General features: G+C 48.9%; 2 protein-coding genes across 2 annotated transcripts; both read right to left on the bottom strand.

The window, feature by feature from the left end:
• Positions 1-41,246: 41,246 nt before the first annotated feature.
• On the bottom strand, positions 41,247-81,297 carry LOC119976503 (hepatocyte cell adhesion molecule-like). Its single transcript, XM_038817046.1, has 5 exons — positions 80,932-81,297; positions 63,694-64,008; positions 53,525-53,830; positions 49,881-50,150; positions 41,247-41,413 (listed from the first exon to the last, which is right to left on the bottom strand). The coding sequence occupies exons 1-5, from the start codon at positions 81,005-81,007 to the stop codon at positions 41,247-41,249; spliced, it is 1,134 nt and encodes a 377-aa protein (XP_038672974.1). The 5' UTR covers positions 81,008-81,297.
• A 7,207-nt stretch (positions 81,298-88,504) lies between these two features.
• On the bottom strand, positions 88,505-119,253 carry LOC119976504 (hepatocyte cell adhesion molecule-like). The gene is made up of 5 exons (XM_038817047.1): positions 119,158-119,253; positions 118,109-118,474; positions 115,893-115,988; positions 113,702-113,781; positions 88,505-88,537 (listed from the first exon to the last, which is right to left on the bottom strand). Exons 1-5 carry the CDS (start codon positions 119,231-119,233, stop codon positions 88,505-88,507), a joined length of 651 nt encoding a protein of 216 aa, XP_038672975.1. The 5' UTR covers positions 119,234-119,253.
• Positions 119,254-144,179: the final 24,926 nt, after the last annotated feature.

Here is a 144,179-nt window from a genome sequence, read left to right on the forward strand (position 1 = left end):
CTCATCCAGGCAAGTGGAGAGTATTCCATTACACTCCTGACTTGTGATTTGTAGATGGTGGACAGGATTTGGGGAGATGAGATACATATTGCAGGATTCCTAGCCTTTGACCTGCTCTGGTAGCCATAGTATTAATATGGCTAGTCCAGGGACTTCCGGTGGCGGCGATGACATAGGAAGCCGCACATTTGGGAGCTCCCATTTTAAACAAACTTTTAGGCTCTTTTTAGAGCCCAAAACGGAAGTTTTTCGACGTCTCCCGGTTGGAGAAGGTGTGCTGACCGACTTTCCCCGCAGGCCATGACTCGAACTCGGAGTGGAAAGGGGGAAAAAACGGCAGCAGCTCCCCAGAAACAAACGGGGGAAGGAATCCAAGATGGCGGCCGGCGGAGCTCCAGAGGAGTGGAAGCAGTGGGCCCTGGAGCAACAAGCTGCTCTCCTGCGCTGTTTTGCAGACTTCAAGGCTGAGGTACTGAGCTCTCTGCAGGAAATGAACAGAAGGCTCTCGGAGATTCAGACGACCCAGGGTGCTGCCATCAAGGAGTTGCAGACGCAGGCCACTGAACGAGAGGAGGCCGGGATCCTCGTGAGTAAGGTGGAGGGACACGAGGCACTCCACAAGAAGTGGCAGGAATGCTTCGAGGAGCTTGATCACCGTATGAGGCGGAAAAACCTGCGGATCTTGGGCCTTGCGGAGGGGCTGGAGGGGTCGGACCTGACAACCTACGTGGCTATGATGCTGAACTCGCTAGTGGGGGCCGGGTCTTTCCATCTGCCCTTGGAGCTGGAGGAAGCACACAGAGTACTGGCCAGGAGGCCTAAGGAGAATGAACCCCCGCGTGCGGTGCTGGTGAGGTTCCACCGGTTCAGTGATCGGGAGTGTGTGCTGCGCTGGGCCAAGAAGGTGAAGAGCAGCAAGTGGGAGAATGGGGCAGTACGGATCTACCAGGATTGGAGTGCGGAGGTGGCTAAGCGGCGGTCCGGATTTAATCGGACGAAGGAGGTGCTTTACGGGAAAAAGATAAAGTTCGGAATGTTGCAGCCCGCGCGCCTGTGGGTAACTTATTCGGACTGGCATTATTATTTCGATTCCCCGGAGGAGGCGTGGGCCTTCGTGCGGACGGAGAAACTGGACTTGAACTAGGGGTTGGGGGGTTGCAGGGTCGGTTGTAATGCTTTATTGCTGGTTTCTGTTGCTGTGTTCTCTTTCTTTTTGTACTTTTGCAATTTTGATATGGTTATTTATGGGGGTGTTGTTCTGGCGACTAGGGTTTTTCACAGTAACTTCATTCGAAGCCTACTTGTGACAAGAAGCGATTTTCATTTCACTTCTTCATTTCATTACAGCACAGGAACTTTACCAAACAAAATGTGACACCTGTGTTGCGGGTTCTCTGTTGCGAGACCGCCCTGCTACTGCTGCTAGTGGGGACAGAGAATTTGGCCGCGCTGTTTGCTGGCAGCTGGATTCTCTACTCCCATCACTTGTCAATGAGATTTCCCACTGAATCCACCCCATGCCGCCCGGGAAAACCGCAGGTGGGGATGCGACGCAGGGGGACAAGAGAATCCCGACACCAGCAAACGGCCAGAGAATTCCGGTCCATGTCAGGGTGACCCATAGCTCGGTCAAAGAGGCAGGTCTTAAGATGTGGAAAAGAGAAAAATGGGGGAGGGAAGGAATTTCAGAGCTTGGGAGCCAGGCAGCTCAAGGATTAAAATCAAGGATATGCAAAAGGCCTGGATTGGAGGAGCACGGATATCTTGGAGGGTTGTGGGTTTGGCGGAGATAAGGAGGGTTGTGACCATGGAGAGATTTGGAAACAAGGATGAGAATCTAAAGATCAAAACACTGTCAGATTGAGAGCCAATGTAAGTCAGCCAGTATAGGTTTGATAGGGAAATGGGACATGGAACAAATAAGAACTCATGCAGCAAATGGATGAGCTCACGTTCAGGGAAGGTATAATGTGGGAATCGGCCAAGAGGACATTGGAATAGTCAAGCCTGGAGGTTTAGACATTAATGTGGGTTTCAGTGGCTGAAGAACGGAGGCAAGGCAATGTTACAAAGGTGGAATTCGATGGTTTTCCTGTAGGAGCGGACATGAAGTTGGAAGTTCACCTCAGGACCAGGTATAACATCTGGTTCAATCTCAGAGAGAGGCAAAGTAAATAGCTGAGGGGTGGAGTGGGAGCAGGGATTTACAGAATTTACAGTGCAGAAGGAGGCCATTTGGCCCATCGAATCTGCCCCGGTCCTTGGAAAGAGCACCCTACTTAAGCCCACACCCTAGTCCCTGTAACCCAGTTACCCCACCCAACATTTCTGGACACCAAGGGCAACTTAGCATGGCCAATCCACCTAACCTGCATATCTTTGGACTGCGGGAGGAAACCGGAGCACCCGGAAGAAACTCACACAGACACAGGAGAACATGCAGACTCTGCACCGACAGTAACCCAGCCGGGAATCAAACCTGGGATCCTGGAGCTGTGAAGCAACAATGCTAACCACTGTACTACATTGCCGGGATTGCAGACAATGGTTTTCATCTCCCCAATATATAACTGGAAGAAATTTCTGCTCATCTAATACTGGATGTCAATAAGGAGTCGGACGGTTTAGCAACAGTGGAGGAGTTGTGGAAGGTTGCTGGACGTCATCAGTGTTCCTGGCCTGAACTTTTCATTCGTCAAGTATGTGTACTGGGCAGGCCCAGAAGTGGGAAAGGAACATGCTTCCGGCTGCGACTGGGCCCGAAACCTAATTTCACACCGGCTGGCCAATTAATGGGAGGCTGACATGAAATCCACACTGGGAAAAGCTCGGTGCTGCTGGGGGAGGGCGGGAAAAGAACAGGTACCGAGGAAAGGGAGGGTGCGGGCCGGCGCTTGTAAGGTGCACCCTCGGGAGGGACAGCTGGTGAACAAGAGCTGCTGCAGGGAGCTGAAGGCCTGTGAAAAAAAAAATTTGTAGGGAAAAATTACGCAAATGAGCATCTAGGCAGCACGTTCAAACTATACCTCAGGCCTCAAGACACCATTTTAAAATTTTGGGCCTGATTTTCCGATCTGCCAGTTGCGTGTTTCTCGGCCGCTCGCTGTTCTATCTTCCCGCCGATTGTCAATGGAATTTTCCGTTGTAATCACCCCACGTCACCGGGAGACCCACGGGCGGGGATGCGCTGCCGGCGGGAAAAGTGATTCACAATGACCTGAGAATTCCTGCCTTTATTTCAGCCCCCGACATTTCATCCCGTCCTGGTTTGAGGTTGCAGCTAAAATGTAAAGGCAGCCTGGCCAGTGGGCCTGCCCGCCACCCATAAAAGCAGATGGGCCTGGTAAAATTTCATCTAATTGGTCCCTTAATGGGCTAAATTGCCTGCTTGATTGACTGGAATATTGTGCGGGTGCGCGAGGATGTCAGGACACGGGTCCGATATCTTCTCACTTGATTTCCTGCACTTTCGCCCAAGCAACATAAAGTCTGGACCATGTGTTTTTGGATGATGTCGACAAGGGGAGAAAGTCGCTGAGAAATAGGAAGGGGGCCTATCATACCATCACCAACAGTCCCTGCCCAAATGAAGCAAAAGAAAATGGTGCAGGTTATTGTTGAACTCAATTTTGAGTGCAGAAGGTGGTAAGGTGCTTCACTGAAAGATAAAGTTGCTGCTCCTTGAGCTGCTGTTGAGTTTCACTGGAACTATGTAGGAGTTGAGTTTCACTGGGACACTTGGCTAACCAAAGGTATATAAACGCAAGATACTGTTATAGTTTGAAATGGGTGGTGTCAGTACTTACATTTTCGGACAAAAATTCCAAAGGTGAAAACAGAAATAACGGTTGGTACCAGCACAACAAGGGAGATCGCTAAATGTAGGTCAGGTGGTGGTTCACATCCTTTACCTGCGGATAGACAACATCATGTAAATCTATGAACTACAGATTGTAATCAGCACATTCATTGCAAATTCAAAGGAATAGAAGACTACGCAAAACAAGAACAGAGGGCGCTGGGAAAAATCTGTAGGTCTGCCAGCATTTATCAGGAGAGAAAAAGCTAACGTTTTGAGTCAGAACGGAAAGGAGGGAGAATAAAACCTTTAGTAGTAGGCTTACATTAACACTGCAATGAAGCGACTGGGAAAATCCCCGAGTCGTCACATTCCAGCACCTGAGGGAGAATTCAGACTGTCCAATTCACCTAACAAGCACGTCTTTCGGGATTTGAGGGAGGAAACCGGAGCACCCGGAGAAAACCCATGCAGATTTGGGTCACTCCGCACAGACAGTGACCCAAGCCGGGAATCGAACCTGGGACCCTGGCGCTGTGAAGCAACAGTGCTAAGCCCTACGCTACTGTGCCGCCTGAATCTGTTGGAGCAAAGAAATCCTGAATCAAAAGTTGCAACTTTAAAAACAAACAACATGGCCTGATGTAAGAGTGGAAGGGGGTATTCTGCACTGAGGCAATGTATATATATGTAAATATGGAATATTAGAAAAGGAAAAACGGGAGGGGGGGAGGGGGAGGGGGGGGGGGGGGGGGGGGAGGATTTGAGAAAAGTTTAAATCTAAAGTTGCCGAACTCAACATTGAGCCCCGAGTGCTGCAAAGTGCCCAACCGGAAGATGAGGCTGCTCCTGCAGCTTGCAGTGGGCTTCACTGGAGCATTGCAACAGGCCACAGATGGACTTGTAGGCACGAGAGCAAGGCACTGAGTTAAAATGGCAAGCAGCGAGAAGGTTGGGGAATGCTTGTGGCCTGAGCAAAGGTGTTCTCCAAAGCCGTCACCGACTCTGCGTTTAGTCTCCCCTATGCAGAGGAGACCGCATTGGGAGCAGCGAAGGCAATATCTAAAACAATTCTATTTTACTTTGTGTACATGCATTCATCTTGTCCAATTTCCTATTGTCTCAATTTTTTGAACACACATTGTCAACATTTAACACCAAGATGGACGAGATACACATTTAGAAAAGGAAAGTGTAATAATGTAGTTGCAGACTGTAGCCAGTAGGTGGCACTGAGTGGTGAAATGTCTCTGATTTCTGTCCTCACGCCATCATCGCTATGTACACAATGGGCTGAATGGCCTCCTCTATTCTGTAATCATTCAATTATTTCATAACCACGCAATGAAGCAACTGATTGCAGGACGGGTTAAAGACATAAATACAATACAATAAATAACGTGTTCATATCATGCAAACAAAAGGAGGTGGTCATTCAGCCCATTTATTCTGTGCTGGCCCTTTGAAAGTATTATCCAATTAGTCCCACTCCCTTGTTTTTTCCTCTATTGCTCTGATAATGGGCGGGATTCTCTGGTTCCCCCAGCCGCCCGCTTCCTGACGGTGGGAGTCTCTCTTTCCACAATGGGAACTCCCATCGAAACCACCCCATCACCAGGAAACCTGATCACAGGAGTGCACTGTCAGTAGAAAAGTAAATCCTGATGACCGGAGGATTCCAGTCAATCTTTTCATTTCAAGTATATTTCCAATATCCATTTGACAGTCACCACTGAAACTGCATCCTTTGTTTATCTTCACAAGAAGGCTATTGTTCATTTCATCCACTCGGTTGGATCAAAAAGAGTAATATACTATATGACATGGTACCAGGGTGATTTATACTTGAAAGAAAGGCTAGTAAAGATTTAGAACAAAAAAAGAAAAAACAAAAGTCGGACTGAACTATTCGACTACAGAAGTCATCGCAACATCGGAATCTTCGACGAAATCAACTTTTAGATGGACTACGTTCAAGCACTAAGACATCTAAAGACCACTGGTAATCTTAATTTGAATTGGAAGTTGTTCAAACAACAGTTCCAGCTCTATTTAGAAGCTAGTGATTTAAATGCTGCATCAGATGCTAGAAGAATTGCTTTACTTCTGTCCCGAGCAGGACAGCAAGCAGTCAAAATCACCAACTTGTTTAATTTTGCTGCTGGTGAGGATAAATCAAAGTTTGATGAAGTAATAGCGAAGTTCGATGAAACTTTGATAAAAGAGTTCAAACAATTGGTGAACCGTTATATAACTTTATAACAGATCTAAAAATTCTCTCAAACTTCTGCTATTTTTTAATGCTGCGTGATTCTAAGATTCGCGATCAGACAGTTTTTGGAATAAGAGATGAAAGCTTAAGACAGGAACTCTTAAGGCAAAATGACTTAACTCGAAAAATAGCAATGGAAACTTACCATGAGGTAAAGGCAGTATCACACTTGATGCAGAAGCAAGGTGAATCAGGAATAAGGGAGATGAACTTACAGCATGGATCAGTACTTGGAACTATGATGTTGTGGCCATTATGGAGACATGGATTTCACAGGGGAAGGAATGGTTGTTAGATGTTCCGGGGGGTTCCGGGGTTTCTTTTTTTTTTAAAAATAATTTTTATTGAAATTAAAAAAAAAAAATGTATAAAACAATAATAATAATAAACACCCCCCGAACCTGTAACAACGCATATAACGAGCCCCCCCAAACCCGATGAACAAAAGAAATTTAAATAAATTAAATTAACATAAACAATACCCCCCCTGAACCTCCCCCTCCCCCTCCCTCCCCCCTTCCTCCCTGCCCCCTCCCTCCCCCTCCCCCCCTTCTTCCCCCTCCCCATCCCTCCTCTCCCTCCCTTCTCCCCCTCCCTCCTCCCCTCCCTTCCCTCCTCCCCCCTTCCTTCCCCCCTCCCCCTTCCCTCCCTCCTCCCCTCCCCTTCCCCACTCTCCTTCTCCCCCACCCTCCTTCTCCCCCCCACCCTCCTCCCCCCCACCCTCCTTCTCCCCTTCTCCCCCCTTCCCCCTCCCCACCCTCCTTCTCCCCCCCTTCCCCCCTCCTTCTCCCCCCCTCCCCCTTCCCCCCCTTCCTTTTCCCCCACCCTCCTTCTCCCCCCCTTCCCCCTTCTTCCCCCTCTCCCCCCCTTCCTTTTCCCCTACCCTCCGTCTCCCCCCCTTCCCCCTCCCCCCTTCTCCCCCCTCCCCCCTTCTCCCCCTCCCCTCCTTCTCCCCCCTTCCCCTCCCTCCCCCCTCCCCCTCCCCCCTGCTGCTGACCTAGTTCTCTATCGTTGAGTCAGAAAGTCGAGGAAAGGCTGCCACCGCCTAAAGAACCCATGTACCGACCCCCTAAGGGCGAATTTCACCTTCTCCAGCTTAATGAATCCCGCCATGTCATTGATCCAGGTCTCCATGCTTGGGGGTCTCGCATCTTTCCATTGCAACAAGATCCTCCGCCGGGCTACCAGGGACGCAAAGGCCAAAACACCGGCCTCTTTCGCCTCCTGCACTCCCGGCTCCACTCCAACCCCAAATATCGCGAGTCTCCAGCCTGGCTTGACCCTGGACCCTACCACCCTTGACACCGTCCTCGCCACCCCCTGCCAGAATTCCCCCAGTGCCGGGCATGCCCAAAACATATGGGCATGGTTCGCTGGGCTCCCCAAACACCTAATGCACCTGTCCTCACCCCTAAAAACCTGCTCATCCTCGTCCCGGACATATGAGCCCAGTGCAGTACCTTGAACTGGATGGGACTAAGCCTTTCACATGAAGAGGAGGAGTTCACCCTCTCCAGGGCGTTCGCCCATGTCCCCTCCTCAATCTGCTCCCCCAGCTCCACTTCCCACTTAGCCTTCAGCTCCTCTACCGACGCCTCCTCCACCTCCACCTCCTGCATCACCTGGTAGATGTCAGACACCTTCCCATCCCCGACCCACACCCCCGAAAGCACCCTATCCCTTACCCCCCGCAGGGGCAGCAAAGGAACCCCTCCACCTGTCGCCTAGCAAACGCCTTGACCTGAAGGTACCTGAACATATTCCCCGGGGGAAGCTCAAACTTCTCCTCCAGCTCACCCAGGCTCGCAAACCTCCCATCAATGAACAGGTCTCCCAGCTTCCTTATGCCTGCCCTGTGCCACCCCAGGAACCCGCCATCAATGTTCCCTGGGACAAATCGGTGGTTCCCCCACAGCAGGGCCTCCACCGAGCCCCCCACTTCCCCCCTGTGTCGCCTCCACTGCCCCCAAATTTTGAGGGTAGCCGCCACCACCGGGCTCGTGGTGTACCTCGTTGGAGGACCTCGTTGGAGGGAGCGGCAACGGCGCCGTTACCAATGCTTTCAGGCTCGTGCCTCCGCAGGACGCCATCTCCATCCTTTTCCATGCCGCCCCCTCCCCATCCATTACCCACTTGCGTACCATCGAGACATTAGCTGCCCAATAGTACCCAGAGAGGTTGGGCAGCGCCAGCCCCCCTCCATCCCTGCCCCGCAAAAGACCCTCCTCTCCCTCGGAGTCCCATGCGCCCAAACAAATCCCAGAACGCTGCTGTTCACCCTCCTAAAATAAGGCCCTTGGAATAAGAATGGGGAGGCACTGGAACAAAAACAAAAACCTCGGGAGCACCGTCATTTTAACGGACTGCACTCTACCCGCCAACGACAACATGTCCCACCTTTTAAACTCCTCCTCCATCTGCTGCACCAACCTAGTAAAATTAAGCTTATGCAAAGTCCCCCAACTCCTAGCCACCTGAACCCCCAGGTACCTAAAACTCCTCACTGCCCTTTTTAGCGGGAGCCTACCAATCCTCTCCTCCTGATTTCCCGGGTGTACAACAAACAGCTCGCTCTTGCCCAGGTTCAACTTATAGCCCGAGAAACTCCCAAACTCAGCAAGAATCTCCATCACCTCCGGCATTTTCCCCACCGGGTCTGCTACATACAGCAACAAGTCATCTGCATAAAGTGACACTCGGTGCTCCTCCCCACCCCGCACCAAACCCCTCCACCTACCCGACTCCCTTAGCCCCATGGCCAGAGGCTCAATTGCCAACGCAAAAAGCAAGGGGGACAGGGTCCCACGGTAGAGCCTGAAGTACTCGGACCTCCTCCCATTTGTCGCTACACTCGCCACCGGGGCCTCGTACAGCAACCTCACCCATTTAATAAACCCCTCCCCAAACCCGAATCTCTCTAACACCTCCCACAAGTACCCCCACTCAACCCTGTCAAAGGCCTTCTCTGCATCTAATGCCACCACAATCTCCGCCTCTCCTTCTGCTGCCGGCATCATTATCACATTTAGCAGCCGTCGCACGTTAGTGTTCAGCTGCCTCCTCTTCACAAAACCCGTCTGATCTTCATGTATCACCCCCGGCACACAGTCCTCTATTCTAGTGGCCAAGATCTTCGCGAGCAACTTGGCGTCCATATTCAGCAGTGAATTTGGCCTATATGATCCACACTGCAAGGGGTCCTTATCTCGCTTCAGGATCAGGGAAATCAGCACCAGTGACATCGTCGGAGGCAAAACTCCCCCCTCCCATGCCTCGTTAAAGGTCCGAACCAACAGGGGACCCAACAGGTCCACGTATTTTTTATAAAATTCAACCGGGAACCCATCCGGTCCCAGCCCCTTCCCCGACTGCATGTGGCCAATCCCTCTAACCAGCTCCTCCAACTCGATCGGCGCCCCCAATCCCTCCACCTGCTCCTCCTGCACCCTTGGAAATTGCAGCCTGTTCAAAAAGCTCTCCATTCCCCCCCCCCCCCCCCCACCGGCGGCTCCGACCGGTACAGTTCCCTGTAGAAGTCCCTGAAGACCCCATTAACCTCTACCCCCTTCCGCACCACATTCCCACCCCTATCCTTCACTCCACCAATCTCCCTAGCCGCGTCCCGCTTGCAGAGCTGATACGCCAGCAACCTGCTCGCCTTCTCTCCATACTCATAGACCGCTCCGTGCGCCTTCCTCCACTGTGTCTCCGCCTTTCTGGTGGTGAATAAATCAAACTTGGCCTGCAGGCTACGCCGCTCCCCCAGCAATCCCTCCTCCGGGGCCTCCGCATACCTCCTATCTACACTCAGCAGCTCCCCCACCAGTCTCTCCCTCTCCCCCTCTCCCTATGGGCTCGGATGGAGATCAGCTCCCCCCTAATCACTGCCTTCAGAGCCTCCCACACCATCCCCACCTGGACCTCCCCAGTATCATTGGCCTCAATGTACCTCTCAATACATCCCCGGACCCTCCTACACACCTCCTCATCAGCCAACAACCCCAAGTCCGAACGCCAAAGGGGGCGCTGGTCCCGCACCTCCCCTATCTCCAGATCCACCCAATGCGGAGCATGGTCCGAAATCGCTATAGCCGAATATTCGGCATCCTCCACCCTCGGGACCAGCCCCCTACTCAGGACAAAGAAATCAATATGGGAGTAAACCCTGTGCACGTGGGAGAAAAAAAAAGTACTCCCGAGCCCTCGGCCTCCCAATCTTCCAGGGATCCACCCCTCCCATCTGGTCCATAAACCCCCTCAACACCTTGGCCGCCGCCGGCCTCCTGCCCATCCTAGAACTAGAACGATCCAATGGGGGATCCAGCACCGTATTGAAGTCCCCCCCCCATGATCAGGCCCCCCCGCACCCAGGTCAGGAATGCGGCCTAACATACGCCTCATGAAACCAGCATCATCCCAATTTGGGGCGTACACATTAACCAACACCACCCTCTCCCCCTGCAGCTTACCGCTCACCATCACATATCTGCCGCCACTATCAGCCACCACCTCAGATGCCTCAAACACCACCCTCTTCCCCACCAGGATCGCCACCCCCCCGGTTCTTCGCGTAGAGCCCCGAATGAAAAACTTGCCCCACCCACCCCTTCCTCAGACGAACCTAGTCCGCCACCTTCAGGTGAGTCTCTTGAAGCATGGCCACGTCCGCCTTCAGCCCCTTCAGATGCGAAAAACTCGGGTCCGCTTAACCGGCCCATTCAACCCCCTCACGTTCCACGTGATCAGCCGGATCAGGAAGTACCCCGCCCTCCTCCCCCACCGACTAGCCATAGCCCATCGACTGCTCACCCCTGGCCAGCACCCCCCAGTCGGCCCGTTTCCCATGGTGATAGAACCTCAACCCGACCCCCCCGACCCACACCAGCTCCTCCCTGGCCAATCCAGCAGCAACCCGGTACCCCCCCCCCCCCCCCCCCCCCCCAGGCTAGGACCCCTCCTAGCCGTGACGCTCCCTCCATGGTACTCCCGTGAGCCAGCTGACTTCTGCTGACCCCGGCAGCTCCCACGCTAACATCAACCCCTCCCGATATGCGGTCACCCCCACCCTGCAGCAGCTCCTTGGCACCGCTCCAGTGCGGGAAAACGGAACTGATATCCACGCCCCTTGCCTCCAGCTCCACCCCCCTCGTCCCGCAGCGCGGGAAACCAGAGGAAAGCCCGCGCTTTCCCACTGCCCCACCTCACCCCCCCAACGCAGCTCCCAAATAGCAGTCCCAACTCATCCACCAACCCCGTACAAAAAAGAACAGACGCCCAACACCCCCCCTTAAAACACAAAACCATAACCAACACCATCCGAAAGCAGAGAGAGAAAAAAAAAACAGAATAGCCAGCAACAGCATAAACAGATACAAAAAAACCCCCACAGTCCCCAATCCCTAGTTCGAGTCCAACTTTTCAGCCTGCACAAAGGCCCACGCCTCCTCCGGGGACTCAAAATAGTGATGCCGGTCCTTGTAGGTGACCCACAAGTGCGCAGGCGGCAGCATGCCGAATTTCACCTGCTTGCTGTGGAGCACCGCCTTCGTCCGGTTGAACCCTGCCCTCCGCTTAGCCATCTCCGCACTCCAGTCCTGGTAGATGCGCACTACCGAATTCTCCCACTTGCTGCTCCTCACCTTCTTGGCCCATAGCAGCACACACTCCCGGTCACTGAACCGATGGAACTGCACCAGCACCGCCCACGGGGGTTCATTCGCCTTAGGCCTCCTGGCCAGTACTCTGTGGGCCCCCTCCAGCTCCAGGGGCAGATGGAAAGATCCTGCCCCCACCAGCGAGTTCAGCATCACGGCCACATAAGCCGGCAGGTCCGACCCCTCCAGCCCCTCCGCGAGGCCCAGGATCCGCAAGTTCTTCCTCCTCGACCGAAACTCCATCTCCTCAAAACGATCGTGCCACTTTTTGTGGAGCGCCTTGTGCGTCTCCACCTTCCCCATGAGGGCCGAGACCTCATCCTCGCGCTTAGAGGCCTGCTGCTGCAACTCATGGATCGCTGCACCCTGGGCTGTCTGGGTCTCCAGCAGCTTACTTGTAGTAACTTTCAAAGAGTCCAGCAACTCCAGCTCTGTAAAGTAACGCAGAAGGGCCGCCTGCTGCTCCTCCGCCCACTGCCTCCACTCCTCAGGGGCTCCACCGGCCGCCATTTTGTCCACCTTCCCCCGCTTTTCCAGGGGAGCTGCTGCCGTTTTTTTCCTCGCCCCACTCCGGGTCTGCACCATAAATCCCGGGGGATATTACTCCAGACACTTTCACACACCGGGAATCGTTGAACCAGCGCCGTTTGGGGCCCTTAAAAGAGCCCAAAAGTCCTATGATAGCGGGAGCTGCCAAACGTGCGGCTTAGCTCCGCACTGCCGCCACCGGAAGTCACATGTTCCAGGGTTTCAATGTCTTAAGAACAATAGGGAGGGAGGTAAAAGAGGAGGGGGAGTGGCACTGTTAATTAGAGAGTGCATCACAGCTACAGAAAAGGAGGTAGTTGAGGAGGGTTTGTCGACTGAGTCAGTGTGGGTGGAAGTCAGAAACAAGAAAGGAGCAGTCACTTTATTGGGAGTTTTCTATAGACCCCCCCAATAGCAGCAAAGAGACGGAGGAACAGATTGTAATAGAGTTGTTGTCATGGGTGACTTCAACTGAGACTTCCGGTGGCGGCAATGCGGAGCTAAGCCGCACATTCAGCAGCTCCTGCTGAAAACGGACTTTGGGGCTCTTTTCAGGGCCCCCAACGGAGCTGTGTCGGCAAATCCCGATGTGGGAAGAGGACATGAGTCGACCCCTACGGTCCTATGGTCCAGACCAGGAGAAAAACGGAGAAAGCACCCCTGAAAAAGCGAGGGAAGGGAGACAAAATGGTGGCTGGCAGAGGCCTTGAGGAGCTGAGGCAGTTGGCCCAGGAGCAGCAGGAGACTCTGCTGCGCTGCTTCCAGGAGCTTAAGTTGGAGCTGCTGGAGTCGCTGAAGGTAACCAACAGGGAGCTGATGGAGACCCAGACAGCCCAGGGGGCTGCGATCCGGGAGCTGCAGCAGCAGGCCTCGGAAAGGGAGGATGAGGCCGTGGCCGTGGCGGGGAAGGTGGAGATGCACGAGGCGCTCCATAAAAGATGGCAGGAACGGTTCGAGGAGCGGGGCAACCGGTCGAGGAGGAAGAATTTGCGGATCCTGGGCCTCACGGTGGGGCTGGAGGGGTCGGACCTGGCGGCCTATGTGGCGGTTATGTTAAACTCGCTGATGGGGGCTGTGTCCTTCCAGAGGGCCCTGGAGTTAGAGGGGGCCCACAGAATTCTGGCCAGGAGGCCCAAGCCGAACGAGCCGCCACTGGCGGTGTTGGTGCAGTTTTATCGGTTCGTGGATCGTGAGTGTGTGCTCCGGTGGGCCAAGAAGGAGCGGAGCAGCAAGTGGGAGAACACGGAGGTGCGGATCTTCCAGGACTGGAGTGCGGAGGTGGCGAGGCGGAGGGCCGGGTTTAACCGGACGAAGGCGGTGCTCCATAGACGGAGTGTGAAGTTCGGCATGTTGCAGCCGGCGCGACTGTGGGTGACCTATAAGGATCGGCACCATTATTCTGAGTCCCCGGAGGAGGCGTGGGCCTTTGTGCAGGCTGAGAAATTGGACTCAAACTGAGGGTCTAAGATGGGGGATGCTATATAATACTGTATTTGTATTTGCTTGGTTTAATGTAAGATGTGGGTTAGCCTTAGGGTGGGTGGGGTGATGTCGATTTGTCTTTTCTATATGGATTTTTCTGTAGGGGTCTGGTGGACGGGTTCAGGCAGGGGGGTAAGAGAGTTCGGGGAGCTGGTGGGGGGGACTGACAATGGGAGTAGCCCTGGAGGAGGCGGGGCCGGGCAGGGCGAAAGCTCGGGCTTTCTGCGGGTTTCCCGCGCTGGGAGATGGTGGTGGCGGAGTCAGGGCTGAGAAGCGCGGGTCGTTGCTGACTGTTTTTTTCCCCGCGCAAGAGCGGGGGGGGGGCCATTGATGGGTACGATGGAGGAGGGGTAGTCCCACGTGGGGAGGAGTCGGAGGTAGAGCGAGAGTCGCTGGGGTCAGCAGAAGTTAGCTGGCTCACGGGAGTGCTATGGAGGGGGGGCGTGGCTGGGAGGGGTCCTAGCCTTGGGGGGGGGGGGGGACCGGGTTGCTGCTGAAACGGTCAGGAAGGAGCTGGAGGATGCAGGGGGTGCTGGAGGAGGGGAGTTGCCGCCGGGGGACGCTGGCCGAGGGTGGCCAAGGGATGGGGTATGGCTAATCGGCAGGGGAGGGGGGCAGGGAGCCCTCTGATCCGGCTGATAACCGGGTGGACCAGGTTCGGCTGAGGAAGGGATGGGTGGGCCAAGTATTTCACTCAGGGCTGGATGGGAAGAATCGGGCGGTGGCGATCCTGGTGGGAAAGAGGGTGGCGTTTGAGGCGTTAAATGTGGTGGCTGACAGTGGGGGGAGATATGTGATGGTGAGTGGTAAGCTGCAGGAGGAGCGGGTGGTGTTGGTGAATGTATACGCCCCAAATTGGGACGATGCGGGGTTTATGTGGCGTATGTTGGGCCGCATTCCGGACCTGGAGGTGGGGGGCCTGATCATGGGGGGGGGGACTTCAACACGGTGCTCGGTCCCCCATTGGATCGATCCAAGTCCCGGACGGGTAGGAGGCCGGTGGCGGCTAAGGTGTTGAGGGGATTTATGGACCAGATTGGTGGGGGGGGGAGATCCCTGGAGGTTTGCGAGGTCTAGGGCCAGGGAGTACTCGTTCTTCTCCCACGTACATAAGGCCTACTCGAGGATTGATTTTTTTGTCCTGAGCAGGGGGTTGGTTTCGAGGGTGGAGGATGTGGAATACTCCGCCATTGCCATTTCAGATCATGCCCCGCACTGGGTGGACCTTGGGCTTGGGGAAGAGAGGGACCAACGTCCGCTCTGGCGGTGGCTTGGAGGTGGGGCTGCTGGCAGACGAGGAGGTGGCCGAGAGGGTTCGGGGGTGTATCGAGAGGTACCTCGAGGCCAATGATAACGGGGAGGTTCGGGTGGGGACGGTCTGGGAGGCATTGAAGGCGGTGATGAGGGGGGAATTGATCTCCATCGGAACCCGCAGGGAGAGGGGGGAGCAGAGGGAGAGGGAGAGACTGATAGGGGAGATGGTGCGGATGGATAGGAGATATGCGGAGGCTCCAGAGGAGGGATTGCTGGGGGAGAGGTGTAGCCTTCAGGCCAGATTCGACCTATTGACTACCAGAAAGGCGGAAGCCCAGTGGAGGAAAGCACAGGGGGCAGTGTATGAATACGGGGAGAAGGCGAGCAGGATGCTGGCACACCAACTCCGAAAAGGGGACGCGGCCAGGGAGATTGGGGGAGTGATGAATAAGGCTGGGAAGGTGGTGTGGAGGGGAGTAGATGTTAATGGGGTCTTCAGAGACTTCTATGGGAACTGTACCGGTCGGAACCCCCGGTGGAGGGGGGTGGAATGGGCGCTTCTTGGACAAGCTGCAATTCCCGAGGGTGGAGGAGGAGCAGGTGGAGGGACTGGGGGCGCCGATTGAGCTGGAGGAAGTGGTCAAACGGATAGGGAGCAAGCAGTCGGGGAAGGCGCCGGGGCCGGACGGGTTTCCGGCGGAATTTTATAAAAGGTATTTGGACCTGTTGGGCCCCCTGTTGGTCCGGACCTTTAACGAGGCAAGGCGGGGGGGGGGGGGGCTTTGCCCCCAACTATGTCACGGGAGCTGATTTCCTTGACCCGGAAGCGGGACAAGGACCCTCTGCAGTGCGGGTCATATAGGCCGATTTCGCTGCTAAACGTGTCCGAGGTCATTCATGAGGAGAAGGCCTTTGATAGGGTTGAGTGGGAGTATTTGTGGGAGGTGCTGGAGAGGTTTGGGTTTGGGGAGGGATTTATCCGGTGGGTGAGGCTGCTCTATGAGGCCCCGATGGCAAGTGTAGCCACAAATAGGAGGAGGTCGGAGTACTTTCGGCTGTACCGGGGGACGAGGCAGGGGTGCCCTCTGTCCCCCTTGCTCTTCGCGTTGGCGATTGAGCCCCTGGCCATGGCACTGAGGGAGTCAGGGAACTGGAGGGGCCTGGTGCGGGGTGGGGAGGAGCATCGAGTGTCGCTTTATGCGGACGACCTGTTGCTGTATGTGGCGGACCCGGTGGGGGGAATGCCGGAGGTGATGAGGATTCTTAGTGAATTTGGGGGTTTCTCTGGGTATAAGTTGAAGCTGGGCAAGAGTGAGTTGTTTGTGGTGCATCCGGGGGATCAAGAGGAGGGGATTGGTATGCTCCTACTGAAGCAGGCAGGGAAGAGCTTCAGGTACCTAGGGGTCCAGGTGGCGGGGAGCTGGGGGGCCCTGCACAAGCTCAACCTCACAAGATTGGTGGAGCAGATGGAGGAGGAGTTTAAGAGGTGGGATATGTTACCGCTGTCACTGGCGGGGAGGGTGCAGTCCATTAAGATGACGGTGCTAACGAGGTTTTTGTTCCTGTTCCAGTGCCTCCCCATCCTTATCCCGAAGGCCTTTTTTAGGAGTATTACGGGATTTGTGTGGGCGCATGGGACTCCGAGGGTGAGAAGGGTGTTCCTGGAACGGGGCAGGGATAGGTAGGGCTGGCATTGCCAAACCTCTTTGTAAGTGAGTAATGGACGGGAAAGGGGAAGCATGGAAGAGGATGGAGGTGGCGTCCTGTGTGGGCACGAGCCTGGAGGTGCTGGTAACGGCGCCGTTGCCGCTCCCTCCAACGAGATATACCACGAGCCCGGTGGTGGCGGCTACCCTCAAAATTTGGGGGCAATGGAGACGACATAGGGGAGAAGGGGGAGTGGGGGGGGCTCGATGGAGGCCCCGATACGGGGGAACCATCGGTTTGTCCCAGGGAGCATTGATGGCGGATTTCTGGGCTGGCACAGGGCAGGGGTTAGGAGGTTGAGCGACCTGTTTGTGGAGGGGAGGTTCGCAAGCTTGGGGGAGTTAGAGGGGAAGTTTGGGCTCCCCCCGGGGAACATGTTTAGGTACATGCAGGTGAGGGTGTTTGCCAGGCAGCAGGTGGAGGGGTTCCCCTTGCTGCCCCCACGAGGGGTGCGGGATCGGTTGCTCTCGGGGGTGTGGGTTGGAGGAGGGAGGATTTCGGACATATACTGGGTAATGCAGGAGGTAGACGAGGCCTCGGTGGAGGAACTGAAGGGTAAATGGGAAGAGGAGCTGGGTGAGGAGATTGAGGAGGGGACGTGGTCAGATGCCCTGGAGAGAGTGAATTCCTCCTCTTCCTGTGCGAGGCTTAGCCTCATACAGTTCAAGGTGCTGCATAGGGCCCACATGACTGGGACGAGGATGAGTAGGTTTTTCGGGGGCAAACACAGGTGTGCTAGGTGCTCGGGGGGCCCAGCGAACCACGCCCATATGTTTTAGGCATGCCCAGCACTGGGGGAGTTTTGGAAGGGTGTAGCAAGGACGGTGTCGAGGGTGGTGGGATCCAGGGTGAAGCCAGGCTGGGGACTCGCAATTTTTGGGGTTGCAGTGGAGCCGGGAGTGCAGGAGGCAAAAGAGGCCGGTGTCCTGGCCTTTGCGTCCCTTGTAGTCCGGCGGAGGATCTTGCTCCAATGGAAGGATGCGAGGCCCCCAAGCGTGGAGGCCTGGATCAATGATATGGCGGGGTTCATTAAATTGGAGAAGGTGAAATTTGCCCTGAGGGGATCAGTACAAGGGTTCTTTAGGCGGTGGCAGCCTTTCCTGGACTTCCTGGCGGAACGGTAGGGAAATAGGCCGCCAGCAGCAACAACCCGGGGGGGGGGGGGTTTTGGATTGGTGGGAGGGAGAACTGTGTACGTGGGTTTGTGGGATGTGGCGGGTGTTATCTCTTTCCCTTTTGTTGTTTGGGTGTTCTTTTGTTTTTTTTCTTTTGTTTGTAGTTGCTTTTGAAGTTGGGTGGGTATTGTTCTTTGGGTGTTACCGCGGTTGTTTTGTTAATAGAGTTGAGATGTTTATATTTTGTAAAAATTTCAATAAAAATTATTAAAAAAAGAAAAAAATGGGTGACTTCAACTTCCCTAATATTGACTGGGACCACCTTACTGCAAATGGTTTAGATGGAGCAGATTTTGTCAGGTGTATCCTGGAAGGACTTCTGACTCAATATGTAGATAGACCGACTAGTGGGGAAGCTATATGGGATTTGTTGCTAGGCAACGAACCAGGCCAGGTGTCAGATGTCTCATTGGGAAAGCATTTCAGTGACAGTGACCACAACTCCTTGACCTCATGGAGTGAAGAAGGAAGAGAGGTGACCTGATAGAGGATCAGCGGTGCAACCGGGCCCACGGGGCGGGGTCCTGGGGGGGCGCGGGGCAATCGGACCCCGGGGGGGTGCCCCCACGGTGGTCAGGCCCGCGATCGGGGCCCCCCGATCAGGGAACGAGCCAGTGCCCTGGGGGCACTCTTTCTCCTCCGCCGCTGCCATAGCCTCCACCATGGCGGAAGCGGAAGAGAAACCCACAGCGCGCATGCGCCGGTGGTGACGTCAGCGGCAGCTGGCCGCTGACGTCACCGCCGGCGCATGCGCGAAACGGCGAAAGCCTTTCGGCCAGCCCCGCTGCCAGGCGGCGGGCCTGAAAGGCCGCTGGCGCTGGTTTTTGCGCCAGTCGGCGTGGTGCCAACCGCTCCGGCGCGGGGCTAGCCCCCAAAGGTGCGGAGAACACCGCACCTTTGGGGAGGCCCGACCACGGAGTGGTTGGCACCACTCCCCTACGCCGGGACCCCCCGTCCCGCCGGGTAGGGGAGAATCCCGCCCCAGATGTGCAGGATCACAGCGAGACTAACAGATCTCAGCTCGTCTGTACAGAAGCACTCAACAATCAAAGTACAACTACCCATAGTCCAGTGAGACCGCATCAATTAAAACCTCATCCACTCTTGACAACCTACGAGAGATCCAAGATGAAGAAAAGCAACTAGAAATGACTGATGTCATCAAGATCAATGAAACATCATTTACCACAAAGGACACCAATACCAATAATTGTGAGAATGACTCAAATTATCCACAAGGAATAATCATTAAGCACAACAACAAACCTAACAACAGAAACAACAACTACTACAACGAAACAACAACCTGCATGACATGGTACAACTTTGCTCATAAAGTAACATAACGTGGCATGACAATGAATTTCAAGAATTCATATTTTCTCCAAGACAAAGAAGCAGCACGGCTTTCAAGGCAAATGACAAACAGTAATTTCTGTGGCCATCTGTGGCCATTAGAAAAAAGTCAAGATCTTATCTGATAACAACTTCAGATGGATTTCTTAGAAGAAATCGTAGATATCTACTTCAAGTCACAGATACAACAAAGATTTTTTCCTAATCTTGATCTGAATCAAACAATTTCAAAACAAATTGAACAGCAACTGCATTCAAATTTAATGATCAAAAAAGACATTAAAACTTCTTCATCACCTTTGACATTAAGAAATCGACAAGGAGAAGACCAAATCGTCTGACTTTGTGAAATCTTTTTCATAATTCTAGTGATTGCTGTACAATATAAACACTGCATTTCACATGCAAAATGTTCTTTTAATATTTGCAAGACAATGTTAAAAAGGAGGGAATGTAGTGATCTCTGTATATCAATATACATGATCATTGTATGTAAAACTAGTACAGTCAATTCAACACTAGATGTCTCCCCATCAGGTGGTATAAAAAGTTTCCCCGCTCTTTCTGAGAGAGTGTGCATCAGGAGAGAGAACAGACAAGACAGAGTAGCAAGTGAGAGAAGTTATAAGTTATTTCATTGTTATACTGCATAGGTAGTTATCTTTACTATATTGTATTTTGTTACTAGTTGAATATTAAGTGAAAAGAACTGAGTTATAATTGATATTATTGAATAAATTAGTTTATCTTTACAAGAAGTCTATTGTTCATTTCATCAACTCGGCTTATTCAAAAAGAGTAATATTTTATTACATTAAGTAATATAACAGAGTTCAATCATGAAGGTGATTGATTAACAATGAAATAACTTTCTATATACAGATCAACACAATTCCAAACCGGTCTAGTCCCACCAATCATAGTGTTACCCTGATGATTTCCCCACTGCCTGGGTCCACGCCCCAGCACCCGATAGGCCCAGGTTCACGCGTTCTGTCCCTATGGGGTCTGAGCAGGTCACGTGGCCCATGAAGGATCGCCCCATAAAGCGGCCATGCTATCTCAAAGATCCTCCATCTCATGGACCGAGGTTTGTGTCTGCCTTTCAAACATCTTCTTTGGCTCAGTGTCCACTCTGCTCACTGTCTGTGAAGCACCATTAAACAAGGTTCCACATTGTTTCCACAGGGTGCATTGTGTGCAGCTGTTTTTCACTCTTATCATACTGTAACCACACACATGCGGCACAGTGGTTATCACTGCTGCTTCACGGCACCAGGGACCTGGGTTCAATTCCGGCCTTGGGTGACTGTGTGGAGTTTGCACTTTCTCCCCGTGTCTGTGTGGGTTTCCTCCGGGTGCTCCGGTTTCCTCCCACAGTCCGAAGATGTGTGGGTTAGTTGAATTGGCCATGATAAATTGTCCCTTAGTGCCCAAAGATGTGCAGGTTACGTCTGGTTATGCGAGAGGACAGGGTAGTGGGCCTAAGTCGGGTGCTCTTTTAGAGGGTTGGTGCAGATTTGATGGGCCGAATTGCCTTCTTCAGCACGAAAGGAATTCTAAGAAATGGTTGTTTCATGGCTCCCATTACTGGAGCATGGATTCCTATTACTTACAAGATAATGAATGGCTTGGATAGGATGGACGTAGGGAAGTTGTTTCCATTAGCAGGGGAGACTAGGACGCGGGGGCACAGCCTTAGAATAAAAGGGAGTCACTTTAGAACAGAGATGAGGAGAAATTTCTTCAGCCAGAGAGTGGTAGGTCTGTGGAATTCATTGCCACAGAGGGCGGTGGAGGCCGGGACGTTGAGTGTCTTTAAGACAGAAATTGATAAATTCTTGATTTCTCGAGGAATTAAGGGCTATGGGGAGAGAGCGGGTAAATGGAGTTGAAATCAACCATGATTGAATGGTGGAGTGGACTCGATGGGCCGAATGGCCTTACTTCCGCTCCTATGTCTTATGGTCTTATTACCTGCTGGAGGCGATCCTGCCTTTTTCCATTTAATGATAATGGCTATTGACACCAGTAAAGATGGGAATGATAATAAAATGCATAAAAAGACCGGAATAGCAACCTTTGCTCCTTTCAAGACCTGAGGATGCCCTGGTGCTTTACAGCCAAGAAAGGTACTTTCAGTTAATGAAGTATAATGTCGGATAAATAGTTTCCGATTTGTGTACGTCAAGCTTCCACAAACAACAACATGATAATGAGCACATAACCTGTCTTAATGACAATGGATATCACCTCTGTCCTTTCATAAAGTGCCAGGACATCTTTCATGTCCACCTGAGGGGGTAGACAGGGCTTTATGTTGAATGTCTCCTTCAAAAGACGGCAGCTCTGACCGTGCAGCATTCCCTCCCTTCTGCAGCGAGTTGTTAGCCGGGCCGGGATTCTCCCCTACCCGGCAGGGCGGGTAGTGGCAAGGACCACTCTGGCGTCGGGCCTCCCCAAAGGTGCGGCATTCTCCGCACCTTTAGGGGCTAGGCCCGGGCCGGAGTGGCTCCTGCTCCACCGACCAGCGCAAACGGCCTTTGGCGCCTCGCCGACCGGCAGCACGTCAGTCCGTGCAGGCGCCGGAGCATCAGCGGCCGCATGCGCGGTGGAGGGGGTCTCTTCCGCCTCCGCAATGGTGGAGGCCGTGGTGGTGCGCGGAAGAAAAAGAGTGCCCCTACGGCACAGGCCCGCCCACCGATTGGTGGGCCCTGATCGCGGGCCAGGCCACCGTGGGTCAGATCGGGATTTACGCCGGCCCCGGGCGATTCTCCGACCCTGCGGGGGGTCGGAGAATTCCTCCCCGTGTCACTGGAGTGGGACTTCAACACACAACCTTGAAAAATTGACAAGGTGCCTACTGACACCGTGCTACGAGGATAGACTTAACAAGACTGAGGTCGGAATTTGCCGGCTGTTGGGATTCGCTCTCTGTCAGCCTAGGGGAGCTTCAATGGGGAAATCCCGGACAAGGAGTACAGAATCCCGCCACCAGCCAATGATGTTCTCCGTCCTCGCTTGCAGCAGTAGCGGGGCAGACTCGCAGTGGAGAACCCGGAATCACTCACACACAATAGTAAATTTAATATCGTCACCAAGAGCACAATTTAGAATTTGAATGATTGTATAAGGATTTGCTGCCTCATATTCACATAGGTCAATTTTCTTTTCGGTTGAAGTTAGGAGTTAAATTTGCCTCACCCTTAGTCAGCATACAAGTTTGAAAACATTTACTCACTCATTAAATATTTTGGTGCAGATACTGGGCGGGATTCTCCATCCATTCAAGGCAGCCTAATTCTCCGGTCTCCGCAGTGAACGGGAGACTTGGCTGAGCGCCAAATTCCCCGTCCTCGCCAGCAGCGTTAGCGGGGAGGACTCGCAACAGAGCCAGTTTTTCAGACGGGCGACGTTGCAACTCTTAAAGAAAAACTGGATAAATATTTGAAGTAGAGCAAGATACAGGGCTAAGGAGGAAGCATGGCCAATTGGATTGCAGTTAGTTTGCAAAGATTTTGCGCTCGGCGACGTGGACGCAAATTTTGTGAGACTCAGAAAACGAGAATCTCTTCGGGGAGATCTCATTTACCAATTTGCCTCGCCTGTGACATAACGAGGTTCCTGCCCAGAAAGGTGAGATGTCACGTCGGCGAAGTTTGCAGCTGCTTTTGATAAATGTCAACAGGCAAAGGAACCCATTGAGGGCTCCCAGGAAGGTATCGCCCCTGAGGGAGGGAGGGACATGTCTGTGCAATAACCTCGGGGCAGCTCCATTGGTGGGGATTCCCCTTATCTGTGAACGGGGGGTTGTCCTTGTGTGTGTGTGTGTGTGTGTGTGTGTGTGTGTATTGGGGGGGGGGATTCCCCTTATCTGTGAGCGGGGGGTTGCCCTTGTGTGTGTGTATTGGGGGGGGGGGGGTTGTTCCCCTTATCTGTGAGCGGGGGGTTGCCCTTGTGTGTGTGTGTGTATTAGGGGGGGGGGGGTGTTCCCCTTATCTGTGAGCGGGGGGTTGCCCTTGTGTGTGTGTGTATTGGGGGAGGTTCCCCTTATCTGCGAGCGGGGAGTTGCCCTTGTATGTGTGTGTGTGTGTGTGTGTGTGTTGGGGGTTCCCCTTATCTGTGGTGGGGAGAGGGGAGGTTGGCTTTGTGCATGTGGAGAAGTTTTTCTGTATTATGGCAGGTGAAGGGTGAAGGATTTTTTTTTTTTTTTTTTATCGGCAGCTATCGGAGAACCCCAATCTCTGCAGAACTGGCGTTTCCAGCTCGAACAGGCCCTAGCCTCCTTCTGCCGTGTAAACTTTATTCCTTCATGAGGTGTCCATGAAAACTGTCAAAAATACCTCAGCAAACTGGGGCAGCACGGTGGCACAGTTGTTAGCACTGTTGCCTACAGCGCTGAGGACCCGGGTTCGAATCCCGGCCCTGGGTCACTGCCCATCTGGAGTTTGCACATTCTCCCCGTGTTTGCGTGGGTCTCACCCCCACAACCCAAAGATGTGCAGGTAGGTGGATTGGCCATGCTAAATTGCCCCTTAATTGGGGAAAATAAAAACCTCAGCAATTCGCTCTTTTTTCTGGGGTTTCAGACTCTGTTGATTTTATCATTGGGCACTCACCTGATAGGTATTTAATTTCCCAGAGCAGAGTACTTGATATACAGATCACAATCAATCCGCCCACTGCAGTTACTACAGCCAGAGTGACACGGTAACCTGGCAAAAACATAAAACAGAAAGAATCACAGACTGCACGCATCACGGACACACATGCGCGCACTGCATACACACAAACATGCGCACGCACATGCACTCATATACACATGCACACGCATATGCTCAAACACAAATTCTGAGCTGGCCACATCAGGCTGCGTCTCTGGAGAATTTAACTGGTCAAAAGAATAACCAAAACACTTGTGTGGGCTTACGTTTGGGATTTCTGGATCACCCGAGGGTAACAAATATAGTTGTCAGCTGTGGAGGTTTTGTGTACAGTGGCAGCGTCCCGACTTGTGAAGCAGCAGTTCTGGGTTTGAGCCCCACTCCAGCACTGGCTAACCAGGGAAGGTGCTTTTATAACGTGGTCAAAGAGGTTTATTATCAAGCTGCAAATCCTTCCAGTACACCAAAGGTGGCAGTAAGATCAGGAGAGACTCTTAATCAGCCAGAACCGTGTGGCAGCTGCAACGTAGCAGCCTCCCCATGTTAAAAGACTCCACACACTGCTATGGATGCCTAGAGAGATCCTAACAGTGTCTAAGGTACTGGAGCAGAACCACAATTAAGGCTGCGGAAAGACGGGCAGCACGGTGATGCAGTGGGTTAGACCTGTTGCCTCACAGCGCCGAGGTCCCAGGTTCGATCTGGCTCTGGGTCACTGTCCATGTAGAGTTTGCACATTCTCCCCGTGTCTGCGGGGGTTTCGCCCCACAGCCCAAAGATGTGCAGGTTAGGTGGATTGTCCTTGCTAAATTGCCCCTTAATTGGAAAAAATGAATTGGGTATTTCGAATTTCTAAAAAAAAAGACTGCGGAAAGACCGATTGTATAAGAAATAAGAATTGGTTATTTTAGAAACAAAACTTTATTCCAACATAAGAAAAAAAAACAATATTTAAACTTCAAACCTAGCAATAAGAGATTATGGATGCAATTTAATGGAAAGGTTTCTCAGTGTGGTAGCAAGCAGGAACTGCCGCAAGCTCCCAGACAGTCGACCCGGTGAGGCATCGCCAGTATTAAACGTTAATTGGTCCATTTAACGAGGCCCCACAGGCTTCACGCCGCAAACGTTGGTCCCACCGGCTAATGTGGCCGGGGAGAAGGTCAAATTTGTGGGTGCCATGCACTATCCCTGGTGCATCTGGTGGGCAGCGGGCAGAAGAGGGTGGCACCACGCCAACGGGATGCGGGAGGAGCAGCCGGGCCCATCCACGCCAGGCCACCCCAGGAGATGTGTGCCAACAGGGACCCTGTCACAGGGCAGGAGTCACAGCAGTCCGCCTCCATTCCTGCTGTACCGTCTGGGGAACTACCTAGGCACAGTGTTAGGATCCATAAGGCCAGAAAGTTAGACGCTAGTTAAGTTGGCGCATGTGCAGGGCACAGTTTAGTTATAAGGACGACGGCACGCATCTGTAAATATTTGTTCACATTAAACACCTGTTACCATTGTTACAGCCGGTCTCTGTGCTCTGTCTGATGGGTGTGGCGGTCAGTGATGGCCACTGGGAGTGGGAGGGGTGGGGGATGAGTGAAGGCCCCATGGGTGGACTGTGTTCTCTGCCCCCCCCTCCTCCCCTGCCCCGACCAACTCCTGCACCCCCACCCCAGGGATTCAACAGGACCGTGTGATAAACTGGCCAGCTCGCAGGCAGGGATGACCCAGATGGAAGGTGTGACTGTTGGCATGAGTCAGACATTGTCTAACGATGTTGAGCACAGAGCTCATTGAACAGCGGGTTGTCAACGTCCTTTATCCCATGGACCAGACCCGCTGTCACTGCCAACCCAGTGCTCCCAGCTTATAATGCCGCAGGTATGTATTATGGAGGGGGTGTATATGCGAGTGGTTTGGTGGTGTGAACAAAGAAAAGAACAGAGAACAAAGAAAGGTACAGCACAGGAACAGGCCCTTCGGCCCTCCAAGTCTGCGCTGACCATGCTGCCTGGACTAAAATCTTCTACTTTCCTGGGTCCGTATCCCTCTATTCCCAACCTATTCATGTATTTGTCAAGATGCTCCTTAAATGTCACTATCGTCCCTGCTTCCAACGCCTCCTCCGGTAGCGAGTTCCAGGCACTCACTAAACTCTGTGTAAAAGAACTTGCCTCGTATATCTCCTCTAAACCTTGCCCCTCGCACCTTAAACCTATGCTCCCTAGTAATTGACCCCTCTACCCTGGGAAAAAGTCTCTGAGTATCCACTCTGTCTATGCCCCTCATAATTTTGTAGACCTCTCAGGTCACCTTTCAACCTCCGTCATTCCAGTGAGAACAAACCAAGTTTATTCAACCTCTCCTCATAGCTAATGCCCTCCATACCAGGCAACATCCTGGTAAATCTCTTCTGCACCCTCTCTAAAGCCTCTACATCCTTCTGGTAGTGTGGCGACCAGAATTGAACACTATACTCCAAGTGTGGCCTAAGGTTCTGTACAGCTGCAACATGACTTGCCATTTTTATACTCAATGGCCCGGCCAATGAAGGCAAGCATGCCGTATGCCTTCTTGTCTACCTTTTCCACCTGTGTTGCCCCTTTCAGTGACCTGTGTACCTGTACACCAAGATTTCTCTGACTGTCAATACTCTTGAGGGTTCTATCATTCACTGTATATTCCCTACCTGCATTAGACCTTCCAAAATGCATTACCTCACATTTGTCCGGATTAAACTCCATCTGCCATCTCGCTGCCGAAGTCTTCAATCGATCAAATCCTGCTGTATCCTCTGACAGCCCTCATCGCTATCCGCAATTCCACCAACCTTTGTGTCGTCCACAAACTTACTAATCAGACCAGTTACATTTTCTTCCAAATCATTTATATATATATATATATATATATACTATGAACAGCAAAGGTCCCAGCACTGATCCCTGCGGAACACCATTAGTCACAACCCTTCAATTAGAAAAGCCCCCTTCCATTGCTACTCTCTGCCTTCTGTGACCTTGCCAGTTCTGCATCCATCTTGCCAGCTCACCCCTGATCCCGTGTGGGAGGTGAGGGGGTGTGGGATGGTGGTGTCTGCGTCCCTGTCCCGCAACCCCCCTAGTCGGTGAAGCGTATCTCGATGACTGTGTCCCGTGCGAGCTGGCCCTGCCGATAGCATTGTGCGGTCTCCCGTGCCTGGCCAGGCTCCATGTCCTGCTCATTGTCCCCCTCCCCCGCATCCTCCTTGTCCAATGAGGACTGCCCTCCCTCCTCATCCTCCTCCAGCACATCGCCCTCTGCTGAGCTATATTGTGGAAGAAGCAGCAGACCACCATGATGCGAGCGACCCCCCCTGGTGTGGTACTAGAGAGACCCTCCAGAGTGGTCCAGTCACATGAAATGCATTTCAGGACCCCGAAGCACCTCTCGACCACACCCCTGGTCACACAATGGGCAGGATGGTATTGGGTCTCCGCATCGGTCTGTTGCCTCTGGATAGGTGTCTCAGCCACGACCATAACGGGTGACCCCTGTCACCCAGCCGAGGGTGTGTCCTTCGAACATGTCGGTGATCACCGAATGCGCCAAGATGAACGAGTCACGTACACTGCCCTTAATCGGGCACAAATGTGCAGGATCCGCATCTGATGGTCACACACCAGCTGAATGTTCATGGGAGTGGCACCCCTTCCTGTTTGTGAACAGCGGCCTGTTATCCGACGGTGGCTGTAGGGCAACATGCACCCCATCGATGCCCCCCTGGACCCGGGGAATCCCGGCGAAGGCAGCGAACCCCACTGCCCGTGCATCCTGGTGGGCGTGGTCCACATGTACTGCTCCGGCTGTGTATACAGGGCGTCCGTGACGGCGCGGATGCACCTGTGCGCCGATGCCTGGGAAATCCCGGACAGATCCCCACTCGGCGACTGGAACCACCCCGTCACATAGATGTTCAGCGCGATGGTCACTTTGACGGCCAACAGGAGTGGGTGTTCTCCCCCATGCCCCTGCGGTGCCAGGTATGCCATCATCTGGCAGATGTCTGACTGTCTCCCTGCTCAACCGCAGTCTCCTTCTGCATGCCCGGTGCAGAAGGTCCTCAAACAACATGTGGTTGCGGTAAAAGCGGAGGCCTCATCCGGCGCCTCCTTGTCACCACTTACTCCTCCTCCTCGGCCTGTTGGGCGGCTGGCCCTCCAACTTGAGTGGCTGCCACCTGCCCCTCTGCAGCCCGCTCCTCTGCTGCAGCCTCTGCCTCCTCTCTGAACCGTCCCCGCTCACGCTGCCACAGGGCTGCAAGCAGGGCAGCGGCCATCGCCACGGCGGCCGGCATCGCAGGCTGATGTCTGAAAGCTAGAACCTCCTGCAGGGGGTGAATGGCAAACATGTTATCATGGCGCACACACACCGTGCCCAGCCAGGTACCCGGGCTACACGGTGGACCCCCGGTTGGCACTGCGTGCCCCAACCCCACGTCTCTCCCACCTCGGCCCCGTCGGTGCCCTCGGTCCTGGGCCATTCTCTGCTGCCAGGGGTACGGTTGGCTGGCACTGCCCTCACTGGGGGCTGCCATGGGTGTGGTTCTGGGTGGTCCCCCGGTGGGTGGCTGCCGGTTAGGTGGGGTGGACGGGGTGCAATCCATACGGCCGTTGTCACTGCGTGCACCCAGGGGCCGGCGTGGGTGCCCAGCAGGATGGCCGCCGTAATGGCGCTCGGTGCCTGGGTACAGCCCTGTCCTGTTGGAGTGCTCCCCGGCTCCTCGGTCTGCACCCCTCCTCCCCCCCCCCCCCCCCCCCCCCCCCCCCCCCCCTGGCACTGGCAGGGCCCCCCTCCATCCTCTGCAGCCAGCACGGCCGGTGTCTGGGCCTGGGGCCCTCAGTCCCCCACGCCACTTCCTACCTCCTCTCTCCGCTGCCGCAGCCAGGTTCACAAACCTCTATAGCACATCAGAAACACGGCTTCAGGAATTCGGCCCATCCGAGGTGCTGAATCGTTGAAGCCCCGGAGAATCGGTCGTCAGAGCCGATAATGATGTGCCTACTGTACTTTCAAGCTGCGCAGCAGGCGGCACGATATCGGCGTTTGGCTCGCCATCGGAGTCGGAAACTATTGTCCGCCCGATTGCGTTTCCTGATTTTGCCGTCGGCTAAGGGAGGATCCAGCCCATAATTTGCTCAATGATAATTCCATAAGTACATTCACCAAAACCCCTGATTGGTTTGCAAGTCAATGGTCAACAACATACCAACAGCTGGACTCAAAGGAAGGGGCACCATTGCCACAGGGAGACAGTGTGGGTTATCAGGAGGAGGTTAATAGGACTCTTTACATTGAGCAGAGAATGGTCAGAGCAAATTTATTCCAGAGTATTAAAAAATTAATATAAATAAAATAATCTGGGTTTGAACTTACATTTAGCATTCAGGTGCTTTTTGAATTTTTTTATGACCCAGCCATTCATACTAAATGCTGACAACGTGGTCAGTATTAGCAGCAAGGACAATATCACCAACATAAATACTGTTATTGCAGAGGTTCCTGTTGAAAGAACAAAAAGACAATTGAAATGATACACATCCATAGGTTAGGCAAGAGATACAAGTGAAAATTGGATTCAACTTAAGTTAATTCTTTACTTATAGATGATAAATGTTTACAGCACAGAAAATGTGTAGCACAGAATACTGGGCGGCATTGGACAAGTTGGGCTGAAGGGCCTGTTTTCATGCTGTAAACCTCTATAAAATGGCTCATTTGGTGTGGGACTTTCCAGCCCGTTCTGGTGGAGGTATCTTCCAGTCCAGTCAAATTTGACCCCAAAATGGCACAGTGGTTAGCATTGCTGCCTGCGGCGCTGAGGACCCGGGTTCGAATCCCGGCCCTGGGTCACTCTCTGTGTGGAGTTTGCACATTCTCCCCGTGTCTACATGGGTTTCGCCCCCACAACCCAAAAGATGTGCAGGATAGGTGGATTGGCCACGCTAAACTGCCCCTTAATTGGAAAAAATTATTGGGTACTCTAAATTTATAAAAAATTTAAAAAAACAAATTTGACCCCGAATGCGGGACTGGCGAGCTATGGAAATTACCACTGACTTTGGCAGGACCAGGAGATCCCACCGGTGACCGATGTTTACGAGCCGCCTGTGCCGCGGGGAAACCAGGCCTAGGTCTGTGCAGTGTGCTGCTGGAGTAATCCGTAATTATAACACAGCTCGTTTCATTCCCTTAGGTAAATGTTCCTTCAGAGATACAGTGAACTCTGCTTCAACGCTTGGACTAATGCAACGGGATTCTCCATCGGCGGGATCCTTCGGTCCCATGCGCACCCACACCTGCAGGTTTCCCGTCGCCATGAGGTGCCACAATGGGAAACGCCATTGGCCGGCTGCGGGAATGGAGAATCCCTCTGCCGGCGAGGGCGCGCCACTTGGGAAAATGTCGACTGCCGGATTAGAGAATCCCGCCCATAGTGTTCCTCGTAACTTCTCTCCTCGCTCTCCCTATTACAAATTCATGTTGATGGAGCCTTACAACAATTTAATGACAATTTAAAAGTATTTAATTGGCTGGAAAGTTTTGGGATGTTCTGAGGTGGTGAAAGGACAGTACAAATGCAAACCTTCCTTTCATTTTCAGTTCTCTTCACCTGCAACATGATCTCTAGCTGCTTTTGTGTCGCTACCTCTGATGTTCCCCAAGATTCTATCCTTGGTTCCCTCCGATTTCTCATCACATTCTGCCCCTTGGCAACATCTTCTGAAAGCACAGCATTCGTTTCCACACACATGACGGCCACATCCAGCTCTACCTTGCTGCCAATTATTTGTTACTTTTCCAGTGTTGCTAACATTCGCCTGCTTATCTGACATCCAGTGCTGGATGAACATAGAGCTCCTCCAATTAAATATTTGGAAAACCGAAGCTATTGTTTTCAGTCTCTGTTCTTAATTCCATTTCCTTGCTATCGACTCCAACCCTCTCCCTAGCAACAGTCTGATATTAAACTAGTCTCTTTGCAACACGGATGTCACACTTGACCCTGAGATGAGCTTTTAACATCATTTATGTCACTTCTTAGACTGCCTTATTTTCCCCTCAGCAACATTGTCTGACTTCCACCCTTATGCTGCTGAAACCCTCATTCATGCCTTTCATACCCCCTACACTTGACTGTTCCATTGTATTCCTGGCTGCTCTCCCAATTCTACCTTAAACTTCAGGTCAACCAAAACTCCGCTGTCCTTGTCTTACCTCACACCAAATCCCTTTCCTCTATCACCCCTGTGCTCACTGATCGACACTGGTTTCTGCTCAAGCAACACTTTTATTTAACAATTCAAATCCTTTATTTCAAATCCCCATTCAGCTTTGCCCCTCCCCATCCCTGTAATCTCCAGCACCAAACTTTCAGGGGCTGTTTAGCACACTGGGCTAAATCGCTGGCTTTAAAAGCAGACCAAGCAGGCCAGCAGCACGGTTCGATTCCCGTAACAGCCTCCCCGAACAGGCGCCGGAATGTGGCGACTAGGGGCTTTTCACAGTAACTTCATTGAAGCCTACTCGTGACAATAAGCGATTTTCATTTCCGCGATTCTGGTCTCCTGTGAGCCCACTATTTTAACTGTCCCTGGACTGGAGGCTGTGCCTTCATTAGCCCAGTTCCCAGACTCAGGAATTGCCTCCTTACTCTCTCCACCTCTATTATACCCTCCACCTCTCCACCTCTATTACACCCTTCCACCTATCCACCTCTCTAACGCCCCTCCGCCTCTCCCCTCTCTATTACACCCCTCCGCCTCTCTATTACACCCCTCTGCCTCTCCACCTCTCTGATCCACCACTCCGCCTCTACACCTCTCTCTAACAACACTCTGCCCCTCCGCCTCTCTGTTCCAGCCCTCCGCCTCTCTGTTCCAGCTCTCCGCCTCTCTGTTCCAGCCCTCCGCCTCTCTGTTCCAGCCCTCCGCCTCTCTGTTCCAGCCCTCCGCCTCTCTGTTCCAGCCCTCCGCCTCTCTGTTCCAGCCCTCCGCCTCTCTGTTCCAGCCCTCCGCCTCTCTGTTCCAGCCCTCCGCCTCTCTGTTCCAGCCCTCCGCCTCTCTGTTCCAGCCCTCCGCCTCTCTGTTCCAGCCCTCCGCCTCTCTGTTCCAGCCCTCCGCCTCTCTGTTCCAGCCCTCCGCCTCTCTGTTCCAGCCCTCCGCCTCTCTGTTCCAGCCCTCCGCCTCTCTGTTCCAGCCCTTCTTCACCTCTATTACACCCCTCTGCCTAACCACCTCTATTACACCCCTCCACCTCTCTATAACACCCCTCTGCCTCTCCACCTCTCTGATCTACCACTCCGCCTCTACACCTCTCTAATGCACCCCTCCACCTCTATATTGCACCCTTGGCCTCTCCACCTCTCTATTACACTCCTCAGCCTCTCCACCTATTACACACCTCCACCTCTCCGCCCACACCCCTCCGCCTCACCACCTCTCTATTACACCCCTCAGCCTCGCCACATATTACACTCCTCCACCTCTCCGCCCACACCCTTCCGCCTCACCACCTCGCTGTTACACCCATCCGCCTCACCACCTCTCTGTTACACCCATCCGTCTCTCCACCTCTCTGTTACACCTTTCCGTCTCTCCACCTCTAACAACACTCTGCCCCTCCGCCTCTCTGGTACAGCCCTCCGCCTCTCTGGTACAGCCCTCCGCCTCTCTGGTACAGCCCTCCGCCTCTCTGGTACAGCCCTCCGCCTCTCTGGTACAGCCCTCCGCCTCTCTGGTACAGCCCTCCGCCTCTCTGGTACAGCCCTCCGCCTCTCTGGTACAGCCCTCCGCCTCTCTGGTACAGCCCTCCGCCTCTCTGGTACAGCCCTCCGCCTCTCTGGTACAGCCCTCCGCCTCTCTGGTACAGCCCTCCGCCTCACCACCTCTCTATTACACCCCTCCGCCTCTCCACCCCTCTACCTCACCACCTATTACACCCCTCCGCCTCTCTATTACACCCCTCCGCCTCTCTATTACACCCCTCCGCCTCTCTATTACACCCCTCCGCCTCTCTATTACACCCCTCCGCCTCACCATTACACCCCTCCGCCTCACCATTACACCCCTCCGCCTCACCATTACACCCCTCCGCCTCTCCACCTCTCTATTACGCCCCTCTGCCTCTCTATTACGCCTTTCTGCCTCTCTATTACGTCCCTCCGCCTCTCTATTACGCCCCTCCGCCTCTCTATTACGCCCCTCCGCCTCTCTATTACGCCCCTCCGCCTCTCTATTACGCCCCTCCGCCTCTCTATTACGCCCCTCCGCCTCTCTATTACGCCCCTCCGCCTCTCTAGTACGCCCCTCCGCCTCTCTAGTACGCCCCTCCGCCTCTCTAGTACGCCCCTCCGCCTCTCTAGTACACCCCTGCGCCTCTCTATTACGCCCGTCTGCCTCTCTGTTAGACCCCTCCACCTCTCTATTACACCCCTCCACCTCTCTATTGCACCCCTCCACCTCTCTATTGCACCCCTACATCTCTCCACCTCTATTACCACCCTCTGCCTCCACTTCTCTATTACACCCCTCCGCCTCTATTACGTCTCTCCACCTATCTATTACAACCCTCCACCTCTCTATTACACCCTCCGCCTCCCCACCTCTCTATTACACCCCTACGTCTCCCCACCTCTATTACACCCCTCCGCTTCACCACCTCTCTATTACACCTCTTCACCTTTGTATTACAACCCTCCGCCTGTCTATTGCACCCCTCCGCCTCTCTATTAAACCCCTCCGCCTCTCCACCTCTCTGTTACACCACTCCACCTCACCACCTCTATATTGCACCCCTCTGCCTCTCCACCTCTCTATTACACTCCTCCACCTCTCCGCCCACACCTCTCCGCCTCTCTCGAACACCACTCTGCCTCTCCACCTCTCTATTACACCCTTCCGCTTCCCCACCTCTCTCTAACCCCCTTCTGCCTCTCCACCTCTCTATTACACCCCTCCACATCACCACATCTCTATTACACCCCTCCACCTCTCTAATACAGCCCTCCACCTCTGTTACAGCCCTCCACCTCTCCATTACACCCCTCCGCTTCACCACCTCTCTATTACACCCCTCTGCCTCAGCACCCTTCCGTTACATCTCTCTGCCTCTCTATTACGCCCCTCCGCTTCTCTATTACGCCCCTCCGCCTCTCTATTACGCCCCTCCGCCTCTCTATTACGCCCCTCCGCCTCTCCACCTCTCTATTACGCCCCTATGTCTCTCCACCTCTATTACAATCCTCTGCTTCCACTTCTCTATTACACCCCTCCACCTCTCTATTACACCCTCCGCCTCCCCACCTCTCTATTACACCCCTACTTCTCTCCACCTCTATTACACTGCCTCTCTATTACACCTCTTCACCTCTGTATTACAACCCTCCACCTCTCCATTACACCCCTCCGCTTCACCGCCTCTCTATTACACCCCTCTGCCTCAGGACCCTTCCGTTACATCCCGCTGCCTCACTACCTGTTACACCCCACCTCTCCATTACACCTCTCCATCACTCTATTGCACCCATCTGCCCCTCTATTACACCCCTCTGCTTCTCCACCTCCCCATTACACCCTTCCGCCTAGCCACCTCTCTATTACACCACTCTGCTTCTCCAATTCCCCATTACACCCCTCCGCCTCACTACCTCTCCATTACATCCCTCTGCCCCACTTCTCTATTACACCGCTCCACCTCATCAACTAGTTATTACACCACTCCATCTCTCCACCTATATTACACCCCTCCACTTCTCTATTGCAACCCTCCACCTCATCACCTCTATTACACCCCTCATCTCTCGACCTCTTATTGCACCCCTCCACCACTCCTCTATTACACCCCTCCGCCTCTCTATTACACCCTTCCACCTCTTCACCTCTATTACACCCCTCTGCCTCACCACCTCTCTATTACACCCCTCTGCCTCACCACCTCTCTATTACACCACTCATCCTCCCAATCTCACTATTACATCCCTCCACCTCTCTATTACACCCCTCCGCTTCACCACCTCTCTATTACACCGCTCCACCTCATCAACTAGTTATTACACCACTCCATCTCTCCACCTATATTACACCCCTCCACTTCTCTATTGCAACCCTCCACCTCACCACCTCTATTACACCCCTCATCTCTCAACCTCTCATTGCACCCCTCCACCACTCCTCTATTACACCCCTCCACTTCTCTATTACACCCCTGCGCCTCTCCATTACACCCTTCCACTTCTTCACCTCTATGACACCCCTCTGCCTCTCCACCTCTATGACACCCCTCTGCCTCTCCACCTCTATTACACCCCTCTGTCTCTCCACCTCTAATACACCCCTCTGTCTCTCCACCTCTAATACACCCCTCTGTCTCTCCACCTCTAATACACCCCTCTGTCTCTCCACCTCAAATACACCCCTCTGTCTCTCCACCTCTAATACACCCCTCTGTCTCTCCACCTCTAATACACCCCTCTGCCTCACCACCTCTCTATTACACCCTCCATCTCTCCACATCTCTATTACACCCCTCCGCCTCTCCAGCTCTCCATTACCCCCTCCGTCTCAATTACACCCTTCCGTCTCCCTATTACACCTCTCTGCCTCTCTATTACACTCTGCCTCTCTATTACACCTCTCCAGCTCTCTATTACACCCCTCTGTCTCTCCACCGCTAGTGCACCCCTCCGCCTCTCTACCACTGCCCTCCGCCTCTCCACCTCCCTATTACATCTCTTCACCTCTAATAGACCCCTCTGTCTCTCCACCTCTATTACACCCCTCTGCCTCACCACCTCTCTATTACACCCTCTGCCTCTCCACCTCAATTACACCCATCTGACTCTCTATTACACACCTCCGCCTCTCTATTACACCTCTCTATTACACTCCACCTCTCTATTACACCTCTCCACCTCTCTATTGCACCCCTCCACCTCTGTATTACACACCACCGCCTCTCTATTGCACCCCTCCACCTCTGTATTACACACCACCGCCTCTCTATTACACCCCTCTGCCTCACCATCTCTTTATTGCACCCCTCTGCCTCTCCACCTCTCTAATATACCGCTCTGCCTCTCCAGCTCCCTCTTGCACCACCGCCTCTCCACCTCTCTATTACAGCCCTCTGCCTCTTCACCTCTCTATTACACACCTGTCTCTCCACCTCTCTATTACACCCCACGCTTCTCCACCTCTCTATTACACCTGTCCACTTCTCCACCTCTTTATTACACCCCTCTGCCGCTATTTTAAAAAAATATTTTTATTAAATGCTTTAACAAAAATATACAGAATATCAGAATAACAAGCTATCAACCCAATAAACAACCACAATCCTCCAGCCCCCCCCCCCCCCCCCCCCCCCCCCGCACCCCAGCCCCTTGCCACATCCCGCCTTCCCCATTTTAACCTCCATTACTCTTCCCCTCAATAACTCCCCCTTGATGACCCCTCATTCCTCCTTGAAGAAATCAATGAACGTTTTCCACCTCCGGGCGAACCCATCTCCCGCAGAGAGAACTTGATCTTCTACAACCTCAGGACTTCCGCTCACCAGAACCCCAGCCTTCAGCGGCTCCGAATCCCACCAACACAGCAAAGCCCGTCTCTGGGTTATCAGGAAGGCAAAGGCCAATACACTGGCATCTCCCCCCCCCCCCCCCCCAACCCCCCCCGGAACCCCGACTCCTGGGTCTTCCGACACACCAAATATCACAACCTCCGGACTCATAGAACCATAGAATTTACAGTGCAAAAGGTGGCCATTCGGCCCATCGAGTCTGCTCCGGCCCCTAGAAAGAGCACCCTACTTAAGCCCACAACTCCACCTTATCCCCGTAACCCATCAACCCCACCTAACCTTTTTCGACACTCAGGGCAATTTACCCTGGCCAACGGTGACTCAGAGTCACCCCCACACCGAGAACCTCGGACACAACATCTGAGAACCCCTGCCTGAATCCCCTCAGACTAGGACAGGCCCAGAATATGTGGACCTGATTCACAGGCCTACCCCCCCCCCCCCCCCACCCCACCCCCCCACCCCCACACACCTGCTACACCTATCTTCCACCCTCTCAAAGAACCTGCTCAGTCTCGCCACCGTCATGTGGGACCTATGCACCACTTTAAACTGAATGAGGCTTAACCTCGCACACGATGAGGACGTGTTCACCCTCCGCCCACACAAACCCTGAGTCAACCCATTGACTTTGCTGAAAAACGACTGAGGGACAGAGATGGGGAGGTTCTGAACATGATCAGAAATCTAGGCCACAACGTCATTCTCACTATCTGCACCCTCCTTGCCAGCGACAGCGGCAAAATGTCCCATCTCTTTAAATCTGCCTTCATCCCCTCCACCAATCGGACCAAGTTCAGTCTATGCAGCTGGGCCCAGCGCCGCACCACCTGAATACCAAGGTACCTAAAGCTCATCCCCACCAACCTGAATGGTAACTCCCCTAACCTCCTTCTCCGCCCTCTGGCATTGATTGGGAACATCTCATTCTTACCCATGTTCAATTTATATCCCCAAAACCGGCCAATTTCCCCCAAAGCTGCTCAACGGATTTGAAATGTATAATAACAAGTCATCCACATACAGCAAAACCCCATGTTCGGCACCCCCTGCACAATCCTCTCCTTAGACGCCCTAAGCGCCATTGCCAATGGCTCTATTGCCAAGGCGAAAAGCGTCGGGGAGAGCGGAGACCCCTGCCTAGTCCCACGGTAAAGCCCAAACTCACTCAGTTCATCTGCACACTTGCCACCGGCATCTTATACAGCAGCCAAACCCAATCCACAAAACCCTGCCCGAACCCAAACCGCCCCAGCCATCTTGAACAGATATGCCCATTCTACCCAGTCAAAGTCCATGGCCACCACTACCTAAACCCCCTTCCCTGCTCCTCCGAGGGCATCAGACTCACATTATGTAACCTCCGCACATTGACAACAGTTGCCTTCCTTCAACAAAACCTGTCTGATCCTCCCCAATCACCCCCGACACAATTCTTATACTCAATGCCCCAGCCAATGAAGGCAAGGCTGCCATATGCCTTCTTGACTACCTTCTCCACCAGTGTTTCCTCTTTCAGTGACCTGTGGACCGTACACATAGATCTCTCTGACTGTCAATACTCTTGTAGTATGAAAACTCCTTCACCCTTAGCCTCCCAAACCTCCACAGGTTCTCCCCCCCCGACCCATGCGCCCATGAATCCCCTCAACTCCCTATCCACTGCAGACACCCTCGGCGATTTTGAACTCTAGTCCAGGACCGTATTAAATCACCTCCATAATCAACCGGTAAGTGTCCAAGTCCGAAATCTTCCCTAATATTCACGTCATAAAATCCACATCATCCCAATTCGCAGCACAGACATTTACAAGGACCACCGGCATCCGCTCCAATTTCCCACTGCTCCCAGCTCTCCCTTCCGAGCTGTTCCGCACCAACCACACCCATTTCAGCAACCCCCTCCCCCCAACAAACAACCAACCCCCTCGCCTTCCTCCTGATGACTCCCCACTTCACTTCCATTAACTAGCCCGCCCAGATAGCATGGTGGCCCCCACCCAAGGCCGCTAACATCCCCTCCCCCCTCACAAAAGGCACACTGACTATCGTCACTCCCCCATTGAAACCCACCCTGAACTACCCATCCCATACACTCTTCCACACACACAAAGCTCCTCTCCAAAGTTCAGTGTCCTTACACTCCTCCAGGTCCATGGTTCCTCATAAAGCCCATCGCCTCCTCTGGCGAATCAAAATAAAACCGCTGCTTATGGTGTGTCACCCACAAACGGGCACGATACAAAACCCTAAACTTCACACCGTTCGTGAAGAGGGCAACCTTTATCCCGTTGAACCTGACCCTCCTCTTCGCCAACACCGCACCCAGGCCTTGGTAGACCCACAGCTCACTACCTTCCCAGGTAAACTTCCTGGTCTGCCTCGTCCATTTTAAAATATTTTCTTTGTCCAAGAATCGATGCAGCCGCACCACCATCGCCCTCGGTAACTCACCAACCTGAGGCCTCCTCCTCAGCACCCTGTGCGTCCAATTCACCTCGAGGAGCGGGTCAAAGGCCCCTTCCCCCATCAACTGCTGCAACATCCTCACCACATACTTCCCGGCCTCCGCTCCCTCAGACATCCCGACGATCCTCAGGTTCCTCTCCTGAAGCAATTCTCCAGGTCCTCCAATTTCATTCTCAGCCACTTCTGGCTGTCCAAGACCATCCCCAACTCCCCCTCCAATGAGACGATCCACCGCTCATGCTCCCCCACCGCCTCCTCCACCTCTGATTCGCTAGGCCCAGAGCCTTCAATCTCTGCCCCACTCTCTCAATCGCAGTTCTGAGCGGCTCCACCACCTTGTCCAGGTCATCCAGAGCCTCCTTCCCCTGCTGCTGGAATTTCCCATCCAAACACTCCACCAGCTGCTCCGTCGACCACCGGGCAGTAATGATGCCCCCTTGCCCTCTGCCATCGTAGCCTGTGGCGCACCATGGAAACTGTCCTGCTTCAGCTGCTCTCTCTTTTTCGTGGCACTTCTCGTCCTCTGATCCATACACCAATCTCACCAGAGGAGAATTACCTTCCCGGGGCACTCATTCACCTTTTGCCCTCGAAAATCCCCCAAAACAGGTGGGAAAATCCACCTTGAGCGGATGACACCAAATTTGCGACCGCTCACTCCATGGTTGCCCCTCCACCTTTCTATTACACACCTCCTCGCTCCACATCTCTATTACACCCCTCCACCTCTCTATTACACCCCTCTGCCTCTCCACCTCTCTATTACACACCTCCACCTCTCTATTACACACCTCCACCTCTCTATTACACACCTCCACCTCTCTATTACACACCTCCACCTCTCTATTACACACCTCCACCTCTCTATTACACACCTCCACTTCTCTATTACACACCTCCACTTCTCTATTACACACCTCCACCTCTCCACCTATTACACTCCTCCACCTCTCTATTACACACTTACACCTCTCCACTTCTCTATTACACACCTGCACCTTGCCACTTCTCTATCACACACCTCCACCTTTCCGCTTCTCTATTACACCCCTCTGCCTCTCCACCTCTCTTTTCTTCTCTAAGACACTTCAAGTCTTTGGTTATCTGATCTAATAGCTTCATTTCTGTCTCAGTGTCGTATGTACCTATGAAACGTGTTGGGATGATCTATTACAATAAAGGTGCTATATAAATTTAAGTAGCTGTTGTTCTCAGTTGAGCACCATGACCCACTGAACCATCACCCCAAGTGATTACTAGCTCCAAGACAAAACAAACATGAGCATTCATAATACCTTCAGCCAGTAGCCTGCACAGTAGGGCCGCAAAGAGAATGATAAATGAAAGCATTGCAATGACCTGCAAGAATAGGAGGACGTTTCGCTGAAAATCCATACCTGGAAAAGAAACGAATGTCCATCAATATTACTCACAGAACTGTAGACTGTGACAACACAGGGGAAGGCCACTTGGCCCATCATATCTGTGCAATCTCTTTGGAAAGTTGACCAATTAGCCCCACCGTCCCAATTCCCCCCCCCCCCCCCCCCCCCACTATTTAGCCAATTCCCCTTTGAAAGTTCCGATTGAATCTGCTTCCTTATCATTTCTTATGTTATCACTAGTGCAGAAGGAGGCCATTTGGCCCATCGAGTCTGCAGTGACCCTCTGAAATGACACCCCACCTAGGGTCAGGCCCCCACCCTATCCCCGTAACCCAGTAACCCCACCTAACCGTTGGACACTAAGGGCAATTTAACATGGCCAATCCACCTAACCTGCACATCTTTGGACTGTGGGAGGAAACCGGAGCACCCGGAGGAAACCCACACAGACACGGGGAGAAAGTGCGAACTCCACAGAGTCACCCACGGCCGGAATTGAACCCGGGTCCCTGGTGCTGTGAGACAGCAGTGCTAATCTCTGTGCCACCGTGCTGCCCACTTCCACCGCCTTTTTCAGCAAAGAATATTCACACTTTGGAATAAATCACTCGACGCATCAGAAGCCGAATTGGAGATGAATGAAATGAAATGACATGAAAAATGAATGAAATTCACTTATTGTCACGAGTAGGCTTCAATGAAGTTACTATGAAAAGCCCCTAGTCGCCACATTCCGGCGCCTGTCCGGGGAGGCTGGTACGGGAATCGAACCGTGCTGCTGGCCTGCTTCGTCTGCTTTAAAAGCCAGCGAATTAGCTGAGTGAGCTAAACCAGCCACTGAGATGACGCAGTGTTACAGTTAACTGCCTCTCATGTCTCAATGATTAAGTTATAAGAGTTTCAAACTTCTGACAGCAAACTGTGAAAATAACATGTTTTTCTTACTTTGCTTGTCGCTGCGCAAACATTGAACTATGATACAGAAGATATTCGCAGCAGCAAAAATCAGTGCAACAATGGACAATTCCATTGCGTAGTGAATCAGAGGTGGAAGACCTGGAACAGAAAACAGTATATTAAACTTATATTCAAATCAGACTTTAAATTGCAACAGGATGTCCTTCCCCCTCTAAAGATGTGGCTATCACTGGGCTGTTTTGGGGAGATTTACCAGAATGTTAGCAGATGAATCAGTTATGTGGAGAGGAAGCAGATCATTCTACCGAGAGCAGATCTGAGCTTTGCAGTCCTGCCACATTCAGCCGTGAATGGTGGTGGACAATTAAACAACTCACTGGAGGCGCCTCAAATATCCCCATCCTCAATGATGGAGGAGCTCAGCACATATAGACAAGGCTGAGGCATTCATACCAATCTTCAGCCAGAGTGATGAGTGGTGATCTATCTCGGTCTCCTCCGGAAGTCCCCAACACCACAGATGTCAGTCTTCAGCCAATACAATTCATTCCATGTGATATCAAGAAATGGCTGAAGGCACTGGGTACTGCAAAGGCTATGGGCCCTGACAATATGCCAGCAATAGTACTGAATTTGCCTCTCCATCATCAGCATGTGATGGAAGGAATCATCAACAGTGCTGTCAAGCAGCACTTACTCAGCAATAACCTGCTCACGGACGCTCAGTTTGGGTTCCGCCAGGGTCACTCAGCTCCTGAACTCATTACAGCCTTGCTTAAAACATGGACAAAGAGCTGAATACCAAAGGTGAGGTGAGAGTGACTGCCCTTGACATCAAGGCAGCATTTGACCGAGTGTGGCATCAAGGAGCCCGAGCTAAACTGGTCAATAGGAATCAGGGTGAAATCTCTCGCTGGTTGGAGTCATACCTGGCACAACGGAAGATGGTTGTGGTATTTGGAGGTCAATCATCTAATCTCCAGGACATCACTGCAGGAGTCCCTCAGAGCAGTGTCCTAGGCCCAACCATCTTCAGTTGCTTCATCAATGACCTCCCTTCCAACATTAGGTCAGAAGTGGGGATGTTTGTGGATGGCTACACAATGTTCAGCACCATTCACGACTCCTCAGATAATGAAGCAGTCCATGCCCAAATACAGCAAGACCTGGACAATACCCAGGCTTGGGCTGGGCTGACAAGTGGCAAGTTACATTCGGGCTACACAAGTACCAAGCAATGACCATCTCCTACAAGAGAGGATCTAATCACCACCCTTTGACATTCAATGGCACTACCATCGCTGAATCCCCCACGATCAACATCCTGGGGGTTACCATTGACCAGAAACTGAACTGGACTAGCCATATTAATACTGTGGCTAGCAGGGCAGGTCAAAGGCTAGGAATCCTACGGTGAGTAACTCACCTTCTGATGCCCCCAAAGCCTGTCCACCACCTAGAAGGCACAAGTCAGGAGTGTAATGGAATACTCTCCACTTGACTTTATGAGTGCAGCTCCAACAACACTCAAGGAGCTCGACTCCATCCAGGACAAAGCAGCCCCGCTTGATAGTTCCCCCTTCCACAAACATTCAAACCCTCCACCACCGATGAACAGTGGCAGCCATGTATACCATCTACAAGATGTACTGCAGTAACTCACCAGCTTTCCTTAGGCAGCACCTTCCAAACCACTACCATCTAGGACAAGAGCAGCAGATACCTGGGAACCCCACCACCTGGACGTTCCCCTCCAAGACACTTGCCACCCTGACTTGGAAATATTTTGCAGTTCCTTCACTGTCGCTGGGTCAAAATCCTGGAACTCCCTCCCTAACAGCACAGTGTTGTAATGACATCTCTATGACTGCAGCGGTTCAAGAAGGCATCTCAACACCACCTTCTAGGGCAACTAGGGATGGGCAATAAATACTGGCCTAACCAGCAACACCCACATCCCATAAATGAATTTCCCGTTAAAAAAAAAGAGACGTGTTCAGGGGAGATTGCAAAGAATTGTTCAAAACTCTGAGGGATTTTGATAGAAAGGAAGGAAGACTTACATTTGTATAACATCTGTCACTACCACAGGACATCCCAAATCCAATTATGTAGTTTGTGCAGTGCGGTTGCTATGGTACTATGGGAAAGGTCGGAGCCAATTTCTACAAAGGTTCCCGCAAACAGCAAGGTGATAATGGCCAGTTTGTCTTATTAATTAAGAAAGATTTGACTGCATAAATGAGAAACTATCTTGACTGAGAATCAGTTTGGGTGGAGATAAGAAATAGCAAGAGAAAGAATCACTAGTGGAAGTGGATTATAGGCTCCTGACAGAATAAACAGAGTAAAATCTGGAAATAATTGAGGCTTGCAAGAAAGATACAGAAATAATCACAGACGATTTAATCTTCACATAAATTGGACAAGTTGGCAAAGGTGGCCTTGACCAGAGAGTGAATTCAGAACATTTTCTTAACAATTGATTCTGAATCAACCAGTAAACAGCTTTTTAAAAATAAATTTAAGAGTACCCAATTTTTTTTTTCTCCTGAAAGGGCAATTTACAGTCGCCAACTGACTTACCCTGCACATCTTTTTGGGTTGTGGGGGGTGAGACCCACACAGACATGGGGAGAATGTGCAAACTCCACACAGACAGTGACCCGGGGCTGGAATCGGACCCAGGTCCTCAGCACCATGAGGCAGTGGTGCTAACCACTGCACCACCGTGCTGCCCTGAAAACTGAGTTTCGTTTAGACCTGTTAATGTGCAATGAGAGAGGATTAATTCATTATTACAAATCCTTGAAGGGTGATCAGAACTTTTCTTCTGGTCATGGGATCTTGGTGTCGTTGGCTGGGCCAGTTATTGCCCTACCTTAAATAACTGTGAATTGAATGGCTATTTCAAAGGGTATTTAAGAGTCAACCACATTGCTGTGGATCTGAACTTATACAGAGGCCAGACGGCAGATTTCCTTTCCAAAACAACATTAATGAATCAGATGGGTTTTTACAACTGAAGCTGGTTTCATGCTCATTGTTAAATGTTAATTCTATATTTTTGTTTAGTTCAAATTTCACCATCTGCCATGAGGAGATTCGAACCAGGGTCGCCAGAGCTGGGTCTCTGGACTGCTAACCCAGTGGCAATACCATTACACCACCCCCTCCCCATAATAACATTTCATATTGGGTTTGGAGGTAAGAAACCTTGGAGGGGACACAGTGATGCTAATCTGCCATCCTTCCTCGATCTGGCCTGCATGTGACTGCCTATCCACACCAATGTGGTTGACTGTGAAATACCACTCCGTTCAAGGGCAATTAGGGATGGGCAATAAATGCTGGCCCAGCCAGTAATGCCCACATCTCATGAATGAAGAAAACAAAACTTATGTTTGAAACTAGTGTCTCAAACCCAAATAAATATAAATACGATGATATGAAGACAACTGGCTGAAGTTGACGGAACAAAATAGGTTAAAACGGTAAAGTAAATGAAAAGCTAAGTCGGTGGCCGTGGCAGACAATTAAGAAGCTACTTCCCAACAAAAATTGATTCCGCGGAACAAGAAAGATTCAATGAACAGGTGCATCATTGGTGGCCAATAAAGGAAGTTAGGATGGTATCAAAGCAAAAGCGTACAACGCTGCAAAGTTTAGTGGTGAGCTAGAAAATGAGGAACATTTTAGAAACCAGAAAAGGATGACTTAAAAAAAAGGAGGGAGAAATTAGAATAGGCAAGTAAACTAGCAAGAAACATGGAAACAGATGGTAAAGGCTTCTACAAGTGCACAAAAAGGGAGTGACGGGCTAAGATAAATGTTGGTCCCATAAGAGGATGAAACTGGTGGATAAATAATGGGAAAGAAGAAAATGGTAGAGGCTTTGAATCAGTATTTTGCATCAGTATTCACAGCAAAAGACACTAAAAACATCACAAGAATAAGAGATAATTAGGGTGCAATAAGTAAAGAGAAACTGAGAACAAAGACTATCGCAACAGAAACTGCTTGAAGAAACTAATGTGACAAAAGGCTGAAAAGTCTCCTGGAGCCATAGACTCAGAATTCCGACAGTGCGAAAGGAGATAATTCGGCCCACTGCCCTGCCCTATCCCCATAACCCCACCTAAACTGTGATTCACCGGAGCACCCGGAGAAAACCCACGCAGGCACAGGGAGAAAGTGCAAACTCCACACAGTCACCCAAGGCCGGAATTGTACTTATAGCACCAGGAGCGACACCGCTATCTCACGGCACTCTGTTTTTCTTTCATGCCCGGCGGGAATGCGCCCCCCCCCCCCCCCCCCAACCACCCCCACAGAGGCCACGCTTAGCGTCATTTCCCAAACTGAGGAGCGCCGACATTTTTAAAAGGGTGCCCCGATATCTCGATCCCCTGACTTGATCCCGGATCACCCAACGCCCCAACTCACCCATAAGAGGATCCTTGGGCACCTCCGCACCCCACCGTACAGGGCCAGCATCACCCGTCCCAATCTCCAACTTGGGCAAAATGCCTGCCTGGCACCTTGGCAATGCCAGTTTGCCACCCTCAAAATGCCGCTACTAGCCTGACAGTGCCAGCTGGGCACCATAGCAGTTCCAGGTTGGCACCCAGATGGCACCAGAAGGGTGCCAGGTGGCACTGCCATGATGCTAGGCTGGCAGTACCAAGATGCCCGGGTGGCATCAGAAGAGCCAGCGCGGCCATTCTGTCCAGAGACCAACAGCCTGGGGGCCACCGATTGCCTGGGAGACCCCCCTCCTCCCCAAGTGCCAGTAAGCCTGGTCCCCATTTGTGAGAACCAGTACTGAATCAGCGCTCAGCTGGGGTCTCCTCAGCGAGGCCAATAGACGTCGGTGGCCATTCAATCCAGCGCCAGCCCGGTTACGTGGGTTCTTAAACTCACTTAACCGTGCAAGACTGGGTCACGCCCAGATCGCAACGTGTAACAGGATCTGGTGAGATTATGTGAGGCTTAATGGCCGTCAGGAATTCTGGGGGAGGCCTCTACCAGGATTTATCGGCTGCGTCCCGCTCCGATTCAAGCGGGTTGTGGCCGATAAATCGCAACCATACTGTAAAAGCCTGGGCAAAGGTTTGGCAAATTGAACATTATCTGGTTAAATGTAACATATCGAGTACTGCGTACACTTTGTCACCTTAGCAAAAGAGGGTTAAACACACATTGGAGGCAGTCAAGAGGGGGCTCATTAGTTGCATCCTGGAATGAAGGAATTGTCTTGTAAGGAAAGGTAGAATAGGTTGGGCCTACTGGAATTCAGAAGAATGGTGAAACAAAAACACCAGATTCCGAGAGGCCTTTGTAATGATATCATGGCTGTGTTGTAATACACCGATTGACCACTAGGAGTCTCATTAGTATATAAGTGAAAGTTAGAGTCAGGTGACTTCAGACGGACTGGAGAGCTGGAAGAGAGAGGTTGCTTGTGATTGATATACTGTTATTCATCTGTCGTTTTGTATATAGTTTACTCATAATTAACGTTAATGAATCATTTATAGCTTAAGCTACAGGTGTTCTTGTAATATAAATCAGGCCCTCAGACAAGAACATTACAGCCTTGACAGAGAAGATGCTGAGAGGATATTACCCTTTGTTTGGGACACTAGATGCAGATGGAACAGTATCAGGATAACCGGTCTTTAAGCTGGAGATGAGGAGCTTTTATTCCCCTGAGTGGGTGATTAATGTTTGGAATTCTGTATGCTGGGGGACAGCGGAGGCTGGGTCACTGAATGTATTTGCGGCTGAGTTAAACAGGTTTTTGATCCACATGGAGTCCCTAACGAATGCCTGGATTGAACCAGCCTCAATCACACTCGCAGGGACTGTGTTCCATACCTGAACCACCCTCTGAGCAAAGGTTTGTCTCCTCCTCATGTCAACATCGCTTCTTTTGCCAATGACATTAAATCTGTGCTCTCTGCTTCTCAATCCTGCCAACAACGGGAACAATCTCTCCCTCTCTATCCAGCCCTCGGGCCAACAACGGGAACAGTCTCTCCCTCTCTATCCAGCCCTCGCAACAACGGGAACAGTCTCTCCCTCGCTGTCCAGCCCTCGGGCCAACAACGGGAACAGTCTCTCCCTCTCTATCCAGCCCTCGGGCCAACAACGGGAACAGTCTCTCCCTCTCTATCCAGCCCTCGGGCCAACAACGGGAACAGTCTCTCCCTCTCTATCCAGCCCTCGGGCCAACAACGGGAACAGTCTCTCCCTCTCTATCCAGCCCTCGGGCCAACAACGGGAACAGTCTCTCCCTCTCTATCCAACGGGAACAGTCTCTCCCTCTCTATCCAACGGGAACAGTCTCTCCCTCTCTATCCAGCCCTCGGGCCAACAACGGGAACAGTCTCTCCCTCTCTATCCAGCCCTCGGGCCAACAACGGGAACAGTCTCTCCCTCTCTATCCGGCCCTCGGGCCAACAACGGGAACAGTCTCTCCCTCTCTATCCGGCCCTCGGGCCAACAACGGGAACAGTCTCTCCCTCTCTATCCAGCCCTCGGGCCAACAACGGGAACAGTCTCTCCCTCTCTATCCAACGGGAACAGTCTCTCCCTCTCTATCCAACGGGAACAGTCTCTCCCTCTCTATCCAGCCCTCGGGCCAACAACGGGAACAGTCTCTCCCTCGCTGTCCGGCCCTCGGGCCAACAACGGGAACAGTCTCTCCCTCTCTATCCGGCCCTCGGGCCAACAACGGGAACAGTCTCTCCCTCTCTATCCAACGGGAACAGTCTCTCCCTCTCTATCCGGCCCTCGGGCCAACAACGGGAACACTCTCCCTCTCTATCCAGCCCTCGGGCCAACAACGGGAACAGTCTCTCCCTCTCTATCCAGTCCTCGGACCAACAACGGGAACAGTCTCTCCCTCTCTATCCAGTCCTCGGACCAACAACGGGAACAGTCTCTCCCTCTCTATCCGGCCCTCGGGCCAACAACGGGAACAGTCTCTCCCTCTCTATCCAGCCCTCGGGCCAACAACGGGAACAGTCTCTCCCTCTCTATCCAACGGGAACAGTCTCTCCCTCTCTATCCAACGGGAACAGTCTCTCCCTCTCTATCCAGCCCTCGGGCCAACAACGGGAACAGTCTCTCCCTCTCTATCCAGCCCTCGGGCCAACAATGGGAACAGTCTCTCCCTCTCTATCCAGCCCTCGGGCCAACAACGGGAACAGTCTCTCCCTCTCTATCCGGCCCTCGGGCCAACAACGGGAACACTCTCCCTCTCTATCCAGCCCTCGGGCCAACAACGGGAACAGTCTCTCCCTCTCTATCCAGCCCTCGGGCCAACAACGGGAACAGTCTCTCCCTCTCTATCCAGCCCTCGGGCCAACAACGGGAACAGTCTCTCCCTCTCTATCCAACGGGAACAGTCTCTCCCTCTCTATCCAACGGGAACAGTCTCTCCCTCTCTATCCAGCCCTCGGGCCAACAACGGGAACAGTCTCTCCCTCTCTATCCGGCCCTCGGGCCAACAACGTGAACAGTCTCTCCCTCTCTGTCCAGCCCTCGGGCCAACAACGGGAACAGTCTCTCCCTCTCTATCCGGCCCTCGGGCCAACAACGGGAACAGTCTCTCCCTCTCTATCCGGCCCTCGGGCCAACAACGGGAACAGTCTCTCCCTCTCTATCCAGCCCTCGGGCCAACAACGGGAACAGTCTCTCCCTCGCTGTCCAGCCCTCTTGTGATTTTTGAACATCTCCATCAAACCATTCGTACCCGATCACATCCATTTCCAGCAGGGATGCTCGGGTGCAATTTTAGCCACAGTCACGGTGCGAACTGAATAGATAGGTTTTTTACTTTGCCACTCCTGGTAAATGTTGGGCGTGTATATCAGCAAATCCTGAACGACCAGTCTGTGGTCGCCCACCATTCTCCTTCTAATAATAATAATCTTTACTGTCACAAGTAGGCTGACATTAACACTTCAATAAAGTGTTTTGCAATTTGGTATGGCCAATCCACCTAACCTGCACATCTTTGGGTTGTGGGGATGAAACCCACGCAGACACGGGGAGAATGTGCAAACTCCACACGGACAGTGACCCAGGGCCAGGATTCGAACCCGGGTCCTCAGCGCTGTAGGCAGCAATGCGAACCACTGTGCCACGTACTGCCCCAGCTTACATTAACACTGCAATGAAGTTACTGTAAAAAGCCCCTCGTCGCCACACTCGGGCTCCTGGTCAGGTACACTGAGGGAGAATTCAGAATGTCCAATTCACCTAACAAGCACGTCTTTCAGGACTTGTGGGAGGAAACCAGAGAACCCGGAGGAAACACACACGGACACGGGGAGAATGTGCAGACTCCGCACAGACAGTGACCCAAGCCGGGAACCGAACCTGGGTCCCTGGCGCTGTGAAGCAACAGTGCTAACTACTGTGCCCTTTCTGCCTTGGAAACTTATTTCCCAGTTCATTAAGAGTCATATGACAGTGAGAATAATAATAAACAGTGCGATTCTCAAATTAATTTCCTTAATGAGGCTGAGCACAAGGGACGTCGGTGGAGTTCTGCTTTTAACTAAGAAATGAACGGCTGAGATGTTTGACTCACCGTAAATAGCAAGTGAATGTGAACTGTTCTTCTTGCTAACAGCATTCTCCACAGTGCAAGTGTACATCCCACAATCTGACTTTGTGGCCTTCTTGATAACCATTGTCCTGTTGTCTTCTGTTAACTGATAACGTTGGTCATTCGTTATCACTTTGCCATCTTTCCACCACAACACGGAACTCAATTTTTTGGCAGTTACCCGACAGTCCAACCCAATGGCGGTATCCACATAGGTAGAATTACTGGAGATCGAAGGCTCTGGCACTGGTTCTGTGGGAGTGAAGGAATGAACAGAGAAACAGGCTTGAGCATGAAAACATCAGTGCTTCACATAACGTTAATGCAGTTAACTAACAAGAACTCTGTACTTTATGGGTGCTTCATATCAGCAGGGATGCCAACTCTCCCTGTTGCTTTTTGCCTTGGCGATAGAGCTTAGAGAGTCAAGGAGTTCGAAAGGGATAGTGCAGGGGGTGGGTGTGAAGCATAGAGTTTCACTGTATGCAGACGATCTGTTGCTTTACATTTTGGAAACATTGGGAGATATTGGGGGCAATCATGAGCATTTTAGAGGAATTTGGCCGGCTTTTCGGGTATAAGTTAAACATGGGGAAAGTAAGGTCTTTCCGATTCAAGCAAGGGGACAGGATGTTCACAGCTCCAGGGTCCCAGGTTTGATTCCCGGCTTGGGTCACTGTCTGTGTGGAGTCTCCACGTTCTCCCGGTGTCTGCGTGGGTTTCCTCCGGGTGCTCCGGTTTCCTCCCACAAATCCCGAAAGACGTGCTGTTGGGTGATTTGGACATTCTGAATTCTCCCTCTGTGTACCCGAACAGGCGCTGGAATGTGGCGACTAGTGGATTTTCACAGTAACTTCATTGCAGTGTGAATGTGAGCCTACTTGTGACAATATAGATTATTAAAAAGGGGAAGGCTGGTCGAGATGTCTTTAAAGTGGTCAATATGAACTTTAGGCACCTTGGCTTCCAGTTGGTGCGGGAATGGGAATGACACAAATTGAATCTGGCGTGATTGGTAGAACAGATGAAGGGGGATTTTAAGAGCTGGGACGTGCTCCTGCTGTTGCTGGTGGGCCGGTGCAGACTGGGAAAATGACAGTGCTTAAGAGATTTTTATTTGTTTTTCAGAACCTTCTGATTTTTATTCCAAAGGCCTTTTTTTGGAAAATTAATGCCTGGGTTTCGGGGATGTGTGAGCGGGGAAATCCCCACGGGTAAAGGAGGTGCTGCTGGAACGGGGACGTGAGTAAGATGGGCTGGCCTTGCCAAATTTAATAACTATTACTGGGCAGAGAATATAGCAATGGTTAGGAAGTGGGTAGTGGGGGACGGGTCAGTGTGGGAGTGGATGGAGGTGGCCTCTTGTATGGACACTAGTTTAGGGGCACTGTTCACGGCCGCTCTGCTGTTCTTGCCGGCCAGTTACCCCACTTAGTCTGGTGTTGGTGGTGGCCCTGAGGGTGTAGGGAGAGTGGACGCAGCATCTGAGGTTGGAGGGTGCCTCGGTCTGGGCGCCGATTTGTGGGAATCATAGATTTGCACAGCGGGTGGGTTGGACTTGGGCTTCCGGGGGGGTGACAGTGAGTGGGGATCAAATGGTTTGGGGACATATTTTGGGGGGGGGGGGCAGATGCTCGGCCCTGGAGGAATTGGAAGAGGAGAATGAGCTTGAGCTGCCGAGAGGGAATGGGTTCCGGTAATTACAGATATGGGATTATGTTGGAAAGCAGGTGCCGTCCTTTCCCCACCTGCCTCCCCTGAGGCTGCAGGACAGGGTGGTGTCGAAAAAGGAGTTGGCGAGGGTAGTCTGGCGGAGATTTATAAGGAATTAATGAATTGTGAGGGAACACCGAGAGGAGAAGTTAAACGGAAGTTGGAGGAAAAGCTGATGAGGGAGGTGGACGCTGGGTTTTGGGAAGAGGCTCTGAAGAAGAGTGAATGCATCTTCTTCGTGTGCTAGGCTGAGCCTTATTCAGATCAAAGTGGTTGATAGGGTGCATATGGTCAGGAGAAGCAGGTTTTTTGAGGGGGTGGAGGATAGGTGCGGACGGTGCACTGGAAGGACGCGAACCATGTCCACATGTTTTGGGCCTGTCCGAAGCTGGAGGGAGTTTGGCGGGGTTCTAGAACATACAGTGCAGAAGGAGGCCATTCGGCCCACTGAGTCTACACCGACCCAATTAAACCTTCACTTTCACCCTATCCCCATTACCCAATAACCCCACCTAACCTTTTTTGGTCACTAAGAGCAATTTATCATGGCCAATCCACCTAACCTGCACATCTTTGGACTGTGGGAGGAAACCGGAGCATCCGGAGGAAACCCGCGCAGACCCAGGGAGAGCGTGCAGACTCCGCACACACAGTGACCCAGCGGGGGTCTGACGTGATGTTTGAGGTGCTGAGGATGAAGGTTGCCCCCGAGTCCAGAAGTGCCGATTTCCGGAGTGTCGGAAGATCCGGAGAGAGAGGCCTTTGCCTCCCTGGTAGAGATGGATTTTGCTGGAGTGGAGGGATTCGGGGTCGCCGTGGGTGTGGGTCAGCGACCTCACAGAATTCCGTGTGCTGGGAAAAAAATCAAGTTCGCCTTGAGGGGATCTGTTGGGGGGGGGGGGGGGGGGGGGGGGGGATGCGCCCGGCGATGGATGCCGTTTATTGACTTCTTCAAGGATAGTTAACACATCAGGTGGGGGGTGTGGGGGTGTTTATAGAGGGTAAAAAGATTTCCTTGTCCAACAGCAATAGTTCCACGATTTGTGAGAAAATCGGCGAGGGCTCAAGATCCAGAGAGAATCGAAATCGTGATTCTCTCTGGCATGATTGGCTTTTGGAATCTTACTCTCCAGCCCTCACCGGTGGCATAATGAGAATCATGCCGTGGGATCCCGGAAACCTCGTGCCGGATTCTCCGCTGCCGGGATTCTCCGTTGCGGCAGCAGCGCACCCACACCTGGGAATGTCCCGGCAGTGTGGGGTTGCACACGATGGGAAACCCCATTGGCCAGCTGGTCGGGACGGGGAATCCCGCTACCGTCGGGTCTGCTCCATGTCATCACCATGTCATTGGCGAACACTCTCTCTGGACTTTACCCCCTCATGGAATCTTGACCAGCCCCATTCACTCTGCCTCTGACCAGCTGTGAGGCAGTCGATGGGGTCCCTCCAGGAATACAGATGTAAATTTTGCCCCGGGGAGGGGAGAGTAGAGGGAAATGCCTGGGCTGCACCCTGGCACTGCCTCCTGGCACAGGTTGGCACTGCCAGCCCTGACAGGGGGAGGCAATCTACTGGTGATGACTGGAGGGTGGGGGTGGATGGAGGGATCTATCAGTGATTTCCCCCCTGGTGCCCTGGCCAACATTCATCCTTCAAGCAAGGTTGAGAAAAAAGCAGATGCTGTGGGTGATTGACTTTGCAGCTTGCGGGAGCTTGCTGTGCACTAATCTCCAACTGCACCTCTTCCATCTCATTTCAAAAGCACTTTGTTGGCTGTAAAGTGAAAATTGCCATCTAAATCCAAGTCTCGTGCCCCCCGAATGTGAGAAATACCATGGGGAGGTCCACTAGCTTCTGTTACAAGGGTTTTCAATCGATGTCACAAAATAATAAATACACAAAGCACTTACCAAAGACCTTGAGATGGATCATTTTGCTCCTGATTTCATTTAAATTAATCTGCACAGTGTAGAGTCCTTCGTCTTTCAGTGTGATATTTCTCAACAACAGTGATCCATTGGAACGGTAAAAGACGCATCGATTCTTGTACGAGTCAATGAAGGAGGCTGTTTGTGAAGCCTCGTCATAATTGAGAATTTGTGTTTCTGAGAATGTCCACTTGACACGATTGACATCTTCAAAATGTTGATCAGTGAACCCAGGCAACAAAATGGAAGACCCAACAGCAACAGCCAGCTCGATCGGATTCCTCATGTCTGATTGATCGGATGGACAAGAATCATTGTAATTAATTGCACCAAGAGATTCAGCAATTGAATTAAATTTTGCCAGCTGGCATGATGGGATTTGAATAAATATTCCCAGAAGCCTGTGCTTCTGTATCATTTGGCCAGTGATATTCCCACAATACCACCATTTCCCCTTCTCTGCAGCCGAAGGTTTCGGGAAGGAAGGAAGGGAAAGGGAAGGGGAGGGGAGGGTTGGAGGGAGGGAGGGTTGGAGAGAGGGAGGGTTGGAGAGAGGGAGGGTTGGAGGGTTGGAGGGAGGGAAGGAAGGAAGGAAGGAAGGAAGGAAGGAAGGAAGGATGGCAGTATTGATGACAGATAAATTTACAGTGCTGGAGAGAGGATTTATCAGAAGGGTCAAGGACTGCATCTTTTTGGTGAGGGCCAGGGAACCATTACACTGGGGGTATTCTATAGGTCACAAACTTTACAGGGAGACGACACAACAGAGCATAAACTCAAGGGCAGTGACAAAGGGAGATTTTGATCAGCCAATTCACATCCAAGAAGTGTAACTTAAATTTGTACTGAGTTTTGAAGTGTGTACGAGACTACACTTAAACCGCATGGTAGATTTCTACATCTCCTTTGGGAAGAGAATAGGAACAAAGAACAATACAGCACAGGAACAGGCCCTTCGGCATTCCAAGCCTGCGCTGACCATGGTAGCTGCTTAAACTAAAACCATCTGAACATACGGAGTCCGTATCCTTCCATTCCCACCGTATTCATATATTTCTCTAGCTGCCCCTTAAATGCCGCTATCATACCTGCTCCCACCACCTCCCCAGGCAGCACGTTCCAAATATTTACCACTCTGTGAAAAAAGCCTGCCTAGCACATCTGTTCTAAACTTTTCCTCATGCACTTTAAATCTATGTCCCCTAGTACTTGACTCTCCTATTCTAAGAAAGAGCTTCTGACTATCCACTTTGTCCATGCCACTCATAATCTTGTAGACCTCTATCAGGTCACCTCTCAACCTCCGTAGTTCCAGTGAGAACAGACCAAGTTTATCTAACCTCTACTCATAGCTAATGCCTTCCATACCAGACAACATACTAGTAAACCGCTTCTGTACCCTCTCCAAAGCATCCACATTCTTCTGGTAGTGTGGCGACCAGAATTGTACACATCCCATATCAGGCCTAACTAAGGTCCTACACAGCTACAACATGAATCAGGCCTAACTAAGGTCCTACACAGCTACAACATGACTTGCCAATTTTTATAATATACTTTCAGTAATCAGTGACATGTATGCCCAGATCTCTCTGCCTGTCAGTACTCGCAAGAGTTTGATCATTTTCTGTGTAATTCCTACATGCAAGGACCCTCCAAAGTGTATTACCTCACACGTGTCCGGATTAAACTCCATCTGTCATTTCTACGCCCAAGACTCTAACCAGTTTGTATCCTGCTGTATCCTCTGACAGTCCTTCACTATCCGCAACTCCACCAATTTTTGTGTCGTCTGTGAACTTACCAATCAGACCAGCTACATTTTCTTCCAAATCATTTATATACACCACAAACAACAAAGGCCCCAGCACTGATCTGTGTGGAACGCCGCTAGTCACAGCCTTCAATTCAGAAAAGCACCCTTTTACTGCTACCCTGTCTTCTGTGCCCAAGCAAGGTCTGTATCCAACCCTACCAGCTCTCCTCTGATCCCGTGTGACTTCACCTTTTGTACCAGTCTGCCATGAGGTACCTTGTCAAAGGCTTTACTGAAGTCGATGTATACAGCATCTACAGCCTTTCCCTCATCTATCATCTTTGCCACTTCCTCAAAAACACAAACAAATTAGTGAGACACAACCTCCCCTTCACAAAACCATGTTGCCTATCACTAATAAGTCCATTTGTTTCCAAATGTGAGTAAATCTGATGTTGAGAGAAGATTTGATAAGAGGCACTCAAAACAATGAGGGGTCAATATGGAATTATATTTAATCCTTTCTTGAGCTGTGTGTGCCGTTGAAGTGTATTATACTTAATAAAATCTCTACAGTGCAGAAGGAAGCCGATCAAGTCTGCACCGACCCTCTGAAAAAGCATCCTTTACTGTGCTTCACGGGGCCCCGCAGCTAGTCCCGTCCGGGGGGAGAATCGGGTCCTGGGAGGGGGCGCGGAGGCTGCCGTGAAACACGGCCAGTTTCACGGCAGCCTTTACGACTCGCCGCATTTGCGGAGAATCGTGCCCCTGTATTTGTCCTTTGTTCATCTCACAAATAAGGGAGCCTGGGTAAAATGTTTAAATAATAAACTGGCTGAAGTGTCTAAAGTTTTACAGACAACACACATTTTCTCAGAAGGCAGCGGTCATGACATTGCGCAAAAGTGCGGTTTGAATTTTGAGGCGTTCCCTTTAGCAATTTGTTTTCAGCAGGTATTGAGCAATAAATCTGTTCCTATTAGTCTCGGGCTCAGTGACTGAGCCTCATCAAAGCAGACACACAAGGAAAGGGTCTGTGTTGGAGGATATAACTATGATGGACATAAAGATTTAGGGAGCGGGAGGGATGTTGGGTAACCTATCAGAAACATACACAATTCTGATGTAATAATGATGTCCGATGCTGGATTCTCCAGTCGCCCAGCCGTGTGTTTCTCGGCACTGCGCCGTTCGCTGGCGGCAGGATTGTTAATGGGAGTTCCCAGTGAATCCTCCCCTACCTCCAGGAAACCCATGGGCGAGGGTGTGCGGCTGGTGGCAGAAGTGAATCGCAACAGAATATTATGTATGTTTGTACACATTATCCTGGCAGCATGCACGATGCCCCACACGCTGGCGCACTCGGACGTAGCCGTCGTCTTCCAGGGTCTCCCTCAACTGTTGGGGTTGGGGGACAAGTCTAAGATCAAGACTAATAATGACAGAGCGGAGGCCCCAGATCAAAGCGGAAAGCCGATACACGAGGTCCACTCTGACATCAGGAGCGTCATCTAGCGGTGCATATGCCCTCTAAAGAAGGACCAGGAGCTGTTAAGGAAGGGATGGGTGAGGCAGACGTTCCACTCGGGCTTTGACTCTAAGTCGAAGGGTGTTGGGATTCTGTTCAGTAAAATGTGGCATTTGTGGTGGCCAATGAGATGCGAGCCCCGGGGGTAGGTTAGTGATGGAGAGTGGGGTTCTGGCAAGGGCGTTGGTGATTTTAGTGAACGTATATATGTGCCCAATTGGGACAATGTGGACTTTATTAGGAAGCTTCTATAGTGCCCATTCCAGACTTGGATTCCCATCTGCTGAGAATGTGGGGGGGGGGGGGGAGAGATTTTAATTGTGTGTTCGACCCGAGGGTGGATAAGTCTAGCCCCAAGTCAATGGTAAGGTTGAGAATGGCAAAGGAGTTGGGGGTATTTAAGAACCAGATTTGGGGGTGGGGTGGGTTGGAAAAGTATGGGCGGCACGGTAGCACAGTGGTTATCACAGTTGCTTCACAGCTCCAGGGTCCCAGGTTCGATTCCCGGCTTGGGTCACTGTCTGTGCGGAGTCTGCACGTTCTCCCCATGGCTGCGTGGGTTTCCTCCGGGTGCTTCGGTTTCCTCCCACAGTCCAAAGATGTATAGATTAGATGGGTTACCCAGACTAAATTGCCCCTTCGTGTCCAAAAAAAAGGTTAAGTGGGGTTACGAGGATAGGATGGAGATGTAGGCTTAGGTAGGGTGTTCTTTCCAAGGGCTGGTGCAGACTCAATGGGCCCAATGGTCTGGAATGGGAGAAATCACAGGGGCAATTTGATCCACTGACTATAGGAAAGACGGTGGGGGGGCAGTGGAGGCGACATAGGGGAGAAGTGGGGGGCTCGATGGAGGCTCCGTTAAGGGGGAACCATAGGTTCGTCCCGGGGAACATGGATGGGGGATTTCGGGGATGGTATAGAGCGGGCATTAGACAGCTGAAGGACCTGTTTATCGACGGAAGGTTTGCGAGCCTGGGGGAGTTGGAAGAGAAATTTGGGCTCCCGCCGGGAAACATGTTTAGATATCTGCAGGTAAAGGCATTTGCTAGACGGCAGGTGGAGGGATTCCCTGCGCTCCCCGCGAAGGGGGTGAGTGACAGGGTGCTCTCGGGGGTCTGGGTCGGGGAGGGGAAGATATCCGATATCTACAAGCTTATGCAGGAGAAGGAAGAGGCGTCAGTAGAGGAGCTGAAAATGAAGTGGGAGGGGGAACTGGGGGAACAGATCGAAGACGGGACATGGGCTGATGCCCTGGAGAGGGTAAATTCTTCCTCCTCGTGTGCGCGGCTTAGCCTCATCCAATTCAAGGTGCTGCATAGGGCCCACATGACTGGGACGAGGATGAATAGGTTCTTTGGGGGTGAAGATAGGTGTGCCAGGTGCTCGGGGAGTCCAGCGAACCATGCCCATATGTTCTGGGCATGCCCGGCATTGGAGGAGTTCTGGAAGGGGGTGGCGAGGACGGTGTCAAGGGTGGTGGGATCCAGGGTCAAGCCAGGATGGGGACTCGCGATCTTTGGGGTTGGGGTAGAGCCGGGAGTGCAGGAGGCGAAAGAGGCCGGTGTGCTGGCCTTTGCGTCCCTAGTAGCCCGGCGAAGGATTTTGCTACAGTGGAAGGACGCGAGGCCCCCAAGCGTGGAGACCTGGATCAATGACATGGCGGGCTTTATTAAGCTTGAGAAGGTTAAATTCGCCCTGAGAGGATCGGTGCAAGGGTTCTTTAAACGGTGGCAACCTTTCCTCGACTTTCTGGCTCAACGATAGGGTACTGGGACAGTAGCAGCAGCAACCCGGGGGGGGGGGGGGGGGGGCGTTGATTATGTTAGCTTATTTTATTTAAATTTGATTTATCTAATTTTAATTTATGGTTAAGTTCTCTTGTTTGGGGGGGGGGGGTGGGGGAATGTGATACATGTGATGTTACGGTATGGGGGGAATTGTGGGTGTTATGGGGCTGTTAGTTGCATATTACTGCTTTTTGCTATACTTTTTGTTATATTTTCTGCAAAAAATTCCAATAAAAAAATTTAATAAAAAAAAAAAAAAAAAAAAGGAAAGACGGTGGGTCAGATTCACCGTTCAGTCTGAGAATGGGGATAAGGCTAGTTGGCTGCTAATCTATCAGTTGAGGTGGCACTTCAGTGACAGCGTAGGAGAAAATCAATGAGGCATTTGAGGCATCGGTGTTTCCGGAGGTGGAGATGGAAGAGACACCATTGGGGTTACAGGAAATACGGAGTGTGTGGGTTTGTTGGAATCGGAGAAGGCACCAGGGCCAGATAGCTTTCTAGTTGAATTTTATAAGCAATATCTGGCAGAGCTGACACCTCATCTTTTGGAAATATAGAACGAAACGTTGGTGAGGGGGGAGTTGGCTGCCACGCTTGCACAGGCTTCTGTTTCGTTGATTCCAAAGAAGGACAAGGATCCGATGGAGGTTGGGTCCGCAGCCCATTTCGTTAATGAATATGGATGTCAAGGTATTAGCTAAGGTGTTGGCGAGGTGGTTAGAAGGGTATTGGTCTGGGACCAGACGGGGTTTGTTAAGAACAAAACAGCACAGGAACAGGCCCTTCGGCCTGCCAAGCCTGCGCCGACCATGGTACCTGCCTAAACTAAAACCGTCTGCACTGACGGAGTCTGTACCCTTCCATTCCCACCCTATTCATATATTTGTCTAGATGCCCCTTAAATGCCGCTATCGTACCTGCTCCCACCACCTCGCCAGGCAGCGTGTTCCATACATTTACTACCCTCTGTGTAAGTGTCGGCAGTTGTCAAGTAATATTAGGAGGCTATTGTATGTGGTTATGATTGTTTTACAGAGTAGAGTGCCAGGGGTGATCATATCAATGGATGTGGAGAAGGCCTTTGATCGGGTTGAGTGACATATTTGTTCAAGATCCTTCGGAGGTTTGGGTTTGACTGATGTTTGCAGCATGGGGAAGGTTATTGTTTGCATCACCCATGATGGAGCTACTGCCTTTCCTTCAACAATCCCACCTCCAGGGCCTCCGCGTACCTCCTATCCACCTGCATAATTTCATCCACCAGCCTCATCATCTCTGCTCACTCCTGCTTCTCCCTGTGCGCCCGAATCGATATAAACTCCTCCCTGACCACTGCCTTGAGTGCCTCCCACAGCGTGGCGGTCGAGACCTCACATGTGTCTTTTAGTTTCATGTACCCCCAGATGGTGGCCTTCACCTGCTCACACACCTCCTTCTCCGCTAGTGGTCCTACACCCTACCCTTCCTCTCACCCCCCTCCTTTAGCAACGAACGGTGACCAACTCTTTGAAATACACAATATGCGGGTGTCATCTTCGGTAATATCCCTCAATTGTTCCCCTCGTGGTGTACTTAACTTTCTGAGGCATAGAAACTTAATCACATCTCCCAGCCACACTGAGGCACTGTGCGGGGATACTAACCTCCACCCCATCAGCACTCGTCTTTGGGCAATTAGTGAAGCGAAGACCAGGACATCGGCCCCATGCCCGTCTGCAGCTCCGGTGAGTCTGACACCCCAAATATGGCCCCCAAGGGACAGGGCTCCAGGCCAATTTTCAGAACCGGCAGAATTGTTAATGGGCCAACTCAGGACCCGCCTCAGCTTCGTGTTCCCCGATATTGGCGGGAAAGTATGACAGAGCCAGGAACAGCAGAGGGATAGCCCAGGCAGACAAATCCGGACCAGAAACTTCCAACTGGGAGACCCAGTTCATGTCTGGTACTTTGGAGATGGTGCCAAGTGGGTTCCTGGGATGGTGGTGTGACAGACAGGGCCAGTCTCATACCAAGTACAGACACAAGAGCAAACAATTAGAAAGCACCTGGACCACTTCTGAGGAGGGGGACCAGCATTGCGCCACACCCCTCTGGAGGAACCAGCTACCAGTCATGTCATCCTGACCCGTGGCGGTTCTGGGGCATTGTCCTCAGATGTGAGAGATCATCAACTCCGACTCGCACATGAAGATCCACGTTCAGAGATTTCTGACGGTGATGTGGTTGAGGATCAGTTGCCGGTGGTGGCACCCCCAGGCCGTTGTCCCGACACGCTACACGTCCCCTAATCTGAACCCGCAGTCGCCGGAAGCGCAGCGTGAGTGAAGAAGACCAGTCGCCCTCCTGCCCCACCTTCCTCAGAAGGACCTTCGGACTTTGGGGGTGGGTGATGTTATAACCCCTACAAGGCCCACGGGGATGAACAGATTAATCTCCCGGTGAGCCTTGTGGATTATGAGCTCCCCCACTGAGGGGCAGAGACCATCAGCGGATTATTGGACTTGGGACATTAAAGCCGTCCCAGATGGGAGCCGTGTTGTTGTGCGCAGTCCCGGCTGGGACTTGAATTGTTGCTTGTACATAGTTTACTTTGACAATAAACGTTTTTGCAGAACTCTCTGACCGGACTGCTCTGTGATCACTAAACAGTGTTAGTGTCAAATGTTAGCATATATTGGAGGAATAATAAAGCAGCCTGTCTTTTACCTTCAGCAAGTTTATTCTCCATATGGTTCCCCAGTATTTCCAGCTGTCTCCATTTACACTCTTTTGGCGGTTCAGCCAATAACCATTTCCTGTCTTTAATAAGACAATTAGCTTGACAATGTAAGTGCCAAACCATGGACTTGCTGATGCATTCACAGAAAAGGCCCTCAACTGTGTCAGACCAATCTCCCGCAGCTCTGCCCTCATCCCAGCCCCTTCCACCCAGAATCATGATAGGGTTCCTCTTGCCCTCACTTTCTGCCCCATCAGCCTCCATAATCAAGGGTCATTCTCAATCATTTCACCAACTCCAGCATTGTCACCTAAACCAGATCTTCCTCTCCCCGGTCAGCATTCTGTAGGGACCATCCCTCGTGGTTCCCTGGTCCAACCCTCTGTTACCCTTAAAACTGCATTCCTTTCCAACAGCACCTTTCTATGCAATCGCAGAAGGCAAAACACCCGCCCCTTTATCTCCACCCTCTTCACCGGCCAATCCCCCAGATACTGAAGTAAGAGTTTCAACTGCACGTCCTTCAATTTAACCGACTGTGTTGCTGCTCAAAACGCAATCTCCTCTAAATTGGGGAAAGGAAATGCAGATTGGATGGCTGCTTTGTAGAACACCTTCGCTCAGCCCGCTCCTATCACCAAGGGGAATTCAGGACAGGGTGGTTTCCAGAGGGTGGGTAGGAGAAGGGAGTGTCTCTGACATTAGCAAGGAACTTATGGGGTCAGAGGAGATGCAGACTGAGGAGCTGAAGCGTAAGTGGGAGGTGGAGCTGGGAGGAGAGATAGAGGATGGTCTCTGAGCGGACGCGTTGAGTAGTTAATATGTCCACAACATGTGCCGGGCTCAGCCTGATACAATTTAAGGTGGTTCATCGGGCTCATAGGACAGTGGCCCGGATGACCAGATTCTTTGGGGTGGAAGACAGGTTTGCAAAGTGTGTGGGAGGGACAGCGAACCCTGTCCACATATTCTGGACATGTCTGAAGCTTCGGGGATTTTGATAGGGGTTTGCGGATGTCATGTCCACGGTGTTAAAAACAAGGGGGGCACTGAGTCCAGAGGTGGCGATTTTCGGGGTGTCGGAAGACCGGGAATCCAGGAGAAGAAAGAGGCAGACGTTCTGGCCTTTGCTTCCCTGATAGCCCGGAGACGGATATTATTAGCCTGGAGGGACTCAAAGCCCATGAAGTCGGAGACCTGGCTATCGGACATGGCTAGCTTCCTCTGTTTGGAGAAAATCAAGTTCGCCTTGAGAGGGTCAATGTTAGGGTTCACCCGGAGGTGGCAACCGTTCGTCGGCTTCTTTGCGGAAAATTAATCATCAGCAGAAGGGGCGGGTGGGTTAGTTTAGCTTAGAGTAGGGGGTTAATAAAGGTGGGACCTGTAAGGGAGGGAGACGGCTTTTGCACTATGTTTATAGATTCATGTACATTGTTTATTTTGTTGTTGTTGTAAAACCAAAAATACCTCAATAAAATGTTTATTAAAAAAAAAGAACACCTTCGCTCAGTTGCCCCAACGCCAGCATTTCTGTCCTTGTTCCAATGTTCCAATGCAGCCCAGAGCAAATTGTAAGAACAGCATCTTATCTTTCGATTAGGCACTTTCACAGCCTTTTGGATTTAACTTCAGACCATGAAAGTTCTTTAATTTTGATATGATATTCCAACCGTCTCCCCCACTGGGCTATCTGTATCTTGTTTTGCTTTCAGAGTGCTGCCCCTTGTTCTGCTATTAACACATTACCTTCCTTTATGTCATTATTAAAATATTGTTTCGTCTTTAACACTACGATGAACACTCTCTTTGTCTTGTGTCCATGACATCCTTGTCAATCTCTCCTGACTTCTCACCTATCCCTGACCTTCTATTCTGCTCCACTTTCCCAACCTCCTCTCCAGCTACATAATCCATCACATTTCTACCCCCTTCAGCTCTGAAGTGTTCGTTTTTTATTTCAGATTTCCACTATCTGCAATATTTTGCTTTAATTTACCTCTCCCCTACTCAATATCACTTTGCCATGTCACAGCACAGGAGTCTGACTGGACAGCTCCATCCAATTTCTCTGATTTTGATCATTGTTCTGCTCCAACATCTTTTGGTCTATGGGTAAGAGACCCAGCTTCCATGAAGATCACAACCACAACTCCTGTGACAGAGGCCAGGATTTCCAGGCGAAATTCCTGCCAAAACTCAAAGGACTTTTGCTGGTTCACCAAATTTTGCATCCGGCTTGCATTGGGTCCCAACATGGACGGGAGAAGAAAGTCCCGCTCAGAAAGTTCTTAAGCAATGTACTGAGCAATTCAGAAGCTGTATACATTTCAATATGTGGAAATAAATTGAAGTACTCACCATAGACAAACAATTTGATTGTTTTCGCCAAAAATCCATTCACAGTAATGCTATAATTCCCCTGATCAGCAAGTTGTAAATTATTTATTGTCAGCGACAAAGTAACGCTATTCAAATATAGTCGGGATTTGAACTGTTCACTTGGCACGAAGTCATGATGATTTTCTTTGTAATCCAAAATAGTTACTGGATCTTTCCCATTGACGGTGAGCACCCATAAAATGTCACTGTCGTTGAGAACACTTTCACATTTAGGATCCAGTAAAACTGATGAACCAACATTGCCAAATATGTTTTTGCTTCCGGGTAATTGATCTAAAAGAACAAATTTAATAATTTAAAACAGTGGCAATGAAATACTCAAATACAGCAATGATCATAAAGAATAACTATAGCAAATGAGAACTGCATTATATGAGCAAATAACATCAGGAGTTCTGGATATATTTGTATATTTGGGGCTGGAGTTTCCGCTTGTTTGTACTGATAATAGCAATGCAATTTGGGTTGGATTGACCGGAGCAATGGAGGAATTTTAAATTAATTCAAAACTAATTACCGTAATATTTTCTGTAATTTTTTAAGCTGTTTTAAAGTTCCAATTTACCCTCATCTGGTCCTGCCCAAAATAAATGTCATCAATTTCACAGGTTCAGGAAAGATCTTTAAATTCTGCACTTCGGTGCACAGACTCCACTAGACACATTTTTGAAGTTCTGCAGATCAAGATGATTTAATTTTGGATCTCCTGGCATACGACCTAAGGTCTTCTCCCTCTCCCTCCTCCTGAATAAAGACTGGCCTACATCAATGGAACCATCAAATGGCTCAATATAGTTTTGTAATTTTCTGTGATTATTACTCAGGTTTCTCAGAGCTGAAGGGCTTCTTAAAAATGCTTATTTTGGGTGATTGTCAGTTTTCAGCTGTATTAATAAAATAGTAACAGATTATCACTCAAATGGATAAAGGAATATTTTTAATGAAACGAGGAACTATTACACTCTGAAACACTGCACAATTAAGCTTGCACATTCAGTTTCCCTTTTTTGATCATATAAATCAATGATCATATTGGATTGAAAATTTGAACTGAACTCTGCAATTTCAAACACATTTTCCCTATTGTGCCTCAAGTAGACTTTCTATCCCCTGATGGCTACTACACCCAGACTGCGGCCTAAATCAGAGGAAAGTACAGCACAGCAGAAGGCTATTCTGGCAATCAAGACCGCTCTGCCTCTTTCACAAAACAATCCAGTTAAGTGCACAACCTGTTCATTCACAATATCCCTGCAATTTTACTCCAAGTGTGCTGGACCCATGTGAACCAACTTGGATTTTCGCCATGGTCACTGCACAGTTAAACCTTCTTTTCTCTATCCATCTTTTAACTGAATGAATGCAAAGGGGGTGAGGTTATAAACCCTCTTTTCATATTTTGACATTTCCTGAGGGTCAGTGTAGACCCGCTGGGCTGAATGGCCTCCTTCTGCCCTGTAAGGATTGTGTGGACTGTCTGCAAATAAATTAACTTTCTGAGTTCATCTCATCTTGAGTTTGCTATGAATAGGGGATTGGATCACATCAACCGCGAGAAGTTGGGAAATGCACTTATAAAATGGAAAGCAAGACGGTGTGGGAGGAGAAATTGGTGCTGCTTATATTCACCGCCACCTGTCTGTAATAATGCTCACACTCAATCCATCTGTCTTTATTCGGGAGAAGGTAGCCTACAATAGGAGGGAGGGAGAAGACCACAGGTCCTATGCCAGGAGACCCAAAACCTTTCGAGCAGGAGGCTGCAGAGCTGACAGGGGAGGACAGCGACCATGCTTGTGCTGAGTACAAGGTCTGACTCTCCCAGAAATCCTCTGAGGAAGCATCCATTATTCTAACAACTTCGGAAAATCAAGGTGAATGATGTGTGCAATGTCAAAGGCAGTCGCTCATTCTCGCTTTCCTTCATTCCAGCTGCAATCGGGATGGCAAGCAGGCCAATATCCTTCAAGAAAAAAGTCCGAGCCTCCAGCCCGCCCTGGTTGAGTTAACACCAGTACAGACATCATAGCATTCATCTACACCATCCACCAGTGCAGAGGCACACAACGTTGCATTATAGATCTACTGTAAGATCAGGGTCACACTCGAGCAGTCACATATCTACAGCAGGTGAGACAGTTGTGATATTATGTGAAATGTTCAGAATACAAAGGATTAGTGTCATATCATAATTAACCAGTAGATGGATGCAGAACTATATAAAGCACTGACTCACAGGCTTCTGGGAAAAGGTAGAATGCAGTTATAGCTAGAGTGTCGCGACTCGTGTTAGTAGAGTGTAGATTGTTTTCCGTCGGAGTAAATGGTCGAGCTTTAATTCGTAGTTTAAATAAATGTTAGCTTTGTTAGTGAACACTACATAAGAACAGGGAGCAGGAGTAGGCCATCTGGCCCCTCGAGCCTGCTCCGCCATTCAATGAGATCATGGCTGATCTTTTGTGGACTCAGCTCCACTCTACCCGTCCGAACACCATAATCCTTTATTCCTTTATTCTTCAAAAAACTATCTATCTTTATCTTGAAAATATTTGATGAAGGAGCCTCAACTGCTTCACTGGGCAGGGAATTCCATAGATTCACAACCCTTTGGGTGAAGAAGTTCCTCCTAAACTCAGTCCTAAATCTACTTCCCCTTATTTTGAGGCTATAGCCCCCGAGTTCTGCTTTCACCCGCCAGTGGAAACAACCTGCCCGCATCTATCCTGTCTATTGCCTTCATAATTTTATATGTTTCTATGAGATCCCCTTCTAAATTCCAATGAGTACAGTCTCAATCTACTTAACCTCTCCTCGTAATCCAACCCCCTCAACTCTGGGATTAACCTAGTGAATCTCCTCTGCACACCCTCCAGTGCCAGTACATCCTTTCTCAGGTAAGGAGACCAAAACTGAACACAATACTCCAGGTGTGGCCTCACTAACACCTTATACAATTGCAACATAACCTCCCTAGCCTTAAACTCCATCCCTCTAGCAATGAAGGACAAAATTCCATTTGCCTTCTTAATCACCTGTTGCACCTGTAAATCAATTATTTATGATTCATGTACTAGGCCACCCAGGACCCCTCCACAGCAACATGTTTTAATATTTTATCATTTAAATAATAACCCCTTTTGCTGTTATTCCTACCAAAATGGATAACCTCACATTTGTCAACATTGTATTCCATCTGCCAGACCCTAGCCCATTCACTTAAACTATCCAAATCCCTCTGCAGACTTCCAGTATCCTCTGCACTTTTTGCTTTACCACTCATCTTAGTGTCATCTGCAAACTTGGACACATTGCACTTGGTCCCCAACTCCAAATCATCAATGTAAATTGTGAACAATTGTGGGCCCAACGCTGATCCCTAAAGGACACCACTAGCTACTGATTGCCAACCAAAGAAACACCCATTAATCCCCACTCTTTGCTTTCTATTAATTAACCAATCCTCTATCCATGCTACTACTTTACCCTTAACACCATGCATCTTTATCTTATGCAGCAACCTTTTGTGTGGCACCTTGTCAAAAGCTTTCTGGAAATCCAGATATACCACATCCATTGGATCCCCGTTTTCTACTGCACTGGTAATGTCCTCAAAAGATTCCACTAAATTAGTTAGGCATGATCTGCCCTTCTACTGTATGTGTATTTGCGGGGTTTAGGGTAAGATGTGGGGTGGCCTTAGGGTGGGTGGGGTGATGTCGTACGGCTGTTTTCTTTATGGGTTTTCAAGCAGGAGTTGGGTGGACGGGTTCGGACTGAGGGGTAAACGGGGTGTTCGGGGAGCTGGTGGGGGGGACTGACAATGGGAGTGGCCCTGGAGGAGGCGGGGCCCGGCAGGGCAAAAGCGCGGGCTTTCTGTGGGATTCCCACGCTGGGAGAGGGAGGGGGCGTGTTTTCTTTTCCCGCGCAGGAGCGGGGGAGGGTGGACTGGTTGATCGGCACAATGGAGGAGGGGCAGTCCCACGTTGGGAGGAGCCGAAAGTAGAGCGGGAGCCGCCGGGGTCAGCAGAAGATAGCTAGCTCACGGGAGTGCTGTGGAGGGGGGGGCGCGGTTAGGAGGGAACCTAGCCTTGGGGGGGGGGGGGGGGGGGGGGGGGGATACCGGGTTGCTGCTGAAACGGTCAGGAAGGAGCTGGAGGACGCAGGGGGTGCTGGAGGGGGGGAGGTGCTGCCGTGGGAAACTGGCAGAGCGTGGGACGCTGGCCGGGGGTGGGCAAGGGATGGGGTATGGCAAATCGGCAGGGGAAGGGGGCAGGGAGCCCTCGGATCCGGCTGATAACCTGGAATGTGAGGGGACTGAATGGGCCGGTCAAAAGGGCCCGAGTAGTTGTGCCCCTGAAGGGACTGAAGGCGGATGTGGCCATGTTCCAGGAGACACACCGGAGAGTGGTGGAACAGGTCCCGCTGAGAAAGGGGTGGGTGGGCCAGGTATTCCACTCAGGGCTGGATGAGAAGAGTAAGGGGGTGGTGATCCTGGTGGGGAAGAAGGTGTCGTTTGAGGCGTTGAAGGTGGTGGCTGATAGTGGCGGGAGGTACGTGACGGTGAGTGGCAAGCTGCAGGGGGAACGGGTAGTGTTGGTGAATGTTTATGCCCCAAATTGGGACGATGCGGGGTTCATGCGGCGTATGTTGGGCCGCATTCCGGACCTGGAGGTGGGGGGCCTGATCATGGGGGGAGACTTTAACACTGTACTGGATCCCCCATTGGATCGATCCAAGTCCCGGACGGGTAGGAGGTCGGCGGCGGCTAAGGTGCTGAGGGGATTTATGGACCAGATGGGGGGGGGGTGGACCCTGGAGGTTTGTGAGGCCAAGAGCCAGGGAATACTCGTTTTTCTCCCATGTACGTAAGGCCTACTCGAGGATTGATTTTTTTTGTCCTGAGCAGGGGGTTGGTTTCGAGGGTGGAGGATGCGGAATACTCCGCCATTGCCATTTCGGATCATGCCCCGCACTGGATGGACCTCGGGCTGGGGGAAGAGAGGGACCAAAGTCCGCTCTGGCGCATGGAGGTGGGGCTGCTGGCAGAGGAGGAGGTGGCCGGGAGCGTCCGGGGGTGTATTGAGAGATACCTCGAGGCCAATGATAACGGGGAGGTTCGGGTGGGTACGGTCTGGGAGGCATTGAAGGCGGTGATGAGGGGGGAATTGATCTCCATCCGAACCCATAGGGAGAGGGGGGAGCAGAGGGAAAGGGAAAGACTGATGGGGGAGATGGCGCAGGTGGATAGGAAATATGCGGAGGCCCCAGAGGAGGGATTGCTGGGGGAGAGGCGTAGCCTTCAGGCCAGATTTGACCTACTGACGACCAGAAAGGCGGAAGCCCAGTGGAGGAAAGCACAGGGGGCGGTGTATGAACACGGGGAGAAGGCGAGCAGGATGCTGGCGCACCAGCTCCGGAAGCGCGACGCGGCCAGGGAGATTGGGGGAGTGATGGATAGAGCTGGGAAGGTGGTGCGGAGGGGGGTAGATGTCAATGGGGTCTTCAGGGACTTCTATGGGGAACTGTACCAGTCTGAGCCCCCGGTGGAGGAGGGTGGAATGGGGCGCTTCCTGGACAAGTTGTGATTCCCGAGGGTGGAAGAGGAGCAGGTGGAGGGACTAGGGGCGCCGATCGAGTTGGAGGAGGTGGTCAAAGGGATAGGGAGCATGCAGTCGGGGAAGGCGCCGGGGCCGGACGGGTTTCCGGCGGAATTCTATAAAAAGTATTTGGACCTGTTGGGCCCCCTGTTGGTCTGGACCTTTAACGAGGCAAGGGGGGGGGGGGCTCTGCCCCCAACTATGTCACGGGCACTGATTTCCTTGATCCTGAAGCGGGACAAGGACCCTCTGCAGTGTGGATCATATCGGCCGATTTCGCTGCTGAACGCCGATGCTAAGCTGCTGGCAAAGATCCTGGCCACTAGAATAGAGGATTGTGTGCCTGGGGTCATTCATGAGGACCAGACGGGGTTTGTGAACGGAAGGCAGCTGAACACAAACGTGCGAAAACTCCTCAATGTCATTATGATGCCGGCGGTGGAAGGGGAGGCGGAGATAGTGGTGGCGTTGGATGCGGAGAAGGCCTTCGATAGGGTGGAGTGGGAGTACTTGTGGGAGGTGTTGGAGAGGTTTGGGTTTGGGGAGGGGTTTATCCGGTGGGTGAGGCTGCTCTGCGAGGCCCCGATGGCAAGTGTAGCCACGAATAGGAGGAGGTCGGAGTACTTTCGGCTGCATTGGGGGACGAGACAGGGGTGCCCCCTGTCCCCCTTGCTCTTCGAGTTGGCGATTGAGCCCCTGGCCATGGCACTGAGGGAGTCAGGGAACTGGAGGGGCCTGGTGCGGGGTGGGGAGGAGCATCAAGTGTCGCTGTATGCGGACGACCTGCTGCTGTATGTGGCGGACCCGGTGGGGGGAATGCCGGAGGTGATGAGGATCCTTGGGGAATTCGGGGGTTTCTCGGGGTATAAGTTGAACCTGGGCAAGAGCAAGGTGTTTGTGGTGCATCCGGGGGATCAAGAGGAGGGGATTGGTAGGCTCCCATTGACGCAGGCAGGGAAGAGTTTCAGGTACCTAGGGGTCCAGATGGCAGGGAGCTGGGGGGCCCTGCACAAGCTCAACCTCACAAGGTTGGTGGAGCAGATGGAGGAGGAGTTTAAGTGGTGGGATATGTTACCATTGTCACTGGCGGGGAGGGTGCAGTCCGTCAAGATGACGGTGCTCCCGAGGTTTTTGTTCTTGTTCCAGTGCCTCCCCATCTTTATCCCGAAGGCCTTTTTCAGGAGGGTCAACAGCAGTATCACGGGATTTGTGTGGGCGCATGGGACTCCGAGGGTTCGAAGAGTGTTCCTGGAACGAGGCAGGGATGGGGGGGGCTGGCGTTGCCCAACCTCTGTGGGTACTACTGGGCAGCCAACGCAGCGATGGTGCGTAAGTGGGTAATGGGCGAGGAGGGGGCAGCGTGGAAGAGGATGGAGGCGGCGTCTTGTATGGGCACGAGCCTGGAAGCGCTAGTCACGACGCCGTTGCCGCTCCCTCCAACGAGGTATACCACGAGCCCGGTGGTGGCGGCTAACCTCAAATTTGGGGGCAATGGAGACGGCACAGGGGAGAAATGGGGGGCTCGATGGAGGCCCCGATACGCGGGAACCATTGGTTCGTCCCAGGGAGCATTGATGGTGGATTCCTGGGCTGGCACAGGGCAGGGGTTAGGAGGTTGAGGGACCCGTTTGTGGAGGGGAGGTTAATGGGAAGAGGAGCTGGGGGAGGAGATTGAGGAGGGGACGTGGGCGGATGCCCTGGAGAGAGTGAATTCCTCCTCTTCCTGTGCGAGGCTTGGCCTCATACAGTTCAAGGTGCTGCATAGGGCCCACATGACTGGGACAAGGATGAGTAGGTTTTTCGGGGGCGAAGACACGTGTGCTAGGTGCTCGGGGAGCCCAGCGAACCACGCCCATATGTTTTGGGCGTGCCCAGCGTTGGGGAAGTTTTGGAAGGGGGTAGCAAAGACGGTGTCGAGGGTGGTGGGATCCAGGGTCGAGCCAGGCTGGGGACTAGCAATTTTTGGGGTTGCAGTGGAGCCGGGAGTGCAGGAGGCGAAAGAGGCCAGTGTTCTGGCCTTTGCGTCCCTAGCAGCCCGGCGGAGGATCTTGCTCCAATGGAAGGATGCGAGGCCCCAAGCGTGGAGGCCTGGATCAATGATATGGCGGGTTTCATTAAATTGGAGAGGGTGAAATTTGCCCTGAGGGGATCAGTACAAGGGTTTTTCAGGCGGTGGCAGCCCTTTCTGGACTTCCTGGTGGAACGGTAGGGAAATAGGCCGACAGCAGCAGCAACCCGGGGGGGGGGGGGGGGGGGGGGGGGGTAAGGATTGGGGGGAGGGAGAACTGTGCACATGGGTTTGTGGAGTGTGCTATCTCTCTCCTTTGTTTTTTTTTCTCTTTCTCTTTGTTTATGTTTTTTTTTCCCTTTTGTTTGAAGTTGCTCTTGAAGCTGGGGGGCATTGTTTTGTCCGTTAATAGAGTTAAGATGTTTATATTTTGTAAAAACTTCAATAAAAATTATTTATTAAAAAAAAAGGCATGACCTGCCCTTTATGACCCCATGCTGTGTCTGCCGAATGGAACAATTTCTATCCAGATTCCTCGCTATTTCTTCCTTGATGATAGATTCCAGCATCTTCTCTACTACCGAAGTTAAGCTAACTGGCCTTTAATTACCCGCATTCTGCCTACCTCCTTTTTTAAACAGTGGTGTCACATTTGCTAATTTCCAATCCGCCGGGACCACCCCAGAGTCTCGTGAATTTTGGTGAATTATCACTGGTGCATTTGCAATTTCCCTAGCTATCTCTTTTAGTACTCAGGGGTGCATTCCATCAGGGCCAGGAGACTTATCTATCTTTAGACACATTAGCTTGCCCATCACTACCTCCTTAGTGATAACAATCGTCTCAAGGTCCTTACCTGTCATAGCCTCATTTCCATCAGTCACTGGCATGTTATTTGTGTCTTTCACTGTGAAGACCGATCCAAAAAACCTGAAATTCCTCAGCCATTTCCTCATCTCCCATTATTGAATCTCCCTTCTCATCCTCTAAAGGACCAATATTTACCTTAGCCACTCTCTTTTGTTTGATATATTTGCATAAATCTTTACTATATTTTATATTCTGAGCAAGTTTACTCTCATAATCTATCTTACTCTTCTTTACAGCTTTTTTTAGTAGCTTTCTGTTGTCACCTAAAGATTTCCCAATCCTCTCGTCTCCCACTAATCTTTGCCACTTTGTATGCTTTTTACTTCAATTTGATACTCTCTTATTTCCTTAGATATCCATTGTCATTTTTCCCTCTTTCTATTGTCCTTCCTTTTTGTTGGTATTAATTTTTGCTGAGCACTGTGAAAAATCGCTTGGAAGGTTCTCCACTGTTCTTCTCTCATCCCATTGTAATCTCCTTTGTTTAAGCACGAAACACGAGTATTTGATTTTACATTCTCACCCTCCATCTGTATTTTAAATTCCAACATATTGTGATCATTCCTTCCGAGAGGATCCCTAACTATGAGATCATTAATCAATCCTGTCTCATTACACAGGAGCAGATCTAGGATCGCTTGTTCCCTCGTAGATTCCATTACATACTGTTCTAGGAAACTATCGCGGATACATTCTATAAACTCCTCCTCAAGGCTGCCTTGTTAAACAAATCAACAGGTAGATTAAAATCCCCCATGATAACTGCTGTACCATTTCTACACGCATCAGTTATTTCTGTTTATTGCCCACCCCACCGTAATGTTACTATTTGGTGGTCTATAGGCTACTCCTATCAGTGACTTTTTCACCTTACTATTCCAGATTTCCACCCAAATGGATTCAACCTTATCCTCCATAGCACCGATGTCATCCCTCACTACTGCCCAGATGTGATAGAATTTAGAATCATAGAATTTACAGTGCAGAAGGAGGCCATTCAGCCCATCGAGTCTGCACCAGCCCTTGGAAAGAGCACCCTACCTAGGCCCACACCTCCACCTTATCCCCATAACCCCACCTAACCTTTTGGACACTAAAGGCAATTTAGCATGGCCAATCCACCTAACCTGCACATCTTTGGACTGTGGGAGGAAACCGGAGCGCCCAAAGGAAACTCACGCAGACATGGGGAGGACAAGCAGACTCCGCACAGACAGTGACAGACAGTGACCCAAGCCGGGAATCGAACCTGAGACCCTGGAGCTGTGAAGCAACTGTGTTAACCACATCGCTACCGCGCTGCCCCGTCATCCTTAAATAACAGAGCAAACCCACCTCCCTTACCATCCACTCTGTCCTTCCGAATAGTTTGATACCCTTTGATATTTAATTCCCAGTCGTGACCATCCTTTAACTATGTTTCAATAATGGCCACTAAATCAGTCATTCACGATGATTTGCGCCATCAACTCATTTACCTTATTCTGAATACTACGAGCATTCAGGTAAAATACACTTATGTTGGCTTTTATACCTCTGTTTTGAATCTTAACACCTCGATCAGTAACCTCACCTAAGTTATATTTCCTCTTAACTTTTCTCCTAATTTTCCTTGTCGTTGAACCCATATCTTCATGTAACAACCTGCCTTGTCGCTTTCCATTGATGTTTTTAGTTCCCGTTTTATTCCTTTTTGGGCCTATTCATTGAGCTTCCCTCAGTCACTGGACCTTGTACTATCACCCTTTTTGATTTTTGACTATGGCTCGTGTGCCTTACACGTTCCCCTTTACTGCCTTTTGTTTCTGTCCCTGTTTTCCTACCTTCCGACTTCCTGCATTGGTTCCCATCCCCCTGCTACATTAGTTTAAACCCTCCCCAACAGCTCCAGCAACCCCCCCCCCCAGGACATCGGTTGCAGCCCTGCCCAGGTGCAGACCGTTCGGTTTGTACTGGTCCCACCTCCCCCAGAACTGGTCCCAATGTCCCAGGAATTTGAATCCCTCCCTCTTGCACCATCTCTCAAGCCACGCATTCATCTATCTATATACCGCTTTGGATACTGTTGAGGGAGATGGCTCACCAGGGGAAGGTAGCAGCAGCCATGGTGCCATGAACCTTGCTGCTGCTACCTTCCCCTGGTGAGCCATTTCCCTCAACAGTATCCAAAGCGGTATATGTGTTTTGCAGGGAGATGACCGCAGGGGACACCTGCACTGCCTTCCTACTCTTGCTCTGTCCTTTGGTCACCCATTTTCTATCTCCCTCAGTAACTTTTACCTGCCGTGTGACCAACTCGCTAAAGGTGCTATCCACGACCTCCTCAGCATTGCGGATGCTCCAAAGTGAGTCCATCCGCAGCACCAGAGCCGTCAAGCGGTCTAACAGGAGCTGCAACTGGACATACTTCTTGCACGTGAAGGAGCCAGGGACAGTGGACGTGTCCCTGAGCTCCCACATTACACACGAGGAGCATGACACGGGTCTGGGATCTCCTGCCATGTCTTAAAACTTTGGTTAACTTCAACAACTACAATTTCAAAAAAAACACAAGGAAAAAATAAATAAATATACCAATGAAAAGAAAAAAGAAAAACTACTTACCAATCACTTACCAAGAATAAAAAGCACCTCCTCCCAACCCAGTTTCGAATTCCCACCTAGCTTCAAATTCCCAAATTCACTCTTAGCTGTGTCTCACTCTGGCTGTGTCTTCTCTGGCTAACTGGGAGAACTCACTGGGAGTGAGTTACAAGTTGCTCTTTTTGGGCAAACATTGGGCATACATTGGGCAAATCAAATTAGCCACCATGCCATAGAGGAGGAATTCCTGGAGTGTATACGGGATGGTTTTCTTGACCAATATGTGGAGGAACCAACATATAGAGCAGGCCATCTTAGACTGGGTACTGTGTAATGAGAAGGGAATTATTGCCAATCTGGCCGTACGAGACCCCTTGGGGATGAGCGACCATAACATGACACAAAATTTTTATCAAGATGGAGAGTGAAGTAGTTGATTCGGAGACTAGGGTGCTGAATCATAATAAAGGGAACTATGAAGATATGTGAGTTGGCATTGATAGATTGGGGAGAGTTACTTCAAGGGATGACAGTGGATAGACTGTGGCAAGCATCCAAGGAACGCATGGGGGAACTACAGCAACTGTTCATTCCTGTCTGGCACAAAAGCAAAGGGGGTAAGAGGGCCAAACCATTTCAAAGGAAATTAGAAATAGTATCCTATCCAAGGAAGAAGCATACAGATTGGCCAAGAAAAATAATAGATCTGAGGATTGGGAGCAGTTTAGAGTTCAGCAAAGAAGGACAAAAGGATTAATTAAGAAGGAGAAAGTACAGTACGAAAGAAAGATTGCAGTGAACATAAAGACTGACACTAAGAGTTTCTACAGATATGTGGAGAAAGAGATTGGCAAAGAGAAATGTAGACCCTCTGCAGACAGAAACAGGGGGCTGCATGATGAGCGACAAAGAAATGGCTGAGCAATTGAATACATACTTTGGTTCTGTCTTCACAAATTAGGACAAATCAGATCCCAGAAATGTTGGAGAAAGAAAGGTTTAGTGAGGGAAGAACTGAGGGAGATCAACATTAGTAGAGAAATGGTGCTGGGAAAGCTGATGGGATTGAAGGCAGATAAATCCCCAGGGCCTGATAATCAGCATCCCAGAGTGCTTAAGGAGGTCTGGAAATAGTGGATGCATTGGTGGTCATCTTCCAGTATTCCATAGACTCTGGAACTGACCCTGCAGATTGGAGGGTTGCTCACGTCACTTCGCTATTCAAAAAGGGAGGTAGAGAGAAAGCAGGGAATTATAGACCAGTAAGCCTAACATCGGTAGTGGGGAAAATGCTTGACTCCATTATCAAGGGCTTTATAGCGGAACATTTAGAAAGCAGTGGCAGGATCAGTCAGAGTCAGCATGGATTTATGAAGGGAAAATCATGCTTGACAAATCTGTTGGAATTCTTTGAAGAGGTAACCAGTACAGTCAACAAGGGGGAGCCAGTCGATGTGGTATATTTGGACTTTCAAAAGGCATTTGACAAAGTCCGCATAAGAGATTATTGTGCAAAATTAAAGTGCATGGGATTTGGAAAATGTATTGAGGTGGATAGAAAACTGGTTGGCAGAGAGGAAACAAAGAGTAGGGATTAATGGGTGCTTTTCAAATTTGGCAGGCAGTAACCAGTGGGGTACCACAGGGATCGGTGCTGGGACCCCAGCTATTCAGAATATATATTAATGATTTGGATGAGGGAACAAAATGTAACATTTCAAAGTTTGCAGATGATACCAAATTAAGTGGGAGGGTGAATTGTGACGAGGATGCAGGGATCCTACAGCAAGATCTGGACACATTGGGAGAGTGGGCAAACCAATAGCAGTGTAGTATAATTTGGATAATGTGAGGTTATTCATTTTGGAAGCAAAAACAGGAAGGCAGATTACTACCTGAATGGTTGTAAATTGGGAGAAGGGAGTGCGCAGCGGGACCTGGGTGTCGTTGTGTACCATTTGCTGAAGGTAAGCATGCAGGTGCAGCAGGCGGTAACGAGGGCTAATGGTGCCCTGATTAGGAAGTGGGTGGTCGGTTTGGGAGCGAATGGAGGCAGCTTCGTGTAGGGATACCAGTTTGGCGACGTTGGTAACGGCACCTCTGCTGCTCCCGCCGGCGCGGTACTCCACTAGCCCTGTAATGGTGGCAGCCCTGAGGGTCTGGGGTCAGTGGAGGAGGCACGTGGGGGCAGTGGGTGCTTCGGTGTGGTCCCCAATCTATGACAATCACCGGTTTGCCCCGGGGAGTGTAGATGGGGGGTTCTGGGCATGGAGCAGGGTGGGGATTGAAAGGATGGGGGATCTGTTCATAGAAGCGAGCTCTCCGAGTATGAAGGCGCTCGAAGAGAAACTTGGGCTGGTAAGTGGGGAACAAGTTTATGTATTTGCAGGTGAGGGACTTCTTGCGTAGGCAGGTACTATCCTTTCCATGCCTGCCACTGAGGGGGATCCAGGATAGGGTAGTGTCCAAAGGATGGGTGGGGGAGGGGAGGGTATCAGATATTTATAGAGAGCTTATGGGAGTGGAGGAGACGCAGACCGAGGAGCTGAAGCATAAGTGGGAGGAGGAGCTTGGAGGGGAAATAGAAGATGGCTGATGGGCAGATGCATTAAGCAGGGTTAACGCAACCGCAACTTGTGCCAGGCTTAGCCTGATTCAATTCAAGGTTGTTCACCGGGCCCACATGGCAGTGGCATGGATGAGCAGACTCTTCGGGTTGGAGGACAGGTGTGCAAAATGTGCGGGAGGACCAGCGACCCATGTCCACATGTTTTGGGCATGTCCAAAACTTACGGGGTACTGGCAGTGATTTACGGATGATATGTCAAGGGTTTTGAAAACAAGGGTGGCCATGAGTCCAGAGTCGGTGATTTTTGGGGTTTCGGAGGACCCAGGAGTCCAAGACAGAGAAGCTGATGTTTTGGCCTTTGCTTCCCTGGTAGCATGGCGACGAATACTGCTGGCTTGGAGGGACTCAAAGCCACCTGGCTGTCAGATATGGTGAGCTTCCTTGGCCTAGAGAAGATTAAGTTCGCTTTGAGAGGGTCACTGTTAAGGTCCGCCCGGAGGTGGCAACTATTCATCGACTTCTTTGTGGAAAACTGAACGCCAGCAAGGGGGTGGGGGGGGGGAGGGGGGGGTGGGGAGAAGGTCTGGTTAGGTCAGATTAGAGTAGGGGGTTAAATAGACGGGTCCTTGTGGGTTGTGAGCCGGTTATTCCACTTTGGTTATTGTTTTTTCTGTACATTGTTCTATACTGTTGCTGTTTACTATGCCAAAAATACCTCATTAAAATTGTTTGTTAAAAAAAAAGGCTAATGGTTAGTTGGCCTTCATTGCAAGAGGTTGAGTATCGAAGCAGGGATGTGGTGCTGCAATTGTACAGTGCCTTGGTGAGGCCACACTTGGGAGTATTGTGTGCAGTTTTGGTCTCCTTCTCTGAGGAAGGATGTTCTTGCTCTTGAGGGAGTGCAGCGAAAGTTTACCAGACTGATTCCAGAGATATAGAACATAGAACAGTACAGCACAGAACAGGCCCTTCGGCCCTCGATGTTGTGCCGAACAATGATCACCCTACTCAAATCCACGTATCCACCCTATACCCGTAACCCAACAACTCCCCCCCCCCCCCTTAACCTTACTATTAGGACACTACGGGCAATTTAGCATGGCCAATCCACCTAACCCGCACATCTTTGGACTGTGGGAGGAAACCGGAGCACCCGGAGGAAACCCACGCACACACGGGGAGGACGTGCAGACTCCACACAGACAGTGACCCAGCCGGGAATCGAACCTGGGACCCTGGAGCTGTGAAGCATTGATGCTAACCACCATGCTACCATGCTGCCCATGGTCTGTCGGGTCTGGCGGGTCTGTCATACGAGGAGAGATTGACTAGGTTAGGATTGTTCTCGCTGGAGTTCAGAAGAATGAGAAAGATCTCATAGAGGGGTAGCACAGTAGCATTTTGGATAGTACAATTGCTTCACAGCTCTAGGTTCCCAGGTTCGATTCCAGCTTGGGTCACTGTCTGTGTGGAGTCTGCACATCCTCCCCGTGTGTGCGTGGGTTTCCTCCGGGTGCTCCGGTTTCCTCCCACAGTCCAAGGATGTGCAGGTTAGGTGGATTGGCCATGATAAATTGCCCTTAGTGCCCAAATTTGTCCTTAGTGTTGGGTGGGGTTACTGGGTTGTGGGGATAGGGTGGCGGTGTTATCCTTGGGTAGGGTGCTCTTTCCAAGAGCCGGTGCAGACTCGATAGGCCGAATGGCCTCCTTCTGCACTGTAAATTCTATGAGACTGATAAAATTCTAACAGGACTAGACAAGGTAAATGCAGGAAGATGTTACCAATGATGGGTGTCCAGAACCAGGGGTCACAGCCTGAGGTTTCAGGGTAAACCATTTCGGACAGAGATAAGGAGACACTTCTTCACACAAAGTGTGGTGAGCCTGTGGAATTCATTACCGCAGGAAGTAATTGATGCTAAAACTTTGAATATATTTAAGAGGCGGCTGGATATAGCACTTGGGAAGAATGGGATCAAAGGCTACGAGGAGAAAGCAGGTTTAGGCTATTGAGTTGGATGATCAGCCACGATCGTGATGAATGGCGGAGCAGGCTCGAAGAGCTAAAAGGCCTCCTCCTGCTTCTATCTTCTATGCATCTTTGTAAACTAACTTTATTAACAGAATATGGAGACAATTGCAAGGCCTCTGAGCCTGATAACATGTATATGTGCTATCTGACATGCGGCCCTGGGTAGCTGACCCCATGAAGGACACAGTGTGCAGTATCTAATACTGAAGTCCACTACCACAATCACCCTAATATCAGGACAGAGACTTCCATACCAGGATATCATAGTGGTGGTCAGCAACCAAGGCACCATTCAAATGTATTTGGCTGCAGTGCTGTAAGAGGCTGAATGCCCAAGCATTTTGTAGATGAGCCTGTAGAAAAGAGTGTCCTTGTAAAGTCTGGGATTTCCTGGTGTTTGGGCCTGATGCACAAAGCAGAATGTCCTCCCCCTGTCTGCGTGGGTTTTCTCCGGGCGCTCCATTTTCCTCCCACAGTCCAAAGATGTCCAGGTTAGATGGATTGGCCACACAAAATTACCCTTTAGTGTCCAGGGATCTGCAGGTTAGGTTACAGGGTTATGGGGATAGGGTGGGCTGGACGGGGGAGTGGACATGGGTAGGTCGCTTTTTGGAGTCGATGCCCACTTGGATGGGCCGAATGGCCTCTTTCTGCACGTAGGGATCTATTTATGAATTAAGTAGACATGTTACCCCATGGCATGACAAACGGGATTCTGAGGAGGCACCTTTCAGTTTATAAATATTGTTGTGAAGTGTCTGCCAAAAACGTATGGGCAGGCAAATAACTACATCTTCTTTCCACAGGACTCTCGCTATACTCCGACGACCTGCTCTGTATGTATCCGACGCGTTAGAGGGGATTGGCAAGATCATGAGGATTTTAGGGGAATTTGACTGTTTTTTGGGGTACAAATTGAACATGGAGAAAAGTGAGATGTTTGTGATCCAGGCAAGGGGGCAGAGGAGACTGGGAGAGCTGCCATTCAGAGTGGTGGGAGGGAGCTTATTTAGGGATCCAGGTGGCACCAGACTGAGGGCTGTTACATAAACTAAACTTGACCCGGCTAGTGGAACAAATGAAAGACTTCCGAAGGGGGATATGCTCCCGTTATCACTGGCGGGGAGGGTACAGACAGTGAAAATGACCATTCTCCCGAGATTCCTGTTTGTTTTTCAGAGCCTTCCCTTCTTTATCCCAAAGACCTTTTCCAAGCGGGTAAATAAGGTGATCTCCGGTTTTGTTTGGGCAGGTAAAACCCCACGAGTGAAGAAGGTGATGCTGGAGCGTGGCTGGGGAGAGGGTGGGCTGGCGCTGATTCCAAAATGTCGGCATTATCTCCAGACATTTAGTTTCGATTTCAGCATTATGTGCTTTTATACGAACGGTCACTCGAATGACTTCTCCGCATCATTTCCCATCCTTACTCTCGCCACTGCAAACACTCCGGTTGAGGCTGTTCAATCCCCTCCCTCCCTCCCCCCCCCCCCCGGCTGAGGGACACCTGCCGCCCCGCCAGCCCCAATCAGTTCCTCACCTTCACCGAGGGCCCGGAGAGAGAGAAGTTGCAGGAGGAGGAAGGTCAGAACGGAGAGAACGAACCGAGGCTCCATCGAACCGCAACTAATCGGGTGAAGCTGAAGTAAAAATTCACCGAGACACCCGGCAGCGTTTCACCGCAAACTCCAATTTGATAAACTACAAAATCCACTTGATAAACCCGGGAATCCCTTGAAGCAGAACAAACCCGCCCAAAAGTTAACAACACAACTCAGGACCAGGAAATGCTCAGACCACACAGTCTTGGCGACCAACCAGAACTGAGTCAGAAGCTCAGCAACACGGAGGGAGGCATTACAGTAATCTGTGAACTCAAGTTGTTTCAATCCAGCATGTCAGGAAAGCGGAGGTAGTTTTAACTGATCTATATTTGTATTGTTAAATGTTGTAGATTTAAGTGAATTTAATTTAGTTCCTTGTGTTAGAAAGAGTATACGACTAAAGTTAGATTCATGTTAAACAAAGGTATTTCACGTGGAGCTTTTGGTTGAGTTCGACCTGTGTTTCTACTGTGTCCAGAGAGTTTACAATAATAATCTTTAGTGTCACAAGTAGGTTTACATTAACGCTTCAATGAAGTTACTGTGAAAAGCCCCTAGTGGCCACATTCCCACGCCTGTTCGGGTTCACAGAGGGAGAATTCAGAATGTCCAATTCACTGAACAACGTGTCTTTCGGGACTTGTGGGAGGAAACCGGAGCACCCGGGGGAAACCCACACAGACACGGGGAGAACGTGCAGACTCCATCCGTGGTGGTGACCATGGGGGCGAAGCTTTCGGCCATGGGTCAGAATGTTCAAGGCCTGGGCAGTCTGTTGCGGCAGTGGCCAAGGCCCAGGACAGAGCTGCCCTATTACAGGGAGCCAAGTACAAAGGTTGCTCCTCCAGAGCATGGCCCAGTCACAACGGGTAATGGCTGAGAGAGTCAGCGGCATTGCCCAGGCGCTGACCGATGTGGCACAGACCCAGAAAGAGTTGGCTCACTCCCTATGCTCCATGACCGCGAGCATCGAGACCCTGTTTGGGGCATGGGACTCCAGGACTGGCAGGGCCAGGTGGTGGGAGAACCTCAGGGGTTAGCTCCACATGCACCTCCGTCCCATGGAGTAGCCCAGGGGCTATCAGGCACCCTGAGGGAGGAGGAGGTGATGAGGCCTGTGCCGGTGACTCTCGCAGGGGAAGTTGCAGAACACCGCAGCACCTCGACTCCTCCTCCTGTCCTTGGTGCATCTGGTGGGCAGTGGACAGAACAGGGTGGCACCATGCCACCTGGTACACCCAGGCAACAGCTGGGCCCATCCAGAACCAGTCACCCCAGTAAACGGCCGCCGAAGGGGACCCAGGTCACAGGGTAGGAATCGCAGCAGGCTACCTCCACACCTGATGTAGTGCCTGGGGATCCACCTAGACGTAGCATTGGGGCCCATAAGGACAGGAAGGTAGACACCAGCTAAGTTGGCATAGGTGGAACACAGGATAGTGTTAGGGACGAAGGCATAAAGCAGTATATATACATGTTTACAGACCATGGCCCAGCACGAGGGAACGAGAGTAGCAGAGAAGGGAGAGCAAGTGAGAGGGGAGCAGGGTAAGATGGGGGAAGAACGGGCAGAAAACCGTAGAGATCGGGGGAGGGAGAAGCGGGACAGTAACTACCAAGAGGGGGCAGTCACTGCACTAGCAGGAAAGCTAGCGCCGGAGGCATGCAGCAAGGCAGGGCCACGGCGCTCCCCCAACAGGGGGGGCTGCGCCAGGCGGGGGGGGGGGGGGGGAGACCACTCAACAGAGGCAGGAGAGCAAACGGTGATAGGAACGGGGGAATGCGAGACAAAAGAGGGGTAAATGGGAGAGGGGAGGATGGGGAGGATAAGGGGAGGGAAAAGGGGGGGATGGGGAGGATAAGGGGAGGGAAAAGGGGGGGATGGAGAGGATAAGGGGAGGGATCGGGGGGGGTGGGACACCGGGAAGGAGAGACAAACAAGGCAAGAAAGAGAATAGCAGTATGGCTACAAAGTGCCACAACCAAGGGCTCAGAACAAGGAATCACTGCAAGCATCCACCCAATACGGTCTCTGGGCGAAGGGAGACCCCAGCTGCAGGGGACTACCCCCGTGGCGGACGCACAGTGGGCGGCCATGTTGGGTGCCCCCTGGACAAAGGGAAACCCTCGAGCGCAGGGATCCGACCACATGGGGAGAACAGTGACATCGACCATCTTGGACGGCCTCCTAACAAGGGGGAAACCCGGAGGGCAGGGCCGCGTACAAAAGGTAAATATGGTTGATCCCATAGGAGCGGGGAGACAGAAGCCCCCGACCAGGATAGTCACCTGGAACGTAAGAGGACTCAACGGCCCAGTGAAAAGATCCAGAGTCCTCACCCACCTAAGAAACATGAAAGCAGACATAATCTTCCTCCAAGAGATACACCTGAGAGAGCAGGACCAAGGAAGAAAGGGTTGGATGGGACAGACCTACCATTCCTGCTACGGGACGAGAGCCAGGGGGGTGGCAATACTGATCAGCAAACGTACGATGTTTAGGGAGACCAAGACGGTTATGAACCCGGGGGGGGGTCAAAGGAACTCAGTCACTTCATGGAGCAGATGGGAGCGGTGGACCCCTGGAAGTTCATCCACCCAGGGGATAAGGAGTTCTCCTTCTTCTCCCCAGCACACAACGTATACACCAGAATTGACTTCTTTGTGGTGGGGAAAACGGTGCTTTCGGGGATAGACGAAGTGGAATATTCCGCAACTGTGATATCAGACCCCGCTCCACATTACATAGACATGAGGCTGGAGATGGACAGGGCCCAACGCCCCACATGGAGGTTGGACACTGCCCTACTCGCTGACAAGGCCTTCAACGAAAAGATATTGCGGGCCGTAGCAGAGTACATGGAGAACAACCAAAACGGGGAGGTCTCACCCTCCACGTTCTGGGAAGTGCTAAAGGCCGTATTGAGGGGAAATTATGACCTTCAAAGCGCGAAGAGACAGGGAGGAAAGGGTGGCTATGCAGCAGCTGTCGACTCCATACTGGAGGTAGACCATAAATACTACGAGGCCCCGACCGTAAAGCTCCTGGCGGAGAGGAAAGAGCAACAAAGGAACTTTGACCTGCTCTCCACCAGTAAAGCAGTGCACCAACTCCACCAGACACGTGGGACCCTATATGAACACTGAGACAAAGCCAGCCACCTGTTGGCACACCAGCTGAGGAAGCAGGAAGCCACCAGAGAAATTGCACAAATCAGGGATACTAGAGGCACATTAGAAACAGAATCAGAGAAGAACAACACAATCTTCAAGGCCTTCTATCAAGGGTTGTGCACCTCAGATCCCCCAATGGGGGAGTCTGGGATGAGACAGTTCCTTGATGGACTGGACATGCCAGTCATATGAGAGGGCAGAAAACAGGGCCTGGAAGCACCACTAGCACTGGGAGAGATCATGGAGAGTATGAGCTCCATGCAAGCAGGGAAGGCGCCGGGACCGGACGGACTTCTACAAACAATTTGCGACAGCGCTGGCCCCACACCTGCAGGAGATGTTCACGGACTAGCTGGCTAAGGGCATGCTGCCACCCACGCTAGCACAGGCCTCAATCTCGCTGATACCTAAGAAAGATAAATACTCAACGGAATGTGGGTCATATAGACCCATCTCACTGCTGAATGCAGACGCCAAAATACTGGCCACAATCCTAGCCAAAAGGCTAAAGGACTGCGTACCAGAGATGGTCGCAGAAGACCAGACGGGCTTTGTCAAAGGTAGACAGATAACCTCGAACATGAGAATACCAGGGGTGATCGTCTCCCTAGATGCAGAAAAGGCCTTCGACAGAGTCGAATGGAAATACCTCATAGAGGTACTAGAGCGGTTCGGGCTTGGAACAGGGTTCACCTCCTGAGTAAAACTCCTATACAATGCTCCCATGGCGAGTGTATGGACAAACAACACCAACTCCCGATACTTCCAGCTGCACAGGGGCACCAGACAAGGATGCCACTGTCCCGGCTGCTGTTCGCCCCAGCGATCGAACCACTAGCAATCGGGCTCAGAGCAGCAAAACGTTGGAGGGGGATCCAAAGGGGCGGCAGAGAGCACAGAGTCTCACTCTATGCAGATGACCTGCTCCTCTACATTTCGGACCCACAGAGCAGCTTGGACGGGATCATTGCGCTCCTGAAAGAGTTTGGAGCCTTCTCGGGCTACAAACTCAACATGAGCAAAAGCGAGATCTTCCCAGTACACCCGCAAGGGGGGGGGGGGGCAGCACTAACGGGACTGCCGTTTAAACAAGCCCGACACAAATTCTACTACCTGGGGATCCAAATAGCCCATGACTGGAAAGGGATCCACAAATAGAACCTCACCAGTCTGACAGAGGAAGTAAAAAAGGACCTGCAAAGATGGAACACACTCCCATTCTCCCTCGCGGGGAGAGTCCAGGCGATCAAAATAAACGTACTGCCCAGGTTCCTCTTCCTGTTTAGATCCGTTCCAATCTACATCCCCAAGGCCTTTTTCAAAGCGCTGGACAAACTAATCATGGCGTTTGTAGGGTGGGGGGGGGGGGGGCGGTGGGGGGGGGGGGGGGGGGAAGAATGCTGGGATCCCAAATAAGGTCCTGCAAAAAACAAAATCAGGGGGGGGTTAGCCCTCCCGAAACTACAATTCTACCACTGGGCGGCAACAGCCGAGCGAATAAGGGGATGGATCCAGGAGCCAGAAGCCGAGTGGGTGTGTGGAGAGGAGGCCTCCTGCGTGGGGACCTCCCTCCGGGTCCTCGCCACGGCGGCACTCCCATCCCCACACAAAATACACTCCAGCAGCCGATTGCCACCCTCCAATCCTGGAACCAACTACACCAGCAATTTGGCCTGACCAAAATGTCGGACAAAGCTTCCATCTGCAACAACGATAGATTCACACCAGCGCTGACTGACGCCAACTTTAAAAAGTAGGGACACTGACAGTGAGGGACCTATATACGGACAGCAGGATCGCAACACTATTGGCCATGCTAAATTGCCCCTTTTGTGCCCAGGGATGTACAGGTTAGGTTTCTGTCAGGCGGGAGAGTGGGCCTGGGTAGGGTATTCTTTCAGAGGGTCGGTGCAGACTTGATGGGCTGAATGGCCACCTTCTGCACTGTAGGAATTCTATGGTTCTATTTCGTGGTTCGAGGAAATCTATGCAACCACGGGAGAATGTGCAAACACCAGAGTCACCTTAGGTCTGAATTGAACACAGGTCCCTGATGGTGTGAGGTTGCAGTGCTAACTAATGTGCCACCGTGTTAAATATGTTTCTACCTTGTTTACTTCAGTTACCCTATTCATTTATAATTATCTCCTAATTAAATGTTGTGCTCTAATGTTTCAGTAAGATATTTGTAGAAGTTTGTAAAGTTTAATGTGAAACATTTATTAACAAAAATAATTTTATCAATACAAACTTTGAAACCATGTTAACTTATCGTTAACTTCAGCTGAACAATGACATAAAACTGCCTCAACTTTAACAAATTTCTTGCAATAAAATATATTTCCTCAGTTAAGCATAATGGTTCTATCTGTCTATAAAGGGGAGGGAGGGGGAAAAGAGGGCTGGGAGGACGGAAGAGGGGAAGGGGAGTGAGGAAATAAGGGAGAGAAGTGGGGAAGGGGATGGAAGGGAGAGAAGAGAGGGAGGGAGGGAAGAGGGGAAGGGAAAGGGGGCATAGCGAAGAGGGGAGGGAGGATGGGGAGAGTTTTGGCATATCAATTGTCAAAGTTACAAGCTCAAAGTATCTGAAGAGCAGTATCCTGGTAAATATGGTGTGGGTAATTGATTTCCTTCCTTGCCAGGCAGAGATGTAGCCTGACTACAGATTTTGAATGTGCACTGGATTCTGCAATACCTGTCAGAGAGATAGTTCACATTAGTTTACTGGAGGAATGTTTGCGTCAACTAACTTTGAGAACTTTATTAAAGCATTTGAAGTAATCACTGAGGCTTGTGAGGATAACCATTACATCAGCGAGACTCTTAAACAACACAGCTTAAAACACATTTCAAAACTCGAATGCGCTTTAGCTCTGAATCTGCAGGGAAGACGGTCATGCTAACGTTAGTGTCCTTGAAGGAGTCAACAGCCCCAGTATCAAGGCCATGATCATCCAAAACCAACTCCACTGGGCCACCCATATGCTTAGGATGTCAGAGTGCCGATTGACAAAGCAAAGCTTCTTTACCCAGCTCCAGGAAGGATCCCGGACAACAGGAGGACAAAGGAAGCTCTTCAAAGTCACCTTTAAGGCTTACCTCAAGAAATGGAACATAGACGTCAATGCCTGGGAGACCTTTGCTCAGAAGAGACTTACTTGGAGGAACCTCCTGATTGAAGGGTCACAATTCTTCGAGACACCCAACGGCAAAAGGAGGCCTGGAGAAGGAGCCTTAGAAAGGAATACCCGTGGCCTAGAGTTCAAGGACTTATGCAACATTTGGAAACTCCTGCCAAGTGAAGATGCAGCTCTAGGATCGGCTGATCAGCCACGCTGGGACCCACAGTAACACGTGACCAGTAACACGGAGTATCTTAGGTAGACAATCATACCCGTTAGCAAGTGATCACAGCATTCTATCCTTTATAGTTCCTTTAATGGAACTAACATCCTCATGACAAACCAAAGTTTCAAAAAAAATCTTTATTTCACTTTGTGACTTCAAACTCACTTCATACTGTAAAATATCCTTTATACACCCCTTACCCTCAAACAAAAAACCAACCCCATCCACCCCACGCCTTTCTCGTGGCAACCCCTCACTTCACTCCAGTAAACTAGACCGCCCAGCTAGCATGGTGGCCCCGCCCAAGGCTTCCAACCATCCTTCCTCCCACCACTTCCACTTCCCCCACCCCCCGACCATCCCAACGGCTTACCTCTAAAGAGTAAAAAAAGGCACACTCATCATTGCTCCCCCCTTTTGCCGTTGGGCAAGGGCCTGCCCTGGAATACCACACACCAAACACTTAAAAAAAGCACAGAAACCTCCTCCAAAGTTCAATGTCTTCACACTCCTCCAAGTCCATTGTCCCATATAAATTCCATTGCCTCCTCTGGCTGGTTGAAAAAGGAAATAAAGGAATCAACAGGAAGGACCCTTACACATGAATATCCGTGGACCGGGGGCAAAGTCGTGAATGAGCACTGGGGCAGCCAATCAGAGGTAGCCCTGGCGGCATGAATCTTGTGGAGACGTTTTTTTAAAATGCCTAACAATACAGCATGAAAACCCACCCTTACTGCCAACCGGCTAAATACTGCTTTTCCTGACCGCGATTGAACTCAACAAATACAGGGAGAATTCTGCTCTTTGTCCGAAACAGGAAGTTCTGCCTTTATGACTTCTGTCTTCCTGGTATTAATTTTGTGAACATTTCTGCTGTTCTAGTACTAGTTGTCAGACAAACAATGTGACAAATCAGGAAGTATGGAGGAGTCAACTGAGGTCGGTCTGAGTGTCATTGGAGAAAATATTGAACCTGATGTGTTTTCAGATAATGTCACCAATAATCAGCACGTAGATCTGAAATAAGAGTGAAATGAGAAATACACTCATTTGAAAGTATGGGGTTTTAAATATATTTTTTGAAAACAGGAATATTTTATTTCAGATCCGTTCGAATGAGTAAAGATTCGCTGTATGAAAGGCTGAAGAGCTAGTTATAGATCAATTTTTGCAGCCAATGGTAAAATATGAAATACATGAGATCTCACTGAGATACAACACAATAGTTTTATATATTGACATTCAATTATGGTAAAACTGTAATAAAGATTTCAATTTTAATTTTGCTCTTATAGTGCAGAACTCATACAAACATCTGTAAATCACAGCTGTTAAAATCACAAAGACTAACATTTTCTGTATTGCCTCATCTACAGGGGCAGCAGGGTAGCATGGTGGTTAGCATAAATGCTTCACAGCTCCAGGGTCCCAGGTTCGATTCCCGGCTGGGTCACTGTCTGTGTGGAGTCTGCACGCCCTCCCCCTGTGTGCGTGGGTTTCCTCCGGGTGCTCCGGTTTCCTTCCACAGTCCAAAGATGTGCGGGTTAGGTGGATTGGCCATGCTAAATTGCCCGTAGTGTCCTAATAAAAGTAAGGTTCAGGGGGGGTTGTTGGGTTACGGGTATAGGGTGAATTTGAGTAGGGTGATCATGGCTCGGCACAACATTGAGGGCCGAAGGGCCTGTTCTGTTCTATGTTCTACAGTAAACCAAGATATTCTTTTTCACATTTATTGTTTTATGTACAAGAGTCAGACAACTTCTTTGCCACTAGTTTATTTTATGATTAGTTCTTCCACATCGGAATATGAGCATATTCCGTATTCTCATCAGGAAAATGCAGCTTCCTTCCAGTAGTTCCTGTGGATGCAGATAACTTTATCTCACTACAACACAGCAGGATTGTTTGTTGATGAGACCAAATAAAAGATCACAAATTACGCTAACAAATAACAAAGTTGCATTTCTGTAGCATCTTTAACATGATGAAATGACCCAAGGCAATTAATGGGGGTTGAGATATGGAGATGTTCAGGAAGGAAACCCTGGGATTACTGCAAATTGTACATCTCCACTCTATTCCATTAATTTTACAGACAAAAAGATCATGGGCTGGAGGCAAAATTTCACTTTCTACTTACAGAAGGCGTGGTGGGAGGATGGAGTTAAAAATTGATCCTTTTATGAATGTAAATTGTTGAGAGAGCGAAATCATATGAGAAAGATGGAGAAACAATATGAGAAATATTTATTAGTATTTTAGTCTTCTTTCAACAAATATAAATGATAGCAATGTAACTAGTGTAATGATTACAACGTATTTCAAAGTGTGAAGATTAATTTGTGTGTATGCAGTACCTGTTAAGTACATTTGTCCTTGAACATGATAAGTTGATTTTTTTTTCAGCAGCTAACTGACAAGTTGATAGGTATCCTTCTTTTCATTTTTTTTGTACAAAAAGAGGCAACTTCTGATTTACTTCCACAATTTCTGTTGTGCCTCTTCATCACTAATAGAAGGTTGTGGAAGGGCTAAAATTATCACTTACTAGTTTCTACCAATTTTTCATCCATCAATTCCATCAGCCTATAATTGTTTAGGAGTCTGGTAAAGATGTGAAAGTGTTGGCTGAGTTAATGGCGGGGAGGTTGGAACGATGCGTTCCGGGGGTGGTTGCGGAGGACCAAACGGGTTTCGTGATGGGTAGGCAACTTTCCAGTAACAGGCGGTTATGTGATCATGACCTGGTTGAAAGGACGGGTACCGGAGGTGGTGGTCTCCATGGACGCGGAGAAGGCTTTTAACCGGGTGGAGTGGCTGTATCTGTTTGAGGTTCTGGGAAGGTTTAGGTTTGGGCCAAGTTTATGGAGTGGGTGCATCTGCTGTAAATGGCCCCGGTGATGAATATAGGGACAAATGAGATGAGTTTGCGGAGCTTCGGGTTGCACAGTGGAATGAGGTAGGGGTGCCCGCTGTCACCGCTGCTGTTCGCGCTGATGACAGAGCCCTTGGCAATGGCCCTTAGAGGGGTCAGCAGAGTGGCAGAGGATTGCAAGGGGGGAGTAGGGAATACCAGGTATTGCTGTATGCAAACGACCTGCTGCTGTTCGTGTTAGAACCGTTGGAGTGTATAGGGAGAACTATGGGCTTATTAGAGAGGTTCAGGGCCTTTTCAGGATTATAAGTTGAATGTGGGGAGAAAGCGAGTGTTTGCGGTGAATGAGGCGGGTCGGGGGACCCAATCTGGGGGTGTTACCATTTTGGGTAGCCAGGGGTAGGTTTAGGTAAGTGAAGACCAGCAGCAGGGCCTCCAGTGCCACCTGGGATGCAGTGGCAGCGGCCGTCAGTTCTGGCAGCATGACCAGGAGGACCGCTGAACATACAGGAAAAACCTGGTGAAGGAGCAGCCCTCCGAAAGCTTGTGGTTTTAGATAAAGCTGTTGGACTTTAACCTGGTGCTTTGTGACTTCATACTGTAAAGGAAGAAGACCAATGGCTTTCACCAAGCTGCAAGGGTAAGTTAAGACCGGCCCCCTCGCACCCCCAGACCTCCACCCCCCCAACCAAGTTAGCAGCTGATACCCCACACCCCCCCCCCCCCCAATCCGATCACTGTGCTGTGCCCCACCCCCCCCTCCCCCAATCCGATCACTGTGCTGTGCCCCAGCACACCCTGGCAACCAGCAGCACAACCCCTCCATGTCCAGGTGTGGTGCCCACACATGCCACCTACCACAGACCCCCCCCCCCCCCCCCCCCCCCCCGTTGCACCAAGCGCACGGCTCACAATTTCCTATCTCTGGCCCAACAAGAGAGGCTAGCTCGTAATACATGGGAAATGGCCCAGGCAGATGGCGGAGTTCCAGATATCAGAGTCCTCACCCCCCTATGAGGAAGGGCCCTGGAGATTGTGGGGTTGACCGAGGAGGGAGCGTCACCAACAGCGAGGTTGGCCTGCCACAGAGGTGTGGATCCAGCGCCCCTTCACCCAGGTGACCTACCTGAAGTGAGTTGTTTGTGTCAGGCAAAATGATCCCTCTCTCACTGACCACTTCTCTCGCAGTATCTCCACCTGATGGGGCTGGGCCATCTCGCGTCGCCCCCTTCCTGCAACTAAAGGAAACAACTTGGATGAGAGCCATTGAGGCATCACAGCTATCATCCCACTCCTACCACTGCAGAGACACACACCTTTGTGTGTGACATTAGTGGCCAGGTTTCTGGGGCACAGCCTGATGAGCACCACACAGTTGCTGATGTACGTCGGGTGAGGCCGGAACATCTAGGGAGGCAGCAGTTGGAGGTCTGCTGGATCCAGGACGTAGCTGAGTCCTGGTCAGATGCCAAGTCTCTGGGCAAGGATATCTGGAAGCTGTTGCAGACGCTGGGACATGGTCGTGGCTTTCAGGACGGGATGTTAGCGACACTCTGGCAAGTGCCAGGTGGATTGGAAGAGTCCCAAGGGCTACGGGCACAGGAGATGGCATTGGCTATGCATGGCACCAAGGTCAACATTGCTAGGGTGGTGACCGCAGTGGAATGCTTGAAGAACGACATCACTGTCCTGGGTGATGGTGCCCAAAGCATGACTCAGTAATGGCCATGGCTGAGGGCCTCGACATACCCGTGTTGCTGAGGGACATGTCCCAGACGCAGCAGCACATTGGGGAGCATCGTTGATGGTCAACATCACAGTGCAGACAATGTGGTGCTACAAAGATTGGCAAAGTCAGATGATTCAGAGGCCTCTCGAGTTTACTCCAGCTGCCCCGCCATCCCATGGAGACCCCCATGGCCCTACGAGCACCATCTAGGAGGGGCAATTATTGCGGGTCTGGCATATGGTTCAATACAGGGCCTAGCATCGAGCACTGCCAGTTGATCTGTGGGCCTACACCAGAAAGCTCCCGAAGCTGAGCGATGAAGATAGTGTCCTATTGTGGGGGGCATGGGTAGTCGACTCGGAGCAGGGTTGTATATCTTTGCTAAAGAACTCCATGATGGGCACTCAGGGGTGGTCAAAATGAAGATGCTGGCTTGCTGCTACGTTTGGTGGCCCGGGATGGACTCGGAGACCGAGAGTGGCCCAGCACTGCGGCCCTTGCCAAGAGCACCAGAAAGCTCCACCGAAGGCTCCGATGCACCCTTGGGAATGGCCGGGAAAGCCTTGGTCCGCGTCCACGTGGACTTTGCCAATCCGTTCCAGGGGCAGCATTCCTTGTCCTGGTGAATGCCCACTCCAAATACTCCACCGGGTACAGAAAGCGAATACACGAACGGCTGCGACACAATTTTAGTCTGCAAGGACTACCCAATGTCCTGGTGTGCACAAACAGGGCAATGCTCACCAGTCAAGATTTCAAATTGCTCATGGCTGCAAATGAAATCCGGCATATGAGAACTGCCCTGTAACACCCACCCTCCAACGGGTTGGCCGTGCGGGCAGTCCAGACTGCCAAGCAGGCTATGAAACAGATGACTACTGGACCTTGGGAGATGAGGCTGGCTTGTTTCCTAATCGGACGACCCCGCATTCCACCACTGGGGTTGCACCGGCAGAGTTACTAAAGTGTTGACAGCTCAGAATTCGCCTCAGCCTCGTTTTCCCCGATGTCGGTGTACAAATCCATCAACAGCAGCCTGCTCCTGGATGGACTCACATTGGCGACGCAGCTTCGCACCTTTGAACCTAGTGGCATGCTCTAGGTTTGGAATTTTGCTGCTGGAGCAGCATGCACCCCTGTCGTGGTCCTCCGGGCGATGGATCCGGTCTCCTTCTCGGTCCAGATGCAAAGGTGTGAAGCCAGCCGCCAACTGGACCACATCCTGCGCCGTATACAGGATCCACTGGAACAGGTTTGGGGTGCCCATGTACAGTCCTCCTCACCACCCAGGGGGCCCGCTGAGGCACAGCTCGCCGTTGCCATCACCTGTCGGGCATCGGGAGTCCCAAGTGCTCGACACACCCTCAGGACCATCCAACGATGATGGCGATGACAATAACTCGGACATGGACACCGGCCCACCCAGGACACTAAGGGCAATTTATCATGGCCAATCCACCTAACCTGCACATCTTTGTGACTGTGGGAGGAAACCGGAGCACCCGGAGGAAACCCACGCACACACTGGGAGGATGTGCAGACTCCGCACAGACAGTGACCCAAGCTGGAATTGACCCTGGGACCCTGGTGTCGTAGTCAATATTTTCCCCGCGTCTGTACTGTGATAGAGAAATTCAAACAGCATTCATTAGGTAAGCAAAACTGAACTTTATTAACGAATTAGAACTGCTAGCAGTAATGGCTGAGACTTGAAGTCGGAAGGCAGTCAAGTACAAACTGCTGAGTCCGTCCCAAGTTTGCGATATTACAGAAGAATAAGATGATTTTTATACATTATAGGATCAAGATAACATGAATACAGCTTGGTCAGGAATTTGATCGAAAGTAAAACATAAGTAATAATCATTGCAATGGCGTCACCTTGCTGACGTTTAGGGGACTGGGGTCTCATATCATTATCTTGTCTTTGTTTTAAGAAATGGACAAATTTGTTTACGTACAGGAAGAGACCGTTTTTTAGCTTGTTATGTATTGAGACTGCTCTAGTCTCATGATGAACACGCCTTATCCTAGAGTTTCAGAGTCACCCAGTTCTCAGGTCAAGTTGACCTTGGCCTGCTAGTATTTGTGCCTTAGGTTATGCGAAGTCAGTTTAAATTTAATTGTACCAAGAAACTTGACTGGTTTTCCCATCATGCCATTATTTGCTTCACACAATACCACACTCCCCCCTTTTGTCATATCATGACAACCAGCTAAATAGGTATATCCATGATTCGTTTGAAAATGCATTTGCACAAGCAGGCAAGCAATCCTATCCCTAGTAGCATTAGTAGAAGTAGAATAAAGGCCTTAAAAATCGAGTCAAATAATCCATGACCCAACCACCCTAGCCCACCCTAGGTGGGTTATAGTCGTGAAATTCACTGCCAATTTCTTGAATTTGAGCAGCCTGTTTCTTAATATGGTCGGCCAGGTTAGTGATATTTTCAGAGCCATCTGGAATGTAAGTACAGCACTCTTGGCCTATGATAGCGCACGTTCCTCCCTGTGAGGCTAACAGATAACCCAAAGCCAGTCGATTTTGTAATGCCACGGTCCGGACAGCCACTAGCTCAGCTGAGACCTCGGCCAGTGCCTGTCCAATGTCCCTGGCTTCTGTTGCCGTTGCGTTTGCCAGATGTTCCAATGCTGAGGCATGTAGATCAGTTTGTTGGATGCCTTGCCTCTTCCGTACAAGGGAAAGGCCATCATAAGGAACTGTTCCGTTTTAGAAATTGTTCTTTTTGCTCACGAGGGGGAGTGCTTAAGGGTGGGTAGGTGACGCATTTGGGGTACGACGTATCCCAAAAAGCAGGATCCTGTCCAATCAATGGGGAGCCACGGATATGCTTTAGTGCCGCATATGAAATGGGTTCCATTGTAGGCTGTAAAATCATCAGCTGATGTCAACCAGGGGATTATATTGGTAGGTTGCACCTACTTTGCCCCATTAACTTTCCATTCCCTGATTTATTAAAACATATGGAACCTTGAACATTATACGAGTGGACAGTGAGGGAGGGTGGAGTTAGGGCATGATTATAGGTAGGTTGATACAAAGCTGAAAATTTATTCATGTCATAGCCAACAGATCTCCATATTTTCATATTCCCCCATCTCCCCTGATGCCTGTTTGATTTTGTCGTAAAATCCATTCAACTGTCTCTGCGGTATGAAAGGGGAGAAGTTGGAGAGGTATTCCTTCCCTTGAATGGACGGGGATGTGGGTACAAACCCAACACTTGCTAATATTCAATTTTTCGGCGTAAAGATATGACATATGTAAATAGGTATTGGAAGGCAGGTCTCGTTTAGTTCGTTTTTTTTACTACCGAGTGGCCATTAAGGCTAAGTAGTCCAGAAAGTCCAAAAATTATACTGAAGATCTTCATCCTGTGTTCTCATCTGGATTGGAGACTATCTTCTTGCAGTCGGATAGATGTATCCAACTGGAACGTTCTTCAAGTTTGACCGAAGTTGGCGTCGTCAGTAGTACGAGGAAGGGTCCGCTCCAGCATTGTCCTTGTTTCTTTCTGTCCCAGTTTTTCACCAACACGTGGTCTCCGGGTTTGACCACTGGATATCGAGGGACGGCTGTCCCTGTCATTACTGGTAGATGTACCTGTTTTACCTGTGAGTGGAGAAACTTCAAAGAAAGTGTTAATTGCTTCAAATAGTTCTGCATTTGTTCCCCCATCACATGGAGGTCTACTCCCTCTAGGGGTTTTTCATGGGCATCCCAGGGAGTCCTCATTGGCCGACCATAGACTATCTCTGCAGCTGACAGTCCGGTCCGCGAATGGGTAGTCATCGCATGTGAAACAGTGCCAAGGGTAATACTTTTAGCCAATTTAACCCAGTTTCTTCAGTTAATTTAGATAATTTTTCTTTTAAAGTCCCGTTGGCTCTTTCCACGATTCCTTCTGCCTGCGGGTGATACGCGCAGTACAGTTGCTGTTTAATTGCGAGTGCTTTGCACAATTCAGTATTGATCCGAGCTACAAAATGTGGTCCATTGTCTGAGCTAACCATTTTGGGTACCCCAAAACGAGGAATGACTTCCGTTAACACCAACTTCACTACTGTATGTGCCGTACAATTAGTTGTGGGGAAGGCTTCAATCCATTTACTAAACACATTGATTATTACTAAACAATATTTATAACACTGTGCTTTTGGCAATTCAATAAAATCAAGCTGTATACAAGCAAAAGGACCATCTGGCAAGGGAGTGGTTCCTGGAGGGCATTTAATACCTTTACCCTTATTATGTTTCATGCAAATTACGCATCGATCCAGCCGCTGTATTCAAATCTGGGTGCCACCAAGTTTTTAGGAGTAGCTGTACCACTCCCTCCTTGCCTAGATGGGTACAAGAATGCAAATAATCAACAAGTACCGGCAATAAAGAATTCTGAATACAAACTTGACCAACTGGAGTCAGCCAGCGGTCTCGTGTCAAGGAGTGCGAACACCCCATTGACTTCCATAGTGTTCGCTCAGAATCAGAGGCGTCCCTCTGTAAATTTTGAACTTCAGCTATCTCTGGCATGCCTTTGTCCGCAATGGAGGTACCTGGTTTAAAGCCTGATTAGCCCCACTGGGAACAATTAAAGAGGTTGATGAGGCTGCACTTTTAGCCGCTGAATCAGCACGGGCATTTCCTAATTGAACAGGAGTGGCCACTTTCGTGTGCGCAACGCATTTAATAACTGCCAATTTACGGGGAAGCTGAATAGCATCGAGGAGATTTTTAACCCAAAGAGCATTTTGAATGGGAGTTCCCGCAGAGGTGAGAAAACCTCGCTGTTGCCAGAGGCGGCCGAAATCATGGGTCACGCCAAAGGCATACCTAGAATCAGTGTAAACATTAGTACTTTTGTCTGTGGCCAAAATACATGCTCGAGTAAGGGCGAATAGCTCGGCTTTTTGTGCAGAGACAGAGGTCTGGAAGGCTGCTGCTTGTTGCACGTCAGTGTCGGTTACCACAGCATATCCCGACTGTGGGATGCCAAATGGGGAAATGGAGGAACTGCCATCAACATAAAAAATTAGATCTGGATTATCAATAGGCCTGTCTGTTAAATCCAGGCGAGGTGCGGAAAGGAAGTGATTCCGAAGCAAACAATCGTGTGGTGGTTAAGGTTATCGGGGGGCTATTCGAGGAACACAGCAGGATTTAAGGTTGAACAATAATGAAACGAGAGGTAGGGGTTTTGCAATAGTGAAACCTCATAGCGGCTCAATCGCGCTTGAGTCAGATGCTGGGTTTGCTGAGACGTTAGGAGAGCCACGATAGAGTGTGAAGTATGCACTTGTACTGGTTGGTGAAGAGTCAGATTAGAGGCTGCCTGGGCTAACAAATGGACAGCAGTAAGAATTTGGGTGCAGGGAGGTAGATTGCAAGCTACAGGATCTAATTTGGTAGAATAGTAGGCGACCGGGCGACGCCGGTCACCGTGCTCTTGTGTCAGAACACCAGTGGCACATTGATCAAGAACATTAATGTACAACTGAAAGGGTCTGTCATACATAGGTCGTCCTAGTGCTGGGGCGGTAGCCAGGGCATGTTTCAGAATAATGAAAGATTGCTTTGCTGAATCGGGTAGTTCAAACTTAAGAGGAGCATTTTGAAAGGAGTACGGAGTTAATTCTTTAGTATGGACAGTAACATTCGGAATCCATTGTCTGCAAAAGTTGACTAATCCTAAAAAGGCTCGCACCTGCTTGGGCGATGTAGGAAATGGGGTCTGCAATATAGGAGTAATGCGTTCCTGAGTAAGGGAGCGATCAGTATCACTTATTAGGACACCCAAAAATTTGACTTGTCGTTGGCCTTTATGAACTTTAGCGGGTGGGATCACATATCCCCATGAATGGAGACGGATGAGCAGGAAAACAGTGTCACGCTGGTTAGCGATGAAGTCAGGGCTGGCAAGGAGTTAGTCATCAACATATTGAATGATGGTGGAGCCACCAGGAGGTGCTAATGTCGCTAACTGGGAGTGCAATGCCTGTGAGAAAAGGGTTGGACTTCCATTAAGGAAATGATCAGCTTGTCCTCGTAGTGCAGCTGCCAGAAATCCCAAGGACTTGGCACTGTAGCCTTCATTGACAGAAAGGGTCACGCGGGGTGACACAAGTCTCGACTGACACCATAGGCTGTGGGGTAAATCGACAAGAAAGGTAGACCCTTTTTTTGTCTTGGTAAATGCTCTCCAAATCGGGCAAGCATCCTGTATGATCGTAGCAAAGAGTGACATGTGGATTGGGAATATCTAAGGGAGGTAAAAAGTGTGAGGGATCAAAATCAATCGGCCACCACTGTGGAGTAGTGAATACAGGAAAATTTCGAAGCTGGGCCTGCGGGATAGGTGATATGGTAATGCCGTTATCAAGGCTTGGGCAACTATATTCTCTCATCTGGACTCTATCGGGTGTTTTAATAGCTGTGCCCGTGTCATTTAATCTTTTGTAAGACTTCCTGCAGATTTTAGATTTTTATTTTTTTAAACAGTGGTACTCAGGGTTAACGTTAGCTGCCAGCATAGAACAGAGAGCAATCAGGCGCTGGCTCAGAAGTTATTAAATTCTGCAGCTGGTGACCTCGTATTTGAGACAGTTCTATAAACATTCCATTATCAATGCACTTGTATTACCGCTCCGAATTTGCAGTGTCTCTCTGCCTAATAAGGTTAGGTGTCACTAGTTGAGGTGCATCCTCAACTAGCTCATCTGGGGCTGATTTAGCTCACCAGGCTAAATCGCTGGCTTTTAAAGCAGACCAAGCAGGCCAGCAGCACGGTTCGATTCCCGTATCAGCCTCCCCGGACAGGCGCCGGAATGTGGCGACTAGGGGCTTTTCACAGTAACTTCATTGAAGCCTACTCGTGACAATAAGCGATTTTCATTTCATTCATTTCATCCTTCCTGGGAGAGGGCTATGAGTAGTCAATTTTCAATGTTTGCTATTTAACCAGTTTTTTTTTAAAGAGAAATTACTGGATGTTTATTATTATTTTTTCTATTTCAAATGAACTGAACCACCACCGAGCCTATCTGGAGGGCCTGAAACGATCTGAAGTTATTTTAGACAAGAATCCATTGTTAAATTCATAACCGTAATCTTGTATTGACTTTGCTTCCCTTTTTTCATTTTGGGAGATTTGTCATCCTCAGATATTCCTGAACAAAAACTAAAGGAGTGCTTTAGCCCCTTTCTGATCAAGGTGGATAGCCTAACTTGATTCTTTTCCCATATGCGCATTCCGTTTTCAAGACCTGTCAATTCTATACCCAATTTTAATTCTTTATCTTGGCAGCTGGCTAACAAGGAGGCATCCTTCAATTTTGGACAATATTCCCTCCATAGAGCAACTAACTTTTTAGCAGTTGACCCCCTATTATTTCCCCAAATCACTTGTTGAGCTTCTATTACTGTTGATAGGTCTTTAGTTCCCCCCAGTATTGTTCACACAGCGTTTGCAGTACGCTGCCATTTTCAAAAGTTGTATCTAAAGTTTTACCCATTGCACCCCTTGTCTGATGCCAGATGGTCCTTCCGATTACAATTTTAACAATTGATTAAGGAAATGTGATGTTTTATGTCAGGGTCCGCACGCTTTTTGCCCTGTTTGTGTTATTAAGCAGAGTTATCCGCATCTGCAAGAGATTATAATTTAAATCACGGAGTAATCGCGCTCCATACAAACCAATTAACAGCTCGAAGGTGACACCGTAAAGATTCTATGTCACCCGCCTTACAAAGTTAACGGGAACCTTTTATCGCGAAGGTTTCAGGTAATAACAAGGACCATGTTGGCATCGATATCTCTTTACCTCTTTCAAATAATCACAGCATGAAACATAATTTTTAAAGTCAAAGTCTGAAAAATGAAATATGAATTCTCTCCCTTATCTATCTCTCTCCCTCTCTACGTAACTCTGTCTGTCTTTGGAACTCTTGTTGCTCTTTCTCTTTATCTGCCTACCTCTCCATCTCTGCCTCTCCCTGACTCGCTCTCTTTCGCTCTCTCAACTTCGCTGTCTCTAACAGTTCCTGTCTCTATCCTTGGCTCTCTCTCTCCTTCAATCTCTTCCTCTGTCTCTCTTTCTATCTCTTGGATTCAGCCCGTGTCCTTGGGGACAAATTTTGAACAAAAACATTTCATTCTCCTTCGAAAACTTTATCTGTGTTATTCCATTTAAGTCAATTTGCACTGATTAATTTTAGAGGCATTAGCTATTCTTAGAGACATATTTCTTCTTTGTCAATTCAAAAAAGACCAACTGTCTGCTGAAATGGTTAATGTTTCCTACAGAATCTAAGGGGCGGAGAACGTGGCGTGATGCCATTTACGTCTTTTCACGCAATCTAAAAACTTATTCATATTTCAATTACTCTTATTTGTAAAGTTACTTTCTTTTAAACTGATATAGTGTGAACTGAACAATTTTGAAAAGCTTGGGAACATCTGCAAGAGGAATTATGAATGTTTTGCCATTAGTTTAAAAACAATTCGAGTACGCATTTTGTTGTCCTTTAGAAGAACCACTTGTTATCATAATAAGGCCAGTACAACATTCCAAGCAGTAGTCAGTTTACATCATCTGATCTACTAAATTTCGTTCAAAAGCAATGTTAAACTTTAGTCATTATTGCCAGCATGCTTCTAAATTGGTAACTCATTAACTTTACTTCCATAATTCTCTTATTGTTGATCATTTAATCAACACCTTTTAGTCAATTATCATGTCTTCCGTAGAGAAGGGTTGTTCGATATTTACGGCTTGCGTCTGTGACCGAGTGCGTGTCGCTAAGGGGGACACGTTAGCAGGAGTTTCATTGGTAATGGGATCAGAAGGGGGAGTCACGACTTGGGACAGTAGAATTGAAGGATCGGGGAGGATGAGGGTGGGGTCCAGGGTTCAAATCCTCCTCGTCTTCCATATCGCCTGAATATGGGAACATCGGCATGCCAGAGCAACTGGGAGGATCCTCCTTTCCTATAATCTTACGAGCTAGCCCTAATTTCCTACTGGCAGGAGGTTTGTTATTGCCAGATTGCTTTTTATCATTTTGGCTGTTTTCTATCCCAAAGCTCACATTACAATTTTAAAGTCTCCCAATCTTTCGCTTTACCGTTCACACACACATTAATCCCTGTTTGCGGGTGTTATCTCTCAAACTCATTAATAGTGATTGTTCGTTGCGTTAAGTGGACTATTTTTTTCTAAACACATGAAAATAGAGGGGAATTGCCCCTAGCTTTGTCTAAAGTTTGTCGCATAATGTCAGTAAAAATGTGCCCCTGGCAAAAAAAATGCTCAAAAACAATTTCTGGTACCAAATCAAATTGGAGGGTCCTTGACCCCAAAAAAATTACTGACAGGGACCCTGACCCAAAAAACTTAATCAAAGGTTCCTGACCCAAAACTTAATCAAAGGGTCCCTGACCCAAATTTATTGACAGCCTGTATAAACCTGATCCGGATAGAAAATGAGATCAGCAAGGTCCCTGACCTGCGGCTAATCACACAAAAAAAATGTACTCACAGTCAAATTTAGATTTGAGAACCGTCACCTGTTTAGTTACTTCCATCAGGGATGAGGGGTCGCAGCACAGATCCGAGAGAGAGAGAGAGACCAAGGTCAATCATACCTTGTGCCGGCGTCTGTCTCTGTACTCCCGTCGTGGCCTTGATCACTTTTTCTCAGTCCCTCACAGAAGATCACTTCAGGATATTGAATTTTTTCTCGCAGCACCAAATGTCGTAGTCAATATTTTCCCCGTGTCTGTCTGTGATAGAGAAATTCAAACAGCATTCATTAGGTAAGCAAAACTGAACTTTATTAACGAATTAGAACTGCTAGCAGTAATGGCTGAGACTTGAAGTCGGAAGGCAGTCAAGTACAAACTGCTGAGTCCGTCCCAAGTTTGCGATATTACAGAAGAATAAGACGATGTTTATACATTATAGGATCAAGATAACATGAATACAGCTTGGTCAGGAATTTGATCGAAAGTAAAACATAAGTCATAATCATTACAATGGCGTCACCTTGCTGACCTTTAGGGGACTGGGGTCTCATATCATTATCTTGTCTTTGTTTTAAGAAATGGGCAAATTTGTTTACGTACAGGAAGAGACAGTTTTTTTTAGCTTGGTATGTATTGAGACTGCTCTAGTCTCATGACGAACACGTCTTATCCTAGAGTTTTAGAGTCACCCAGTTCTCGGGTCAAGTTGACCTTGGCCTGCTAGTATTTGTGCCTTAGGTTATGCGAAGTCAGTTTAAATTTAATTGTACCAAGAAACTTGACTGGTTTTCCCAACATGCCATTATTTGCTTCACACAATACAACACTGGAGCTGTGTAGCGATTGTGCTATCCACAATGCTGCCATTGGATTGGCCATGCTAAATTGATGGGGTTACGGGAATAGGTTGGGGGATTGGACCTAGGTAGGGTTCTCTTTCAGAGGGTCAGTACAGTTGATAGGCCGAATTTCCGATTTCCGATTGCCGAATAGACTAACTGGTATATAGTTTCCTGCTTTCTAACTCTCTTCTTTCTTGAATAGACGTGTGGCATTTGTGGTTTTTCAATCCACTGGAATATTTCCAGAATCTGGGGAATTTTGAATGATTAGGATCAATGTATCCATTGTCTCTCCACCCATTTTGTTTAAGACCCTAGGATGCAGGCCACCAGGATTTGTAAGTCTTTATCCCATTAATTTCCTAACACTTTTTCTCTCATGATCATGATTGTTTTAAATTCATCCCCTGATTTAGCTGTCAGCATTTCTAATATTCTTGTGATGCATTCTGTATCTTCGATGGTGAAAGCAGATATAAAATAATTGTTCAACCTCTCCGCCATTTCCTTCTTTTCCATTCTTAATTTATAGTCTACTCTCTAAGGAATCAATGCTCATTTTAGCTACTCTTTTCTCTTTTATATACTTATCAAAGCTTTCACTGTCTGCTTTTATCCTTCTTGCTAGTTTTCTCTCATACTTCAATTTCTCCCTGTTAATTATTCATTGTTTGTAAAATGTTCCCAATCTTCTGTGCTATTGCTAATCTTGGCTTTGGCAGCATTGTACATCTTTTCTTTCAATTTAATGCTATCATTAATTTCCTTAGTTAGCCATGGATGGTGTATTTTTCTTATGGAACCTATCTTCCTCAATGGAATGTATCTTTGTTGAGAAATATCTTAAATATCTGCCACTGCTTCTCTCATGTCTCACCTTTTACCTTATTTTCTTATTTTACTGCTGTCAACTCTGGCTTCTTACCCATATAATCACCTTTATTTAAGGTTAAGTCACTAGCTTCAGACCCAAATTTCTCATCCTCAAACTGTGAAATTCAAACATGTTATGATCACTCTTACTGAGAGGATCCTCTACTATCAGAATATTAATTAATCTTGTCTCATTACATATAAAAAATTCTAAAATATCATGCTCCTGGTTGGCTCCAAAATGCATTGTTCAAAGAATCTGTCCCAAATGCAATACAAAGTCATCCTCCAGGCTACATTTGCCAATTTGATTCATCCAAACTATATGAGAATTAAGATCATCCATAATTTTGACACACTTTTTTTAAAAGGCCCCCATTATTTCTTGAGTTATACTCTGTCATACAACATTAAAGGGCCGATAGACCACTTTTTAAAAAAAAAAAATTTTTTATATTCTCCTTTTTCACATTTTCACCCAACAATAAACAATAACGAGTGCAATATGAATCCCCATTTCAATAACACCGATCCCATCCTCCCACCAAACCCCAGACATTGGCCCGCATGTTAACATAAACAAATAACAAAAAGTAATCAGGAATCACCCATAGTCACCATTAACACATACACTCCCCTTCCCCCCAACCCCCCTAATGGTCGATGTGATCCAATTCTCGAAAGTGCACAATGAATAACGCCCGTGAATTGTAAAATCCCTCCATCCTTCCCCTCAGTTCAAATTTGACCTTTTCAAGCGTTAAGAATTCCAGCAGGTCCCCCCGACACGCCAGGGTACAGGGTGGAGAGGTTGATCTCCACTCTAACAGGATCTGCCTTCTGGCGATTAAAGAGGCAAAGGCTACAACATCTGCCTCTGTCCCGTTTCCAACCCCGGCTCGTCCGATGCCCCGAATATGGCCTCCCGGGGACCCGGGTCCAGTTTCACGTGCACCACTTTAGAAATTACCCTAAAAACCTCCTTCCAGTAATCCTCCAGCTTTGGACAGGACCAAAACATTGAACGTGATTTGCGGGGTCTCCCCCTCAACGTTCACATACATCTTCTACCCCCTCAAAGAGCCGGCTCATCCTCGCCCTTGTCAGGTGCGCTCAATATACAACCTTCAGCTGTATCAGCTCCGACCTCGCACATGAGGTGGAGGCGTTCACCCTCCCGAGCACCTCACACCAGAACCCCTCCTCCATACCCTCTCCCAATTCTTCCTCCCACTTTCCCTTGATCCCTTCTAGTGGTGCTTTATCCTCTTCCAAAATAGCCCCATAAACCACTGTTACTACTCTCTTCTCCAGTCCCCCTGCCGTCAGCGCCTCTTCCAGCAATGTGGAAGCCAGCTCTACTGGGAAGCTCTGTATCTCCTTTCTTGCAAAGTCTCGAACCTGCATGTATCTAAATATTTCCCCCTGCTCCAGCCCATACTTCGCTCCCAGCTCCTTCATACCGCAAAACAACCCCCAAGAAATAAATCTTTTAGTGTCCTAATTCTTTTCTCCTCCCATCTCCGAAAATTTCCATCCCACTTCCTTGACTCAAATCTATGGTTCCCCCGAATCAGCATTTCTCTTGACCCTGCCCCCAACCCGAAGTGCTGTTGAAACTGCCTCCAAGCTCTCAACGGACTCCCTGATATCTCCCCGGGGCTGTTGGGAGAGGCGCTGTTGCTAGCACCTTCATTCCCGACCCCCTACCCAAATTCTCGTCCATTCTGACCATTAGGGGTCAACCTCTCTGACCCAGATCCATACCGTCGCCACATTCACCGGCCAGTAATAATACATCCGGTTTGGAAGACCCAAACCCCTGCCTGTCTTCCTCTCTGTAGTAGCACCTTTTTAATTCTGGCCTCCTTCCCTCTCCATATAAACGAGGTAATCATCCCTTCAATCTCTCTAAAAAATGCCTTTGCCAGAAAAATCAGCAGGCATTGAAAAATAAACAGGAATTGCGGCAGCACATTCATTTTAACTGCCTGTACCCGACCCGCCAGCAACAGAGGGAGACCATCCCACCTTGCCAGATCAGCTTTCACCCTTCCCACCAAACTAGAAATGTTGTACCTATGGAGCTCCCCCCCCCCCATCTCAAGCAACCTACACCCCCAGGTATCTAAAGTGAGTCCCTTACAGAATGGCAGCCCCTCCCCCCTCCCCCAACCCCGGGCCAATAGACCACTTAAGCAATGATTTATTTCCTTTGTTATTTATTTTCCCCATCCAAACTAATTATACATCTTGATCCTCCAAATGCAGATCAATTAACCGCATTGTACAAATCTTATTCTTTACTAACTGGCACCCAACCTCCTTTTCCTGCTTTTCCCATCCTTCTGTGGTCAAATATTCAGCATTTAGAATGCAAGTATTCATTTCCCAGCCATTGTCACTTTGCATAATGCGGTGATAATGGGACTGTTAAATAATCATAGAAATCTACCTCTATCAATTAGTCTGTAACACACCCAGAAATGACACAATAAAAATACAAATATATGCTCTAGGGGGCGTGTCCTTACTTGTTTTAACTCTCCCATGCTCACTGGACTTATCCTGGACAGTGTGCTCTGGTGTGTGCCTGCTTCAGCTGGGATCGCTAGTCCTGGCTGAACTTGGGTGGGAAACATCAGGAGCGTCTCAATGAGCCCAGCAGTGCTGCTGAACAGAAGGTCTGGATCAATAATTGTTTTCAGCTTTGGTAAGGCTAATAATGGAGGAACGGCTGATCATTTTGTGAAGAAATGACAGGTCCCTTTACACAGCAACTTGCAGGATTTTGTTTGAGTGCATCAATTATGGAGAGCACCATTAATGCACCAATATTTTGCCAGCAGGTTCTGGCCCAACTGAACTGTATTATCATTACGCTTGGTGCCTCACGACGCCGCAGACCCGGGTTCAATTCTGGCCCCGGGTCACTGTCCGTGTGGAGTTTGCACATTCTCCCCTTGTCTGCGTGGGTTTCACCCCCACTACCCAAAGATGTGCAGGCTAGGTGGATTGGACACGCTAAATTGTCCCTTAATTGGAAAAAAAGAAGTGGGCATTCTGAATTTTTAAAATACGTTAAGCTTGTAATATAGATGCAATGACCACAAACAGTTATTTTTTATCAGTATCTTTCTTCTGTGCCAACGCCTTTGTCCACAAACACATATGCCTGTTACCACAATGTCTGTGACGTAGTTTTCCATTCTTCAATCTATTGTAATTAAACGTTTGGTCAACACATTTGTCATAAATGTCGATGTTTAGTGTTCCATCACAACTGTTTTACAATGTAGACGGAAATGTTCAATGCTGCCCTGTACACTCTGCACAACCAGGACTTTGCTGCTGTAATTAAAGAACAAATGACAGTGCTCTGATATTACAATAACTATTAAGATAAGAACTGTATAGCCTGAACTTTACCCATTAATTTTAGTATACTCAAATACTGAATATCAAACATGTTTTGTAGTGATAGAGGGGTCTATAATTAGAGGGAATAAAGCATACCTTGTTGTGAGAACTAAGATTGTCAAAAGATGTGCTGCCTACCCAGTATCATGGAGGGAGAAGGTCTAGATATCGTGATCCATGTTAAATGACGTAGGAAAGATTAGAAACTATATCTTGGTGGAGGCTATTAAGAGTTGGGAGCTATAGTGAAAGGCCATATGCAAACTGGCAAGGGGACAAAGTGATTAGGGCAATCAGCATGGGGCCAAAGGAGTGACAGGAGAAAGAAAGGTTCCATTTCAAAGGACATTGGTGCCAGTTCTGGGTCAGAAAGGAACTTTATCATTGGGGTGGGTTGAGCCTGAACTGGTCTGAGATTAGTGTCATAATGAAAAGAGCTGTAACTAAGAATTAAAACTAAACATAGGCGAGAGAACTGCTGGAAGTTACATAAACCTGAAATAAGAGGATTAGGAAATGAGGGCAACGGTCAACCTAATAACGAAATATAGATAACATAACTGGCTAATCAGCAGATAAATGGCACATTTTTCCCACCCTGTTGCTCCCGACACTGATCCCGTTGCACTGGGTGAATAGGAGGAAAGTCCAAAAACGAATTCTCACCTGTCGCAAGTGAGTTTGCAATTCACAAGGCCGGTTCTCGATTGTGAGATCTGGATCTCAACCAAAATGGCAAGAACCACATTAAGCCTAATTTGCATTTATTTCAAGCTCATTGCAAGATTGAAATCAAATGCAATGGCCTCCCGGGAGTCACCCCCCACCCCCAGCGACATATCACACGGGTGTTATTTAGTACTTCTCTACAGAAACAAGGACCTGGCGCAATGGCTACCGAGAGGAAGTGAGTACCCTCGCCATTAACCGGCATGCAGCTCCAGGGCACCAGAACCTTGGCCACAGTGCACTGTGTATTTGGGGAAGGGGGGTGTGTGTGACTGGAGTTGTTCTGGAGGCTGGAGGGGGCCAGATTCGAGGTTGCCTGTGGGCTCAGGGGAAAGGGTTTTGTGACTGTGAGGCCTTCAAGCCATGTTTAAATATTGTGGAGGCCCATAGCAAGGGCTACCACTGCTGAAACCTGCCTATCCTACCAATCTCCCCCAGGACAGAGCCAGGCTGCAGCTTCACTCATGAAAGTCAATTCCACTCCCTTTGACAGTGAGCGCCCTTCAGGCTATCTCAAGGGAGAGATTAGTCTTGTTAGTTGTGAGAGCACTTCACGCTTCTGAATTCTCAAGTGCCTCCTCAAAGGAACAGGTGCCCTGACTGAGAGGATAATTAGTGGACTGGATGTCCAGGAAACTTTGATGCCTGAACAGTGTGCCTGTACTCTCGCAGCATCAGCACCATTGAAGGCAGCTATCAACAATCAAACACAAAAGAGCAGGGCTTCACCACTGAGGATCCTCTCGCAGCTAAAGGGTAAGTGTCTGGATGAGCAGAGGACATGTGAGCACAAGCTCCTTAATGTTGCTGGCACAGGTCTGGGATCTAGGGGCTCCTGATATGGCCAGGAGTGATTGTGCAGATGAAAAGTTTGCCAGCACAACTGGCTCACTGGATGGCACTCTGAGAGAAGGTGGGACAGCCATGGTAACAGTCGGGGAGGTTTGAAAGATGGCAGGGTTCTGGGATGGAAGACCTAACTGACTGTCAGTCTCTCTCTCTCTTTCTGTAATTCCTTCCAGATATAAAAATGAACATTGATGTCAATCCCCCGGACGTCCTTGTTCTGCTTGTTGTAGCCAAGGCGGGCAAACACTGAAGAAGACAGCAAGGCAATGCAGGCTGGAGGCCTGTGCAGGGGGTTGCTGCATACCCTCAAGCGTCAGCCACCCATCAGGCTGAGGATGGGGCCAGAAGGGGAGACCAGCGATGTGTCAGGGTGTACAGAAGTCGTCGGTCATTCATTGAGCTGATGGACAGCATATGTTGCAGAGGTCAACAGAGAGACAGGGCAGTACCTGTGCCACATCCTCACAGACATGACATCCCATGGAGGAGGAGAACACCTGCTGTTGGTGGCCACTACAATCCTACATTCTACAATTGTCAGCCCACAGGTGCACCCAGGAGGTGACGATGAAAGGAAAAAAAAACCAAATAATTAAGAATGGATGCTGAAGAGCTAAGCCATGCGTAACTTAATAAGATATAACTTTTTTTAAACTATACTTCAAAAAAGTAGAAAAGTTAATATACCAGCTGTTATATACTTAGATTTTCTGAAACCTTTGCAAACCCACCACATCGTACTCCTATTATAAAAGTCAGTGGAGTCTGGGTCAAATAGTTGAATGAATGACAAAGTGGCTAGAAATAGAAAGCCAATACAAAGCTAAAGGATAGATCTTTAGATTGATGGAAAAATCAGTACAGTTATTCCAAATTCACATTCATCATTTGAATTTAGAAAGAAGTAGCTCAAAATTAAACCTTCGAGTGGATACACGAGGTGGTGGACTGTGGGAAAGGGCATGGTTCAAGGTTGCAGAGAGATTATACAACATCAAAAAGTGAAGTTGAGACAAATATATTTTAATATAAATGGATAATGGATTTTATGTGGAGTGATTCATTGTGGTACGAAAAACAGAACCACTAAGGAATGATAAGCCGTCAAATAACAGCAAAATACTGCAGATGCTGAAAATCTGAAGTAAAGACAGAAAGTGCTGGATAAACTCAGCAGGTCTGGCAGCATGTGTAGAGAGAGAAACACAATTAACATTTCCTGTCCAATATGATTCTTCTGAACAAGCTTGTCCAAGGGTCATATGGAAACATCTGCTTTTCTTTTGGAATAATAAACTGATTGGGTAGTATTGCAAAGAGATCTATGGGTACTATGGTGGACAGATCATAAAAAGAGGCATTGCAGGTCAGCAAAGCAATTAAAGTTACTTATACAGCACTGGGATTTATTTCTAGGGTATATCATTCAACAGTGGCAAAACTATTTTAAACTTGCATAGGAAACCCGATACGGCTGCATTAAGAATCCTGTTATCTCGACCAATTTTGATCTTTGTTGTATAAAATGGACTTAGAAACATTGGAGAAAGTGCAACAAAAGATGTAAAATGAAGGTACCAGAACTGAGGACAAGGATATGGGGGTGGATATTCCAAAACAGCTTTTACGCTGGTGAGCTTTCTTTGATTGATTCTCTGCCCCCGCCAATGATGTAACAGGAATCCTAATTTGGAAACCCGACTTACAGGTAAAAAGATTAGCATGCACAAGTTCCATGCCATATTGTTGGAGGGTGACCTATAATTGGCCTACCCGCAGTCAGATCCCAGACTGGTGGAGGGGTGGCTGAACTCAAGATCTTGACAGACTTTGAGGAGAGCACACTTCAGCTGGTCGGTGAAGACACGGACTGTTCCTGTGCTGATGGCGCGTTTGGCAGCACTCAACCAAGTGAAGATCTAGCACTGCCGCATCTATCAGCCTACCATGCTGTGAGTGACATCTCCTGTGTCATCAATCCCTGCTATTGACCTCTTCTTCTTTTGCAGCCACAGGAGCAGGATTCACTGACCCAGACCTTGAAGAATCATCACAGTGCACATCCACATCCATATCCACATCCTCATCCACAATAATAAAGATTATTATTATCCTCCACTAGTGCAGAAACACACACTTCTGTGGGACCACGTTCTCGAGTTACCTTGGGGTCACAATCTGGTGAGCACATTGGACATTCTGATCCACAGCAGGCAGAGGCAGGGACATCCCAGGGTGTTGGCACTCGAGGATTGCTGGAGGCCAGGAATCTGTTAGGAGATGTGCCTCTGGACTTAGTCACTCCTCAAATGCTGGAGCACCAAAGGCAAACTTGGAAAAATCAGGAAGGGATATTTGGTACACTCCTCAGATTACAAGACAGGATGTAGGAGTCCATCTGCCTTCAGACTGAAGTAATCGTGCTGGGATGTGAATGCATCAAGGTCAACATTGGTAGATTGGTGACTGCCGTGGAGACCTTGTCCCAGGACATCTATCCTGTACTGCTACAGAAGCTGCACTCAATAGCAGGGACATTTGCTGACATCCAACAATGTCACCACTGGAGGGGGGGGGGGGGGGGGGGGCAATTCATCAGGACCTCACTCCAGCTCACACATAGGGAAGAAGATCAGCTGGTGCACACACCAGGATTAACACCCAGGTGACTCTGGGAGAGTCTGTTCCAGCTAAATCCCCTCTTCCTGTGACCCCATCAGCTCCAACTCTACAGGCTGAGAAGGGAGGCACTGCCACACAGCGAGACCCTGACAGCAGGCCAGGACCCTCCAGGTCTCAACCCTCCAGAGGATGCATGGTTTGGTTGATCCAATCAAAGTGCACAAAGTTGTGTGTCCTTGCAAAGATTGCACCCATCACTTTCTGGTTGCACCTGTGTGCGGAAGCTTGTGGAATCCCACAGAGGTCACCTGTGGACCCTTGAAGAAGCCACAGGCATAACAACGTTCAGAGACACTGGGAGTGTTTGCCCTCCAAGTCCCTGTGGCACCAGATCCTGCAGCAGGTGGCAGATATGTCCAACCAGTTCCTTGGATATACATTCCCTACGGTGACATTGATATGTCAAGGACAGTCTGCATATCCTGGTCCTAGCAATATGCCTATGAGCAACAACTCTTGAGGGTTCATCCTTTGCATCCAGGAAAAGTCCTGCCACCCTTTCCTCTTGACGGTTCTGCTCCTCCCTTTGGCGAGCAAAGCACAGCCACTGACATCTTCTCTTCTGCCTTTGAGCGGGAAGAGTGGCAGCGAAATCACCAGGCTCCAAGCACCTGATGGTGTTCCTCAATGCAGTATCAAAGACAGAGACTTCACAGTTAGCTTATGTCTGCTGATAACCACTCTTTGTCCATCCGTCATCTGCAGCTGCCTCTCAAACCCCATTGACTCATGTCCTGGCCATAACTTTGATGCCCAGTCCTTCATTTTCAAGCTGGTTCAGCAAGACTCCACAACACCACTTCCTTACAAGATGTGACTGAGTCGGAGCAGCTTTTGTCACTTGACTGAACCCTGAACTCTCATTTCAGGTGCAGCATCGTCCACACCTTCACACCAAGGCCTTGCATTCAGCCTCGTCCATTGGGGCCACATCAATAGAGTGAAGGATTATGAGAAGTATCCTCGGGCAGTGTGCCATGGTCACCTTTCTTCGGGGATAGTGTTGCTAGTTCAGTTTGACAATAGTACAGCCACACAAAGCACTCATTGAATTTGGAAGTCTATGTACCAATGTTTAAATGCTGAGCAGCAATCACCGGCACTCTCACACATAAGTGCTGCTTGAGTGGGAACAATTGTGTGACTAGTCTGATTCCAAGCATGTCAATTCGGCTCAAACTAAACAGTCTCAGCTGCCACAGAGTGCTTAGGGGCTGGTTTAGCACAGGGCTAAATAGCTGGCTTTTGAAGCAGGCCAGCAGCACGGTTCATTTCCTGTACCAGCCTCCCTGAACAGACGTCGGAATGTGGTGACTAGGGACTTTTCACAGTGACTTCATTTGAAGCCTACTTGTGACAATAAGCTATTTTCATTTCATCCTTGACATGTGATTCCATTTGACTTGCCTTTGCCTTCTGACATTCCCCCCACCCCACTGTGATTGTGTGGCATCCTCAGTCTGTGCTGATTTCACCACCACACTCCCCAATCACATTGAGGTCCATGCCCCGGGTTTCCCTTCCCTCCCGTCAGGCCTGCACTGAAACCCAAACCTCAGGCTTCCTTTCCCTTGGACCCCTTCAAGCCTGCACTAAAGCCTGTATCCCAGTGCCACCAGGCAGCTGCTGAAGAAGCTGCTGTGAAGAGTTGCCTGTACTGAGAGAGTGGATGGAGTGTGATGGAGAACTCAGCATTGCAGCAACTGATTGGAGCAAATGGCTCAGATACTTTCAAAAGGAAACTGGACAACAATACGATAGAACAGAGAATGGAAAGAGTTTGTGAAAAGCTGACAGGAGGCAGAAAGATTGGGGCCAGACTCCCTGTGTCTGTGATGTGGTCGATACACTTCAGCACAGATTAGTTGTACCCAATTGACTCTTTCTATGCTGCATATTGACAGTAGAAAAAGTCAAGCAATAAACAACGTTTCTATCAATAAGCCACAGGCTGATCTGAGTGTTATTCAGTTATAATGACACTGTGCAAACATTGTGGGGGTTATTTCATAACACGGAGTGCAGAAGGAGGCCATTCAGCCCATCGAGTCTGCACCAACCCACTTAATGGTTGATGCCTCACTTAATCCCTCGCTTTCACCCAACCCCATAACCACTGCTAACTTTTTTTTGGTACGGGCAATTTATCATGGCCAGTCCACCTAATCTGCTCATTTTTGGGCTGTGGGAGGAAACCAGAGCACCCCCACGCAGACCCCGGGAGAACAGACAGTGACCCAGCAGGGAATCGAACTTGGGACCCTGGCTCTGTGAAGCCACAGTGCTAATCACTTGTGCTATCGTGCTGCTTCAGTAATTGTGGCTGGAGCAGGTTGGCCAAAATCCAAACTATGATCTTCTAAAGCAAAATCTTAATTCAGAAATTGTCCTTTTTGATGTGAAAGCCATCAACGTTGCTCTGTTGTTTAAGCCCACCTCCCCCAGACTTCTGAGACTCTGTCTGACATTTACTTCTTTACAGATCGCGCGTCCATCAATGAATATGATGGAAATTCGCGACTTAAACCATAGAAGGAATGGGAATCTTTTCGGGCCAGCCTTTCGGCAGTACTGGGAAAGAATTGGGAATTCCGGTCTCAACATCAAATAGCCAGTCAGGTAAAATAATCCATTTACTTTGCGATAAAGTATTCCACTTATCCGACTATCCTCGGGATCATTCCTCTCTCCTGTTTGTTTCTGAGTTCGCTTACAACCTAAAGGAGAAAACCCTTGTTAATGTGTCTCTGGGATTGTTCAATTACTAGTCTTGGAATACTCAGTATAAATCAATATTTCCAAGAGTGGGAGAAATAAACAATAATCTAACATCTGCTGTGGAGTGTGTGTGTGTGGGAGGGGGTGGGGGTGAGGGAGGGCTGGGGGCGGGTAGGGACATATTTTATTAGAGATAGAGTGAACATTGAAAAGAAATACGGACTGACCATGGCGAGCTATCTCATAAAATAAGTAATATCTAACAACTAGTTGAATACTTTGATATGTACCGAAAGTTATGGAGAAACAATGAATAATGGAAAATGTTAATAAGAATGAGCGCGCATGAAATTGGATGCATCATATGGGCATTGTTGTGGAATTGATGAGGAGCTGGGAGACAAGGGGTAAAATTATATATGTACCCTTCTTGACAGGTTGTATAAGTGTCCCCCCACCCCCACCATCACCAAGGATCTATCCATACTGAGGTTATATTTTTAAATAACCTAGTTGAAGTAATAGAAAGTAAAATAGCCAAGTTTGCTGATGGTAGTAAATTAGGCGACACCGTAAATCATGCAGATAGGATGGATGTTGCTCAGAGATACTGATAGATTAAGTGAATGAACTACACTGCAGCAAATTAAGTTTAAGGTGGGGAGTATGCCTTTGCGTTGTGCCGAAGAAATACTAAAAGATAGTGGACAGGTACAAAAGAATTAATAAAGTTAACAACATTTGGTGGTTTTTTTTATCCTCAAGCAGGCGCTCCAGTGGCCTGGCATTCAAATCTGAACACAACAGCACGTGAAGAATAGATGATGTGGAGATGCCGGCGTTGGACTGGGGTGAGCACAATGAGAATTCTTACAACACCAGGTTAAATTCACCTGAAGAAGGAGCAGTGCTCCGAAAGCTAGTGTTTGAAACAAACCTGTTGGACATTAACCTGGTGTTGTTAGAATTCTTACGAAGAATATATGGGCTTTGGAGAGGATGGCATTGTGACTAAAAGGAATAATTTACCAGGGCAGGTTACAGGTATTAGGCAAGTATTTCCTTGGTCTATATGCATAAGGGTTGGTCTAATTGAGGTGCTTCAGATAATTGAAGGATTTAACAGAACTTAAGTGAGAGAGCAATCAGCTCATCTCCTCTGATGAGAAAATGGTATTATCACCTCACAATCTTGCGCTAGGCCATTCAGGAATGGTGGCACAAAAAATATCATGTCTAATAAAATATTAAACTCGCCCCATAAATACTGTTGAGGCTGCGTTTTAATTCAAACTTTCAAAAGTGAAATTAATAAATGTTTGTGCTGTAACACTATTAAAGGAAAATGGAAGCAAAGTGGATATGTAGAGTTAAGATACAAATCAGTCATGATTTAAACAGAATACTGATACAGGTTTCAAGGACTAAATGGCTTCCCCTGATTGGCATGCTCTGTTTTATGCATCAGAAGCACTCAATTCACACTATATTCCATCCACGTGTATCAATTGATTTAATTCTAACTCTTCCCATGTATGGGACAGTAGGTTGGATGAACAGCAACAAATAAAATAAATAATATTACAAGAATGACTGACTAACGAGGATTACCGTTACTTTCAAATTATGAAACCCACCGCTGGAAAGATTTTTTTATGCATTCATGGGATGTGAACATGGCTGGCTGGCTGGCTCAGCTTTTTTTTCCTGTTTTTATGAATTTAAAGTACCAAATTTTCCTCCCAATTTAGAGTGGCCAATCTACCTTCCCCCGCACATCTTTGGGCCCTCGAGGTGAAACCCACGCAAACACGGGAAAATGTGCAGTGACCCGGCGTCGAACCTGGGACCTCAGCGCTGTGAGGCAGCAGTGCTAACCACTGCACCACCGTGCCGCCAGCGTTTAATGTCAATTGACTTTCAACTAAATGGCTTGGTGGCCATTTCAGGCGGGCATTAAGACTCAACCACACCGACTCCTTCCATTTCCATGATGCATAGAAGAGCATTTTAGATTAACGTTGAGAGTTAATTCTATATTTAGAAAGTAGAACAAATATAGAGAGAGTATTGCAGGCTACCTGCAGCGAGTCACATTGTTGCTGCTTACCTCTTCGCATTTTCACAATCAGACACAAGACGATTAAAAAAACAGCAAGACCAACAGGTGGAAGGATGACTTCAAGTACCGATGTTCGTTTTGCGTCTGTATTTGTGTAATGTGTAACATTTTAGTTATTTCATTGACCTTCGACCACTGCTAAGTGCTGTTACTGTAAAGTAATTTAGGAGTGGAAGCATTGATTTGAAGAATTGGGACTTCAGTTACTTCACGACTTACATTTGATTTCTACATTCTAGACGATCGTCATAACTGAATAAAAGGTGTCTAATTATTCATTTATATATTAATTGAATATGGATCCTCGTTTTTTTTGTTTGCTTTACTTTGCAATCTGCTTACACGAGGAAAGGTTTTAGGCGGCAATACCTGCTCGAAACACGCCCGCACTAAGTTAAAATTGACTCATATAACTCATTAAACATGTATATCTATTTGTTATATACTGAGCTAATGACCTTAGTTCCACTTATAATAATTGAGCGAGCTGGAATACCATGGAATATTATCGGTAAGGCAACAAATGTGAGTACAGCAATGGGTATGGCTTCATGTAAAGTTCTATGTGGCCAACCACCTCGATTACTTAGTAATCAAATGTGAATCTCAAAGTAACTGATGTTCCAATTCTCCAAACAAAAGTTTTCCTCCCTAAGTTAGGATTGTGCAAACTTAGTTTCAACTTTTTCCGAGATTAATTTCCATGTCAGGACTTATAATGTAAACTATTGAGGTAAACCTATCATAATATATTCCTGTGACATTGCTCTACACAGTATTTTAATGAAAGCATGAAAATATGTCACAATGAGGCAGACAAATTGGCCCATCTAGCTGATCATCCCATAAAGCCCACCATCCCCCATTCTAATATCTAATTGCTCTTCACATGACACCAGAGTGTTTCTACAACACCCCGACCCCAAACCATGCAAGGCATTAATCTTGTGAAAAGTGTTTTCTTAAGCTGATCTTAACTTTTACCAATTTTAACTATACCCTTTTGTATTTCAGTTAAAATTAGAGGAACAATAACCTCCTCACAACAGTGCGCAGAAGATCATTGTTGGTATCTATGGATAACCCGCATTTGTGCACAAAAGGTAAAATTTCAAAGGTTGACAATGACGTAAAGTTAGAAAAAATCGGCGCAGACAACAGGTTAACATAGGTTAATTTTACATAGATAAACGCCAAGTGATCCACTGTGCATCAGCCAGATAAAGAAAGTAAATATAAATCAATTTAAACAGTTCTGAATGGGGTGCTGAACACAATCTTTGAAGATCAAAGGACAGTTGAAAAGACTTAAATACAAGATCCTCGGCGTTATACCGAGAGGCATAGATTTCAAGAGCATGGAAGATATGCTAAATCTTTATGAAACTCTGCATAGTCTGGGCTGGAGTTTTGTGCCAGTTCTGGGCACCCCACTTTAGGAAGGATGTTGAACCTTAGACAGGGTGCTGAGGGAATTTACTGGGGATATAATATTATGTGGAAAGATTAGAGCGATGGCGTGGTTCTCCTTAACACAGAGAATTGTAAGAGATGTATTCAAATGCATGAAAGGTTTTGATTTAATAAATAAAGATAAATAATTCCAGTGCCAGATGTGTTGGTAATGAGAAGACACCGATTTGTAATTGGAAAAAGTCCCAGAGGTGGCACAAGGGGAAAAATCGCTGCAAGATGTTAGGATTTGTGAATGCACTGACAAGCAATGATGGAAACAGATATAAGAATTTCAAAATGGAATTGAACAGATAAGTGAAGTGGAAACATTTGTATAGCGCTAAGGACAGAGAAGGTGAACTGATTTGATATCCCTGTCAGATAGTCTGGAAGGGCACAATGGGTCTCCTGTATTCGATCATTCTGCTGGATTAATACTGATTTTAATTTAGTGAAATGACCTGAAGGGTATATGATTTCCTGAATAGGCCATTATTAAATTCAAGATTCACCCTTTCAGTTTTCAATCAAGTGCATTGAAATATATGAAGCGATATACGGCAGGAACAGCTTTTAATGTGTATTAAATAACCTTACACCAAAATTCTAGAAAATAACATCCAAAAAGTCTGAAATAAATTATTTACTTAACGTAGACTTCTTCAATTAGTGCTGGTCAAATTAAAGCATCGTGAGAGGAAATTATCTTAATAATTGAGGAAACATATTTCACACAAGGAAGTACCTACCCATTCTAGACCCGGATTGGGGCTGTACTGTTAACGTCAGTTTCGTCGTTCTTGTCCCCCCTGAGTCGGCAATGGTTAATTCATAAATCCCGCTGTCATTAAATTGTAAATCTTTCAGCAACAATGAGGCATTTTCTGGGGGAAATTCAACTCGATGTTTGTAATGATCAGAAATAGTGTAGTAACCACGTTCAGTGTTGTCGCTCTTTGGTAGACATTTATATTGCACAATTCTAGTCCCAGTTTTGATCCATGTAATCCGGAGGTAACCGTCTGAGTCGGAGACTGTGTAAGAGGCGGATAGGAGCACAGACTGACCAACGGTTCCATTCACACTGTCCTGGTTCACCCTCAGTGTTACAGCGGCTAAAGGTGGAGACAATCATTGTTTCAATATCAAGACACAACATCTGAATAATAAACATAAACATTATTTAAACTAAAGTGGATAACTGTATATAATTGAAATAAACATTAGCTGCATCTTCGATATTTCCACTCCACATGGTGATGGTCCTGGATCAGTAAGGACAATGCTTGGAACATTCTACTCCACATTTCACTGTAACTAGAGAGTTCCCAATAGCAACAATCCATAGTAACATTGTACTAATATTTGTGAAAGAACTAACTGACATTACATCTATAAATCTTTTCATCACATTTACACACCGACTGGTTGGGGATCTCGGGAAGATGTAAAAACTTGGATCGATTGTGTGAACCAGCCGGCGGGAATTATTCTGACCAGTTTTACTTCAGCAAATTGTCATTCGGTTCAATGTGTCCAAGCGCTGGTTGTTTAAAAATTAGACCCACTTTCCCGCGCTTTCTCAAAAGCCTTGCGATTTTTGTTCAGTGTTTTTCAAAATGAACATTAATAAGGAAAAAATTAGTTTTGCCACTTAATGGCTGCAAATATATTTCGTTAAATTATAGTTTTCCTCAAAATTATACCCTGATGTCTTATCCCAGACAATCCCTCCAACTCTTTCACAATCCAAGCAAATGGAAAAGTTTACATTTTGTACAGGAATAGTAACACTTACCAGTCAGAGCAAATAGATTGCAAGTGAAAAGGTAAACAGCACACACTCTTGAAGTCCCATTTCTTTTCAATGACATTTTATTGCAGATTCTGTTGAACTCTCTCCAGTTGAGTTTGGTGAGAGGCAATGTTCAGACCCTGTCAATGTAAGAAGTATCAGCAGTGATGTCAATCCAAACTCTTGTCCGGGAAACAGGATGAGGTAGAGTCACAACACAGAGCAACATTCATCTCAATTTCTGCATTGGCCAACCCCCAATTTATTTCCTGTTATCTGAAAGCGATGCTTGAGACTCTGAAGCCTATTTCCAAGCTGCGATTTGAAGACTTCAGAGAGTGAGGTTGTTCTGGGGTCTCCTATCCCACCAACATAAGCTCGGTAGAAGATTGAGTGAAACATGAAAAGTGGCCTCTTTGTTTGAATACACTACCGGCCGAATTTCCTGATGCCGACATTGGGGAATGTGGAGACAGTCACCACTTTTGTACCCGAGTTCCTTCGGAAATTCTGACACATGCACATGCGGTAATTGCCCGGGAAGTTTAAACTTCCCACGGGACCTCCCAAGAATGTCTCCAGTACAAACCTCAGAATCAGAGGTTGGGGCCTCTTACGTGACACTTCCCCAGATACTCACCTGAGTTTTCTCTGGCTGTTCATTTCTGGGGTAGGTCAGTGATTAATAGGAGAGCGGAGCTCACCCACCCACCACCAACTGATTACCCACACACTCATCCATCTCTCACCAATTGGACTCATCCATGTTACTATTGCCATTTCTAGTGTCTAGAGACTGAGTGGTCCATCCGGTTTTATTCATTTTCAACTGCAATTTAATACAACTGAGTCATTGCTGAGCTTGCTGAACAATTTCAGGTCAGAGAAAAGCCATTACTGGTGGGCCTGAGGTTCATGTCGGTGAAATCGGATATGGACAGCAGATTTCCTTTCTGAAGGGCAAGAGTAAACCAGTTGGAGATTTGCAACATTCAATGATAGTTAGTAGCTTTTAATGCCAGGCCTGTGAATTAAATATAGATTCCACCAACTGCCAGAGTGGGAGTTGAATTAGAGACCCGAGAACAATGGTTCTTAAAGCGGGTTTTGTGGAACCCTGGGGTTCTGCGGGGACCCAACCCGAGAAGAGTAGACGAGTCAAGGCGAGAGGACATTGCGGGGTGGGGAAGGAGAAAAGAGCCGAGGCTGGAAATGGGGACCCCCGAGGAGGGTTGAGACCTAGGTCGGGGGGAGCACACAGAAGAGCCGAGGCCAAGGGAGGGCCAAGAGGAGGATGTGGCCGCAAGTGGGCGAGAGAGGGTGATGGTGAGAGAGTGGGTGTTGGTGAGTGAGAGTGATGGTGAGAGAGTGACAGTGAGAGTGTGAGTGAGGATGGGTAAGGGAGTGCGTGATGGTGTGGGTGAGAGTGAGTAAGGATGAGAGTGGGTGATAGTGAGTGAGAGTGATGGTAAAAGAGTGAGAGTGTGAGTGAGGATGGGTAAGGGAGTGAGTGATGGTGAAGGTGATTGAGGGTGTCAGTGGGTGAGGATGGATGAGGATAAGAGAGATTGGGTGATGGGGAGAGTGTGCGAGGGTGAGAGTGGGTGAGGATGAGGGATTGTGTGTGAGTGGGTGTTCCATTACAAATAACACCAAGATAAGGCTTGGAAGTATTCCTTGAACATCAAAACGTCTACAAGTTTGCTGATGACATGACCCGAGTGGGTCGGATCTCAAACAACGATGAGTCAGAGTACAGGAGGGAGGTAGAGAACCTATGGAGTGGTGTAACATCAACAATCTATCCCTCAAGGTCAGCAAACCTAAAGAGTTGGCCATTCACTTCAGGAAGCGAAGGAAATTCGGCATGTCCACATTGACTCTTACCTATTGTTACCGATGCATCATGGAAAGCATCCTATTTGGCTGCATCACAGCCTGGTATGGCAACTGCTCGGCCCAAGACCATAAAAAACGAGAGAGAGTCATGAACACAGCCCAGTCCATCACACAAACCCATCTCCCATCCATTTACTTTGTCTACACCTCCTGCTGCTTTGGTAAAATGAGCAACATAATCAAAGACCCCTCCCACGGGTTGTTCTCTCTTCCAACCTCTTCCATCAGGCAGAAGATATAAAAGTCTGAGAACACACACAAACATTCAAAAACAGCTTCTTCCCCGCTGCTACCAGACTCCTGAATGACCCTCTTATGCACTGAACTGGTCTCTCTATGCATCTCTACTGAGTAGCACTACACTCTGTATGCTCACCCGATGTCTTTGTCTATGTATTTAACATGACCATAAGACATAGGAGCAGTATTAGGCCACTCGGCCCATCGAGTCTGCTCCCCCATTCAATCATGGCTGATATTTCCTCATCCCCATTCTCCTGCCTTCTCCCCATAACCCCTGATCCCCTTATTAATCAAGACGTTTACATTGTGTATCTAACGCATGTCCTATGTTTTTCATGAATGGAACAATCAATCTGTACTGTATGCAGAACAATACTTTCCACTGTACCTCAGTGCACGTGACAATAAACCCAAATCCAAGTTCAAATCCAAATGTACATATATCTCACAGAAATATCTTTGAAGTTTGTTTTGTATGTTTGTACCTTATGTGCAATAATGATCAATTATTTGTGGTTTAATTCTTCAATATAATAAGAATGTTCCTCAGGAGTTCATTCAGTGCTCTTGGGAGGTCAAAAGGGTTCTGCTGCTGAAAACCACCTGGTGATGGACCTGAACTGTCAGTGGCTGCCACTTCCTGCCAGGCAGCACTGGCTGCTCTGTGGCTAACCCTTTGAGCCCCTCGGATGAACACGGCATCCCATCTGGTCTCGACTGCATCCACCAATCTGGCCAGGTTGGCATGCCTGAATCATGGGGCTGGTTTCCTTGGTGGCATGGCTGTGGGCTGTGTGGGATTTGCTATGCAGGATCTGTTGAAGTGCTGCACCCCCTTATCAGCTGGGAGCTGGCGGGCGTGGTACTGGTGAATCAGCTGGTGGGAACATCATTTGCACTGTGAAGCCCATGGGGCCTCCTTAAGTGAACCAATTCATGTTTGATGCCGGTGACGGCCTCGCCAGGTCGAGCATCAGGAAGCTCACACCAGTTGCTGCTCGCTACCACATTTAGAAGCTTTTCAGTTGCACATTTTCCCTGTGTTGTCGTGGGTCTTGCCCCCACAACACAAAGATGTGCAGAGTAGGTAGATTGGTCACGCTAAATTCCTGCAGGAGAATGGACATGTAGTCAGTGGGAGCGATTGGTCAGTCTGTATGGCATTAACAACTCATGTATGACAGGTCATCTGGCTGGGGGCCGGTGGATCATCACCTCTGTGGCACACACCAACCCCTTGTTAGCAGAAAGCTGACAGGCGCAGTCCCAGCGAATCAGTCATTTGTGGTGCGTAGCCCACGTGCCCTCACTAAGTGAACCAATTATAATTTGATACCAGTCCAAGGAGGAGTGAGTTCAGGTAACTTCAGGTTAGGGACTTTACGCAAAATGTCTGGAGGGAGTTCCCTAGGTTGCCGGGATACACACTGCTGGAGCGACTGCTTCTTCCAGATGTGGAAGAGGAGGGAAGAATTGGGGATATATACAAATGGCTGGTGGAGCAGGGAGGTGAGCGGGTGGTGAAGATCAAGAAGAAATGGGAAGCAGAGTTGGGAGGGGAGATCAACTGGGGAGTATCGAGTGAGGCACTGCGCAGGGTCAACGGGACCTCCTCCTGTGCAAGGCTGAGCCTGATACAGTTTAAGGTGGTGCACAGGGTGCATATGACTCGGGCGAGAATGAGTGGGTTCTTTCAGAGGAGTGTGAGAGGTGTGGGCGGAGGCCAGCGAATCATGCACACATGTTTTGGGGTTGCAAAAATTGGAAAGTTTCTGGACGGGGTGTTCATGGTCTTAGCCAGGATAGTGGAGGAGGAGGTGGACCCGGACCCTTTGGTGGCGATATTTAGTGTTTCACAGAAGCCGGAGCTCATGGAGAGGAAGAAGGCTCATGTAGTGGCCTTCGCCCCTCTGACTGCACGGCTGCGAATTTTGCTGGAGTGGCGATCGGCATCGCCACCAGGGGTAGCGGCTTGGTTGGGTGACCTGTATGACTTAATGCATTTGGAGAAGATAAAGTATGAGTTAAGGGGGTCTGCAGGGGGGCTTAAAGAAAAGGTGGGGGATGTTTGTGACCGTGTTTGAGGAGCTATTCGTCGCAGGGGGGGTGGGGAAGGTGAAAAGGGGGAAAAAATTGTACAGACTATATGGTTGATTGTTGGGAAGTATGTTTCCCAGGGTGTTAATTTGCTGTAACCTGTTTTGATACATGTTTGTAATAAAATACATTTAAAACAAATCTTTGATACCAGTGACGGCATCGCCAGGTCAAGCATCAGGAAGCTTGTGACAGTTGCCTCTTGCTACCACACTTAGAAACGTTTCCATTAAATTGCACCCTACATCTGAATGTGTCATCATCTCACTGTTACACGAGGGAGATATTGGGAAATTGAGTCCAGAAATGAGACCCCAATGTAGTAGGTGATTTAGGGGTTAAATTTCCCATGAAAATAAAACCAGCCAGCAGAGTCAGAAAGATACACCCACACCTGGCCAAGATACGTTATCCAGGTTTGACTGAAACTCATTAGTGGGAATGCACAGGATGCCCCTAGATCCATTGTTCTTCGGGACACTCATGCCTGACCAGCTATTAGCCCATTACGAGCCTGATGGCCTCTTTGTCCGTCAATCAGAGATTAGTTCCATATCAATAGCATGGCTGTGTTCTTTTGTATGATCAGGAATGGGCCATCAGACAGCCAAGATAACATTGATGGGTTCCAGTCTGGAAACCCAAGCAGAGAACCTTTGTTTGAGGGGCTGGGCGGAGCTTAGAGAGCAAACAAATGCTGTTTTGTACAGTTACGCAGGAGAAGTCTTTGGAAATTGAACGAGGGAGGTCACGAATGGTACAAAGCAGAAGACCTTGGGAAATCAACCAAGAGAGCTCGTGAAAGAAGCTGTCCCAGATACAGAACTTCAAAAAGAGGTCGAAACAACCTTGACTTACGGTGCAGAATTGCTTCGTAAATACAAGTATCATCTTTGCTTGTCTATATAAATGGAATGAGAGCTCATAAGTTCATGAGATATACGAGCAGAATTAGGCCATTTGGCCCATCAAATCTGCTCTGCCATTCTATCATGGCTGATATGTTCCTCAATTTTACCTACAATGCAACAAACCAAAAGCTGGATTACAAAATCAGCCAGAGCATCTCCTCCCTAGAACACATGGCCTAGGAGCAGTAGGCAATTTTGCCTCCCGAGCCTCAATGTGATCATGGCTGATCCCATCCTGGCTTCAACTCCACCTCCCTCCCAATTCTCCATAACCCTTCAACCCATTACCAATAAAACATCTGTCTCACTCCTCCTTAAATTTACTCACTATCCCAGCATCCACCGCACTCTGGGGGAGTGAATTCCACAGATTCACAACCCTTTGGGAGAAGTAGTTTCTCCTCAAATCTGTTTTAAATTTGCTACCTCTTATTCTAAGGTTATGACCTCATTCCAGAATGCCCCTCAAGAGGAAGCATCAGCTCCACGTCTACTTTATCCATATCTTTTACCATCTTGTATAACTCAATTAGATCTCCCCTCATTCTTCTAAACTCTAGAGAATATAGACCTAAACTGTTCAAACTCCCCTCATATGAAAAACCCCTCATCTCTGGAATCAACCTAGTGAATCTCCTCTGAACTTCCTCCAATGCCACTACATATTTCCTCAAATAAGGGGACCAAAGCTGTGCACAATACCCCAGGTGTGGCCTCACCAATGCCTTGTGTGTGCTGTGTGTTAAGGTTAAGAAATTACATGTAATCTGTTAGTGTTTGGGTTGAAGTTTAAAAGTTTAAATATTGTTTTTTCTTTTCTTTTAATAAAGTAGAATTTACTCTCCTGTCCTGTGATCCAGGTGTGGGCTTCCGAGTGCACCATTTGTCCTCAACTCTCTGCTCTTGTTGCTGCCCAATAATGGTTAGTTTCTCAGGTCTCGCTATAACCCCACCATTAATCAACACCACAGGCCCCTATCAATCCGCATATCTTGCGTCTGTATGGGTTTCCTCCAGGTGCTCCGGTTTCCTCCCACAGTCCAAATGAGTGCAGGTCAGGTGAATCGGCTGTGCTAAATTGCCCCTTAGTATCCATAGGTTCGTGTGCGGACAATTCGCCGAAAGACAATTAGCCGACGGACAGTTGGCCGACGGACAATTGACAGACAGGACAATTCGCAGACAGGACAATTGGCCGAAAGACAATTGGCCGACAGGCAATTAGCCGACAGACAATTGACAGACAGGACAATTGGCCAACACTTATTAAAAATAAAAGAATAAAAGGGATAGGCGAAATACAAATACAACAAATTATTTATTAAATATGATTTATTAACGATTATTTAAAAAATTACTCATTTATATAAAAAAACACAGGAACAGTCTATTAAAAACTCTTACATACAATTATGTGCACGTGCACGGAAAAATTGCAACCCATCTTCAGCATTGTAGTTGAGTACAAGTTTTTGGAGTCTTTTCTTGAGGCGAATGTATTTTTTGTTTTCCCTTGCCACATCAGCCCCTGATAATGCCTGTTCTATTATAATTTCAGTGCTTGACTGTTCAATCCTAAGCTTCTGAATTAATTTGGATAAATTAGGGTGATGGACATTGACTCTTCTACTGAAGGCGTGGTGCCACCCTTCTAGCGAGTTGTTAGTTTTTGGGAGATCACTGAGAACTCTGGAGTGACATGACCATAAATAAATGTCAAATATTGGGCGTCGACATCTACCGCGTTGCATGATTCCTACCCATGTACACTCGAAATAAGACAGGAACTGCTCCAAAATTTCATCTGTTTGTGCATCTAAAGAATGAAGAAATTGTTCAAACAAAACAGCAACATCATCAGGTGGTACGAAAGCTATCGCTTGCAGCTGTTTTATAATGAAAGCATTTTCTCGGTCGCTGTACCACGTTTGTAAGCCTGTAGTCTGTATCTTGCGCCATAAACACTGGCCAAAGTGAAAAAAACAACCATACACAGAAACGTGAGGTAAATGTTTTTTGATGCTGTTTATAGCTGCTTTCTCAAAGTCCACTGTAATAGACGTCACATTTAAATTCCTTCCCTCTGTAATGAATTTAAATATTAAATCATAATTCTGTTCACTTTTACTGTTTGTTACACAATAAAGTAGTGGCACTGTTTTACGTTCAGAAATTAGTACATGGATCGTGTATAGCTGCTTACCCAAAGGCGCAGAGTCAAAAGTCCCGTCACAAAACCATTCGGTTTTCTTGGACAAAATTTCCAAATTTTTCAACGTACCAAATATAGAAACATCTTCATTTGCATAGAGTAAAAAATCATCACCTGTTGGAGTCTTATATAGTTCTTCCTCACTTATTACTGGTCTTTTTCGTCGCACCGTATGCTTGAGAGAGTCCTTTTTTGGTAATGCTCCGACAATGGTCAAGGGGATATCGGACGTTAGATTATCAATGATAGAGCTTGGAAATTCAGATTGGAAGTTCAGATTGTGCAGCAAGATGTTTTATTTCTTCTTTAACTTTTGAAGCTTGATTCTCAATAGGTGTTGGTGGATGCGAGTGTTCAGAAGACGTTCTGCTAATTTCCTCATCGATCATTGTCATTCTTGCGTTGCAGACTTTACGATTTGCGCATCTCCAATAAGTCTTTGATTCCCTGGTTTTGTCAATAATATAGGCGTATCCCTCGAACAGAAGCTTTTTGCTTCCTTGCTCCGTTTTGACAAACTCCATGAATGATACTGAAGGGCTTTGAATAAGGTCTTGACATTCATTTACAATTGTTGAAGTACGTAATTTGGTATAACTATTTTAAGCGGGTTCCCTGTCGACTAATTGTCTTGAAGTCTTGAAATTCATTTACAATTGTTGAAGTACGTAATTTAGTATAACTATTTTCAGCGGGTTCCCTGTCGACTAATTGTCTTGAAGTCTTGAAATTCATTTACAATTGTTGAAGTACGTAATTTAGTATAACTATTTTAAGTGCAACTATTCCCTGTCGACTAATTGTCCTATCGGCCAATTGTCCTGTCTGTGAATTGTCCTGTCTGTGAATTGTCTGTCGGCCAACTGTCCGTCGGCTAATTGTCTTTCGGCGAATTGTCCTACTACCCCATAGGTTAGGTGGGTTACTGGGATAGGGCAGGGGAGTGGGCCTAGGTAGGATGCTCTTTCAGAGGGTTGGCGCAGACCCGATGGGCCAAATAGCCTCCTTCTGCACTGTAGGGATTCTATTCATAAAGCCAAGATCCTGATTGACTTTACAACCACTATCTCAACCTACCCTGCCATCTTCTTTTGCTTTGTGCGTATACGCCCCAGATCACTCTGTGCATACTTTAAAATTTTAACCATTTGTTTGTATTGCCCTTCCTCATTCCATCCACCAAAATATACTTTACCCTTCTCTGTGTTAAAATTCATCTACCTGTCCTTTTTACCAGCCTGTTTATGTCCTCTGATATCTATCAGTATCCTCACAGGTCAATATTCAATATACTTTCTGGTTTGTGCCATCTTCAAATTTTGAAACTGCCCAGCACATCTAGGTTGAGGTTATTAATATATATGAAGAACCACAGTAGTTCAATGAATGAAAGGCTTCACTCCTGCGCCTTGCAAATTTAACATTCTTTAACCCAAGAGTTCTGAGAATTGACAAGAGCTTAATTTGAAACCAGATTTGAATCTATAGGTTGAGCAATGCACCCATGCAAGAGACTCACATTCAGCTGGCTGCAAATGACCAGGCCAATGTTCATTGTGGGTTCATGTGGTAAGGTTACTGGCCAGGCCACATCCTCTGACTGCACAGGGCTAAACCGCTGGCTTTGAAAGCAGACCAAGGCAGGCAAGCAGCACGGTTCGATTCCCATAACAGCCTCCCCGAACAGGCGCCGGGATGTGGCGACTAGGGGCTTTTCACAGTAACTTAATTTGAAGCCTACTTGTGACAATAAGCGATTTTCATTCATTTCATTTCACTTCAAATGATCCTTTTACCATGTTGTTAAAATTCTCGAAAACTAGGTTGATAGACTGATCAAGATTTTAGTCTTAGCAGTTAGAGGCTTTGTACTGTGAGGCAGATTGTACAGTATTGATCAAAGGGAAGCATCTGCATCTTTTAAGTCACGATTTGAAAAGTCATGAGGGTGGGGCGTGCTATGTGGTCTCCTAGTGTGTCGGGTAGGGGAGGAGTAACGAGGGTGAGGGGTTCTCAGAAAATCAGCATGCATGTGGCCACAAGAAGAGGAGGGGTCAGGTCGAAAAAGAACATGGGACATCAACAACAATGGGTTCAGAGAACAGGACAGAAATATCTACATCTAAGACGATGAGCTCATGGGGAGCATGGATAATGAGGAATGGGAATTAGGGGTCAGCGAAGATAGAGGAAGTTGGGAGGAACTTGGTGGCTGGCTGGAGGAGGTTGGAAGCTGGTCTTCCATAAGAAGCGCAGCAGGACCATTTTCAATATTATCTTCGAATGACGCAGTTGAAAAATAACACAAAACAAAATCAGTCAGGTAGGGGACTCAGGATATGTGGGAGTGTAAAGAAATAAGGGTGATAATATGTGGTATAGATGCAAGAAACTCATTTAAAAATTGCCTTTCAGTAAACCTAAAACAAGCTCCATTTTCTAAGAACAAAGTTGACCAAGCAGACATATGGTCAACACTTTCACATCCATGTGACATTACTGATAAAGAGTACACACATCTAGAATGCACTATTCTAAGGATCCTGACAATGGCAACTCACACTACAGTGCCATGCTAGTTTAGATAAGTAAAACCACAATCTTATTATCTTACTGGACATGATGCATTAACCAAGCAGTTTGGCCAACATGACCGTTATCAAACTCTAGTTTTTCAAGAATAAATTCACAAAAAACATTTCTTAGAGATTAAATTGGGGACCTAATTATATCAGGAGTGGGGCGGCGTGGTAGCTCAATGGTTACCACTGTTGCTTCACAGTGCCAGGGACCCGGGTTCGATTCCTGGCTTGGGTCACTGTCTGTGCAGAGTCTGCACGTTCTCCCCGTGTCTGCGTGGGTTTCCTCCGGGTGCTCCGGTTTCCTCCCACAAGTCCTGAAAGATGTGCTATTAGGTGATTTGGACATTCTGAATTCTTCTTAGTGTACCCGAACAGGCACCGGAATGTGGCGATCAGGGGGTTTTCACAGCAACTTCATTGCAATGTTAATGTAAGCCCACTTGTGATACTAATAAAGGTTATTATTATTCTCACCTAATATGGGGATAATGATTTGAGGTGGTCCAGTATAGAATGAATGACTGTCTTCTACACCACCTTTTAATTATACAACACTAAAATATCTCAGCACCATTTAAATAATTAGGTTTTGTTGGGAGAGAATGTTGTTGGTGGTCACCTCCATGTCAGATTCATCTTAAACCAAACGAGTCTCACACCGTCGGGATCAAGATAATATTACTTTGATGTTTGATGGATATCCAAATTCTCTATTAAGTCTAGTATTTGTATGAAGTAAAAGTGTAATTTTGGATTCTTTTATATAAATAGGAATTAGTTGTCTTTTCTTTCTGGGATATTATGTAAGTGTTGTGATTTGTACTCTTTGCATAACAACCAAATTGACTGCTTTTTCAGAATATTAAATTCATATGTTTACTTAAAACTGAAAAAGTCTCATGTAACATCCTGCATTAAACACTCTCCGATCCCAACTCCTCTTCCCTTTGGTGAGGGAATAATTTCTGAGGTGGTCTCATGCAGACCCTTATAATATCTGGGAAATTACAATCTAGCTAAACAAAACAATTGAAATTTAGACTACCCGGAGGAAGGTAACTGTTATAACCCCACGATATCCTTGGGGATGATCCGATTAATCTCCCTATGAACCTCTTGGAATACATGCTCCCCTGCTGAGGGCAGCGGCGTGCAGAGGGGGGGGGGCCGATGGTGCGCTGGCCCCGGGCAGCCATTGGATGGGGGCAGCACCGCGGTCGGGTGGAGCGCGCCTGCGCACCGCGGTCGGGTGGAGCGCGCCTGCGCACCGCGGTCGGGTGGAGCGCGCCTGCGCACCGCGGTCGGGTGGAGCGCGCCTGCGCACCGCGGTCGGGTGGAGCGCGCCTGCGCACCGCGGTCGGGTGGAGCGCGCCTGCGCACCGCGGTCGGGTGGAGCGCGCTTGCGCACCGCGGTCGGGTGGAGCGCGCCTGCGCACCGCGGTCGGGTGGAGCGCGCCTGCGCACCGCGGTCGGGTGGAGCTTTGGACTCGGAGGCTGGAGAGGGAGCACAAAGGGCGCGAATTCTCCAGAATCGACGGCAATGCCACCATGGGTGAGTTTTATTTATTCTTTATCTTTATCTTTTGATCTATTTTAAAACTCTTCTCTGCACCCTCTCTGTAGCTGTCAACTTACTAAACTGTCGTGCCCAGAATTTGACATTTGGGCCAGGGGCACCCATTTGGGACAGAACCAGTATTTTATAAAGATTCATCATGGCCTCTTAACTTTTGCCCTCTTACCCTTTATACTTAAAGCCCAGGGTCAGCGGCGTGCAGAGGAGATTCTCAGAGACTTGACTGCAAGCTGCTGGAGCTCGGATCTTGAACAGAGCTTTTATATCTGGATTTGGGGACCCTTTATGCACTGGCATAGTGCAAAAACAGGCCCCACATGACCAGGGTTTTGTGAAGAAGAAGGGATCTGGAAATGTGTTGACTGTGAAAATTATATTTGTGGAAATTGGGTGAAGTAGTTTGATGAGACTTGGTGCTAAAGCTTTAGAGAAATGAAGATGGAATTTGATTTGAAGAAGTTCAACGTTTTGAAGGATATTGTGGCTGAAATGAAAGCGATACGTGCTGAATGAGCTGACCGAAATGTGTGAGATATGTCTTTGTATCTGCTATGTGTAATTTATCGGTCATATTATTGCAATTTTCCTGTTAATTCATGTTTAATTTACGTTGATTTTGGTGTGATTGCTAATATAAAAGTGAAGTCTTGTATATTGGTCTTAGTTGGGTTCTTTGTAGTTGTTTCCACAAGGGTCATAACAGTATTTTCATGACGTTGCTGCTCTTATCCTTCTCCATGGGGGTTGCAGAGGAGGGAGGCACAACTTTTGAGACATAACATCTCACCCATTGCTGCAAAGCAAAATGACTGAAGAAGAGAACAATACCTCTAGAATGCCAGCGCTAAGGGGAAATTGACTAACTCTTACAGCGCAATTTAACCTCAGGCAGCCATCCTATACCTTAGAAATGACCTAGAGCAGCTTGGGGCCTGTCGTGAAGGTGAGTGAGTGCCTTTAAATTTGCTTACCTTTCACCGGGAGCAGGGTTTGAGGGAATATCAGGTAAGCTCTTCGTTTCTTTTTCTTCTTCTTATTTTTTTTTAAATCTAGAGGTGATGTCAGGGAAGGCAGTACAATGCTCCTCCTGCAGAATGTTTGAGGTGAGGGACGCCGTCAGTGTCCCTGCTGATTTCATCTGTGGGAAGTGCACCCAACTCCAGCTCCTCAAAAACCGTGTTAGGGACCTGGAGCTTGAGCTGGATGAACTTCGGATCATTCGGGAGGCAGAGGGGGTCATAGATAGGAGCTTCAGGGAAGTAGTTACACCAAAGACTGGAGATAGATGGATAACTGTAAGAGGGACTGGGAAGAAGCAGTCAGTGCAGGGACCCCCTGCGGTCGTTCCCCTGAGTAACAAGTATACCGTTTTGGATACTTGTGGGGGGTCGACTTACCAGGGGTAAGCCATGGGGTACGGGCCTCTGGCACGGAGTCTGTCCCTGTTGCTCAGAAGGGAAGGGGGGAAAGGAGTAGAACATTAGTAATTGGGGACTCAATAGTCAGGGACACAGATAGGAGATTTTGTGGGAGCGAGAGAGACTCACGTTTGGTATGTTGCCTCCCAGGTGCAAGGGTACGTGATGTCTCGGATCGTGTTTTCCGGGTCCTTAAGGGGGAGGGGGAGCAGCCCCAAGTCGTAGTCCACATTGGCACTAACGACATAGGTAGGAAAGGGGACAAGGATGTCAGGCAGGCCTTTAGGGAGCTAGGATGGAAGCTCAGAGCGAGAACAAACAGAGTTGTTATCTCTGTGTTGTTGCCTGTGCCACGTGATAGTGAGATGAGGAATAGGGAGAGAGAGCAATTAAACACGAGGCTACAGGGATGGTGCAGGCGGGAGGGATTCAGATTTCTGGATAACTGGGGCTCTTTCTGGGGAAGGTGGGACCTCTATAGACAGGATGGTCTACATCTGAACCTGAGGGGCACCAATATCCTGGGGGGGAGATTTGTTGGTGCTCTTTGGGGGGGTTTAAACTAATTCAGCAGGGGCATGGGAACCTGGATTGTAGTTTTGGGGTACGGGAGATTGAGAGTATAGAGGTCAGGAGCACAGATTTGACTTCGCAGGAGGGTGCAAGTGTTCAGGTAGGTGGTTTGAAGTGTGTCTACTTCAATGCCAGGAGTATACAAAATAAGGTAGGGGAACTGGCAGCATGGGTTCGTACCTGGGACTTCGATGTTGTGGCCATTTCAGAGACATGGATAGAGCAGGGACAGGAATGGTTGTTGCAGGTTCCGGGGTTTAGGTGTTTCAGTAAGGTCAGAGAAGGGGGCAAAAGAGGGGGAGGTGTGGCGCTGCTTGTCAAGGACAGTATTACAGTGGCAGAAAGGATGCTAGATGGGGACTCTTCTTCCGAGGTAATATGGGCTGAGGTTAGAAACAGGAAAGGAGAGGTCACCCTGTTGGGAGTTTTCTATAGGCCACCTAATAGTTCTAGGGATGTAGAGGAAAGGATGGCGAAGATGATTCTGGAAAAGAGCAAAAGTAACAGGGTAGTTGTTATGGGAGACTTTAACTTTCCAAATATTGACTGGAAAAGATATAGTTCGAGTACATTAGATGGGTCGTTCTTTGTACAATGTGTGCAGGAGGGTTTCCTGACACAATATGTTGACAGGCCAACAAGAGGCTAGGCCACATTGGATTTGGTTTTGGGTAATGAACCAGGCCAGGTGTTAGATCTGGAGGTAGGTGAGCACTTTGGAAACAGTGACCACAATTCGGTGACCTTTACGTTAGTGATGGAAAGGGATAAGTATACCCCGCAGGGCAAGAGTTATAGCTGGGGGAAGGGCAATTATGATGCCATTAGACATGACTTAGGATGTGTAGGTTGGAGAAGTAGGCTGCAAGGGTTGGGCACACTGGATATGTGGAGCTTGTTCAAGGAACAGCTATTGCATGTTCTTGATAAGTACGTACCAGTCAGGCAGGGAGGAAGGGGTCGAGCGAGGGAACCGTGGTTTACCAAAGAAGTGGAATCTCTTGTTAAGAGGAAGAAGGAGGCCTATGTGAAGATGAGGCGTGAAGTTTCAGTTGGGGCGCTTGAAGCGAGGAATGATCTAAAGAGAGAGCTAAGACGAGCAAGGAGGGGACATGAGAAGTCTTTGGCAGGTAGGATCAAGGAAAACCCAAAAGCTTTCTATAGGTATGTCAGGAATAAAAGAATGACTAGGGTAAGAGTAGGGCCAGTCAAGGACAGTGGTGGGAAGTTGTGTGTGGAGGCTGAGGAGATAAGCGAGATACTAAATGAATACTTTTCGTCAATATTCACTCAGGAAAAAGATAATATTGTGGAGGAGAATGCTGAGACCCAGGCTATTAGAATAGATGGCATTGAGGTGTGTTGCACGTTTTACTTGAGTGTATTACGCGTTTATTGGAGTGTATTAACACGCCTCCGTTTAAAGGCCGTGTGCTTAACACTGCTACAGCTCTGTGTGTGTATTTTCAGCTCGGAGTCGCCAGGTGCCGTATCTAGACACCTCACAAGTATTTCAAGGTCAGGTTCAAAGTAATAAAACTATACACCGATTAGTAAGTTCAAACGATCAATATTTATTATACAAATATAATAAATACGCATGCATACGCTAAAGACTAATACTTATTACTACTATTAAACGACTAAATACTCATCTAAGTAGGAACCAGCAAGGTCAGGGGACAAGGCCTTTGTTCCTTTCTGGGCTGCACCTTCTGTTCACTAATAGTCGAATACTGTATAAGTAATGCCGGGTTCACGTAGCGAGCATCGTTTTGGCACTTACTGAACGATGGCTGGTGCTCAACGGCTGGTGATGGGAGACAGGATCAACGGCTGGAGTCGGAGTCAGGATACAACAGCAGATCTGGGCCAGAGTCAAAGCAGCAGTCCAAGCCGGAGCACAAAAACAGACAGAACCATGTGCGGGATCTATCTTTATAGGGCCTTCAATGCCGTGCCTTTTCGGGGCGGGCCTTTACCTGCCATGTATCGATTGGGTTATTTCCCAATCGATGTCTTACAAATCCCCCAATCTGAGGGTCTCTTCTCGATGGGTGGGGCAGTCTCTAGGGTCTTTTGTGATGGATACTTCTGGTGCCGTTTCGTCTGGGCGTCCACTCAAAGTATCCATTCAAACCCAAATGTTGCTATTGTGTGTGCCCAGATCTGGATTGCCTCATTACTATGCAAAGCGTTTTGCTATTTACACCTTTGGTTGAGATCTTCCACCTGGCCATAAACTAGTTTCGTTACGTGCAGAATGCTAATTAGCCTTTGCAGACTGCTTGTCCTGGCTAAAACTGTTTTCTCCCTACAGTCTTAGCAGTTCTCCATTTTGTTAGCCCAGTGTCCATCTTAAGTGGCTACATTCCCTCCTTGTGATCCTCACAATAAAAAATTGTGAAGGATCACCTAAGCACGTTGCTTCGAGTGCTTCTGGGTGCCTTCTTTGTGTTCCCTGACCTCGGCAAGTTCCTGGGCGTCTATTCTGTCCTTGACTATGGGAAGAAAATTTTTTACCTGACATCTCTACTTGGCGCTATGTCAAAGGGGACATGCATTACCAAAACCGGGAACCTCTACCTATCACAACTATCCTTATCTTACCTTAAACATTTTATTACAGTCTAAACCTTATTCATTCATACCACATTACATAACATTTCCTGACTCGGCAGTCGAGTCCAGGACAATATAATACATGGGTATCTTTTATTCACATAGTGCTTTATTCATCAAGGGGCAAGGGGGATTGATGAAACCGAAAAATAGGGGATCGAACTCCATAGACGGTTGAGGGGCAGGAACGGGAGGCTCTCCTTTTCCATTTCCTCAACCTGAGGGTCTGTACGATTATGCAGAGGATTGCGATCACTAGCATTGATTCAATCACATATGACATGGAGTACCATGTCATAAATTTTGTGCACCAGGTCTGAACTTCACTGATCAGAGCTGAGCACGGGGGAGTTGGTGTGAGGGAAACATTGACGGCGGGGGTTGTGGGGGAAACGTGCCTTTCTTCCACACATACAAATACAACATTTAACAGTAATAGGTGGGCTTCCATCATGGTCTTCTCTTCGTTCTCTTTCTCTTCCTCCTGTATGGCCGATCCTTGCTGTGAACCCTCTTTCGTCCTTTGAAAGCTATGGGATCAAGCACAGTATCTGTCAATACACAGTTTAATATCCGTACTTGTTAGTATATCTGTCCTCTAATTCCAATTGACCCATTAAAATGACTGGCCAAGTCACACCCTGTGACTCCCCTCTTTTTTTTTTCAAAAGCGAATTTAATGAACAGAATACACCTAACAACTTTCCTCCTGCGAGCCGTCTCGCAGGCTTTGCTAATTTACCATCCGAATGTTCCTGGATGTAAATAGCATGTGGGATGGCGGCCTAAGGGCTGCCTAACGAAAAATGAAAACAAATTTGAAAGAAAAGGTCGAATGGGTTGCGTATGGGCCGCTACGGGTACGATTTGAATGGGATCCCCGGGTAAGGCGTGCTGTGCCATACCCGAGCTTGGCTGACCAAAGTGGGTTCTCAGACAGGGTGGGTCCTCAGTGCCGTTTGTCCACTGCCTGAGTAACCTGGATTAAACGGGCAAGAATGTGTTTACCGTGGGTTTGCAGCCTCTATTCACCGAATAGAGGGGCACCTAAAAACAAGGGAGGAGCCAAGATGCTCCAACATCTGAAAACAGTGAACTGAAGTTCTCAGAGGTATCTGCAGATAAACTAGTGTGCGTGTAAGGCGGTCACAAGCCTTACAGCTGAAAAGATTTCCAATCAAACCATTGGGTTGGGAACCAAAGTTCTCAAAGGTATCGGCGGACAAACTAAAGTGCGTGCGAGGTGGTCACAATATTTTCAGCTGAAAAGAAGGTGTCCAGCCTCCAACTGAACCAATAACATTGAAACAAACAAACATAAACTCACAAACAAAACATACGTGCAGGTTCCATCAGAAAGGACATCGCTTCCCTCAAGCGGTTGCTATTTTACATCATCTGGACACCTCACTTTTACTCTGCCTCTGTGAACAGGGTCACAAAGGGGTTGCCGTATCGGGATTCAGACACCGTGTCGTCCAGCTCTCCCGGATCCCACACCCTTGTGTGGATCAGGCATGAAATTTTTGAATTATGTGACCGGGGGTCACTTTCGTCGTTGCGGACAAGTCTGTACGAATTGCCCCTGTGCCAGAGTGTTGGGTCTAAAAGTGAATGGGTATTGTCGGGGTAGTCGGGGTCGGGTGGTGGGTCTGGGTTTTTAATATAAGTGACTTCCATGGGGTCACTGGAGTCGGGGTCATAGTCGCTGCAGTGTGGGCTGTAGTGTGGTGTGCTGTGGCTGTCCTCAGAGTCAGTGTCTGTATCGCTGTCTCTGCTGCGGCAGCTTGTGGGCGTTTCGGGGCGTGGTCTGTCGTGGTCAGTGGGCGGAGTCGTGGGCGAGTCCGATGAAGAACTGGTCTGTGAGGGGGATGGTGGAAACGTGTCTCTAGTGGGTGGGGCGAGGTGTTCTGCTGCGTCTAGCAGGACATGGTGTGCATGGTTGGACTGTGTTCCATATGCCTTTAGCTGGTTAATATGGAACCACGCGGTCTTTCCATTGGGATATTTTACCTTGTAAACTGAGGGGCTAATTTTATCCAAAATTGAATATGGGCCGGAATATTTTGGTGCCAAAAAACTGCTGGGGTTGTATACAGATAGCATTACCTGTTGCCCAACCTGGAATCCTGTGGGGTGGACGGTCTTATTAAAGCATGCTGTGCTTCGTCTACGCCGTTTCCCTAGTTGAACTGCGGCTGCGATCTGTGCAGACCTCACAGTCTCAACCAGGTCTTTAACAGCCTTTTCATGTGTGAGGGCCGTCACTTCGGGGCTAGTCATGTCCAGTCCTAAAAGGAATTCTGTACCTTTCATAGGGTGTCCGGTCATGAGTGTGTGTGGTGTGTATCCTGTGGAAGTTGAAACTGTATTTCTGATAAACATGAGTGCAAATGGGAGCACTGAATCCCATGTTGAGTTGTTCTCTTGAACCATTTTTCTAAGTGTGGATTTTAGGGTCCGATTCATGCGCTCTACAATCCCGCTGGACTGTGGGTGATACGCAATATGAAAGTTTTGTTTGATGCCGAATATAGTCAGGACGTTCTTCATGACACGTCCTGTGAAGTGAGATCCCTGGTCCGAATCTATACTTCTGGGTAAACCCCATCTCGTGAAGATGTGGTGGGTCAGGATCTTTGCAGCTGTCTTAGCTGTATTTGTTCTAGAGGGGAATGCCTCTACCCATTTGGTAAAGGTATCGATTACCACCAGAACGTATTTATGGCCATTCCTACAAGGGGGCAATGGTCCTATAAAGTCGATCTGGAGGTTTGTCCAGGGGCCATTAACTGGTCGAGTATACCGAAGCTGTGCCTTTTTAGAATACCTCTCCGGGTTATTCTGGGCGCAAATAAGGCAATTCTCGATGTAGTGAGTTACATCTGTCCTTAGGTTAGGCCACCAACAGAGCTGCCTGAGGTGCCTCGTGGTCGTGTCGATTCCTTGATGTCCATGCCCGTCATGGAACAAAGCAATCATTTGATTCCTGTCCTGCTGCGGGACCACATAAAGCTGGTCCTTGATGATCACACCCTCATGTGTGGTCAGTGTGTGTCTGAACTTGTCAAACTGAGGCACAAAGTTGCCTTTAAAAATCTCCCTGAGATCCTCATCCTGCTTCTGTGCTTCAGCTAAATCCTTGATATCGGTCTGTGAGACTTGAACTGCGCTCACAGGGGCGCTAGCTGGTGTGCTAGCTGGGGGTGTCCACAAGTGTCCTCGCCTGGAACCTGCCTTAGCCAGTGCGTCGGCTTTTACATTCCCAGGGGGGGATGACCTATGGTGGCTTCTAACTTTTATAATGCCGAAGGTTCTGTCCTTCGCTTTATCTAAAATGTGGCGGAGTAAAGGGGCTGATGGAAGGGGTTTCCCGTCTGCGGAGACAAAACCTTGTGTCCTCCACAGGGGTAGAAAATCTGTTAGACTGTTGCAGACATATAGACTGTCCGAATATATGTCCGCTGGGCTTGGGAAAGAATCGGGGTGGTCCACTATATAAGCTATGGCCGCGAGCTCTGCTGCCTGCGCGCCTAAGTCACCTGGCAATTTTAACGCTATTTCTTCGAGAGCGCAACCCTGCGCGTCCTCGACATAGATGCCGCATCCCGTGATACGCTCACCTTCTAAAACCGTGGATGAACCGTCCACGTATATCCGTAGTGGTCCACATGTGTCTGTGTGTTGGGGGCTTTGTCTTGGGTTCCCTATCTTCCTGGGGGGTGTCTTCGCTATGAAGGGTCCTGTGTTGTGTAGGGGTGCTACAATTTCACATTCATGGGGCTGTCCTGGATATTGGAGGTTGTCGGCTAAAAATGTGTGTGTGCGGGTCCGTTTAACCGTAATGTCCCGTCCTTGTAAGAGTAGTGTCCACCTAGCTGCCCTAATCTGGCTAACTGAACCGCCCTTCAGTCGACCGTCTAGGAGTAACTGTGTGGGGGTGTGCTCGGTCAAAATAGTGATGGGGTTGAGTCCGGTAATGTACGAGAAGTACTGAACTGCCCAGAAAACTGCTAGGAGGTGCCTCTCACAGGCTGAAAATCCCTGTTCTACTGGGTCTAAGAGTCGGGAGGCATAAGCCACTGGTCTTAGCTGCTCGTGCCGTTCCTGAAGTAACACGGCCGAGAGGGTCAGATCTGTGCCCGCTACCTCTATTGCATAGGGGGAAAGGTGGTCTGGGACTTGTAGCGCGGGTGCTGCGCTAAGGGCTCTCTTTAACTCCTCCACAGCCTCTGTATGCTGCGGAAGCCATTCCCAGGGGGCTCCTTTCTTAAGGAGGTCTGAGAGTGGGGCTGCCTTTGTCGCGAATCCGTCGATGTGGTTCCGACAATAACCAACCAGTCCTAAGAACGACCGGAGGGCTGAAACATTCTGGGGAAGGGGCAATTTGACAATCGAATCAATTCTTTTGAATTCGATCTCGCGTTTGCCGTGTGTATGACTGTACCCAAATACATCACTTTATTTTCCAAAATCTGGGCCTTTCTTGGGTTAACTTTACATCCAATTGAGGTTAAAAGTTCCAGGAGCTCGGCCAGAAGCGTAATGTGCTCTGCCTTTGTGTCTGTCTGCAGTAGTAGGTCGTCTACATACTGTACCAGACATTCGGGGCGGGAAAATTTTTCTAAACCATTCGCCAGCTGTCTGTGGAAAATGGAGGGGGAATTGTGGAATCCTTGTGGAAGGCATGTCCACGTATACTGTTGTGCTTTGAAGGTGAAGGCAAATTTGTACTGGCACGCCTTTGCCAATGGGATTGACCAGAAGCCGTTGCTAATGTCCAATACCGTGAAAAATTTGGAGTTGAGTCCCTTTTGAGCATGGTCTCGGGACTTGTTGCTACCGTGGGGGCTACTGCTGGGGTTACTTTGTTGAGTTCCCGATAATCGATGGTCAGACGCAATGATCCGTCGGGCTTTCTCACTGGCCAAATAGGGGCATTATTGGTCGAGGCTACTGTTCTAAGCACACCTTGCTCCAATAAGCTACCTATCACTTTCTCTATTTCTCCCTCTGCTTCTAGGGGAAATCTGTATTGTTTCTGTGGTCGGGGGTCAGGTCCGGTAACGTGAATTTGTCCAGTCATTCTGCCGCAGTCGTGCCGGTGACTGGCAAATGCTGTCCTGTGTTTGTGTAATACTGCCTTTACTTGTCTGTCCGTGTTTAGTGCAGTCAGGTCAAATGAATAGTCTCCTACTGCGCTAATCCTATTAGCGTACTCTCCTACTGTGAGAGTAGCGGGTGCTCTGTCCGATCTTGCCATTCGCCAGACACACTGGTTCACTGGGTCGAACGACAGGCTATGGGCATTCATAAAATCTATCCCCAGGATGTGTTCTGCTGTCCGGGGAAGATTTACTAGAACGACGGGGTGTTTGGTGGAAATGTTCCCTAGCTGGATTGCTACGGGTGCTGTAATGTGTCCCTGCTGCGAGTGTCCTGTGAAACCGCTAAGTGTGATGGTGGAGGTGGTCGGCCACGTGTCTGTCTGTGCCGTGGTGGTGGAATTAATCGTGGTGCGGGACCCTCCTGTGTCCCAAAGTAACTCTATGGGCTTCCCTCTAACCTTAGCTGTGACTACCGGTCTTCCGGATTGATCCCAAAGAGTGTCACAGACCCAAGTGGGGGAGCCCGAACACCGTCAGTCCGTCCCGTCCACATTGGTCTGTCCTGAATGTATCCCTATACTATGGATTGGTTTGGCTTTATTCCTATTCAGAGTGCCTGTCTGCTGGCCTCTCTGTGATCTCTGGGGTGCATTACATTCCTTAGCCCAATGTCCTAACTGGCCACAGTTGTAGCATTCCTGCGACTTCTGTGGAGGGCTGTTCTTTCCTTCATTTACCCACGCGGGGTTTTGGTGCGCTCTCACTGCCTGAATGTCCGCTGTAGCCTGAGCTTCTTCTGGGGATTTCACTTTGCCTCTGCCTTGAACTGATTGCTCCCAAGCGCGGGACAATCTTTTCAGGACCCACTTCTCATTATGGGCCTCTTCTGAGGGGTCATAGCTGTTGCAAGCACTCTGTTCTGCATCTGTGGCATGGGAAATTATGGTGCGCGTCCATTTAACCATATTTTCATGGTTCATAGAACATAGAACATAGAACGATACAGCGCAGTACAGGCCCTTCGGCCATCGATGTTGCACCGACATGGAAAAAAAAACTAAAGGCCATCTAACCTACACTATGCCCTTATCATCCATATGCTTATCCAATAAAATTTTAAATGCCCTCAATGTTGGCGAGTTCACTACTGTTGCAGGTAGGGCATTCCACGGCCTCACCACTCTTTGCGTAAAAAACCCACCTCTGACCTCTGTCCTATATCTATTACCCCTCAATTTAAGGCTATGTCCCCTCGTGCTAGCCACCTCCATCCGCGAGAGAAGGCTCTCGCTGTCCACCCTATCTAACCCTCTGATCATTTTGTATGCCTCTATTAAGTCACCTCTTAACCTTCTTCTCTCTAACGAAAACAACCTCAAGTCCATCAGCCTTTCCTCATAAGATTTTCCCTCCATACCAGGCAACATCCTGGTAAATCTCCTCTGCACCCGTTCCAAAGCTTCCACGTCCTTCCGGAACTCAATCCCTCTACCAATAAAGGCCAACACACCATAGGCCTTCTTCACAACCCTATCAACCTGGGTGGCAACTTTCAGGGATCTATGTACATGGACACCGAGATCCCTCTGCTCATCCACACTACCAAGAATTTTACCATTAGCCAAATATTCCGCATTCCTGTTATTCTTTCCAAAGTGAATCACCTCACACTTCTCCACATTAAACTCCATTTGCCACCTCTCAGCCCAGCTCTGCAGCTTATCTATGTCCCTCTGTAACCTGCAACATCCTTCCGCACTGTCTACAACTCCACCGACTTTAGTGTCGTCTGCAAATTTACTCACCCATCCTTCTGCGCCCTCCTCGAGGTCATTTATAAAAATGACAAACACCAACGGCCCCAGAACAGATCCTTGTGGTACGCCACTCGTAACTGAACTCCATTCTGAACATTTCCCATCAACTACCACTCTCTGTCTTCTTTCAACTAGCCAATTTCTGATCCACATCTCTAAATCACCCTCAATCCCCAGCCTCCGTATTTTCTGCAATAGCCGACCATGGGGAACCTTATCAAACTCTTTACTGAAATCCATATACACCACATCAACTGCTCTACCCTCGTCTACCTGTTCAGTCACCTTCTTAAAGAACTCGATAAGGTTTGTGAGGCATGACCTACCCTTCACAAAACCATGCTGACTATCCCTAATCATATTATTCCTATCTAGATGATTATAAATCGTATCTTTTATAATCCTCTCCAAGACCTTACCCACCACAGACGTTAGGCTCACCGGCCTATAGTTACCGGGGTTATCTCTACTCCCCTTCTTGAACAAAGGGACCACATTTGCTATCCTCCAGTCCTCTGGCACTATTCCTGTAGCCAATGATGACCTAAAAATCAAAGCCAAAGGCTCAGCAATCTCTTCCCTGGCTTCCCAGAGAATCCTAGGATAAATCCCATCCGGCCCCGGGGACTTATCTATTTTCACCTTGTCCAGAATTGCCAACACTTCTTCCCTACGCACCTCAATGCCATCTATTCTAATAGCCTGGGTCTCAGCATTCTCCTCCACAATATTATCTTTTTCTTGAGTGAATACTGACGAAAAGTATTCATTTAGTATCTCGCTTATCTCCTCAGCCTCCACACACAACTTCCCACCACTGTCCTTGACTGGCCCTACTCTTACCCTAGTCATTCTTTTATTCCTGACATACCTATAGAAAGCTTTTGGGTTTTCCTTGATCCTACCTGCCAAAGACTTCTCATGTCCCCTCCTTGCTCGTCTCAGCTCTCTCTTTAGATCCTTCCTGGCTTCCTTGTAACTATTAAGCGCCCCAACTGAAACTTCACGCCTCATCTTCACATAGGCCTCCTTCTTCCTCTTAACAAGAGATTCCACATCTTTGGTAAACCACGGTTCCCTCGCTCAACCCCTTCCTCCCTGCCTGACTGGTACGTACTTATCAAGAACATGCAATAGCTGTTCCTTGAACAAGCTCCACATATCCAGTGTGCCCAACCCTTGCAGCCTACTTCTCCAACCAACACATCCTAAAGTCATGTCTAATGGCATCATAATTGCCCTTCCCCCAGCTATAACTCTTGCCCTGCGGGGTATACTTATCCCTTTCCATCACTAACGTAAAGGTCACCGAATTGTGGTCACTGTTTCCAAAGTGCTCACCTATCTCCAGATCTAACACCTGGCCTGGTTCATTACCCAAAACCAAATCCAATGTGGCCTCGCCTCTTGTTGGCCTGTCAACATATTGTGTCAGGAAACCCTCCTGCACACATTGTACAAAGAACGACCCATCTAATGTACTCGAACTATATCTTTTCCAGTCAATATTTGGAAAGTTAAAGTCTCCCATCACAACTACCCTGTTACTTTCGCTCTTTTCCAGAATCATCTTCGCCATCCTTTCCTCTACATCCCTAGAACTATTAGGTGGCCTATAGAAAACTCCCAACAGGGTGACCTCTCCTTTCCTGTTTCTAACCTCAGCCCATACTACCTCAGAAGAAGTGTCCCCATCTAGCATCCTTTCCGCCACCGTAATACTGTCCTTGACTAGCAGCGCCACACCTCCCCTCTTTTGCCCCCTTCTCTGACCTTACTAAAACACCTAAACCCCGGAACCTGCAACAACCATTCCTGTCCCTGCTCTATCCATGTCTCTGAAATGGCCACAACGTCGAAGTCCCAGGTACCCACCCATGCTGCCAGTTCCCCTACCTTATTTCGTATACTCCTGGCATTGAAGTAGACACACTTCAAACCACCTACCTGAACACTGGCACCCTCCT

Source organism: Scyliorhinus canicula, chromosome 13 (genome assembly GCF_902713615.1).
Source record: "Scyliorhinus canicula chromosome 13, sScyCan1.1, whole genome shotgun sequence".
Taxonomy (NCBI): Eukaryota; Metazoa; Chordata; class Chondrichthyes; order Carcharhiniformes; family Scyliorhinidae; genus Scyliorhinus; species Scyliorhinus canicula.

Excerpts from the sequence above, each read along its gene's own strand:
- LOC119976504 (XM_038817047.1), bottom strand. The coding sequence starts at position 119,233 with ATGTCATTGAAAAGAAATGGGACTTCAAGAGTGTGTGCTGTTTACCTT. Across the intron at positions 115,989-118,108 it reads CCAATCCGGGTCTAGAATGG|ACGCAAAACGAACATCGGTA; the intron begins GTAGGTACTTCC and ends ACACAAATACAG. Across the intron at positions 113,782-115,892 it reads GATTGTGAAAATGCGAAGAG|GTTGTAAGCGAACTCAGAAA; the intron begins GTAAGCAGCAAC and ends TTTCTCCTTTAG.
- LOC119976503 (XM_038817046.1), bottom strand. The coding sequence starts at position 81,007 with ATGGAGCCTCGGTTCGTTCTCTCCGTTCTGACCTTCCTCCTCCTGCAA. Across the intron at positions 53,831-63,693 it reads AATCAAATTGTTTGTCTATG|ACATGAGGAATCCGATCGAG; the intron begins GTGAGTACTTCA and ends CCGATCAATCAG. Across the intron at positions 50,151-53,524 it reads GATCCATCTCAAGGTCTTTG|AACCAGTGCCAGAGCCTTCG; the intron begins GTAAGTGCTTTG and ends TCACTCCCACAG.